Here is a 144179-nt window from a genome sequence, read left to right as displayed (position 1 = left end):
GGATCTTGACACAGACAACCTGGAGAGACAGAGAGGGAAGGGCTACATAGGCATAAGGCAGCTCATGCTCATACTCATTTGGTAACTTTCAAGTTTATAACATCAGTCAGTTACAGCTTGCAAAGGTGAATCCAGGTTCAGGTAAATGTTAGTATTAGATATGTGAGTTGTGCAAGGAAAATATTTTCTACTAGGTTGTTCCTTTTAAATACCATGACCAGAAATGTCCACAGGGAAACAAACAAAAAAAAAAGTGTTTGCCTTTATTTCTCCTTGCTATATGTTCCATCTATTCCAGGATTGTGACATTGTACTGCTTTTGTTTGGTGACTATGGATTTCCTAAGGGACCCTGAGGCAACTTTGGAAATACCAGAGAAATAAATCATCATCTTATACAATTAATTGGATAAGAACCTATGTTACACTTATAAAATACATGTCAAGGGACTTTTTAAAATATAGCTACATTTGCATAAATTTTCCTTTTCTTATACAATTTATTATAATATGAACTAGAAATAAATGTTTCTATAAAATGAGTAAGTAATGCATTAAGACCTGGTTCCAAGTGACACAGAGGTATTTCAAAAGAAAATAAAATAAGTCTTGTCAAATAAAAATATGTTTAGACTATAATACTGAAAGCTATTTCTTCTAAATATTTATTGTTATAAATCTAATATGCTAGGATGTTAGTACTCTTAGGAGTAAACAGAAATTCAAAGAATCCTCTCAGATGACTGGGGCAAGTCCCCAGCGCAGCTATTCAGTAAAATCACAAAGACAATTTGGAACACTTGTTTTGCAGCCACGCCATACTAAAGGGTGGGAAATGAATAAAGCGCAGCAATTTCCCCATTCACCAAAAATGTATCCTGCATATAAGTTGTCATTTGTGATCACATGTCCACATTTCCCACTAAAATGTTTTTAAAAGGAAGTGATAGAGGAGTGCAAACAAAATAAAATAATTTTAATAGTTTAAAGTTTGTCCTTGCCAAGCCCGGTGGGTGGGAATCATACACTGCGTGCAAAGCTGGGTCAGGGGTAGAAGTGATCATCTCCGTTGCCCCTATACTTTTTAAAAAAGGCCCTTCTAGATTGAGGAGCCCAGGCTACCTTTCTGGCCGATAGCCACCCCTACTCTAATGCCGATAGATGGCACTGACTCAGGCTGTACATCGCAGCTGATGGCCAAATTATTCAAGTGTAATTAAAAGTCATGTTCAGAAAACAAAGAGAAATCCCTGCAGAGCGGTTTCCAGGAGGAAAGCTATCAGGCATCCACATGGAAGGCCAAATACAAAGGACGTACGAGCCAAAAATGACTTGGGAAAGAAAAGGGATCTGGCTAAAGATGGAAACACTAAGGAGGGAAGCTGGAAACTCACAGGCTCCAAAAGCAAAGGCTGCTCAGAGCTGATTAGCTCACCTGAAGGTGACAGGAAAAGAAAATAAGAAAAAAATCCCTGCCTTGGACCTGAAACAAGAGAAATGCCCTAAGCTCCTTAGCATCGGGGAGCCAAAAAGCTTTGTTCCCACACAAAATTAGCAGAGAGAATTACAGAATAATGACCATCTTTGGTAAACAGGCTTAATGCCTGGACCCAGCTCTGGCACCGGGTCCATTGTTTCTCCTGTGGACACGGGGGAGCGTTTGTATTGAAGTCTCTGACGTCAACTAACAAGCTTGGCTGGATTTTCCCTAGGGGGCATGACGGATTTATTGAAGCAGTGAAAAATTATAAAGTGGGAAAGAATTTTGACAGAAAAATCCTTTGGAAACAAATAAGAAAACAACCCTTCCTTCATCAAGGCAAGTTTCTGTGGTTTGGGGTAGAAAATAAACATGTCAAATATGTAGTCCAGGAAAATTGTATTACCTGAGTCTCCTTGTTGGGTAGGTTTGTAACGAAATACATAAGGATGCATCTTCCGGTGGACACTTTTTTTTCTGGATTATCTCAATTTTATAAAGACATGATCTCTTAACGAAATATTTATGCTATAGGTAGGGAGGCAAATTTCCCTTCATATAAGTAGAATCATTCTCTAAAATTACTATCAGACTATCTGATTTCTGCCTTGCTGAAGAGAAACAGGGCATTATTTGGATAACCACTTGTACAGAGCAGAAGCTAACACAGAGCCTGGGCTGTTTTGTGAAGAGTGTGGGAGAGTGATATTTTGGTTTTTACAACTGCTGCTTTTAAATAGCTACAGAGTGCTTAGTAACCATGTAGACAAAATTGTTATTTTTCGTCTAATATTGTTTTAGTCCACAAAGCTCCATAAATTGGCCCCACATTTGGAGGATGTGCTTGGGGTGGTCTGGCTTAAAATATAAACTATGTGGCATTCATGATATTCACTTTGGGGAAAGTGCCTTGGAGGACCTAAAAAATGTCACTTATCTCCAGAGCTGCTGAAAGTAAGGCCCAATGGGAGGATTCTGTGACTGTCAATCAGGAGGGGGGACGCATACATAATAAAATACCGTGTACAGGAAAAGCAAACCATGTGAACTCTAAACTGGAAACCACAAGCACAGATATTTTACATCATGGACAGTTATATGTGATCTAGTTCTTTCTCTTGTGGGAAACTCTAACATGAGGGGGTGCAGGTCTATGTGGGCTTTAAACAACCCTTAAATGGTCTGAAGAAATTCTAGGGACACCAGATATTTTAGAGTCACCATGATATTTTGTTCAAAAATATTTTATATTGAATGACACTGCATGTTTTTCTGATACAGGTAGCTGGTTTTGGCCTGACATACACATACAGATGTGTTCATGGGAGACTATAAAGTATAGCAGATAGAAATAATGATTATGAAGTAAAATAAATCTATAAAAAAATGCTACTTTGGCCTGTACATTACTTAATTTTTCTAAAATCTATTTTCTTCTTTTATGCAATGGAGATAATAATAGTAGCGCCTATGTTAAGAATTGTTGTAATGATTAAATGAGATAATGTGTGCTCCATGCTTACCACAGCCTCTGGCAAAGGATAATCATTTAAAAATCATACAATAAAATTAAATAAATAAAATACACTCAATAAGTCATAGATGACTTCCTATTTAGTGAATTGTTTTAGAGATCAACAATGACTAGCATTAAGTAAAAGGTTTCTTTGACAAGGAAAACTTGTTGAATATAAAGTCTAATTACTCCATGGAGAAATAAGATTACAGCAGTTGCTACTATTATATGGGTATCCAAGAACTCAAAAGAGCAGAGTTCTTTCAAGTGCACCTCTCCCTCTTTCTCTCCCTGGATTTTTCAAGGTGGTAAAGACCAGAGCCTGCCAAGTGACCTTTCTTGTTCCTCCGGTTGTTTTACCAATTTTCTGTTGCACTCAGTCCCACCCATATGTAAACTTTACATAATTTATTTCTTCAAATCTCAAAGCCAATTTTGAAATATTAAAGTGTGAGTTCTGATGGGTGTCGTGTGCACCGTCTGAGGGATGGGCCCACTGTAGTTCTGACGTGGGGGGTGCAAAGGCAATATATGCATCCTAAATGTTTTTACCCCCATAATATTATGAAATAAATAAAAAAAGCAAAGATACTCTATATGATTACACATTTTCAGAAAATGTAGTAATTTATGTGTAAAACATATATGATTTGTGTGCTTTGGTGAAGAAAAATTATTAATATTCATTGCTTTCTAGAGCTATATAGTTTGATTTCAAGAAATCTTGCCTTATTGCCAAACCATTATATTTACCAGCCTCAGACCTTAAATTATCACCATTTAAGACAGCTTTTAAAAAATTAGAGTTGAATGTAAATATTATTTCTGAACAGAAATTATTTGACTTACTAGGGGAATTCTTAAAACACTTGAATGAACTTCATGAACATTTGTGGGTTTTTTTCCTTTTTCTTTCTTTCTTCCTTTTCTTTCTTTCTTTCTTCCTTTCTTCCTCTCTTCCTCTCTCTCTCTCTTTCTTTCTTTCTTAGAGAGACAAAAAGTCCATCTCTTTGGGTAATTTGGGAATACTTTCTTCATACATTAACTTACTTTTGCATGTATTTGACCTTATAAATAAAGCAAACATTTCCATATACAACCTGGAAATCATTGCAATAACTATAGCAGTGAAGCAGGGCAGGGAGCAAAATATAAAACAAAACTATGATCTTAGACAAGTTAAGTTTCCACTCTGGAAGGAACAATTATGCCTCATTTGAGGAAGCACTTCCATTTTCTAGAACAGAGAGGAATTTTTTTTTTCCTTCACACAGCAATCAAAAGTCAGCTATATCTAAAAATAACTTGCAGAGGTTAGTTCTGCTAAGTAATTATAAAATTTAGATAGATTTATAGAGTTAATAAATGTATAACCTCTTTCATGCTGATATAAACATTATCAATGGTGCAGATCTTGCCAAAGATTACCTAATTGACTTGAGAACAAAGAAATAAAATACTGGCACATGAATTCAACCTAAAGGGTTTTAAAGAATTCTCTTGTTCCTTGAAGAAAGCCCCTTCCATCTGCAATGTGAGAGCCATGAGAACTCTGACACTCTTTGCTTATCTTTATCTTTGTGAGTCAGAGCTTTCAGTATTTGTTGGTATCAAAACAAAAAGTCAGAATCAGCTGGATGTCAAAGCTGGCATCTCATTGAAATTTACTTCTGAGCCACAGAATGGTTTATATTCTGTTTATTTTGTACAGTTTGGGTTTATTCACCATTTTGGAGAAAGAAGGCATTTATTTTTGAATGAAAAATGAGAAGCATAATATTTGTGAAGATTTTTATGGTCAATATATGTGAAGAAAATACATTCCCATGGCAAAAAATAGTTATGTAAAAAAAAAAAAATTGCTAGCATGTCTTTATGTGCATTTTTCTGTGAAGGAATTTTATAGATTTTTATCCAATTCCCAAAAAGGCCTGACAATAAAAACATATTGAACAAATTATCTATAGGAAAATTATTTTGTATAATTTAAAACTATAATGAATAAATAAGTAAATAAATATAGGAAGTTTAGATTTTGAAGAACATTAGACTTGTAGTTAGTTTTTTATGTTCTTATTAATAGAAGGGAAAAAAGATAAGGCTATCTTTTCTGAAATTGCTCAGGAAATGTCAGAGTTTAGGGCCCTATGCATCTAATTTCTCAAAGAAATGAAGCCAATCAATTTTCTATAAAGGAAGAAAATTTTTTTCTCTCCATGCTACATTTGAATTTGAAAATAGGTCCGTCATTAATCAGAGACCCAGAATCACTTAGAGAAATTATTAAAATGCAGATTCTTTTTTTGTAAGTCTGAGCAGGGCCTGAGATTCTGCATGTTTAACAAGTTCCCAGGTGAGATCACTGCTGCCACTTGGTCACACATTGAATAGCAAGGCCTAAGGCTAGCAATAAATGTTGTGGCGGGCAAAGAAAGGGTTGCCTGGTGTTTTCTCTGACTTGCTAATTTATCTTGTTTTGGCATTTGGTTGACTCTTTCCTGTTGCCCGTAGCCTCAGGGCAAGCATCGTTGCCTTATATCTACATTAATGCTGTGACCTACTCACTGTTCTGCCTGGCTCCCATCTTTTCTCCTTCCAAAAATGATTAATATTACTATCATTATTATTGTTATTGTTATTACTATTACTATATGCCAGGTACTCTTTTAAATACCTTATAAGTATTGATTCATTCATCTATCCTCCTGCTACGTTAATCAAATTCCAAAATGTTATCCATATCATATTCCTCTCATGCTCCAAAGTTGTCAGTAGTTCCAGCAGTTCTCTTAAAGTGGGCACAGACTGTTTTCCACTGGATTTTCCCATTCATCATTATTGTTCTAGACTCAGAGCTTCTGATGTGAGACAAATTTCAATTGACATAACTTTCCAATTACTCATTGCTAATCTTACCAATTCAAATAAACCTATGTATTTAATAGAATGTGGGACCTTCCATTATATGATTTATCAATGACACAACCTCATTTCACATAGCTCCCCAAAGTTAACCTCTGCTCCATACAGATAAATCACCTCAGGATTCTGTGGTTGTGTCGACATTATATTAACCTTCATACCTTTCCTGGTGCTATTAACACCAGCTGGTATCCTCCCCCCTCTCTACTAAACACATCCTATCCATTCTCTAAGTCCTAGCAGGCGTTGCATCAGCATTTATTATCACTCTTTTCTGAAAGATACTGTTTCCTTCTGAATTGATAAGGTAGGTCCAATTCTCATAGCTCCATCAAGGGTTTTCTGTGGTAGCCTTGTCTTCTCAACTAGTTCATGAGAGAAATATCTGCCTTAAACTACCTGAACACATACCCCAAAGCCCTATAAATATTCAAATTCTGGTTTCCCCAGTGCAGGCATTGCTGAGACTTAATCACGATGGTCCTCTCTACCATGTGACTCAGCAACCCCTTTTCTGGGCATAAACACAAAGGAGATAAAATCACCACCTTGTAAAGACATCTGCACTCCTATGTTCATTGCAGCATTATTCCCAAAGGCAAGATATGGAAAGAACCTAAATGTCCATCTACAGATGAATGGGCAAGGTAAGTGGTACATATATGCAATGGAATATTATTCCACCCTTAAAAAAGAACAAGATCTTGCCATTTGCCATGGCATGAATGAGCCTGGAGGACATTATGCTAAGTGAAATAATCCAGACACAGAAATAAAAACATTGCATTATCTCTCTTATACATGGAATAAAAAAAATAATAATGCAAAGACGGAGAAAAAAACAGTGCTTACCAAGGGTGGGGAGTGAGTAGAAAATGGGGAGATGTAGGTCAGAGGATACAAAAGTAGTAGATACATAGGATGAACATATCTAGAGACCTACTATACAACATGAGGGTTCTAGATGATAACATTGTGCTGTATACGGTATTCATGCTGAATGAGTAGATTTTAGCTGCTCTTGCCATCAAAAAAATTGGTATGAGAGGTAATATCTTAAATTGCTTCATTATAATAACCTTTTTAATATCTATATTTATCCTATACCTTAAATATTTATACCTTAAATATTGTTGTATACCTTAAATATTTATAATAAAACTGATTTTTAAAAAAGACACTGAATCTTAAATCATAACATATTATTACTAGGGTTCAGCAAATTAACTCAACCAATTGACCCTTCTTAAAAGAAACTATTAATACTTGTTACAGTCCCAAAATAATAATAATAATGAGTGCATTCTCCCTTAGTGCAGTAAATCTTAACACATTTAGTTTTTCTTGATTAGCAGCCTTCTAGTGATAATTTGGGGAGTTCAACATCCTAATGCGTGCACAGGGCTTTATTATACTCTGTTCATGCCCTGGCAGATACTGAGGGATGCACTTCATAGAAGAAGGATAGTGGGAAGGCAGGACTTGCAAGTGAAGTTAAAGCAAAGCAAAGCAATAGTCCAGGGTGCCATTTTGTAGACAAATCCCATGATGTGAGCCATCATTATGCAAACAGCATATGTTATTAACAGCTAAGATCCAGGAAGAATCTAGTTGTGTCGGAGGCTATTTTTTAATTATGCACACAATTATTAGCCACCTTCTGGGACATATGTTTTCAAATAGATAAGTTTCTTCCCAGGAATTTTAAGATAATTCTTCTTACATTGTAGCACATAACTCTCTAAGGAAGCCAGGATCGGTAGGAAGACCTCCTGACGTTGCAGTGAGGAAGCACGTCTGGACTGGGTTTTCTCTTGTGAGAGTGCCTAAGGGGCTTGAAGTGTTGAGGTGATGAGACCATTATAGATACCTAGAATGCTGTAAAGTGGGTTCCTCTCCCATTAACATGTATATCACTGATTACCCCCAAGTACATTCTTGTGCATCACTAGTGGTAACTACGTGAATTATTATTATATTATGATCCGAAGGTTAAAAAAAAAATGAGGGTTTATAAATTATGGAAACAGCACTGACTCAGAACTTGTACATCTGGGGAACCAATAATCCTACTCTCATACCCTGGATGGAAAAAGTACTTAGTGATACTTAGAATTATTGCTAAATAATAAATTATAAAGAATCCTGCATTGCTGTCTTATAGGAGGGAAAGCCTGTTTAGGCAGTAGTTTAAATCCTATCCACAAAATAGGTAAGCAAAAGGGCAGCAGACTTCTGCACCTGGCCTTAGTTACACCACATAACAGGAGACGCTGCAGTCCATGGTGGGTAGGATTCTCCATCCATTTGTGGATGAGTATCCTATGAAGCACATATTATGCTATGGAAACACATCAGAGGATCCTCACCTGGAGGTCAGCTACCTGTATTGTGCTCCCTCCTTTGTTTTCCATGCATCTTTCTGCTACTCTTACTATAACACTTTGTACTCTTAGGTAGCTTCTTATTTATTCCAACTTGATTGTGAGCTATTTAAGGGTGGGGACCTTCTTATACATTGCTGCATTCAAATACTTCATGAAGTGCCTGGTATTTATTAGGCACTCAATCATAACTAGTTATTTCACAATTAGATATAGTCTTAACATTGGCTTTACCCTTGCTTACTACACAACCTTAGAATTTCCAAAGATACTAGGACATTACGAAATATCTGGAAAATTTTAGAACCACCTTTTTTTTCTAATTATTTATGCTGCAACACTTCTTTAGGCCTAGAAATTCCCTTTGGAGGGTCTTCTTAAAAAATCTGTCTTCTACCTAGGGTTCAAAAAAATGGAACCATGCCATTCCAATACTTTGGGAAAAGAGAAAAAAAAAAACTTGCTCCTCTAGTACTTGGTCATAAGTTACATAATAAATGAATATTTAATTTATAAAATGAATACATGAGTAAAATAGAGATATGCAAACTACTTTAAAAAAGAAATACCTTCAGGCCAGTGAAATTTTATCGTAAGAGTAACTGAATACATTAAGATATTCAGGAAAAGTTATATTGCCTAGGAGCATTTATCCCCATGAAAGCTTAGCAGGAGGATAGCCAGCGAAGCCAACACTTATCATGCCCATCTAGGTGGGAACTAGGGGAGAATACACAAGGCCCACCCAAAAGACCTTTCCTGGAAGTACAGAGTGTTCTTCAAGTTACTGTGGCCGAGAACTACTTTATGAGATTCTGTCTTATTTGGATAGTTCCAGTAAGATGATCTGGCTTCCAATGCAGGCTTTCCTACAGAGAGACACTGGTCATGCCCACATGAGCTCTGCCTTCTCTGTGACCTAGGTCCTTCTCAACACACATTACTAGGCTCCTTGTTTAGAACTGAAAGTCTTCACCAACTTCTTATTGTAATATCTCTGAAAGATACAACTATTCCCACGTGATGATAAAATCAGGGTTCTTATCCTGCAAAAGTGGGGGCCATGCTGTTCACTCTTTAGTATAAATTCTTGTACATCATTACGTTCCTCGTAAATACCACCACTCTCTTCAAATGTTTTAACTCTTACCCAGTCCTCTTCCAGGTTTTAGAAAAACTAAAAATACATTACAGAAGAATCTCTCATCTCCTCTATTCCAAACTCACTGACTCAACTTACCCACATTTTTACCCATGTTGTCTTCCTTCTCTGTGATATATATATATATGTATATATATATATGCATGCATGTGTATACATGGGTATATATGGATCTACGTGTGTATGTATGTGCTTATCAATCACCCCTTTACTCCTTTAAGAGTAAATGTTCCTACCATGCTTTGAATTCCATTCTTTCCTTTTTAACTGGGTCCTTTGTATTGCCAAATTTTTATTCAGCAAAGTTTTATAAAATGCTTACTATATTACAGATACTATTCAGCAGCATAAACTTCCTCTTATCCTCATCACAACCTTTCAAGGTCAACATTCCTACCTCAATTTTGCAGAGAAAGAAATAGTCACAGTGAGATTAAGGACAATACAGATGGTGAGTGGCAAAGTTGAGATTTGAAATCAGGACATTCTGACTCCAAAACACTTCTTGTTTATTTTTTTGTGTTGCTTTTCTCATCCATTGGAATGTAGGCTCTGTGAGAGCTGGGACCTTGTCTCTATTGTGGATGACTTTATTCTCAAATCCTAGAAGAGTGACTGGGGCCATAGTATTTACTATATGAATAGTAGTTGAATAAATGCATGGATGAAGAAGTGAATTCCCTTCTACTCTCAAGGAAATAGGGGCTGGGTTTTTTTTGATCCTTTTGTTCTCTATAACCTCAGGTTCCCACCTTACCCATTGCCTTGTCATTGACTTACAGTTCTTCCTTTTTCCTTGGAATTGATTAACTTTGCCAAAATATGGCTTACAGTTTTTCTTTTTTCTATTTTTTTATCTTTCTTTTTTTTATTTCAGCTTTCTTTTTTCTATTTTTTTAATCTTTCTTTTTTTTATTTCAGCATATTATGGGGATACAAAAATTTAGGTTATGTATATTGCCCTTGCCTCCTCTGACCCCGAATCAGAGCTTCAAGCGTGTCCACCCCCTAGACCATGCGCATCACACTCATTATGTATGTATATACCCATCCCATCCACCATTTTCATTTACAGGTTTCCTCTTGACTTATTCCCAATTATTTCTCATCTTGAAAGATTTTGGCTATTTCTGGCACATCCTGTGCAGAAGGCTGAAGGAGAATAATTTGGTGCAGTTATCAGCCTCCATGTGACCTTCTTGTTTCAAACACCCTGGAGCCAAATCTAATTTATCTTTTGCCTCATGGGCACATATTACCCCAGTTTTCAGTATTCAGTAGGTTGGTGTAGCTCAAGTCAAAGTTCTTTAGCTAACAGAGTCTCTGTGTTCAACTAACTTCCTCACCAGATTTTCTTCTCAGCGAGCAGGTTATGTTTCAGAGGATAGAAATAGCTGGTAGGCATCCTTTCTCCTAAAGCCCCCTTCTCTTACTAGCAAGAGCCATTGAATTATTTTGCTACAGGAATTTTTTCTACCTCTTCCTACCCTTTTCCTGACCCTAGATCTCGTAACACTAATCAATAGATTGTTAGATATGCTTTTGGATAAATTTCTGAGCTGCTACAAGTCAGCAGTTGCACCTTTCTTGTTATCATGCTCTTTCTTTGGGGCCAGATGCATGGAATTTAGCATATCAACTTTAAATGTTTGATCTGTAGCAGTTTGCTCCACGGAATTCGGTGCCACTCCCCCCACTTTCTTTACTATGTCCTTTTTTATTGTATCTAGTAGTTAATGTAAACTCTAAGAAAGATAATGGTTGTTTAAATACAGATTCCCAGGGCTCACTCCTAGAGAGTCTGATTTCAGGTCTGAAGTTGGATGTGCAAGGGCACATTTTTCAAAGCTTACTAAGCGATTCTGATACATTTCTTGTCTTAGCAATACCCTACTACTGAGATAAGTGTTCTTCATACATAAGCAAAAAGAAGAATGGGTCTATTATTTCTATCTTAGCTAGAAAGCAAATTCTTATAGGGATAGAGATTTGACTTTATTTATCTCCCTTTCCAACACACTGCTTGTGAAATAATAGTTAAAACATCTCATCAAAACTTTCATGGATTTGCCATGGCCTGGGGTTCTGTGTAAATAAAGGAAAGACTGGAAGGTAAAGAGTTAAGTCAGTTTTCACTTAAACATAAATGAGGTAGAGGAAGAGAAGGCAGAGTCTGCCCCTAGAGATTTGAAAGGACTTAAATGTTAGCACTAACATATTGAACCTAATTCTCAGCTTCAGAGGTAGTCAGGGCAATCACCCAAGAGATCAATGCTTGTTCTACCCTGGGGACAGATGCATGCCTGCCTTCCCTATTCCCTACCCCAAATCTCATTTCTGACCAACTGCCCAGGACAGAGAATAGTTGTTGTTGTTTTGTTCCTCTTCTTTTTCCATGAAAAATTCATTTAGGACATAACATCATAATTCTCCACTCCCACTCGTTTTTCTTCTTTTTGTGAAAATCAATAACCTATAGGGCTGGATTTTATGAAGGCTGAAGCACTTAGGAGAAAATAAAGAAATTAATCTTTTGGCTCATCCTATGGACACACTCACATGCTTACTGCCCTTGGGCCAGCCAGAAGAGGCTTGGGGAACACCCAGATACGGATGCCATGTGCCTGAGCAGTGTGTATGACTGGATAGATGGAAAACACATCCGCTAAGAAAGAGGAAGACAGAGGCAGAGGCAGAATAGAGACAGAGAGAGCAAGCCATGGACTCAGATGCCTAAGTTCCACTTGCAATGTTTGTTCCATGAATAGATGCCAACCATGAAATGTATGTTGACTATGTGACTGCTAACTAATTTAATAAATGAATTTATAAATGAATATAGAAATTGATATTTAGTAGCAAATGAGAGGAATTCAGTTGGGAATATATTAGAAATGTACCAAAAGTCTCTAACTTTCATGTTAATGGTATAGTGAGACATTCTACCTCTCTGATCATAGGGTATCATGATCAAAACAGTTCTGAAGGTTGCTTAACTTGACAGAGGTGTTTGGATGTATTAGACTATGGAATAAAAACAACAAGAAATCCCCTCTGGAGACAAGTATGCTCTAGGCATGTGATAAAGGTGGGTGCCATGATAAGGATAGGAATGATGGAGAGATGGGGACAGATGGAGGTAGTATGTCAGAAAAAGAAATGAGAGGTCCACAAAAAGATTAGACTATGAGATGAAAGACAAAGAAGAATCTTGTAATACATTTTCCTACAATTCAAGAAGTTATTATCTCTTCTTGGGTAAATTTTCCATATGCTTAATTGCTAACCTCTCTGGATTTATGCTGTAATTTGTATGTGTTTTGTGTAGAGTTTGTATTGTGGGCTTAATTACTATTTATTTGCTTTTATCATTCTTTATACTGAATTGTTAGCTTTTCGGGGAAAGATATCTACTCCCCCGGAAACAGTACACTGGTTCCAGGAGTTTGGGGTAGTTGTCAAGGAGGGACAAGAATTGCCTAGTGTCTGCCAAGTGTTTCAAAAATAAAGACAGGTTGATTAATGGGTACAGACACACAGTTTGAAAGAAGAACTAAGACCTAGTGTTTGATAGGGTGATTAATAATCTACTTATATTTCAAAATGGCTAGAAGAAGAAAATTTGAATGTTTCTAGCATAAAGGAAAGGCAAATATTTAAGGTGATGGATATCCCAGTTACACTAATTTAATCTTTACAAATTACATGAATGTATTAAATTATCACATATACCCCCAAAATATGTCATTATGTATCAATTAAAAAAATTAAAAAATAGTCAAAAGACAAGTTCCAAAGGTAAGTCATGATTTAGAGCTAAATATGATACCATGATGGAAGTTCCACCTGCAGAGTTAGGATGAACACAAATAGAACATCTATATAAATCGATGATGATGATAATTTATCTTGAGCATTTTCTACATGCCAGCACCATGCTAAATACTTAAACTTGTTAATTCTTACATTAACACCACAAGGAATATATTCAAAATTAGGAAGCCTAAGTAACAACTTTTATTTTACCACTTATGTTTATCTCCTCTCTTTCCTCAGCCCATTAAAGTTACAATAAAGATATTTTAAAATATGTATTATCACAGGAAGACATAATGAGTATAAAAGACTGCAGCAAAGGGCAAAACATTCCGCATTTTTTTCTATTATAAGAAGAGGTTGGAGAAATTTATACCTGCTTAGCTACATGGAAGTTTATACTCTAAGTGATACCTAACTCCAGAAACTTCTGTCCTCCTTTGTCCTTCCACATCACACGATGTTGTCATTATGGAACCAGAGGAGACTCCATCGGCTGCTAAGAATGAAATCAGAAGTGTTTTCATGTGATTCTGCTGAAGTTAAACCTGAATTAGCATATTGTTAGAGGGAAGAGTTGGGGTTGCCTCATTGGATACCTCTCATTTATTTTTTTTAAATTTATATTAATTGAATATTTATTGTATGTATTTTAGATACAGTCATACATACCCTGAAAATATTCCAGTATAATTGGGGAGTCAGCAGTGTAAAGTCAAGGTTAGCATCCAGGGTAGCCAGTACCATGATAAAGGAATCTGGGAATGTGACAGGAACTCAGAAAAGATGTATCTATATCAGTCTGGAAAGGCCACTGAGATTTCTGCAGGATCTTGTTCCTGAACTAATCCTGAAATTGTCTAAGAGAGTTAAGTACAGCCTATGAACAGAGAACATCTCAGAGATTTTAGGCAGATTGGCAGATCTGGAAAAGTACAAATAGTTTATATCACGTCCATATTGAAAAGTTCCTTCTTCTGCATTGTTAGGAAGATCACAACAACTAGAGCAGGCCACCAATGGGGTGGGCAGCAAGTTGTCCATCTGAACATATCATTAGGGTAATTTTTAAGAAGGACAATTTGGCTTCAACTGGTATGCTTGCAGCCATAAAAAGTATGTCATTTTATAAGATGAAGGACTAAATTAATTTTGTTCTATTTAATAACATATATTTCTAGCAAATAACCACAAACACTGTTGTACAACCTTTACCCTAATCTCAAAGCATTTAGTTGTTCCACGGTGAGTTTTGATTCTTAGTCCTTTGTGTCATGATATTACTGAAATTATTTGTGAGAGTCATGTACTTGGGTCTCCCTGTAGAATTAGGTTTATTATCCCACTGAACATTTTCCTAAATGAATGTCCTCATACCCCAAATTTTCATCCTTTGAATTGTGATAGCATTTTCTATGAATGATGATGGCACTTTGGGTGAGGAAATGACACAGACATGGCCCAGAGAAGAAGGAAATGCCTCTTTTGTTCTATTCCCTGACCTTTCTTCCCTTCTTCATCCCCTAGTATGACCACTGCAGTATCACATCAAATCAGATCACTGGCATGCTCACAATTTGACAATGAGTCCCAAAGTTCTAGCCTTTTACAGATCTGATAAACTTAGGGCTGTGGAAATGATTTCTTATGAGAGATATTGCCTTCTGATATTGCTTTTCACATGATCATGATTTTGTACATCTTGACATGAATTTCAGTCATGACAAAGCAGAAGTTTCAAGTCCAATGACCACCCACTGTATAGCAGGAATAAAAACAATGGATTGTGTTGGCATGCAATTAAAGTGACAATGATAGCAATAATATGAAAGTACAATAATAAATATGAAACTTAGTGAACTTGGAGAAAAGCTGCCAAATATTCATATCCCCAGTCTGAGTTCTGGAGTTCTTAAAGCAGAATATTTTTAAAAGGCTAGACATTAAATCATGATTCTTCATTCTCTTTCTCATTCCAGTAATTGTGTTAGAATTTTCCTTCTGCAAAAACAAGACCTCAGTCTTTGGGGTTAGTCACAATATATTTTAACAAGGGTAAAGTAGAAAGAGATGAAGAATGTATCTTTCCTCTCATCTACTATATCAAATTTTGATAATTTATCATGGTTTTTCTGTATTTATCATTAGCACAAATTATACGCAATATATTATTTGAAATTTCAAAAAATTTTATCTCCTCATCACCTCAAAAATATTTTGTGAAGACAGAGACTTCTCCAACAAAAGCAAAAGCAAAGTTAAATCGATCTTTCCTCTGCTAAAAATGTTCCTTTCTTCCTCACCATCCCCCATCAGTGTTAGGTGGTTACAGTCTAGGCTGGGGAAGCAGGTGTAAACATTAGCAATTAGATGATTTGTAACTGTAAATGCATAATATTAAGTAATAATTTTAAGAAGTAAATTTAAATGCATGTTTTGTTAAGGCTACTTTAGTTGTACTTAAAAAAGTTTTAAAAGCTAAAAAACAAAAATAAAATTATACCTAATTCATATATTTTCATGCCTGGAGAAAGCCTCATATGTTACTTGATTCCACCTTCTCCCATTATCCCTGATAAGTCACCACCCGGGCTAGTCTTAGTATTGTCCAGTGATGAGAAAGCTCACCCCCACTAAAAAGGTGCAGTGAAGATAGCTTTAAATTGCACAGTGCTTACTTTTTCTTCCCTTGACACAGAGTTTATTCATTCAGTCATTAACAGACCTTGATTGAATGCCTCCTGAATACAGGTCCTTCTCTTAGCATGAGACCCTATACCTTTTGAGTTTTAGTTAATTGGTGATTCAATGACAGTTTCAACATTGAAAGCTCTTTCTGTCTACATTTTCTGTTCTGTACAAGGTTCTTGATGGTTTTAAATCATGCAGAACCTTCTCTCCAAAGAAACCTCTAAGCTTGAAGTAGTATCATAGCAATGAGACTAAAGCAATCTCTACCATAATGCACGTCAAGATATATTCATTAAGCAACTACAGAAACCAGGCATAGACAATACTGCATGATCTCACTTATATGTGGCATCTAAAAAGGTTGATCTCATAGAAGTAGACAGTAGATTGATAGGTACCAGAGGATGAGGTTCAGTTCTTCCCTTGGTCAATGGGTACAAAGTTACAGATAGACAGGAGAAATATATTTTGAGATCTGTTGATCAAATAACAAATTGACTATAGGGTAACATAGTCAATAATAATGTATTGAATATTTCAAAATAATGAAGAGAATACATTTCAAATGGCTCACTACAAAAAATGATAAGTGAGCAAAATGATGGATATGTTAATTAGCTTGATTTAAACACTCCACATTGTTTACATATATCAAAACATTGTATCCCATAAAAATACAAACATATGATTTGTCAACTAAACTCTACTTGTAAAACGGAAAGTAAATGGAAATTGACTTCCTTTTTTACCTCACACAAGGATTTTGTGAAGAGAACAGGGAGGTAAATATAACTTGGGTCATTTATAAGATTCAAGGGAAGTTTAGATGCCAATGAAGCAGAGTCTTCACACAGCACAAAGTACAGTGATCAGCATTTGCATGTGGTAAAGGCTTGAAATGTAAATCAGCCAGAGGATGATCTTAGAAATCCTTAGATCTTTAACTAATTGGGAAGAACAAGTGGAGACAGATACTTGGTTACAGCCTTAACCTTGGAAGATGCCATATGTATTCCCCACCTCTGCCCAAAGATGGACCCACCAGAGCTGAAATACTGGTAGATATGACCCATGGCCACCATTCTGTAACCACGGTTCTCTGCAATTTTGGACTGCATCTCAGAGTTTCTAAAATTACTATATCAAAGCAAAAGCACTGCCCTCTGGGTGACCAAACACCCCAGTTTTCCTAGAATAACCCTGGTTATTAGCACCTCCTTTCACCCTCAAAAATGTTCCCATTTAGATGACTAATTTTGTGGGCATCCTAACTATATCCTGCTTACCATAGGACTCACAGACGTGGGCCACAGACACCCATTTTTCTATTAGCAGAGTCCAAAACAAAGCCATGAAAAACAGATTGACACATAGCTATGTAAAACACAAACTCTCTAGAAACTCTGTTGTGGGCAAAAAGCCCTCCTATGGTTTGCAAAAGATAAGCTGTAATCATTTCAGTCTAGCTTTGTCCTAGCAGATGATATTTGTCCCTGTATACATTTTTGTTTGTTTGTTTGCTTAACAGATTATCAACTGTTTTAAATTTAGATGAGAAGCTTCTGGGAGACAACTACTCATGTAGCATAATCACAGTGATGCCAGTGATGAAGAGTGGGCGTGTGTGCCTTGTTTTACACTTTACAAAGAATCTATGAAAATTATTTAAACTGATTCTCAAAATTTATGAGTTATCCTAATTTTCCAGGCAAAGAAACTGAAGCCCAGCTCATGACTGAGCATCAGTTAATGTTAAATTGACGATGCTAGGACTTAATCAGGTCCTCCGAATACAAATTCTAATCTCTCTCCACCAGACTACCCCTAGTGAGGTGTTTTTGTTGATAAGGATTATGGTCGCAACCAGCACCATGGAGAAAATGGAATGGCATCAGGAAACCTATTAGGCACTTTGGATGCTTTTTAAATTCCCTCATAGCCTCTTCCCTTGCCTGTCCCTAACTCTCACTCTGCTTCTTTCCCCTGCCAGTCATGTGATCTAGCCTAGAAGGATCTCCCTTCACCAGCATACCACCTTCCACTTGTTACTCAGGTCCTCACCTCCTCCAGGAAGCCCTCATTTGTGCCTCAGGTCCACGGGGATGTCTCTCCTCTCTGAGCTCTTATGCCCTGGGCAGAGGTTGTACCTGTTCATTGCACACCACAGCCAGGCTTCAGAAACTTGGTGTGACGTGTAGACATAGGCGGGAAGTGTGTGATAGCAACTGGGTGCTTCTGGGACACTCTGGCAGTATTGTCTCCTACTATAAAACCCTTCCCTCTGGCCAAGGTTAGGCTCCTTGATGGGTGGGATGTTAAAAGGAGCACATCATGCTCAGGGACCCACAATCCCAGGCCCCTATCCTCTGCCCTCCCTGGTCCCTTATGCCTCCAGGGTCCAAAGTGCTGCTGCCCAGGGCAGATGGAGGAAGGCAGGCCTGGACAGATCTCTACCAGGAAACCTCTTTCCCTGAGGGTGGGGTGTGTTAATAACTGTGGCAGCTCCTGAGTTCTGGCATGTTCAAGGCTCTAATGATCATGAGGGCTAAGCCTCATTCCTGCTACAAGCTGTCGTGTCCATTCTGTGGGGTTTAATATCAGTCATGACGGGTGCTACCATTTCAAACCTGTTAATGTAACTCATATTTCAAAGAGTTGGAGAAATCTCAGAGGGGGAAATGGAGGTAGGGCCCACTATTATAAAAATCTTTAACATCTTTAAAAATCTCTATATGTGTGTGTATATTCCTATTTCAGAGCCTTTTCCCTGAGTAGTTCCTCTTTCTGGCTTATCTTTCTCAGAAATCCACATGGCTAAATCTCTCCCTTCACAAAAAGTCTTACCCTGACCAGTTGAAAATTGCCATTGCCCCCATCCTGCTAGCTTTCCATGAACTTTCTCTTTACTTTACTCCTTTTCCAAATATCTAAAGACGTTTCTATAAAACATTTTTATTCATTCTACATATTAATTATTGTTTCTGCTCTCACTGGAATGTAAACTCTATATGGGTGGGAATTTTTGGTTGCTTTTGTTCACTGATATAGTTTAAGTGCCTAGGATAGTTCAGGCATTTAGTAGATGCTCAATAGATAATTTTTATATGAACAGAAAGATAGAATGAATAGTGCATCCCTACCTAACCTTGAGCGTTTCAGAATGGCTCACCTAGAGATAGTACAGTAAGTGCAGATGTCAGGAGACCTCCAAGGGTACAGCATTACCTGGGACTACGCAAGTCAGCATAGACATGTGGTCACTAAGAATAGATCCCAGACTCTTCTCTATCGTATGAGACTCCATTGGGATCTTTGCTGTTACAAGTGTGAGCCAAGCTGGGGGCATGCCAGTACTACCACTTTCTGCAGAACTGAGAGCTTGAGAAGTTAAAATTGAAAAGATGGACATTATACTCACTCATCTCTCGTGGACAGAGCACGTGTGTCATGTTCCCAGCACTAGACTCAACACTTCAACAAGGAAGAATGCAAAGGAGCAACCATTGACCCTGACACCAAGGTATCTACAGTAAGGACCCAGGAGATAACACAGGAGTAATGAGAAATAATGACATGGTAGGACAAATACACAGAACCCAAGCACTCACTAAATCTCAGTTATGATTCAAGCTCTATTCTGGGTATTGGAGATACGATGACAACAACATATGGTTTCTGCCAGGAATCTAGGGAGGGCCTGTAAATGCATCACTGTAAGGCAATGCTGCAAGATCTGCATACAGAAAGTGCTGTGAGAACACAGAGGTGATGGTGAACAATTTTTTTCCATAAATGTAGAAAAAGCTGCAGGGACAGAGTAACATTTTATTTGAGCCTTGAAGGACAAGTAGGAATTTTACAGAAGAGAAGGACATTTCAGGAAGAAAAACAATGGTGGAGGCAAGACACAGATACCAGAATGACCTGTATTTGGGAAAAGCAGGACCCGACGCTTCCCTGAGGAGCTGTCTCTGCTCGCAGTCCCGGAGTATGTCTGTTCCTCTTGGTCTCTCTCCCAGGACATTGGACAGTGCCTGCTTCACAAGACACACTCAAGTACAAATTGAGTAAATGCATGAAAGGATAAAAGCAATCAGGTCCTAGCCAGCTCATCAATCAAGGCTCCCAGCCCATTTTCTTCCTTTTAACAGAAGGGCTGATGTTTTTGAAGATCCATAGTTTTATAAATCTGTGTTCTGACTTTGTCAGTAATTCCCTTCCACTCTGAAGATGGTGATTAGACCCTGTGATCAGGGCTCACACAGCTGCTTCTGACCCTGGAGTGCTCGGCAGAAGTTTGGGCATGGGGCGGTCATTCGGAAAATGATATGGAGGGAGGACTGAACGGAAAAGCATTAAGAGAGTCGGCTTCCCCCACCAGCTACTAGTGTGTGCTTTTGAATCAGTACTTAATATCCCTATCACTCTATTGGTAAAATAGGAATAAAGGGATCTATGTTCTAGTATTGTTAAAAAGTTCACATGTATAACAAAAAGCGTTGAACAGCACCTAATATTAAATAGGCACCTGGTAGTTAGATGGCGTTATTAATAGTTATGACACTGATTTGGATGCCTCTTTGCCTACAATGCTGCTTTGTCAGATCTCTCTGACAGATTCAGCAGAGAGAAGGAGCTGTGTACCTGGAGTCAGGAGGCCCAGGTTCTACTCTGTTTTTGCCCCCAAACTAGCTGTTTCATCAAAGGCAAATAACTTTGCTCTCCAGACCTCAGTTTCTTGCAGGGGTTTCGGTCAGGCTCAAATAAAACTATAGGGACAAAAGAACTTTACACACATTTTTATAAGACTCTTTGGGTTTTCAGTTTTTCCTGGACCCCAGGATAGATGCCAGAGTGTTGATAAAATTCCCCAGGGAGCTGATGCTCTTCACAACTGGTCAAGGAACAAGCACAGTGAAAAATCCTGGACTCTGGAATGAGAACCTGACCCCGTGCCCACTTAAGTACGTGTGGAGGCTCCACTGCCACCCCCCTGTTGCTGTGGTTCGGCTGCACCCTGGGCTGACCAGGCCCAGGGAAAAGCAACCCCTCTCTGCTCCCAGCATGGTGCTAAATGCAGGAGAAGCTTCTTCCCAGCAGCAGGCACAAAATGATGGGAACATGACAGTTAAAGTATCTACCTTCCCCTCCACTGGGGCACTTAACTTATTGAACCATAATTGCACGATTTACTTGTCTGTGCTTCCTGCCAGATCAGGAGCTCACTAAGGGCAGGGACTGCATGTTATTTGTGTCTATATTTATAGCATTTGCAAGGTGCCTGGGACAATAAGTGTGTAGCATGCATAAGGTAATAAATAAACAAGTAATAGTATTGTAGTGCTATCAACAAGAAAAATTTGACTACTGTATTTACTGTATTTTACTCTGTGCAAGCACTGTGTTAAGTGCTACACATATTAATACATTGCTCCAATTAATCCTCAGGGAAAGACTAGGAGGTGGATACACCTTTCCCTATTTCATGGATGGGAAAACAAAGGTTCAGAAAGAATAAGAAACACGAACAAGTTTACACAGCCAGCTGTCAGAAGAACCAAGATTTACACTGACGTCTGCCTGAATCCAAAGCGCTTGTTCAATCAGGGACGAGGTATTCAACACGTGAATGGGCTGAGTGAGGCCCCAACCCTGGAGCAAACCTCAGGCTGAGCTAGGCTTGGATGCCCACAATTTTCTTCTGCTTCACCTATTTTTTTTTTTTTAAGTAAAGCACATATTGTTAACATCTTTGAAATCTTTGAATTCTTAGTTTTCCAGCACCAAGGTTTTATCTGGATTTGATTGTTAAGTCCACGAGGAACAGTCCTAAAAAACCACCCTTGGGAAACAGAGGCCAGAGTGGCATACGTCTGGAGGAATGGGCAGGGCGACTTTCAGCACTGAGATGTCAGCACTGGGGCTTTGCTCCTCCAAAACACTCCATCTAACTTAATCTGAGTGGAGCTTCACATTGCAAGCCCAAGTTTCACTAAAATTGTGCACCACCACGCAAAGTCCACTCTAGCAGGAAGCCTGATGTTTAGCCTAAAGCCAAAGGTTATCCCTAGCCAATTTGTTAACAAGGCTATTAGGTGGACACTATGCAAAAACGGGGCCCTTCAAAGCACTGATTTGTATCTTAGTGCCTGATAATTGCAGACATTGGAAATTCTGAAATCAAATAAAAATCTACTGACGTTAGGGACTAATTTAATCTAATAGCAATTAACTTGATTAATCTTAAATGAGAGGTTGGGGGAAGAAAGGAAGAGCAAAATAATCCATTTTTAAAGACCTTCTCATAAAAGAACTGATTCATGACTATTTATTTGCAGTCACTTTATAATCTGAAAAGGAAATAAATGAAGTAATAATGGTTATTTCTTGAGGTTATTGTTTCCATTATTGTTTTTATGTGGAGTAAATGTGGAAAGGAGATTGACAGCCCTGGAAAAATAAGATGTCTCAAAGGATAGGAGCAGAGATGCACAGGAGCCCCAGAACCAGAGGGCTAAGAAAGGATGTTTAGGGAGGGGCGGGAAGATGTAGAAGCCCCTCCCACCCCAGGAGCCCTGGATGCTGAACTCAGGGGAAAGAGGCTCTGCCTCCTGGGCCATATCCGGACAGCAGAATAGCAACTTCCCTGGGCTCATTCTGATTAGTTGATTCAAATCTGAGTATTAAAGAGATGGAATGTCCCCAAACCCTAAGCATTAAGACAAGCAAAATGTCACCAACTCTAATTAGGAGTATTCCTGAAGAAGACATAATTACAACCTAGGGGGAAACTGCGTGCTACAAGAGGACTTACAGGTGACAAGGAGTAAACTCAGAGGAAGGGAAATACCAGTGGAGGCCCCAGTGATGAGCAAGGTCAGCACAGGACCTGCCCAGCATGAAACTGTTTGGACCTGAGTCCCAGGTTCGAGTCAGTGGCTGCCTATTGATTTATCAGAACTTGGTATGGGAGAAAAGCCAAGAATAAAAAAGTGAACCTCACAAAAGTGGTCTTGTTACTCCTGAAGTTTATATTGTAATGGAGGAGATAGAAAATATGAAATATAAAGATAATTTCAGGTTTGGATAATTAACCCATGCTAAGGTACTTAGTCCTATTGTGTCTTTTCCTTCAATGTGCAAAAATATGAAAATAATAATGCCCACCTTGCAGAGATTCCAGTGTGGCCTGAGAATCAAATGGAAAAGCTCCTGAAATACATTAATAGTCCTATTCAAATAAGAGGTTATTTCATCATTTTAAATTGCTTTGAACAGGATGTTAAAGAATTATGGTAATTAACATAAAAGAAAAGATTAATGTGGATATTGGCTTAGAAAGATATACGACGCCTACAACTGTTAGAGAGAGAAGGAGAGAGAGAATATTCTGGAATCAAATAGAGAAATTAGGCATTCAAAAGAGTGAAAATGACTCAGCTAATACCAGTGGCCAAACCTGTGAAGTAGCATGTGCTCCCTTCCACAAGAGAGCTGTCATTTTTGGAATCTGTGAGTCTCCTTTCTGTGCCAACAGGAAACGACTGAAGAAGACAACTTAGAGGGTGGCCAAGCACCCAAGATGGAGGGCTAGTGTTACCAGGAAACAACTACAGATGGACCATTACCCACCTGAGATAGCAGGGTACACCAGAGAGCAGAAGGCTAAAGCAAAGATGACAAGAAAGCAAGAAATGATACTCATGAGTACCAGAGGAAGACTTAAGAAAGACAGACAGACAGAGGGAGAGAGAAGTAGGCTAGGGGCAAGGAACACGCATAAAGAGCAGCTCTGTGGGGAGATCCTCACGGTAAAGGTGTTTAGTAGCAGGTAAGAGAAATGATGGAGACCCAAGAGAGGCTCTAAGTCTGGCTCTAAATATGAAATGCTTGGAAGATTAAATGCTACGCTTCTGTAAGTCACCGAGCACCATCTTTGGCCCAGAACATGCACTGATGAAATGTTAGTTTCATTTCATTTTCCCTCTCCTTTACTACTGTGAGTAAATTGCAATCAGGTGTCATCTCTCACATTTCTACATGTTTCTCAGGATCTTCTCTCCTGCCATACAAAACAAATGCTTCGTGTTCAGGGAGAGTTTGTTGCATTTCCATCGTCAAGCTCTCCTGCCAGGTAACAGACGTCTAAAAGCCTGGGACACCTTGGTTAAGAAGAACAAATATAACTCCAAAGCACTTTAGAAGAGAGCAGATTGGAAGGTAATGTTTTGCTATACTGAAAGAAGAGGAAGTGGAAGTCGGGCTGCTCTTGGAGCTTTTACTAAAAGACGTGGAAATAAAGCTTCTTAAAATAAGATGATGGTTATATGCATGTGCACATATACAAAAATAGATCAAGCTGTTTATCTAAACTTTTTGCACTTTTCTTATGCCATTGTATGTAATTGATGCCTCAACTAAAAAAAAAAAAAAACATGTACTGGAAGGAATGTACTAGAAGGTCAGTACCCTTTTTGGGTCCCACAAATAAATGGGGTTACTGCCACTGGCAGTCCATAGAAGAGCTGGGCACATGTTAGACTATATGTAGCTGTCTCAGGGACAAGACAGCAATTGCGGGTGGTGAGGAGGACGTCTAGGAGTGAGGTGGTGTCTCCTACACGGCATAGGCCCAATGTTTGTGTATTCTTGACACCAGAGAATCTGAGGGAAGGAGAGTGAACACTGTGATTCTCTGAGGGCTCAGGGCATGTTTTGTATGATTACCTCCCTTAATCCTCACTCATTAACATGTGAAATCACTGAGATGCACTCAGTAGACTTAATTTTCTCAAGGGAGCAATGTGACCTGAGGAATCAGAGAAGAGAATGGCCCTGGCATAAAACTCTTCTTCATCGCAAACCAGGATAATATGTGTTTCTATACTTTTTAATTTTCTAACCTGGGTGATTTCCTGAAATTCTGGTGGTGGCCAGAGAAGCTTCTTTTATAGACAGAGGTCTACTCCCTCCGGTGTTACAGAGCAAAGCAAACCCTTTCCCCTGGATTGGAATTCCTGCATGAAAGCCGTTCCCCACTTCAACTGCCTCCATTACCGACCAGATGAAAAATATTGTTAGTCCAGGAAAACATTAAATGGAGGCTGCATATAGAAGCTGCACTTTCTCTTCAAGCCCCATGCATAACTCCCATTAGCAGTAATGGCTGTGATATGTATGAGCCCAGGGAATACTCCACTTTATTAAGAGGTAATGATATATACAGTTACTTATGGAGTAAAATCAAACAGCAGAATTGCTGTCTATAGGAACTGTGTCTTATTAGTGTCATATAAATGCAAGTAGGTGCTTGAAAAATAACACATGGGCTGGGTGTAGCTACACTATCTGATTGACTAAAAGCCAGTTTGAAAAACAGAGGTATGACTTTTTCCTATATCTTGTAATAAGAATTTCCCAACTCTAGAACCACGATCTCACTTGTTAGTATGCAGAGAAGAATGCAACATTTCTAGCTCTTAAACAAATCTGGAAGGCAAAGTGCAAAATGTGGTGAGGTAAGCATGTTTGCTCTCACCCCCACCTTTTCTAGTAAGCAAAATAAGTTAATGAGTCAACTCATCTCCAGCCTGGGTGTCATGTGCCGATTGCTTAAATTAAATGAGAAGCTCTTTCAAGCTCAGGACCCACAACTCAAGTGAAAGTTGTCAGATTTGATAAAAGTAGATTTGTTCTAGAAGAAAACATTCCCTTTCTATTTTCCAGGGTACATCTGTTTGCCAGAGTACATTTCCCAGCTAATACCAGTTTGTCGACAGCATTTGCAATGAACTTTAATTGTGTGCTTTACCTGACAGTCTTAATTGTAATCTGACTTCCTTCAGGTAGCAATCAGCCGAGTGAAGTAATCATATCTCCCTGAAGGCCATAAACACAACCACCTGCGCCTCTTCTGTTTCGTGTTCATCTTTTTAACTCCAGTGTCACATGGAGAAGGGACACAGAGCCTGAAAAGGTGCAGTGTCCTCAAAATAGCTGCTATTTCCCTATCATCACAGTGGTGCATAATTAAACACAGACAGAGTAACTGGGGACAAAAATAATCCTATCATTTTAAATTGTAATAGTTAAAGCTGCTGTATAAGCAGAGACTGGCTTTTTTCGTAGGGAAGGAATTGGTTCTGATTCATGCTTCTGCCTACCTTTGTATGTTTCTCTGAAAGTTCCTCCTGGCATGCGGTTTTCTGTGTGAAGATCGGGGGCCTTCCCTTCATACCCCTCATCCGGAACCTCCACTCGGATCCGCATTCTCTATTCCCACTGCTGACTTCGCTGATGCTCATTACCTCTCGCACCAGCTCCTGAAATGGACTCTAGTTGGTCTCCATGTGTGCAATTTATCTCTGTCCAAACCACACCACTTGTGGTACTTGTGTAATCTTTCTAAAATGAAAATCAGTTTGGGTCATAGATCTAGACAGAAGCATTCGGTGAATTGAGCTGCCCAGAAAGATGGCACTGTGATGACCAGTTGATAAATTATCATCACTTCCTACCCAAAACCCATGTAAATGAACAAAAGGAAACAAAAGATCAACACACACTTTATCTGGGTGAAAATTAATGAATGGGCCCAAATGGCTGTAAAAATCGTGTATAATAAATCTCATGTTTACAATATAAATAAATGCACATATAAAATATATACATGACATTTTTAAAAAGAGGATACTACTTAATTAACATCATGAGTTCATTCATGTATATCACAAAATTTTAAATTAAATATTCATCTACCATTAATGACATTTTACTGGTTGTATGTAATTGCCTTTCACAGCAATTTACTTATGCAGTTTCCTTTTTTCCAACAATTACTTTTTTTCCCCACTGTTCAGAAATAGTAGAGATAAAAATATATGATTAAAAGTTTTCAAGCATAATCAATTATTTCCTTGGGGGAAAAAATTCCTTAAGGCAAGTGAGAGGATAGGCATATTGCTGAAACCAAGGACACCTTTTACAAATTGCTCTCTAGAAAAAAAATGTGCTTCCAGTGGTATCAACCAATGTGTTAACTATCTTAGACTAGGATTGAGGTTAACAATTATTTCATTTGATTAACGGACATCCATGTGAGTGTGTGTGTGTGTGTACTGTAGATACAGGTTCTCTCTCATATGTTCTTATTGGCATGTTCATCTATTTCCTGTTCATCTGTAAAGCCCTTTATACATGAATAGTAATTGTAACATATTTCTCTAGTCTGTTAACTCTCCCAATCTCAGAGATGGCTATTTTAGTTATCTTCCTTTTTGGCAAACCTACTATACCTCCTCCACTATCCTTACTTTTACTCAGTATTCTTACCCCCTATTTGATGGAAAATCTGAAGCAATTTCACAAGTTGCCATGTAAACACTCACCAATACCTGCACTCATGTATGCTACCTTTTCTGCTATTAGCACAGATGAGCTCCATGCTTCTAGCTAAAATCAACCCTTCCTCTTGGATGCTAGCTCTTAATTCCTTCACATGTAATCAAAAAGATTATATCAGCAATTTTCATTTATTCTTTGTATAACCAGTACTGGACTATTCTATAAGTACATAAAATTTATGTTTTTATTTCTCCTACCTAAAAACACCCACCATTGTCTGCATTCCACCTCCAGCTACCAGTTCCCATTTCTTCTCCACTTTCCAGCAAAAAGCCCTTGAAACAGTTGCTGATATGTCTGCTTTACTATTTCCAAATCCTATCCGTCCATTCATTCTTAAACCAATTCCAACTAGACTTTTTTCCCACTACTCCAACATAAGTTTTGACATATTACTAGCATTTGAATATTTCTTTTGGAACACTTTCAATTAATTTACCAGATTCCACAATCTTCTGATTTTCCTCCTACCTCATTGACTTGTCCCTTGCCGAGAAAGATAGCAAATCTTTACATATTTGGGTTATAGTGCCACAGGCCTGGATCCCTGGGCTTTTCTTTTTTAACCCTTCCCTCTCCTCTCTTCTCTGTTTATACCCAGTTTCCCTCTTCATCAATTGCTTGTCTTTAAATACAGTGTGGAAGCTGAACAGTCTCAGAATTATCTCTAGCTGAGACTCACCTCTTGAACTCCAGACTCACATTTCCAACTGCCTATTCCATGTGGACATGTATTAATAGCAAGCATCTCAACTATAATAGATCAAAAACTGAGCACCTGTTATTCCCCCTCAAGCTGCTTTGCCAAAGTCTTTCCTATACCTGCTATAGCATTTCAATCAATCCGGTTGCTGAGGCCAGAATTTTCCTGGACTCCTCCTCTCCTCTTTTATCTATCCACTGGAAATGCACTTGGCCCTCCCTTCAGAATACATTCAGAACCACGTGGCTTCTCACAGCCTCCACTGCCACTACCTTTTCCATGCTTTTGTCATATTTAATAAAAAATAATTCAATAGCTTTATAACTGCTCTGTCTCTGTTTCTACTCTTGCCCTTTAATTGATTATTTGAAATAGAACAATCAGGATGATCCTGTGAAACACAAATCCAACTAAGAAACTCTTCTGCCCAAAGCCATCTTATTCAGACTACAATTTAGAGCCCTTTAAAAGGCTTAAAATATCCGCATGCTACACATCTGATAAAGGGCTGATAACTAGAATCTATATAAAACTCAGGAAAATCAACAAGAAAAAATCAAACAACCCTATCAAAGAGTGGGCAAAGGACATGAACAGAAAGTTTCAAAAGAAGATAGACTAATGGCTAACAAACATATGAAAAAAATGCTCAACATCTCTAATCATCAGGGAAATGCAAATCAAAACCACAAGATATCACTTATCTCCAGTGAGAATGGCCTTTATCAAAAAGTACCAAAACAACAAATGTTGGCGTGGATGCGGAGAGATAGGAACACTCATACACTGCTGGTGGGACTGCAAACTAGTACAACCTCTGTGGAAAGCAATATGGAGATACCTCAAAGAACTACAAGTAGAATTATCATTTGATCCAGCAGTCCCATTACTGGATATTTCCCAGAGGAACAAAAGACATTCTTTAAAAAAGACATCTGCACCCACATGTTTATAGCAGCACAATTCACAATTGCAAAGATATGGAAACAACCCAAGTGCCCATCAATACACGAGTAGATTAATAAAATGTGGTATATGTATACCATGGAGTTCTAGTCACCCACAGAAAACAATGGTGATCTAGCACCTCTTATATTATCCTGGATAGAGCTAGAGCCCATTCTACTAAGTGAAGTATCCCAAGAATGGAAAAATAAGCACCACATGTACTCACCATCAAATTGCTATTAACTGACTTAACTGACCAACACTTAAGTGCACATATCGTAGTAACATTCACTGGGTGTCAGGCAGGTGGGAGGATGGAGGAGGGGATGGTATATACACACCTAATGAGTGCAGTGAGCACTGTCTGGGGGCTGGTCACGCTTGAAGGTGGGGCAAAGGCAATATATGTAACCTAAATATTTGTACCCCCATAATACGCTGAAATAAAATAAAGCAAAATAAAATAAAAAAATATCCTAAAAGGCTTAGCGAGTTCTGCACCATTAGATTCATGGTATCTGTCTGACTGCATCTCCTACTACTGTCCCACTTGGTCACTTCTCTACAACCCTGGTGGCCTCCATGCTTCATTCAAACATGCCAGGCATACTCCTCTAATTCAGCTTTTACATTTTCCGGTCTCTGCCTACAAACTTCTCCCCTATAGGTACACACACTGCTCACTCTCACATATGTGAAGACTCCCCAATCACATTTATTAAAATTTCTACTCCAAATATGAGATTCTACCTTACCCTTCCTGCTTTATTTTTCCCCATAGAGCTATCACCATATCACTTGCTAATAATTTACTCATTTATTTTGTTACTTGTCTAACTCTCCAAACTAGACTATAAACTCCATGAGGGCAGGAGTTTTTATCTGATTCATTCACTAATTTATATCCTACACCTAGAACAATACCTGGAACATAGCAAGTATTCAATAAATATCTGTTCAATGAACAAATGGATAAACAAAACATATAACTAATCTAATTAAAACATCCAAGTATCCACTTCAGCCCACACACATGGGCTTATTATATGAAACTGAAAGAAAAGGTCAATGAAAAGCAGATACATTTAGAAGCTATAAGGGAGAGAAAATAGATCTTCAAAGACCAACAGACTGACACCAGTCTAACTTCACATCAGGAAAATTGATGCCAGTACTTGAAGAAATAATATTTTCAAAGTGCTAAGGGAAAAACTGTCAAGTTTAAATTTCTTGATCAGCTAAACCACCATTTGAAAGAATGTGGTAGAAATAAAGAAAATGCAGATATAAAAATTCTAAAGGAAAAATATAATCAGAAATCTATTTAAATGTTATTATTTCTTTAGGGAATATAATTAGCAAAATTGTCTAAAAAATAGCCAGGAAAACTTCACAGACCAAAAATCATAGAAGCAACTACAAAGGTAGTTTTAGATTTACCTATAAAATAATATCAGGTCTAGTTCATTTCTAGCAAATAGTTCATTTCAATTACTAAAGAAACATTATTAGACTTAAAAATGAAGACTCCAGAATTGTGCCATTTCCTGATTGTATGACACTTTCCAAGTTACTTAACATCCTAGCTGTTATTTTTCAATAGGTGGATAATTACATTATTGTTTCATCGGGCTTGTGAGAATTCAGTGATATTATGCAGGCAAAGCTTTTAGTGTATTCTGAAAATTTCAGCCATGTTTATGCTTAATATTATTTTAATATTAGAAAACCTGGAAATCTCTCTACTTCATATTAAAAGCTTATGAAATCCTAATATTCACCTTGGCTAGTAAAATGAAATAAAATATATTAATTTCACACATAACTCCAGATGAAATATCATAGATAAAATAATAGCAAATCAAATACCCCCGGGTGTCATTACCAAGTAGGGTGTATTCCAGGAATGCAATTCATGAATGGATTAACATCAGGAAATCTATTAATGTAATTCAGTATATTAAAAGATTAGAGGTGAACAACCATATGATTATCTCCATAGAGTGCTAATAAATCTCTTATGTGAACATATAGTAGTAACAATCTCAACATTTGTTCTTGATAAAACCCTCAGTGCACTAAGAGAAGAAAACTTTCTTAACCTGAAAAGGTTTTCTATCTGGCTCATACAATCTGGAGTCAGACTTCCTAAATCCCAGATTCCACTGTCTATTAATGGTGTGCAACATGCAAATTGCTTATTTATTCCTTACCTCAGTTTCCACATATGAAAAGTGAGTATACTGAGTATAGCATCATTAGACTGTTATGAATATTAAATAAAAAAATGGGTAAGTATTCCCTAAATAATGGCTTAAAAATGTAATTGTAAGATATGGTTCTCACTAAATTTGTGATGAAAGCAACTTAATGTCAGTCTCCTTTTTTACATTTTACTGAGGGTCCTAGAAGATGTATTAAAATGTCCAGATTCCACCACTATATTTACCTAAATGGTACAATGAACACTATCTGGGAGATGGGCACACTCATAACCCTGACTCAAGCATAACAAAATTGATAAATGTAACCAAAAACGTTTGTACCCCATAATATTTTGAAATAAAAAACAATAATACATTGCAAAATATGTTATTTTGCAATGAAAATGGCTAAACTGTACTGAGAGAAAATATAGATCCTTATATATTTATTTTTAAAATGACAGAAAATGAATAATGGGTGAGGGATGAAAAATTACCCATGTGGTACAATATATAGTACTCAGGTGATGGGTACACCAAAGCCCAGATTCCACCACTATACAATATATACATATAATGGAATTCAATTTGTACCCCCTAAATCTATTAAAATCAAGAAAAAAATTTTTAAAAGACAAAAAAGAATAAAATGTATTGAAATAAGAAAATCAATGGGAGGTACAAACATTGAAAAAGAAAATTCAAAATAGTCACAAATTGAAGCCAATATAAATATTTACATAAGAATTCTAAAGAGTCAACAAACTGGTAGAACTAATATGAGAATTGAATTATCTGAATACAAAATTAGGGTAAAACATTGCACAGTTAAACATGTAATAATTTTAAGAATCTGATTTTAAAAAGCCATTCACAAATGCTACAAAGAGGTGTTCATTCCTACGAACACCATTAACAAGAAGCAAACTATTTAATAGATCTATGTCGAAAATGATATGGACATTTATAAAAGGCCTAAATAACTAGTTTTGATAGGAAGACATATATTGTACATACGTCAATTTCTTCCATATCTGTTAATAAATAAATCCCAATACATTTTAAACTAGATCTCTTTATGCTGATTCTACAGTTGAAAGTAGAGAAGAGAAAATACACAATAGTAAAGAAGTTTACAGCAAAGAATGATGTGGTAAAACTTGACCCAATTCAAACTATAGAGTAACTTACAAAAAGATATGAAAATGTGTACCAACAGAATAAAGTTCAGATCAGTTTTACTTCCTTATCTTAGTGAGAAGAAGATAGACAATTTAGCATGCTTTGGGGAGAACTGGTCATATTTTTGAGGAAAGCAAACATAACCCAGGTCTTTATGCTTCCACTCTTCTACCTCCATGCTCTAGACCCACAGGGCAGCAGAGCAGCCTTTTAAAATGCAAATCTGACCCTTTAGATTTCCTGCTCAAAGCCCTCTAATAGCTTCTCACCACACTTGGAAGAAGACCTGACGTCCTACTTACATTCTGGCAGCCCCTAGATGTGATAGCATCCCGATTACTACTCTGGACCACTTTTCTTCTCCACCACTCTGCCTTCTCCTCATACTGCTCCAGCTTCCCTGCTTCCTCCAGGTCCTCTTCCTAGAACGTCCTTCTCCTATTACAGATCTCTGCATAGCTTGCTCATTCATCTCATTCTGACCTGCACGCAAACGTCACCTCCTCAGAGAGCACATCTCTAAAAACCATCTCTAAAATAGCCACCCCTTATCCCTGATTTATTCTTCGTGAGTCCACTTTTTGTGACCTCATCTCATATCACATTTTAATCATATGTTTGTGTGTTTCTCATCTGACATCCCCCACTAGGTTTTAAATGCCATGAGAGGAGGCACCTTGTGGTATTTTTGCTTATATCCTTAGGGTCTAGAAAAGTACAAGACACATAGTATGCCCTTAGAAAATAACTACTGAATAACAAATTAGTTAAGCTGCCTTATGCCATATATTTAAAAATCTCTATTAAAATGGATTAGAGAGTTAAATGTAAAAAAAAAAAAAATACTCCAAAAATATTAGCATAACATAGTCGACAATTAGTTCTATTTTATATTGGGAAAGGGCTTCCAAATATAAAACTCATAAAGGCAAAGAACAACAAATTTCATCTAAGAAAAAAATCTAAGCAAACACAAGAAAACCTCATACATTTGAATAACAAAGTTTATATGACTAGAAAAGACGTGCTAGACAAACCATGAAGAAAGCATTGGCATCATGTTTATATTAACAAGTGATTCATTGAAGAGAGTTACTTAAGAGATTTTATATATAAGAAAGAAAACTACAAACGATTCAACAGAAAGAATAAATCAACAAAATATATAGCTAATTCAGAGAAAAAGACATTGAAGTGGCCTTTAAATGTGTTCAAACTCACTAGTAAACATGAAAATATAAGTTGTCCGTCAGGATGGCCAAAATTAAAAAGATCAGTAATTTCAAATATGGGTATGAAGGCTACAATGAAATGAATATTCACATATGCAAATGGAAAAAGTATAAATGTATTAATTTGGGAAGAAAATTTAGCTATATTATTCAAAATTAAAGGGGCAAACTCTAGATATCCCTTCCTCAAAGACAGAGGAAAATTAATTATAATATATCCATGCCATGGTATTCTATGAAGCTATTAAAAAAAAGAACAGAAAGATCTTTAAAATTATATTATTAAGAGAAAACTAAGTCACAAAAATATAAATTATATGATATGTAATTACATTATGGCACCACAGATAGGCATATATACATTTGTAAATATAAAAATGAAGATCACTAAAAATGACTTGTTTTATACATACTAAGTTTTTCAATGGTTATTTCTTGGTTAGAGGGGGGAGAGGAAATAAGGGGGCTATCATGTTTTATTCTACATTTATAAAAATTTGCTGGAATTGTTATAATAATAAAATATGTATTTTGTATTACTCATTACAAAATAATTTTAGACTGTAAGTACAAGAATGTTTAAAGCAAACAAGATACAACCATTGATAAGGAAAACCCCCATCTATTACTTAGCACAGCAGCCACCTCAGGGAAGACCCACATTAGGGTATCACTAAACTAACATCTAGCACATCAGCATAACACTAAACCTAATTACCTGGTGCAAGACACTAACCTAACCTATTACCTGGCGGGCATTAGTCACCTGAGACCCCTCCCCTTGGATCACCCCAACTTAATAAAAATGGGAAAAACTGGGTAGACGGGGCTCAGAATTTGGTGGCGAGACCCCTCTGAGCCCTCCGGCAAATAAACCTTGATTCTCCAACTCTCCGTGTGCCGCTCAGTTTGTCCTTGGAACCACTCGCTGTAACACTTGCCGTAACACCATGAGAAATTGAAGGAAACTAGCATGTGTTGATGTCTTTTTAGACCCTACTGCATGCTACTCAGCATAAGGCATTCTTTGTAAGGCTGAACACTCCTACTCCTACATAAATCTTCTTAGGGAGGTATTTTCACTTCCAGTTTTCAATTGGGGATCCCACGTTTTACAAAAATCCAGAAACTTCTATTTTCTAGTTCAAAAAATATTCACTTAATGGCATAAACATCAAGTCAAGCCCCTGCCATTGTTATCTAAGCAGAACCACTGGCCAGGGTCCTGGCAAACATTCTCCAGTAGTTCCACACAGACAGTTCAGAGCAAAATTTTCTCTTAAATCAGAGTATGGCCTGGGCTTCTGGAAGTGCACGCTCATTAGACTGTCTCAGAGCACCTGCCCCCATCCACATTCCCCATATTCCAGCCGGGTCAGGGAGCCATGGAATTAAATTGTCTACAGAAGGTGAGCTATTTCTTTCTTTCTATCCCCTTTGGTCCAATATAATACTAGCTCAGAGGATATTGCCATTTGCAGAGAATTAAGACAGTTACTGTCTGCAAGTGCTTCTTAGAAACAAAGGGACAGCTCAGGGGCTGGGTGCAGTGGCTCATGCCTAAAATCCCAGCATGTCCGGAGGCCAAGGTGGGAAAATTGCATGACCAGCCTGAGCAACAAAAGGAGACCCTGTCTCTAAAACAAATGATTAACAAACAAACAAACAAACAAAAATAAAGGAAGGCACATATCAAAGTAAAATTTTACTCCTTAATGGATCAGACATTTCCTTTCTTTCATCTCCAAAAGCAAACAAACCTAACCAGGAATCATTTAACAGATTAATTTCTCTTTGATTATTATTATTTTTTTTAAAAATCAATAAAAGAGGATTCTTTTAAAGGAGATTTTGTAGATACACATCATAAAAAATTTAGTGTAATTTAATTCAGGATAAGAGATCTTTAACAATTACCCTGCCAGTGAAGGAATGAGAAAAGCAAGGCTGAAGAGGAGAAAGGGTTTAAAAAAGCTGAGTTTAAGCAGGATGCTATTTACAGAAGTGAGATTGACGTATTTATTCAACAAATATTTATTGAGTGTCTGCTATGTACCAGGCACTGGGCGAGGCATAAATGATAAGTGTTAAACGAATGAGGAATAAAACAGATCTGGCTCCCGCCTTAACTGACCTTTTGGTGAATTAGAGATGATGGTGGGTTTTTTTCCAAGATAAAATGCAGTTTTCAAGAAAACTGCAGAATAAAAATCTCACTTCAAGACATAAATCCAATAATCCCAAGTAAAATATCAGAAAAAATAATCAATATAACAAAGCGATACACATTTTAACCAATTAGAATTTAACCTAAAAATGTAAGAATGGTTAATAATAAGAAACTATTAATATTCTTATCGTAAGGCAAAAAAGAAAACTATCAGATAGAAAAATATGGTAGGAAAATATAAGTTAAAATGATAAAAATAAAAAATATCTATAATTTTATCATTCCCCCAATTGAACACATTTCTGGTTTTCTAATATCCTATTATTTCAAACAGAAATGTAATGAACCTATTTGAACATGTCTAATATGATAGTACACATGTTCATATTTTCATCCTTTTATAATAATATTTCAAAGGTAGTTTTATTATATGTACAGCTCATTTGAATAGCATGTGGCTAGATTTTAATTTTTCAATCTCTTATTTTCTGATAAAACATATAGTTTACTAACTATGCCCTATTGTGATTACTGGTACATTAGAGATATTTACATCACCTTATTTTATGTTTTCAAAACTGTTTATTGTGTCTTCCTTGTTTTCTGCCTTTCATTCAGTTGGCCAGGTTTTTATCTTATTTTGTTTTTCCTCTGCCTGTTTGAACTACATACATTCTCTTTCTTTTGTTTTTGTAGTTACACTTAAATACTTAACCTAAATACTCAAAACAGGGAAAGGTGATCTACCTCTCTTGCCTCCTTTGTTTACAAGGACATTAGAACCCTTTAAAAACAATCTACCCCAACTCTCACCTTACCTATATTTGTCTAGTGTTTCAGTTCTACTAGTTTCTATACTTTCCAGCATGGTCAGAACTATTATTTACAGCCAAGGTTTATTTAGATTTAGCCACATTTACTGTTTCTTTCATTTTATTCTTTCCTTTTGGATTCAATATCCTTCTTGCTGAAGCATATCCTTCTTGCATAAGCATATTCTTACAGTAAGAATCTACCAGAAGTAAATTCCCTCAATTTTTGCTAGAAAATCCCCTTATTTCACTTTCACTCTTAAAGTTTAGCTTGATTTTAAACTCTTAGCAATCGTTTATTTTCCTTCAGGACTATGAGAATACATTTTCTAGTGTGTTGGATGTCATTATTGGTGACAAAAATGTTGTAGGTCAATTTAGTATTGCTTTGTACATAATCTTTTTTTGGGGGGGAACATGCTTATTTTTTTTTTTTTTACTTAATACTATGTGATTTTATTATAACCAGGTTTACTATAACCAGGTATGGATGTTCATATTCACCCTGTTGAAGACTTGGAAGGTGCAGCTGCTCTGAAAATTCAGACTTTTATCGATATGGAAAATTTCTGAATACTATACTACTCCTCCATATTCTCTATCTTTTTTTTCATTTGAAACACTCTGAATTCATTTTGTCCTCCATATCTCCTAAGACCTCTTTTCTATGTTCTTGTCGGTTTGTATGACCCCAGATGATTTCCTGTTCTCTGTCTTCCAATTAATATATTCAATCTCTAACTATATCCAATCTGCTCATAAATCAAGCCAAAAAGGTTTTTATTTTAATTTTAATAATTTTGTGGTTTGATTTTTTTGAATACGTGTTTGGTTATTTTTCAATAGTGTCTCTTTCTATATAATACTGTACTTTCCATAGAGTATTTCCTTTATCTGCCTAAACATTTTGAAATCTACTTATTTTAAATTCATTTTTAAATTAGTTCATTATCTCCAGTTCTCTTCTATTTTGTATGGCTGCTGACACACACACTCTCTCTCTCCCTTCTCCCCCTCCTTCTAGAAATTTCATTTCATATTTGTAATTTTTTTAAATATAAGTTTGTCCTCATCAAGGGCTATATTCAGCAGAAAGTTCCATTTTTACTGGGTTATAAGAATGTCACTTTAGAAATATTTGCCTCTAATAGGCCTTTTCCCTAAACTACTTGGGAGTGTGGATTGTGGATTGTAAATTCAGACATCATAGAAGAGGTAAAAGCCTAACATTATGATTCCTTTTGGGTCACTTTCTGACCATGACTTCAGGCAGATTATAAGGTTTTGAGCCATTTTTCTTGATTTTTATGAGTTTATATAGTTTCCATTTTATGCATGGATTAAACCTGATAGATATTGGCTTTATACAGTAGTAGCTCATTTCTAATTCTCAGCACAGAGTGTCTTCCTCTTCCAGTGCTGGAGTCCAAGGCCCAGTCAGGAATAATCCCCATGAGCCCCTGGGCTTCAGCTTCTGCTCACTGCTCCAGCATTAAGTTCCCTCTTTATTTTGAGATTTTTTAAATATTTTGAGCTCCGCTATATTTTTTTCATTTGTAGTTGTTACATATTAAATGGCATTTCTGTATGTTTAAAATGGTAAAGATTTTCTGGATCAGTTCAGTCCAGCTATTTAATGGAAATCAACTTCATATTTACATGAAATATTCTAACTGTCCATTTAAGCTTCAGTCTTCCATGCAGAATGATTTCCTTGAGGGCAAGGACTATATTGTATCGATCTGTGTTTCTATTTGTTGTATGGATGAACTTACCACCTCTGTCGTCATTTCTTGCTATTTTCTGGTGTTTCTAAATTTGGCTGGCATCTGATAGAGTTTTTGGAACATTTAGGTGCTACAACACAAACATACAAAAACCACAGTGACCTTTAGTGTTTGGTGGAGTTTAATGAATGATGCTTGAATCCAGATGTAGAAAGTAGGCTTTTCCAGTCTGCGTTATTAGGAGTAAATGAAAACAGAAGCATAATTATAATGTATGTCTTTAGTAAAGCTGCCACCTGGGATTAGAGGTAGGCTTATTTTTATCGAAAATGTTAAATAGTTGCTTCAAAAGTTCAATGAATCAATTAACATTTCTTCATATTTAAGTCTGCATTTTGGTGGGAAAAAAAATTTGAAAGCACTTTGTATCTGTTCTATTCTTAGCAAGAAAATAGGTTTTGATTCTTAAAACAAAATTGAGCAATATAATTTTCTTAAATATTTTCAGAAAGTCTCAATCCTATAGAATGATATTGTTTTAATTTATCAACTATATTAGACATTTTTATTTTTATGGTTACCTTTAAAAACTCCTATGAAGGTTCAAAAGATATAGACATGGTCACCTTTTGTGTATAATATGTGGCTAAATTGTGATTGTGTCTATTTAGATGATAAATAGTAAGGGAGTAATGTGCCTTTTCCAGGGTGATGGTGAAATGAGTACCATTTCCAAGTAACTACTCTCTTTAATTCTACTATAAGAATTAAATCAGAATTTCTCATTTTTTTCTAATGCATGTCCTTTATAATGCCTCAGTTACCTGCATGTTCCCATCAGCCAAGCAGATTTCATAAAGATTTTCTTTCATTAGCCTGTTTTAAGAAAGCAAGTATATTGAAAATGATTTTTCAAATTATACCTTTGCATCTCAGAATATTTTTCACAAAATCGACAGCTATTAAAATAAATACGGTTCTCCTTATGCTAGAACAGGACCCCCCATAGACAAAATTTTGCAGTTTTTATCCATTAGTGAAACTTCTTTCACAATAAGAACAGATAAAACCCCAGAACTCAACAGGCTATTCTGAATTTCTACTCTAACCAGATAATACAATAACTAGTTTACCTCTGGGTTCAGCAAATGGTCAGCAAGACAAACCAGACCATGGCTTTTTTTTTTTTTAATAAAGTTTTATTGGCGTGCAGACATGACAATTTGTCTCTGTAATGACTAAGGCCACTTTCTGTCTATATTAGCAGCCTTGAGAAGTTGCAAATGCTGCCGCAGAGGCTGTATGACCTACAAAGATGAAAACACTTATCTGGCTCTTTACAGAAAAAGTTTTCAGACTCCTACTTTAAATCACTTAGGGCTGCATTGGGGTCAAATTTCTTAAGCTAATTAATGCATATGAGGCTTTTGAACTGGCATTGCTTTTAATCCCAGAGCCAAATATTAGCAAACTGCTTGAACCGATATGGTGATAGTGTCACTGTTGAAAATATTTGCTGTACCTTTCTAGGGGGAGAATCACATTTTCTGGATCTTTTAACATCAGGCCTGGCCATATAACTTCTTTGTCCAATGAACTGTGAATTGAATAATGTATTTCACCTCCAGGAAGAAACTTTAAAATCCAATGCATTATTTTCCATGTGCTCTTTTCCTTCTGTAAGAAAGTTGGTGATGTCTTAGAGGTTGTTCTGTCAGCCTGAACCCTGAATGAAGGTAACATGGAATAGAGCTACAGCCAACCCACAGTAGACATAAGCATAGGTGAGAAATAAACCTTTATTATGTGAAATCCACTGAGACTTTGGGGTTGTTTCTCACTGTACAGTAACTAAACTTAAGCTGACTAATAAAAAGTTCTTAGAAAAAATATGTTTTCATTGGTTCCCTGAAAGATCAGAAAGCTACAGAAATCAAATAAGCAAAATCAACACCAAATAAATGAATGGATTTTCTGTTTAAGTCTGAGCCCAAATGAAAAACAATTTAAAACTGTCTCTTTTTAATGAGTTAATATTGTGTCCAGTAAACACTATCAAGATAGATTAAAAGAGAACACAACTTTTTTAAAAAAGCATATAATGGAAGCTGAAATAAAACAAAAATCACTAAGGTTCAACAATGCAGAATTAAAGATAAGCCTAATTTTGTCACATATTCATTACATGCATGTAATAAAGAAATAGATATTTAATTTCTTTATCTGACCAACCAGGTAGGAGTTTGTTTTATTCCTCATTGATTCATGTACTTGCATCTAAAAAAAAAGCTAAACTAATATTAGAGATTTAAATTTTACAAAAAGGAGATCATCTTTGACCCAACAGTCATAACAGACTTTAAAACTTAAAAGTAAAAAAAAAAAAAAAAAGTAGCAAATCTATGAAAAGTCTACACATGATAGATATACTAATTAATGAGAAGATACTGATTTCTGCTCAAGTCCTCAACTCCCAGGCGGCAGCCGGGTAGGGGTCCTCTGGCCTGTTAGGAAACCAGCTGCCCATCACCACCTGAGCTCCGCACCACACCCCCCATAGCCAACCCCCTGCCCCACCCTACCCGCTGTCTATGAAAAAATTGTCTTCCATGAAATCGGTCCCTGGTGCCAAAAAGGTTGGGGACTGTAGAATACCTAATATTGACAAATATGTAGGAAAAGATGTACTTCATCTCCCACACATTGCTGGTGAGATGGTGTAATGGTAGAATCTTTCTGAGAGGACAGATCATGATACGTATCAAAGATAGTTATAATGTTCATTACATTGGATCCATCAACTCTGCAGCTAGGAATTTATCTTAGGAAATAATTAAGCAGGTGTGAAAATATTAATTTATAAGAATAATCATCAGATCACAATTGATAACAGAAAATTGAAAATATATTTCTTAAAAAAAAATACAGAACTGATTAAATCATGATATCAAGTCTTTTTGTGGAATTTTATTTAGCAATTAAAGGAGAGGTAATAGAAAAATAATAATGTTAAAATAAGGCCATGTTATATTATTAAGCAAAACAAGAAACGAACAACGGGATAAAAATCATTATGCATTGCATGATTACATACTAGCATAGGAAGCACTCTAGGAGATATACACAAAAGAGTAACTAATGACTAACTGCAAATTGTTAGATTAAGGTTGTTATTTAATACCTTTTCCTTGTCTTTATTTTCCAATTTGTCCATAAAATGCACAGATTGCTTCAGATAAGGCAAATTTAAATCAATAAATAACTAAACAACACTAAATAAAAGTAAGCAGAAAAAATATATGTAATATATAATATTTAATAATTTCTCTCTGTATATGATTTCTCTTTATATATATAATTTATCTCTATGTACATATACACATATATGTGCACATATATTCATAGATCTCCTAAAAGATTTCCAGAGAGATTATAGACTATGTATTATATTTAAATCTGTGATAAGAAAGGCATCAAACTCATATAAATATAAAAATAATATTCAGTATATCAAAGTATAATATATTTAAATATTTTTAAAGTAAAAAGAAAACTATGGGAAATAATCCCTAACTTGGTAAGGTTATATCTAATCACATAAATCATGTAATTTTTATATTATTTGAATATACTAATTATTTTTCAATGAGAATTGAAATTATCGAAGAAAATATTGATATGGTATCCAAATGTTTATTTTTATAAATTAAAGTAAATTATATTATCTTCAGAGTCACTTATATCAAAAGTATCACACTTAAAATCAAATAAAAATACACTCAGAAAAATATATGTGCTACATTTGATAAATTGATAAGAAAACCTTTGGACATAGGACAGAACTGGGCAGTTCAAAAAAGATGAAATGTAACAAATAGAAAAATGTTCAACTCAAAACAGCATAAATTCAAATTAGGAATTATAAATCTATTAAAGAAGTATCACATAGACACACAGAGTGGAAATGGATGGAGAGCAGGTTGTGAAAAGCTAACAGGAGAACAAACGTCTATGCACGTTATGAACGTCCTATCTGGAAAACTAATTGACACTCAGTCAAGAGCCATGGCTACATGATATACCTGCACCTACAAATTGACCGTTTGGACATTAAAAACCCTTTAATGTTTTCCCATATGAAAATAATATGTGGGCCTCATAAAATATTGAGAATAAAGAGTAAAGTGAAGAAAATAAGGAAAATTATCTGTAACCACACCTTTGAGGGGTATTCACCACTGCCATTCTATAATAATGTGAAGTTTTGCTTCCATCTCTTTATTTCTCTCCTTTCTTGCTCTTTCTCACTCTTTTCGCCTTTTCTCCTCTCCCTCCCTTTCTCTTATCTAGCCTTTATTTACATGTCCCTAGTTGTGAGATGAATCCGTGTTATATATTTTCATCATACAGAGGTATCATAATATTTAACCATCCCAGCGGTGCTCAATTATGTTGTTAGATCCAAATTTTGGTAATTATAAATAACTACTCAGTCAAATTTTTGTACATAAATCTTTTTTCATATCTTTGTTTCCTGAAAATAAAATTTTAAAAGTGAAAATGCCGTGTCAAATGATCCTGATAGCTATATAGATACATATAAAGATAAGTGCATATACGTAGTTATAAGATATATCAGTAGAAAATGTAACAAGCTAAAAAGTCTCTTTGTATTCCCAACACATCATTCTCTTGCTTCCACATTATCCAATCATGCTACCCAGAAATAATTGTTTTGCATAGGTCTTTCTGTATTATCTTATCAAAACCTTTACATACACGCACAAACAGAAGGGATGATACAGAATTAATCTTGGATACGTTATCTTAAAACAAAAATGGGTCTATTTTCTTTTTTAATGATTCTGTGGTTATATCAATATAACTTATGGTTATAGGGTTATTATATTTAATGCAACGCACCTCCACTGCTGAACAGTAAGTTTTTATTTTCCCCTAGCCTGTCTTCCTAAGATTTTCTCCAGTGCAAGAACGTATGTGAATGGAATCACCAAGACAAAGAGCACAGATATGCTAATACTTGCCAAATATTTTCCATCAATGTTGCCCAAATGAAAAAATGAAGACGACATTCAGCGATTCACTAGAAGGACTCACAGGATCCAATGTATACTTGTGCACATAGCTAAGATTTACTGCGTTGACATGGAGTGCGCAGTTGGATCCAAAGAACAAAAGAATCAGGCAATTTACCAAAAGGAAAAAAAAAGTCATTTCTCAAAAAAATACCTGCACTCGAATGTTTATTGCAGCACAATTCACAATCGCAAAGATGTGGAATCAACTCAAGTGCCCATCAAATCATGAGTGGATTAATAAAATGTGGTATATGTACACATGAAGTACTATTCAGCCACTAAAAATGAATTAAATACCTTTTGCAACAATCTGGATGGAACTGGAGATCATCCTCCTAAGTGAAGTATGGCAAGAATGGAAAAACAAACACCACATGTACTAATTATTAAATTGGAACTAACCAATCAGCACTCACGTACACAAATGGAAGTAAAACACAATAGAAATCATGCAAGTGGGAGCGGGGAGAAGGGGATGGGTGAAATCATACCTAACAGGTACAATTCACACTATCTGGGTGATGGACACACTTATAACTTTAACTCAAGCAGTACAAAAGCAATCTATGTAATCAAAACATTTGTACCCTTGTAATATTCTGAAATTAAAAAATTAACTTAAAAAAATAATCATAATCAGGCAGTCTGGAAGGACCAGGTGCAGGCTTCCTTCACTCTCTAATATTTAACCTATTATTTATACATTTTGTAATTCCCTAATATTTTATTTTAAATGTGTGTCCATATAAATGTGTGTGTGTATATACTCCTGAGCCTTTGAAAAGAAGGGTTTTTTTTCCCTTTTGCTTGGTTTTTTTTTTTTTTTTTTTTTTTGGTGTTCAATTTTTGAGTTTGATATTTCAATAATTACTTTTTTTATTATATTTACATTCTCCTATATTAATATTCTCATCAATTTTAGAAATTTACACTAAAGCAATACTTAATCTTCTATATTGTAAACAAATAATGATTCTAGGTCCTGCCATCAATTTAATATAGCTTGTGAATAATATGCAACAACGATATTAAAGGTACACATAGATTTTAAAACAACTCTGATTTTAGAATAATTAAGACATTAAAAATATTTATTTTAGGATTAAGGGTTTAGAGTGATTCATATGATGAAAACAGAATGACATTCACAAAGATATTTATGGTAGAATTATTTAAAATAGCAAACTGATATTTAAATAAACACCTAAAATTAGAAACATCTAAGTGTGGTATATCAAGTCTCAATCTTAGGTGGCATTATAAAATAATTATGTACATTTAATTATAAGAATAATATTTATAAAAGATTATTGAATGAATAGTAATAATAGAAATTACATCTATAGATGATTTATCTTTAGAGATAAAACTCTCTAAAAGCATGTTTGTATACGGATAAACACCAGAAGGATATACAGGGAAAACATTTAAAGAGCACTTTAAATGTTGATAGTAATGAGTTTGGAGAGAATCCTACTGTCTTTTTTTCATACCCTTCAACCAAATTTTGTTCTAAGAGTATTTATGCAACAAATAAAGCAAAATGTAGCAACTTCAGAGATACAAAGTAAGCAGCAAAGGCCAGTCTTGCATCATCTACCTCCTTATTCCCCCATAGGGGTGAGAAAAGGAAAGAAGAGACTAGGTGCAGAACGGGCTTTTTCCTCGTTTTCCTAGCGGAGACATCTGGACAGGAAGAGCTGTTCACAGACTGGTATGAACTAAGCGGTGTGCATGGGATCAAGGGCTCCCCAGAATGGAGGAGCTTCGTTGACCAGATCAAGACCTCTATGCACTTAAACTAGTATCAATCCAGTCATTCAGTTATCTTCTCTGTTTGTAAGAATTTTTCTAAGCTAAAGATTGAAGGCGGATATCAAGAAGTTTTTAGGAATGGCCGTAATTATCTTTGTCATCTGAGAAACAACTGTTTCCCACAGGTGGTTTTCCTGAGAACCATTATTATCACGACTTTCTTTCCCTGTTTTATATTGCAATGCCTTGCATTCCCATTAAGTTTCACATCTTGGAGGAAAGGCTCATGTCTTATTTTTTTTTATTAACAAAATATATTATGTTCTTTTTAAAAGTTTGGTGTATATATAGTAGCATCCAATTTAATTGTGTCACTTCTTAACTGACACTGCTGTTTTTTGAAATGGCCCCTGAACTTCCTACAAATAACCAATTTTAAGGTGGATCTTGAATGAAACATTTCATAGAAAAATGCCTATAGAATTATGCTGTTACCATTTTTGTTTAATTTTCCGTGATATTAAAAGTAAGATGTCTCAACAATGTCAGCTTTGCATATAACACCTCAGCATGTGCCCATCTTCTCTTACTGGCGTGTGTCCTGGCCTGCTGCTATTTTTGTTTCGTGTTCTCCATATTGACAAATTCATCACTTTCCCACTGCCATCCTCATTGTCAAGATCTTATTTTCATCACTTGCCTCATCTTGTTTTTCCTAAAAAGAATTATATGCAAAATCCAACCTGTACTCTTTAGACTAACACATGCGCACATATGCACGCACACACACACATTTGATTTTTTGTGTCAATTTTTAAAAATAAAGCATAACATGGAAATATACTTTGAGATCTAGATTATTTCTGTGTTTGTCAGTACTTTTGAAACATGATTAAACAAACTAAATATATATGAGTTTTTCTTTGTCAAAGTATAAATTTCAAAAAGCTAAAACAATAAATTATATGCAAATATAAAGTGAGCATGTCAAAGATTTTTTAGCTCATTAATGATGAAACCATCAGAATGCTAAAGCTGGTTCAAAAAGTATTGGAAATATAGAGATGTGAATAGTGGCTACAAGAAAAACAAACTTCCAAATGAGATTTCTAGTTCAGGTACAAAACTGGTTATTATTTGTAAAGAACAATAAAACTTTAATCTTTGCTCAAAAATCATTTACATCTTGTACATAAAATTCATTTCCATTACTATTCGGTGTGGATCACCTACATGGCTATCCATTTTCTGCAGATTAACTTATACCCTTGCAAAGTTATAAAATATCCTAAGTAAGTGTAAATAGCAAGTCTAACAAGGGAATATACAAGATAAGAAAATCGGCTAATCCTTTGCCAGAGCTCTTAGATATTGTCTAGGAGGACATTGAAAAGACTCAGTAATCCTTTCCATGATTTGGATAATTTTCCTAACAGTTTGAATTTCTGGATAATTAATAATTCTTCACCTATATAGTGATCTGACTGTAAACATGTCCACGAAAAGAATAGCATTTTTACCCTTAGTAGATTTACAGTATCTCAGAGTTCAGGGCCTTTTAGCTTTTATACAGAAAACCAACGTAGAAGGATAACCAAGTGGTTACCCTTCCTCCAAAAAACACTTCATGGAATGCCTACTGTGTACCTGGTGCTGCCTTACATGGAAGAATATTGCATTTTTCTCTGGAGCTGACAGCTCAAATTGAGAAGACAAATATACAATCAATTATTGTAACTCTGAAAGGTGTCGAGGGTCCCCAGGGAAGTGGTACCTGCTGCAAAGCCTTCTGGGTCAAACCTGCCTGACTTTTACCACTGAAATCATGTTTTTTATTGACTGCATAAAGTATCCATAATATACTTGTATACTTCAATTCCAAGTTTGAAATATTTTAAAAAAATGTATGACACAATTCTCTGACTCCCTAACCTGAGGATATAAAAAGAATTTAAACTGATTAGATGACTCTGGGTCATTATGCAAAATGCACAATACAATGCTGGACTGTCACTCAGCAATGACCCAGAAAGCAGTGAGTCATAGAGGACATATTTTTCCCTATAATAAATAACCCTAGCCTGATATGTTTTTAAATTACTGTATCTGCTTTATGTGATTTTATGTCTCCTGCAGTGCTATCCAACATCACTTTGATATATGCAGCAAAAGTATTCATCATAGTTTAGTGGTGTTTTGTATTAATATGTGATCATTAGACTGTTATTTCTTACATCATGATAAGTTATGTTGGTATCACAATGTGAAGGATATACTGATCTTTACTTTTGTCTTCCTATCTGAAAAATGGGCAGAATGCATGACAATAATGATAGAGTGCTTACTAAACTAATAAAGAGCTTCAAAGAAGTCCAAATAGTCTTCTCTAAGATAGGGTTTTGAGCATTATGAAGCAAGAGCAGTACTATTCCAGTTTTGTAAGGGATAATTGAATATTTAATCTTGTTCTATATTACTTTGAAAAAGCTTTCAACACCTCATTGTGTTCAATTATACTCCTGATTGCTCAGATGGAGAAAATTTGGGAAAGTTTCGAGATGCTTAAGTGTAAATTGCTGATGAAGTGTTTTCTCACTGCCCTTGTCCAAAAGGGCAGGATCAGGGTCTTGGGTCCTCTTACAGGCATCTGTGAATTTTAGTTATCAATTGAGTTCTTGGTATTAACAGGTAGTGGCTTTCATCAAAGATTCAAGGGCTAGTTTTAATGACAATTTCTGATGAGCCCCCAAATCCCTCCCTGCCCTCTGGATATTACTTGAAGTAGGGGTATTTCAAGGCCCCATTGGGCAAATGGACATCTGCATTCCATGGATTTTCTCTGCACTCCTTTTGGTTTGTTTCTTTCCTCAAAAATCATACCCTAGAAATCTGTGGGTTGCATGGTCTTTCAACAGCAGCGGTTTTCTAGAGAAGACAATGTGAAACAGAATTCCATTTCCCCAGCCATACTCCTCTCCTGGCTTCCATGATATAGCTGGAGGTGAACACATTTAGGAAAAGAAAATACCCCAAAGATGGTATTAAAGGCACACAGTTGGATCTGGAATGGAAATACAAGCTTTAGGTCCACAATCAGAATTTCTGCCTGGCTGGGAGGCCAAAGACTAAAGATGATTGAGTTTGCTTTTTCTTTCTCAGAAAGATAAAGGAAGATTCAAGAGCAAGAGATAAATTGAGGCCTTTTATTCATTCAATTATTATTTCTTGTCAAACATGTAGATAGAAAGAAAGAGTTCTTGTCTTCACTGAATTTATAAGCCAGCAAAAACGATTGACATTAGGCAAGGTTAGTGTAATTAGTGCCTTGTGGGAGATGGACCAGGAGATATGGGAATGTAGACAATGAGGACTTACCATGGCCTTAGAAAAAGGAAGGTTTTCTCACAAGAAGTGATGCATACGCTGAGATGTAAACATGAGTTAGATGGTGGGTGACTTAGGTGGTGGATAAGGTGAGGTCTCTCCAGGCAGACCAAAAGAACATGCAAAAATACATGGAGGCTATAAAGTACATGGTAATTTTAGAGGTCCTGAGAGAAAACTCACGTGGATAAAGCCAAGAGAACAATCGCAGGGAGTTCCAGGGCTGAATGCGGGTGTGGGTGAGAGGAGGGGGCTCCCATGGACTAGAATAAACCACGGCAAGCCATCAGAAGGCTTTATGGCATAAGCCACAGCTAAACTCCCATCGAGTCAGGCAGCTCAAAGCACAGAGCTGTCCATTAAGTGTAGGGTCGGCAAGAGAATCAGCCCTGACAGCCCTCTTCCTGCCACGTGTTCCTTTTGAAGCCGTGGGCTGAGAATCTAGGTCTCTTCTCAATGCTTCTTGAAGTGACAGGTGCCTAGGGCAAGCCATGGGAGTGGTAGCTGACATCTATATGTTATGCCTTAGTCACCTGTCACATAGTTTTTAAAAAATGAATTGTTTCTACGGGCAGGGTAGGCATTTTGTCTATCCATGAGCACATAGTTGATGCCTAATAAATATTTAAGTAAATCAAGTATTTCAAAAGCATCACTCCTGCTTTGTTACATATAAAGGTAATTTTAGATAACAAATTCAAATACATTTGTCAACCCACTTTTATATCAGCAACTTCCCAACAAACATTTGGACACAAAATCAACATACTGAGAAGTTAACAGATATTTTTTTTCCTCTTAGGCAAAGTCTTTGGTGATTCACTGTCCTTTTTGTCTTCTTTTTTTTTTTTTTTCTTTCTTGAGCATACATCTTTTCTTTTAATTTTCATCCCTCTAGATTACAAAATCTTGCAGAAAATTAGGTCACTATATGCCTCCCCCAAAGGGAAACTCCAAAACTGTAGAAAAGAAAATTAGTTCACCTTCAGGAAGTAATTTTAACTTGACTCTAAAATAAAAACTCAGAACTTTATAATGACAAAAAATGAAGAGCTTTCTCTTCTTTCAAGTTTGTCTTTATTTTCCAATTTTCAGGCCAGATGCTCCTGCCACAGACCCTATCCTTTTGGTTGTGGAAGACATTGTGTAGAACATAATTGTAGGAGTCTACACGGCTCTTACTGATGTCTCGCTACGTGAAACCTTAGCCATTTATTTTAATAATTGTTTCCTCTGTATATCAAGCATCTAGAAAAATGAAGGGTACAGAGTAGTCACTCAATCAGTGTAACTGAATAAATGAGTGACATACTGTAAAATCAATACGTACCAATTGTAGAAATTTTGGAAAATGCCTGTGTGTATGTGTGTGTGCAACATTACTGCCCTGAGATAACTGCTGTTAAATTTTTTTGATGATTCATTATTAAAATTATTGAAACTCCTGAAGAGAGCATGATGATAAAATTGTGGAAAAGTTAATCAGGGCAGCCAAGAAGGCCAGGAAAAGGCAATGAACTGTGATTGGAAAGAGAAGCTGAGAGGGCACATTAGGATGAATCTTCCCAAATAAGCTCACGCAGGCAGTAGCATAATTTACTCCAGAAAATTTCACTTAGGACCCCTCAGGAACATGGTTTAAAGGAAGAGAAGATTGTCTCTAAACACATTAAAAAAAGCCGTAGGTCTTGAAGTTTCTGTTTATGCCAGATAGTACATAGCCCTTGACCCTTCTCACCCTGTAATCTATGAATCTCTATTATTTCCCTTGGTATGTCCCAGCCTCAAATTTAATTCTGCTTTGATTGGAAGTGAGAGTTGTTCACAGTCCAATATTTACAGAAAACATCAATTTCCATAAGCCTAGATATTTATGAATTACATTAGAATTATGTGTGTGATATATGCCAGATGTATTCCTGACCTAGTTAGAATTCTTTCAAAAGTGCTTTGTTAGTGCATTTGAGAAGTTTAATATGCAGGGTGGCCTGTTTAGAGCAGGTACCACTTAATTCATCATGGCCGGCTGTAGTGACAGGTACCCTAAGTTTTGGGCCAAGAACAAGCTTATTCATTCCCAAATACTTACTCATGCTCCTCCTAGCGAGCAACCCCCAAGCCACACAGCAATGGCCACAGCCCCCTGTGTTGTGTGTAGATTCCGCCTTCTTCTCCAACAACCTCCCTTTATTCACAATATGGCTGTTTCTCATTCCTAAGCATCATAGATCTACTGTAAACCTTATTTCAAAATCCCTGATCCTTTGTTCATCAAGACCCCCAAAAATAAGAAAAATAGGAGAAAAATCTGTCAGTAATTCATTCAACAAATATTGATTGAAGACCAGCTATGTGCTAGATACTTGGCTCAGTGTCAAAGGTACAAACAGTGAGGAAAATGGCTGTAGTCCCTGCTCTGAGGAATCTTACAGTCTATGGTGGACAGAAATATTAGTCAAATAACCAAAAGAAAAATGGCAAAATGTACAACTGTTGAGATGTGTTGGTGCTATGAGAGCATTTGCATAGGGAGTGTGATGTGGGCAGTAGGTCTTGGAACATTTCTCCAAGAAATAAATGACTGAGCTGAGATACGAAAGAGAGTAGCATGTATTAGGGCCGCGGGGTGGCAAAAGCATTGCATGTTTGAGCAAAGGAACGAAGGCCAGTGTGGTTGGAACTGAGAGAGTTTAGCTTTGCAAGGGAGGTAGGGACCAGACAATAATGGGGCTTTTAAGACATGTTCAACTACAAGCAATGTGATTTATATAGGATATAAAACTGCAGATTCAGTCACATGATTTATCACCATTGCTTTCTTACTCATTGGTTCATATGTAATAATGGCACTTTGTTTGTGTTAGGGATGCTTATGAGAGGAAATGCTCAAAGGGAATTGGGGTGAACTGTACTGTTTATTCAACTTCAAGGTAAGGTCCTAGTATGGATAGTTCAAACCCATTGCCTTGCATTCCTCTTCCCAGCTTGTTTCTTTTCAACTTTTTAAAATTTTTATTTTCATTTTTTTAATTTTATTTATTTATTTATTTTTGAGACAGAGTCCTGCTGTGTTGCCCAGACTGGAATACAGTGGCATGATCATAGCTCACAGCAACCTCAAACTCCTGGGCTCAAGCAATCCTCCTGCCTCAGTCTCCCAAGTAGTTGGGATTACAGGCATGCACCACCCTGCCTGGCTAATTTTTTTCTATTTTTAGTAGAGATGGGGTCTCATCCTTACTCAGGCTGGTCTGGAACTACTGAGCTCAAGTGATCCTCTGCCTTGGCCTCCCAGAGTGCTAGGATTGTAGGTGTGAGCCACCATATCCAGTCTTGTTTCTTTTTAAATATTTTTTTTATTAGTCAATTTAGTATGCAGTGATGTGATACATTATCCTTTATTTGTGATTGCAGCAACATGTCTCTGTACCCTGTCCTATGGAGTTAGCTTTCGGGTGGCCCCTTGGAATGATTTATGTCTCTCTGTCAATAATCACAGCAGAATTAGCCTGCGACATTCACACAGGGGTCCTGTCACATTCTCTGATTTTCATGAAGTCTAGAGTTACTGTGGTTAAAAAAAAAAAAAAATTGAAACTTGTTTTTAACTAGCATCTGGAAAAGTATAGAAAAGGGGCAAAGCAATTGGCAGAATCCAAATTTTAAATGTGGCAGCAAGAGCCTGAGGGCATCAGTACCCAAAGGCTGGGTGAGAGAGAACGGCCGTGGGGAGGCACAAAATACTGCATCCTTTAGAGACCCCTTCCCTCTGCTAGAGATCTGTACTGTAATACAAAGGGAGATTTGTGGAGGGCATTTCTCCAGTAGACAGAAACATGGAGTCCTAGAAGCAGTGGAAAATAAAGCAGAAAAGTCAAGAGGCCTTAGCAGTTAGCAGTGGGACAACCACGAGGGTGGCCTGTGAGGGCCACAGTGAGCAGTGGCCTCTGCACACAGATACCCACGTGAGGGAGACTTGCACACGGGAGCAGGACTGACAGGCACAGTCCAGAGCTCCAGATACGTGAAGAGGAAACCTTCCCTGTGCTCCTTTTGGAGACTCCAAGAGAGACACAAGGTCCTGCCATTCGAAAGTAGAATCTATTGATGTAGCACGCACAGGGGAAAACTGGAAAGTGGTCTTCCTCAGAGCTTACACGCTAGTGGGGTATATAGGACAGCCAAGTTCTATTGCGTTAGACTATCTCTTCCTATGCTTGAAGCATAATCAGATCATATTGTTCACATGCATATGTGTGTGTTTATGCATGTTTGCACATGCATAGTCAATGTACTATTAAGAGTAATTTCATGGTTTGAAGATTCTCATCGTAAAAAATTTCTAATACTAACAAATGGAATACTGCATATCACAAAGTATCACGTCACATAAGATGACAAAATCACCTTTAAACTGAGAACTGAGGTCATATTCGCAGACCTTCTTCTCCTATATCTCCTTATAATATATCCTTTTGCTGATTTTGACGTGAAACTTACATGGTGGGAGAAGACACGCTGAACTGGAGGGTTTGTGCAACGTGGAGGGAGGGGTGCTCCTCACACCGCTTGGACTGAGGTGAACTGTGAGTGCGAGATGCCTTCACCCCTGCCACGGGGTTAGGAGGGATCGTGATGTCAATTAGGTTTCATGAGATTCTGTGAAGCAAATTTGTTTATTTTGTCACTGAGTTATCCAAAGACAAAAGGAGGTCTGTGCCGCCAGCACAATAATTAATTATAAAGTCATCACACACATTGCATTAATGTTCGCTTGCTTCTAACAATTCCCTCTTAGAGGGCAGAGGCCATGTGTGAGTATAACTCTATTTAGCAGCCACAAAAAAGACACTTTGATTGTGATCTGTGTGATTATGAACTTTTTTACTACACTGTGCGCTCTTGAATAAAAGGATTTTATCTTTCATGTAGTCAACAAATAGGTATAACTTTATAAAGCAGTAAACAAAATAGTAAAACATCTTCCTCATGCAGCTTATGTTGTTTTCAAATTTTATTTTATTAATTGATAAATAATAATTATATATATTCATGGGATATGATGTTATGATATATGTAAACATTTTGGAATGATTAAATCAAGATAATTAACATGTCCATCACTTCATATATTTATTTCTTTGCGTAAGAATATTTAAAATCTCTTTTAGCAATTTTGAAATATGAAATATATGATTATTAACTAAAGTCATCATGCTGTACAATAAATCACAAAAATATATTACTCCTATCTAAATTAAACTTTATAGTGTTTGACCAACATCTCCCCTTTTTCTGTTCCCCCTGCCCCACACCCTACCTCCCAGCCTCTAGTAACCACCACTCTACTCTCTACTTCTAGTAAGTTTAACTATTTTAGGTTCTACGTATAAGTGAAATCATGTAATATTTGCCTTTCTTTGTCTGGCTTATTTGACTTTACATAATATTCTCTAGGTTTATCCACGTTCTTGCAATGACAGAGTTTCTTTTTTAAGGCCGAATAGTATTCCATTTGTGTATATACACCATATTTTCTTTTTCCATTCATTTGTTGATGGACAATGGACATTTGAGTTCCTTCTATAACTTGGCTATTGTGAATAATGATGTGACCTACACATGGGAGTGCAGACATCTCATAGATACACCAATTTCAACTCTTTTGGCTACATACCCAGAAGTGGGATTGATGAATTATATGGTAATTGCATTTTTAGTTTTTTGAGGAACCTCTATAATGTTGTCCATAATAGCTATACTAATTTACATTCTCACCAACAGTATACAAGGATTCCCTTTTCTCCACACTCTTGCCAATACTTGTTATCTTTTGTCTTCCTGATGATAGCCCTTCTAATAGATGTGGGGTGATATTGTGCTTTTAATTTGCATTTTCCTAATGAATAGTGATGTTGAGCATTTTTTATATATTTGTCGATCATTTGTAAGTCTTCTTTTCAGAAATGTTTATTCAGATCCTTTGCCCATTTTTTAATCAAGTTATTTGTTTTATTGCTATAGAGTTGTTAGAGTTCCTTATATTTCTTGAATATTAACTCCTTGTCTAATGCATGTTTTGCAAATATTTTCTCGAATTTGGTGAGTTGTCTCTTTACTCTGTTAATGGTTTCCTTTGCAAAATACTTTTAGTTTGCTGTAATCCCAGTTGTCTATTTTTTCTTTTGTGTCCTGTGCTTTTGATGTCATACTCAAGAAATCATTGCCCAGGCCAATACCATGGAGCTTTTCTTCTATGTTTTCTTCCAGTAGTTTTACAGTTTCAGATCTTATGTTTTAGTATTTCTCTAACACTTCTATAATGCTTACTGTATTCCAAGCACTGTTCAAAGCTCTTGACGTATATTAACATCTTAAAGCAACAACCCTATGAAGCAGGTCATGATACTATCTCTCTCTTACACATGGAAGGAGACTAAACCAGAGGGAGTTTAAGTGCCTTGCCCAGGGGTGCTGAGATAGTAAGTAGTGATGCTAGAATTTGTACCCTGGCAGTTTGGCTTCAAATTCCATGTGCTTTTCCACTTCACTCTACCATCTCTTCCTTTTTATATTACCTTTTCATTGCTAGTATCTAACACAGTTCCCTACAAAGAGTAAAGGTGTGCTTATTGAATAAGCCAATGAAATAATGATGTTCATCACGCTAATTGTGAGGATGGTGAGAAGACAGTAATAATAATGATTTATATTCATTGAGTGAACGCCCATATTGTATTTCATGTCAGGTAGTCCTCTCAATAGTCATAGTGCTGGTGTTTACCAGCTTCACTTGACTGATAGCAAACCTGAGACTTAGAAAAACTAAACTAACCAGATAATGTCACATAGTAACATATCACATGGTAAGCCATGTATAACCGGAATTTGAACCCTGGTCTTCCTATCTACAACATGCATGTTGTTTCATCATACCTAAAAATTACCAATTCTGGAATTACTCCTGTTTCTTACTGGTTAAATTACTTGAGACTAATTATTTATAAATTCTTGTTGCACATGAATCTTACCTTATAAAATATGATTAACATATATTTTGCCAACTGCAGAGTATTAGAAATATAAGATCTCTTGGATAACAAAATAAAAATCGTCTCTCCACACACACTCATGCATGCACACACACACATATACAGCCCCATCCCACAAGACAGCAAGTTGAAAGTCACTGTGTATCAAGCTTAAATCCCTTTGGGTCCAGTGGAAAGAGTCTGAATGAAATTGAGATAAATATAGTAGGCACAATGGATAGAACACAATTTGTGATTTAAAATCCATAAAACAATTCTAAGGGCATTTTGATTTATTCTATATTTAACCCATTTCCCAATCCTAATATTCATGCCCACATGTTTTTAATATGCTATTTAACCACACATTTTACAGATATAAACATCACCATATGAGCTTTCAATTAGCATTGATTTTTCATCCTGAAGAAGTACCTATTGGAATGAAATGGTAGGAATGGCTGGGAACTGATGTATGTGGAGTTAAAGTGCTGTTAATTCAATTGCTTTATCTGATCCAAAGTCACTTAGATTATATTAAATTAGCCATCTGCTTGGCTTTCACCTTGGAATGTCTGCCAGATGCTGAATGTGTTTACAGAGTTCATTAGCAGATCCAACCTTAACAACAACTTTCTTGTGGTATAACACCAGTGACCAGAAGTTTTCCTGAGAAGACATCAGGAAAAGTGTGTAAGCTACACTTTAAATGTTTTTAGAAAAGAACATTTGAATTTATTACCAAATAAGAAAACCTTTACTGGAAGTGAATTTGGGCCAAGAATTCCTACCAAATACTGACTGATCTTTTACTTAATTCTGTTTTGACAAGCAATGACAATTGATCATACTCTAATATTAATAAAAACACCAACTTTCACAGATCTCAATATTTATTATGTTAGAACCATTTATGAAATATACACCAAAGGGAATCTTGTACCACTTTACCCTTTTCATTTAATTGTGTCAATTCCCATGAGTGTAGAATATTATAGTGCATTATAGCCTTGTAGAATATTACAGTGCATTATAGTCTAGTGATGGAAGTACACATGTAAAAATTAATTTCATTACTATGACAGAGAAACTATTAGAGGGATGACAGCTATACTCTGCCTGAAGAAGTTATAAACAGTAACATTTTACTTGGATTTTGAACACTTTAGAATAACTACATGTAAGGCATCCTAGATAGAGTAAATATTTATGAAAAGGCTTTTTTCACTTGGGACATTAATAATAGAATGTGGGGATTGGAGAAAGATGAGGCTGGAAAGCCTCTCAGAGGGCAGATAATGAAGATCTTGGATTGTTTTCTAGGATATTTGGTGTTATAAACAGGGAGCCATTGAACAGTTTTAAGCAGAGAAGCTACAAGGTGTAGCATGTAATTAAGAAACATGGGGAAAGTGTGAATTATATGGAGGAATTGCCTTTATCAGGGTCACCTGACATAAGAGACTATTGTGAAGATACAGGAGAGAGATAATGGAAACCTTATATTAAACAGAGAAAGTGGAGATGCAGAGGGGACAGATTTAATAGTTGTTTAGGAAATAAACTCGATGGAATGTGTTTCACAATGATACATAAGCATGTAAAAAGAGGAAGATATTTAAGATAACTTTAAGATTTCTGACTTACACAATAGATTAATAAGAGTTGAAATTTGGGAGGAAGATTATGGAAATTAACTAGAGGGGATATGGGACCATGACTTTATCTTTGTATATTTTGAATTCAACGTGCCTATTAGATATTCTGGGAGAAATACCTGTAGGTAATTAGCTTTGTAAGTCTGTAACTCTAAGACAGTCATCTGGGTTACAGATACAAATTTGAAGTTCATTGTTGTATACTATAAACTTGGGACAATAAAAATTAAATGAAGCTATCCAGGAAGCATATGTGTAATCAGAAGATAAGGACACTAAACAAAGAACTCAGAGCAACACTATAGTCTAAGGCATAGGAGGAAGGAAAGAATGCAAAGAATTGTTCAAAGAAGTAGAAGGAAAACCAGGAGAAAGTATGATGGCAGAAGCCATTGGAAAAGAGAATAAGTACAATAAGCAAAAATAGTCAGAACAATCTAATGCTCCAGAGACATACTCTCTTCAATTCTCAGGGCTATAAAGTCTGATAAGTCAAATTAAAGTACCAAGAAAGCAATAAGGAAAAAAAAAAATGAGGAGGAGGACGGGTACAGAAATTGATAAAATATAATCAATCTATCTAAATCTGATTATACATTAAATAAATTTTTAAAATTCTACAAGTATGAGCCTCATGGTTTAGTTACTAATTGATGCATCCAGAAAGAGAAAATCAGAGGTGGGAGGTAGCAGATAACATTTAATAAAATAAAACAATAATAAGTTTGATTTAGAGTTTTAAAACATCCTCCCAGTAAATATCATAGAAACTTTAGTCAGTATTACGAAACATTTAGACAATTATTATTATATCATCATTTTTATCCTCATTTCATAGTGCAAAAAAATAATACTTAGAAAAATAAAAGTTAAAGAACTAGCTTATCCTCACACAGCTTTTGTGGAGAACATGCAAGACCCAAGCTCAATTCTCTTGGCTTCAAATTCTAAGCTGCAGTAGAAAACTAAAAGGCATCTGAGCTCTGAGGCAAACACTGCGACAGTCTTGGCCAGGCCACTTGATTTCTCTCCTTAAGGGAGTAAAGAAGATCCTTGAACCAGGTGATCTCCCTTCCAGCTCTCTGAGCCTGCATTTCTATTAAACATTTGGAAAGTTGTACAATTCTAAATGTCCCCCGGTATTAATGAATAGTTACCCAAACCTACAAAAATACTACTTTAAATTCAATTAATTTTCTAAAGAACTAAAGTTTATAACTTGGAGCAATGTATTTCATTTTGATTAATTATCATTCAATATTTATAAAAGTTCATGTTTCTGCTAGGTTGTAGCACTAGCTCCCAACACAGGTTGTAATAAATGATGATGGATAATTATTATTTCAATTACCTTCTCTTTTTTATGATATGTTCACTTGTATGACAAATTGCACAATGCCCACCCATTTTGATGCAATGGTTCCAAAATAACATGTAGACATTCATTGGGAATTTAGGGGTATTGCTGTCTTCGGGATGTAAAATATATTGAATGATAATGTATCTCAGTCAAGAGATATTCAGAATTGAATTGACAGCAACTTAAAAATACATCAGCTCTATACATTTCACCTGCTTTATTTATTAATTTTTATTAATAGACTTTAGTTTTTATTTTTGCTCATTTATTATTTTTGTGTGATCATTAATCGGGCTTTTATGATGTTCCAGGCACTGTGCCAAACTAGTACTACATGGTTTATGTCATTCAATCCTCAGATGACCCTATAAGGTAGCTACTTTTTATTTTATTTTATTTTATTATTTCAGAGCATTACAGGGGTGCAAATTACAGACTTTAGTTTTTAGAACAGTTTTAGATTTATAGAAAAATTGAGTAGGTGATACAGATAGTTCCCATACTCCCTATACCCACAATAAACATCCTATGTAAGTATGTTACATTTGTTACAACTAATGAACCAATATTGACATATTATTAACTAAAGTCCAAAGCATATTTAGTTTTCCAATATTGACACATTATTATTAATTCAATTACATAGTTTATTTGGATTTTCTTAGTGTCTTCCTAATGTCCTTTTTCTATTTCAAAAACCCTTTCAGGATGCCACATGAGGTGTAGTAGTCATGTCCCCTAGGAACCTCATAATTGTAACAATTTTTTGAATTTTCTTGTTTTTTATGACTCTGACAGTTTTGAGGAGTACTTGTCAGGTATATTGTAGATTGCCCCTTTATTGGTATTTGTCTGATTTTTTTCTGATGGTTAGACTAGGATTATAGGTTTGGGGAACAATCAAACTAGAGATAAAGTGTCATTTTCATTACATCATATCAAGTGCCAAGGGTGCATAATAATAACATGATTTATGCCTGTTGATGTTGACCTTGATCACTTGTTGGCTGAACTAGTGTTTGTCAGGTGTCTCCACTGCAGTGTTACTCTCTTTTTCCACTTTCCATACTGTACTATTAGAAAGAAAGTCACCATTCAAAGTACAAAGTTAAGGGGAGAGGAGTTATACTCCCCCTCTTTGTGAGTAGAGTATCTAGATAATTTATTTTGAATTCTTTTACATGGAAGATTTGACTTTTCTCCTCTATTTATTACTTTACTTAGGTAATTATGGACTGATGGATATTTATTTCATATTTTGGGTAACAATCTAATACTATTTCATTTATCTTATTGCTCAAACTGTTCAAGCTTTTGCTTTGGGAACTCTCTTAGTTGGCTTACTTGCTTCATTTTTAAGGAACATCAGTGTATATTTGTGTGCTCTAGAAATAACCTGAACAGAGACCATGGAAAAAGTTAATAGGGAGAAAAAACAAGTTTCACTTCAATAGATACAAAATGATATTTCACAAAATTAAATAAGCAAACAAAATATAAATATGTTAAGTAATTATATAAAAGTATTTATAAAGTATTGAAATAAAAGCCAACATTTAAGTCAATTATCAAATAAAAGATATGTATTAATGTTATAGGTAATTACTACACTATATGAAAAAGGTACTGGAAATGAGGAAAAAAATTCATACCTATGTATAACATAACTTCATCTCTAAAAAACCTAAGGAAATCCATTTAAAAAACTATAATTTATATGATAATGGAGTTGAACGTAAGACAAATAAACAAACCTCAGTAACATTCCTGTACATCAGCAAGAGAGAAGATAAAAGACTCCATTTACTCTCAAAAATAAAGCATAAAATATACTATGTTCATGTGTTCATTTTTTTTGTTATCAATATAATTAGACTTTTTTTCCAGCTCTATGGTAGACCAGATACCTTGAATGGCCTTTTTTATATAATAAAAAATAATAACATTGATTAAAACAAAAAAGTAATTATTAAAACAAAAAAGTATTATCAACATATTCTAACCAGGTATAAATTGAAGATATCTGCAAAGGCCAAAGTCGAAAACTAAGTAAAAGCTAGAAACTTGGTAGATAAGTAGTACCTCAAAATAGATTTATCCTGAGGATTTCTGATAATCTCTACTGACCTTGAGCTTCCAAATTTCTAGCTACACAAATTTCTAGGGTGGAAGGTAAGACCTAGGACCATACAAGATAGAGAGTCTATCAGGAAAACCTCACATAAATGTTGGTCACTTATGTGCACCCTCAGTATAAGTGTAAACAAAATCTAAATGTACACATAAGGGAACAACAGGACATTTTATGTCTAGATTTTGAGGCTTGATATAAAGGGAAAATATCTTCACTCAGAAGTCAAAAAAGCAATGGGTTTATAATCAAAATTACCTTGAATCCAAAACATTCAAGCTAAGAACTTCATTGAAAGAACTTTTCAGGTGACAGGGACTCTGACTGGAAAAATTAAAAGTAAATTATCTCTGGAGCAGTATAATTTCTATGTGATTCTCGACATTTTTCCACACATAACATTTTAGAAAAATCAGTTCTTTGTCCAGAATATGAAAAGGAAAGATAATAAAGAGAAGATAAAAGAGATATGCATATTAGTCTGACATATACTTCAAATATTTAAATCACCAGATAGAATATATCTTGTAAACATATTTTAGTTTTTATGAATGACCTAATGAGCTATAAAAAAATCATACAGATTATCAAATTGATTTGAAAAATAATTTAAAGTAATAATTGGAAATAATTATAGATGTAATGGAACTTCCATAAATAAAACTTCTAAATATTAAAAGCTTAGTTTAAGCTTTAAGTAATAAGTTAGACATAGCTGAAGAGAGAATTGGTAAACTGGAAAATAAATTTGATGAAACTATGTTGATGCAGCCTAGTTAAACTAAGAAATGGAAAATATGAAGCATAGAAGGAGCAATGAATGTCTGATATAAGTTCCATAAGAAGACAGTTGTAAAGAGAAAATATATGAAGGAATTACACTAAAATTAAAAACTTCAGTTCATAATAGACACCATTAATGGTGTGAAAAGGTAAATCAACAAGTGGGAGAGAATATTTAAATTACAATGACAGAGGACCTATATCAAGCACATAGGACAATATCTCATACATGTCAATAAAAAAGTGACTGGCAATCTAATTGCTGTTTAAAAAAAAAAGATCAAAGACATTACCAGGTATTTCACAAAAGAAGATATTAAGTGGCCAATAGGCAAGTGAAGAGGTGCTCATCCTCATAAAATATCAAGGAAATACAAATTAAAAGCATAATGAGATATAATTACACACAAAAAAAATAAGTAAAAATGAAAAGCGTATCCATACTAATAGAAAGAGCAAGAAACAACTGAAACTCTCATGCATTACTATGGTGAAATAAATTATTTAGCCAATTTGAAAATTTAACAATATATACAAAAGCTGAACATATGCATACCCTTTGAAAGCCTATAAACTATCATTTATAGGTACATACTCAATAGAAATACACAAATATGTGTACCAGACATTTTGTATAGGTATGTTCATAGCATCATTTTTACTAATAATCAAAATCTGAAAAAAAACAAATATCCATCAATATAGATGAATATATTACTAGAATGGACTAATATACAAACTTAATGTATTGTTTAATATTAATTTCATCACCAATATTATCATTACCACTATTGAACAAATAAAGCTGACCCCCATAAAGTGTACAGTATAATCCGAAATATAAAATACAAAAATGGTTAAAATTAACATATGCTATTAGAAATGAAGACAGTGGTTGGGAATTGGGAAGGGAGGGATAATGAAGAGAAAACTACAGGAGGAGAATTTTGGGAAGCAAAATGGGGAAGGATACTGTTTACAGTAGCAAGGACCATACAATAGACTTAGAAATAATACTATTAATAACAGAAGGTGCACCAATTCTTGAAGAAAAAAACTTACAAATTTTTTTGAAGATGTTAAAGAAGACCTAAATAAAATAATAAATATATTTCACTACAGGACAGGAAGACTGAATATAATAAGGATGTAAATTTTCTCTATATTTACTTTTAGCTTCAAGGAAATTCCAAACAAAATATCTACAGAATTGTCCATGGGAATGACAAAGTGATTCTAAAATTTACATGAAAACCCAAGAAGAAAAACAAGACCCTGCTAAAAGAGAACAGGATGGGATGATTTGCCCTGGCAGGTTGTAAGACTTAAACTACAGTATTTAAAATTGATGCATGCGTGCAAATATGATTTACAGCTGAGCTAGTCCTCCAGCTCAGTGGAGGAAAAAAAACAGACTACCTAATTTTGCTTGAGTGGGTTAGCCATACAAAATAAGTAATTTGTACCCCTCCGTCACATCTTGCAAACAACAATTTTAAATGGAATAAAAACCTAGTATAAAAAGCAACATTATAAAACTTTTAAGAAATAAGAAAAACAAATATTTTCACAACCTCATTATATGAATGATTTTTTTTTTTTTTAATATCGAGGGGGTACAAATGTTTTTGTTACATGGCTTGAGTCAGGGCTATAAATGTGCTCATCACCGGAATAGTGTTCATTGTATCCCTTAGGGTTTTGTCCCTCCCCTCCTCCCCTCTCCGTACTGCTTGATGTCCAATGACTTTTACTTCCCTCTGTGCACTTGTGTGCCCATTGGTTAGCTCCAGTTTATTAGAGAGTACATGTGGTGTTTGCTTTTCCATTTTTGAAATACTTCTCTTAGGATAAGGATCTCCAATTCCTTCTAAACTGCTGCAAGAGCAGAGAGAAAGGAATGCTTATATACTGTGGGTGGGACTGCAAATCAGTAAAACCCCTACAAAAAACAGTATGGTGATTTCTTAAAGAACTAAAAGTAGAGCTACCATTCAATCCAGCAATCCCACTACTGGGTATCTACCCAAAGGAAAATAAGCCATTTTATCAAAAAGACATCTGCACTTGAAGGTTTATTGCAGCACAATTTACAATCACAAGGATCTGGAATCAACCCAAGTGCCCACCAATTCATGAGTGGAATAACAAAATGTGTTATATGTATATTATGGGGTACTACTTAGCCATAAAAAAACAATAATTTTTTAAAACAACCAAAAAATGTGAACATTAAGACAAAATATTGCATATTTATGAAGTTACGTTATCACCCAGTGAGCAAAAGGCAAGCTTTACATTGGGAAATATATTTGCACATCATATAATAAACACATTATTAAACTTTGATATTAAATAGATTACCTCAAAGCAATACAAAAAAGCTAAATCTTCCCACAGAAATATGGACAAAAGACATGAAGCAAAGACGAAATAAGAATGAGCCATAAATATATGAAAATAGTTTGGCACACATCAACAAAGAGAAATATTTAAATTTAAAACATGGTATGTGATAAAAAATAATTAGGTACTGTTTCACATTCAACTGATTGGTGAACATTAAAAATTATAACAGTACCAGATGTTGGAGAAATTCTGAGGCAAAACAAACTCATATATTTATTGCTGTGCAATTTTAAATTGGCACAACCACTTTGGAAAACAGTTTAACATTACTTAGTGAAATTGGCCACAAGCACATCCATCCATTCCACTTCTAGGAATACATGCCGGAGAAACTCTTGGCCACATGCAGTGTGAGACACGTACAGGAATGTTCTTATCAGCACTTTTCACAAAAGCAAATAAATGAAATATCTAAATATTTATCAATCATGGAATATAAACTCTAGTAGTACATTCTTTTTTTTTTTTTTTTTTTTGAGACAGAGTCTCACTTTGTTGCCCAGGCTAGAGTGAGTGCCGTGGCGTCAGCCTAGCTCACAGCAACCTCAAACTCCTGAGCTCAAGCGATCCTCCTGTCTCAGCCTCCTGAGTAGCTGGTACTACAGGCATGCACCACCATGCCCGGCTAATTTTTTCTATATATATATTTTTAGCTGTCCATATAATTTCTTTCTATTTTTAGTAGAGATGGGGTCTCGCTCTTGCTCAGGCTGGTCTCGAACTCCTGAGCTCAAACAATCCGCCCGCCTCGGCCTCCCAGAGTGCTAGGATTACAGGCGTGAGCCACCGCACCCGGCCAGTAGTACATTCTTATAGCAATAACAATGTGAAGTACACTATGACTACACAGTGACTTGTACCCACATGGATGAATAACTGAAGCATAATATTGCTGCGAAGGGGCAATTCAAAGAAGCATTCATACCGTATATTGTTTTTGTTGTTGTTCTTGTTGTTGTTTTCAAGACAGAGTCTTGCTCTGTCACCCCAGCTAGAGTGCAGTGGCTCATCGTAGCTCACAGCAACCTCAAACTCCTGGGCTCAAGCAATCCTCCTATCTCAGCCTCCTGAGTAGCTGGGACTATAGGCACGAGTTACTACATCTGGCTAATTTTTCTATTTTTAATAGAGATGTGGTCTCGCTCTTGCTCAGGCTGGTCTCAAACTCCCGACCTCAAGCAATTCTCCTACCTCAGCCTCCCAACGTGCTAGGATTACAGAAGTGAGCCACCACACTTGGTCCATACCATGAAGCATGCATGAATAGATGAAAACTATCTTTAAAAAAAGTGTGAGGCTGATGAACACAAAATCCAGACTAGTGGTTCCCTGGGGTAGCAATAGCAGTATGCAGTCAGGGAGGGACACTCTAATCATCTCTGAAGTCCTGGTGATATTCTTTTTTATTAAACTGGGTTTTGACTACCTGGGTAACCATGTTGTTATCCTTGAAATTTTACATACGCATTTTCTAAACTTTCTCCATTTAACTACAAAAAGTTTACATTATTTAGAGAGAGAAAAATGCTAAGTTTTTTTTTTAGCTATTGTAAAGATTTGAATAAAAGAACTCTTAAATCTCCTAGATGAGAAGGCAAAACATAAAAGATTTTTGAGATTTCTGAACAGGTCTAAATGCCAGAAAACAATTGTTCTTTGGAATCTGACTACACGCAAATAAAAATAAAAATTATCAGCATCTTATAATACAAAGAATATTCTGGAAAGACCAGAACCTCAGTATATTTCTTTGTGTGTCTCCATAGGTCTCCCCACGTTGGAGTTTGAAGGGCTCTGATAAAAACAAAAGCCCTGGGATCTGTCTCATGCCTCCACGGCAGCTGCTGCCTGTTTTTTCTCCTTGTTTTTCCTTTTGCCCACGGGTCCCTTCCTGCACCACTGTCAAACTGCCGGACCACACGTTATCTTTCCATCACGCGCTCCTGAGGACCCCCGTGCTGAGGTAGAGATGCACACGTGGACACCCTCATCCGCCCCTAAGCCCTGGAGTGCGTGGGGGCCAGTGTTTTTGAATATGTTGCCATCTTGGGCGCTTGCCAGTCTTAGATGTCTAATAATAACCCTTTTGTGCTAGGTAACTATCTGTCCCTTCTCACGTGGGGATCTTTCAGAGGAGGGCCACAGAGCAGAACGCAACTGTTGTTTTCCGATCATAGCCTTCTCCTTTCAAAGATCCAAAGTCAGGGAGTGGCGGAGCCAGGGAATGAGGGTCTTATGGACCAGAAGAGACCAGACACATCTCCACACTTTATGTGTCTCTGCATCCCTGGGGCGCTGTTACACGTGGGCTGCTCTGACAAATTTCTTCCTCCTTCCCAGTGATGTTCTGTTCAGGGGGGAGGGGGGTGACTTTGCTTCTTCAGGCATGTGGGTTTCTCTTGCCAGCCCCCCTTCCCGCATTTGTCAAACCTCTCTGTGTGGGTCTGTGTCCAAACTTTTAAGACATGGAAAAAAATTAAAGACTGTAATAGAATAAATGACCTCAAAATATTAACAGATAATTTACCTAGAAACATTAGGTCTCACTAGAAACACCATAAATTTAAATTATTGCAAATGAGATAGTGTTATATGTGTATTAACATATGAAGATAAACTGTCTAATGTAAGCACAATTAATGTAAGCACTAATTGCAATACCATTTTAAATTAGTACTTTGGGAAAGCAAAATGACAATATAAAGAAGCTATAGAGATATTTGTAAACAAACACTATGCAACATATGTTACATGTAAATATGGTTTATGTCAGGGGAGAATTTTACTATATCCTATAAAGAGATAAACATTTTATTCTAACCTGTTAAAGTAAAAGCAAACAAAATTCAGTCTACCAGAGCCATCAACAAGAACAACAACAAAAAACAGACCAAAATTAGGAAAGTAAACCATGTGCTCATAGTGTGAAGATACATTAATAAATTATGGCATATCAACAAAATAAAACATAATTTAAAGGTTCTAGTATTTAGGAACAAAAATACATATCCATAAAATATTTATGACATAATAGAAATAGAAGCTGATAGTTATGATATAATTACAAATCTACAAATGTACATTCTGCATATTGAATCTGATGTATTATATGTTTATATGATTAATATATGTTAGAAAGTAGCTATTCTGTCATGGAGTGCAGTTGGATTGCAAATTTTAAGGTATTTACTTGAACATTATGAAATTGCCAAGTTGCAATTGTTTTTGACCTGGTAAAAAGAAAATGGCATATGGTTATGTCTAATATAATAAAAAGGCTACCTTGGGGAAAAATAAGAATACTGTTTGCTCTCAAGGAATACGTGTCAAGAGTATCTAAAACAGTAGCAAGTGGTAGAACCTACAGGTTTCCTAACCCTCTTCACTTTAATTATAAGGCCTCTGACATCTTAAAATGCATTTGCAAAGTTCTCTGAAGCCATATATTTGTTTACTTGCTACATGATACTAAATATTTTGTAGTCTTCCCCTCACTTATGAAGCCGCGAGCATATGACAGTGATGAACACAGCACACCTAAGGGCACGTAAGCCTATATTTCTAATAAAATTCTAACATGCCCTCCGACATAGTGCTTCAAGCCTAACCTGCTGTCTTTTAGCTTCTCCTGCCTATGCAAATCGATTTGGCCGAAACAACCTGAGAAAACTAGAATTATTTGCAGAATCACTGCAAGGGAGTTCAAGCATGGAAGAATCATTATTCATAATTTGCTGCCTATGGTAAAAATCAGTACCAGTCTGTTCATTTTCACTTACTTATTCACTTAATAAATCATCGAGTAGACATGATTTTCAACCTCCCCCAAGAAAGACAAAATTCTTTCAGAAAATAATCACTCAATGATTTAAGCTGAAAATATAAATGTACTGCACACAGTACATAGAAATCTCTGTCAGCTATATAAATCTTATGTGCATCCTCCTTCTCTTCTGTGGTATGACAATGCTAAGAGACCAAATAGTATTTATAAGCAAGATTTTTTAAAATTCTCAATGTCAAGAGTTTCTCATGAACATTTTCAAAAATAAAACAAGTTGGATATAAACTCCACCCAGCTGAGTCATTTGGGAAAATGGACATTTTTTTTTTTTGAACCCTGGATTAGACCAGATTCCTAACAGGGTCATATTTTTTTTTAAGAAGTGGGTTGAGAAGGTTGCTAAATAAACAGGCACAAATGAGGTAACTTATCCATTAAGGTCAAAAATGGCATTTATTCATATGATACGGTCTTAGCAAATATAAAAAGAGATATAAAAAAATCAGTAAAAAAGGAATGAAATTTCAAGTTCAATTACTTTACTTATAATAATTAATTCCTTTTTGAACATATTTTAAGCATCTTGATCAGTTATCATAGGCTGAGAAAGGTCTCAAAGGAAAAATTTTCTGCCATAGAATATCTTGTTTGTAAGGCTATTGATTCCAGTGCATAAATGTTCAAATTTCATCTATTATATTTCTATTTTCTCTATTATAGCTCTACTGAGGAGTCATCCAGGCCATTCTACTTGGCCATGAGTAAGAGGGGACCCAGTGGGTCTCACCTGAATGTTTCATGACCCACTGAGTCTCTTCTATTCCAGAAAAGTTTCCCAAAGTCTCAAAAATTCATGGCTAGATAGTCATGTAATAAATTTGCATGGCTAGGTATCATTATAAATGCACATATCTTCTCACAAACAGATGTACGGGCATAATGCATACTATGGGTACTTTCAGGAAGATCTGAGGTCATGTATAATAAAATTACATTTAAGGTAGAACAACTAAAAATAAACATTCTGAAAAAAATATTTGGAAATTAAGTAACCATCAAATCAGGATTGATATCCTTTGCTAAATTATAGACATCTGTATGTCCTTGACCAATAAGATGACCAGATGCAAAGCTGGCATTCAGCTGTGCAAGTAAGAAAGTCTGACTTATTTTCCTGGCGTGATATGCGGGTATCCTATCACCACCTTGTACTCATAGAAGAACTTCTTTTTTTTTTCCCCCTAAATGGTTCTTGTATTCTTCATCATTGGGTAGGGATGGCACAAAAAGGGTTTGGCCATACTGCTTTTGTTAAATCAAGTTAACTGTCTGCCATTTCAGAGTGGCTTTTGTAGAACATATGAATTTTAACTACATATATTTTTTTTTTTCAAAATGAGTCATTATAAAGTCAATCCCTAATAGATATTTGGTGGAATTCAGGTGGAATTCACTGTTTGCACATTTCAATGTTGAGGAATGGTAGACAAAAAATAAATTTTATAATCCTATTCTAACTATTAAAAATAATGAAATACTTTGTTGTTTTAAGTGTTTCTCTTTACAGGAATAGCCATCAGAATTAGGTAAATTCTGAAAACTATGTAATTATTATCTAATTAATTATTCCATTATAAAATATTTATTACTATTTAAAGATCCTATGTAAGGAGTTGGGTTTACAAAGACAGAATGGATGCAAACAAAGATATAGTAAGGAAGAAAAACATTCAAATGTATAATTATAATATGATATGTTAAATGTTAAAATAACAGTGTGCACAGTGAGGTTATGAATAGTCCATTGGAGGATTCTTGATTTTCTTTGTCATGGAAGATGAACACGCTTGCAATTTATCTAAAAACTGAGTCATCTTATTTAAGGATGTGTTAATGTGTTAACGATTTGGAAGAAAATCCCCACTATATTATTTGATAATTACATACACACAATCAATGCTCTATTTGTTCTCAGTCTGATTCTGGAAGATATATAAACATATAATCTTTAAAGCTACACTAATATTCTAGGAATTATGTCTAAAAGTCTATGTTATATACTTTTCCTTGAATCCTACTTCAAGCTAGGGTTACTGTCAATAATCAATACATATAAATACATATTATACCAAGTAAATATGCAAATATATTAAAAATATTGATTATTTATTGAATGACCTTTCTATAGTATTTGGATATTCATTATAGTTTTCTACTATTTTTGTTTTCAATTCACCTTCAAGTACATACAGGGAACACTGTGACAATCAAAAGCTCATTAAGAGATTGAATATGGATTATGTAAGTTACAAAGCAGAATATTAATCAGATGAGTTTTTTTTTAACAGATTTGCCTTTTTAAAAAAATTGAATTACTTAGAGGATTTTGCATCATGTCTGTTAACTTTCAAAGTGTCCTTTGACAGCAATAAAAAGCAAGGCTTAGAAATTAGCAAAGTATGCAGAGTGACACCATTGTTCTAGCTTGATCCAAAGATTTGTATTTCTTCAAATTAACTATTCAGCATTTAGTCTCACCCCAACCTCAATCCATAGTTTGTTAAGAAACTATTTATCAAATAAAACAAGGGCATGATTATCCTCAACCCATCCACAGCCCCACTTCTGCACCACCATGAGAAGTACGGGAACACAGAACAGGAAATCCCAGACTAGCAACCCTGGCATCATCATTACCCGTGAGCATTTTGAAAGTGTCTGACACACGCTTGGTCTTATGCCAGCCAGGGAAGTTGATGAGATAATAAGACATGTTGCTTATTTGGGTAGAGTCTAAATTCTCAATTCCTCTCCTCCCCTACTCTAACATTAAAGCAGTCATTACACTGAATGAGGGCCTTAAACCTTCTTGCATAAAGGATTTCTATCATTCGGACTACTGCTTCTCGAATTATCCACTTATTGAATAGTTGTATATGTGGAAAAGTGAAATTGAACGTAGCCACAGTGATACACTGGCCTGCCCATACCCCTCAATTTTTCAGTCCAACCAGTGGATGCTTCTTCCCTTGAAAGCAGTAGCCTGCCAGAACTAAGATTTATTTGAATATACAAACAATTATTAAAGAAGAGTAAATGGTTTACTAATTCACCAGTCTTCAGTCAGAAAACATTCACCAGTGGGAGGTTATAAAGTAAGCTTTCCTATATCCAAATGACATGTATACTCTCTTAAGCGCTTAGAGCTGCTCTGGTATGCTAGCAAACAATACTAACCATCACCCACAAGATCTGAGATGTGACAAATGATAATGAGCTAAAGCTCTGCTCCATCCCCACATTCAATTTGGGGATCTTTCTGGATAAAAGGCTATTACACCCAGAGATGTCACTGCCATCACAACAGTCAATAGAAAAGTCATTTATTTTTAAGGAGCTTTAGTTCATATGTTAACCTTTCCAGGCTTAGGTTCTAAATTCTCCAGGATCAATTAGAATTAATCCAAAGCATAATATCAGACTATGCTTGCCTTTTATTTATTTATTTTTAGTTCTCCTGACCGACACAGACAGGCACGCCAAGCATGCTGTTGAATAGCCCTCTATAAAGGAAAACATTTCCTGCCTGTGATCATTAAACAATGCAAATATTTTCCCTGACAATCTTATAATCCATCATGCTAAGTAGGGAAATGACATGGCCTTTGTGCGGTCAAGTGTAAGTACCAGGAAGAAAACTCACTGGTCCCTTGATGAGTTAGGACCAAGGATGAGTTAGATAGGAGTGACTCCCTCCAACCCCATCTTCATTCTACTAGGGATTAATTGACTTGAACGGAATCAGCAGATACCCTCTGTGCGAGTGCTTGATGGGTTGATGACGATTTCAGTTCACCCACTGATTAACTTGTTGGAATGCCCAGGTGAAATGACAATTGTGTTAGAAATCTGAATTTAAAATTTAAAACTAAGTTTCTGCCAACAACAGAGAAGAAACAGAACTTAACCGGGGGAAGCCTGTGCTAATTATTTGCTGCAGTAGTAAGGAAGCTTGAAAGATCGGTTCTACCTTTGAGGCATGTGCTCAAACACCAATGACATTTCTGCCACCCATTTTTCAGTCTCAGAAAGACAGGAATGGTTTAAAATATTACGTAAAGAATGTATAGCAGATTTTTGAATCAACAACTGTGAAGAAACAATGTGGATAACCAAATTAAAGATATGACAGTTGAGAAATTGGAAACAAGTTATTATGGAGCATGTGTACACTCAAGGTTTGTAAAAGGTTCTTAAAATAGAATTAATCCTTACAAGCCACTAATGTTTCTGTACTAGATTAATGCTACTATTCACAGAGGCTGATCATCCCCAAGGAAGTTCACAGTACATCAAACTAACACTGTTCACTAAAGGGCAATTATATTTGGTAGAAATAATCCCCTTGAAAGTAGAAAAGGAAAAGAAAATCAATCACTTCATGATTTAATGAACTACCCAAAGAAATGCTGGCTATTACCAAATATGAACTGCTGTGGTAATAATTAGAACACACCTCATTAGGGAAAAAAATATGCACATTTTGGACTACTTTAAATTAAAAATCATTAAAATTGAATTCATATTGTCTACACAATAAAATATCAGCAATTTTGAAAATGCCTCACAAATTCTAGATATACAATAATGATTTGATAGTTCATTCATTTAAGAAACATTTATTTATTACCTGTAATAGGCAGGCAGTACCTTCTATACACATTTTTAAAAGTTCTTTTTTAATATAGATGCACTTTCTTCTCATCAATGTCTGTCTCGATATTGGCAGTTAAATCTTATGTTAAAATGCAGGGACATGTTGAATGGAATGGAGAACTTGCATCTAACAATTTATTTTATTCCTAGTAAAATTCTAGCCTTATCTTTCACCTCCATTTCTATATACCCTATACAAAAGTCTTTACCAGACATATCCAATGCTGAAGCATGGTCTACACTAGCTGCATTCACACATTTCTTTGTGCTGCCCTTTTGCCTATAAGATTCAGCATTTCCATCTCTACTTGTCTTCTAGGCCCTATGTCCAGTCCAGGTAGAATTAGTAGATATTTTCAGTTAGAGCTAATATCTCCTTTGGGGGCCTCTCACGTCCTTGCATGTTTCTCTCTATTATAGAACTTTTCATTATTTTTTCATAGCTGGAAACTTACAAAGATTTCTTCCCCTAGATCTAGAGATCCTTGAAAGAACAGCCTACAATTCTGTCTAGCTCAGAGCCAGAAACCTATGTAGAAAATGTGAATTAGAGAAATTAGTGCAGAAAGTTGCAAAAGCATCTGGGAAAGAATCTATCATCCCTCACTAATGATTTAAATTAGTCTGACTTTTTACACACTTAAAGCAAAATCAACAGATATAAAATATAGTAATTGATCTCATGAAAATTTGATATTTACCATACTCATATACCATAAAATTCTATTTCTATGAAGGTCGTTGCAGTATAATTAGTGGCTAATCAATGTCATTCATGGATATGGGGTTCAAGATCCAGCTATGCCACTTAACTGCATGAATGTGGAGAAATTCTTTAAACTCTCTTAAGACTCAGGTTTCTCATGGGAAAATGGGCATGATAGCGATATCATCTCATAGGACTTGTATGAGAATTAAGTGAGTTAAGTACACAAAGCCCAAACTGTAAAGTGGTATATTAAACATATACTGCTACTAGGCTGAAATTCATGGAACGAGTATGGAACTCATGATCACCCCATGCAGAACGTTTGGGAGCATAACGACATCCTAATGGGGTTTGAAGCTATCACCGAAGAAATTTTTAAGAATTATCTATACTGCCCAAGGCATCTGAAAAACTCTCTTTTCCCTCCTGTGTTACAGGAGAACGATTCAAAAACTGAGTCCCAGTTGGAGACCACGTGTTCCATAGCAGGTTTTCTGCCTACATTTCTACTAATTATTTTCATTCCTATCTCAAGTAACAGACATTCTAACCAGTAACAGTTTTAGCTATAGTTGCAAAACCAAAGGCAGCACTATGTTTATGGTTCTAGACAATACCATGATGGTGCTAAGTGATATAAAAAATAGAACAAAACTCTTACCTATTTCCCCAGACGTAGGCAGATTTTGTAGATTCTCTATATCCAGACATCCTAGTTTTCTTTCTGCAATATGGAGAAGTTTTAGTCAATAAGAAAAATATTCATTATTTACAACTATCAATAGAAAGTAAGTAATTTTTATTGATTTCTATTTTCCAAACATAATTCTATGTTTATTATTGATATGCATAAACTATAGGGACACTTCAGGAACATGGTGAAGAAGAAAGCCTAAATAATCCTGGCGTTAGACACAAAAGACACAAACGATGCTTCAATGTGTAAGTAAATCTCCCTTCTTCCGTATTAAACCTTATCTCACCATTTCCATAGTTACAGAATGCTTGAGTGATCTTGGAAAGAACTCAATGCAAAGAGAGGTTTAATTGTTGTTTCCTTTAAACTAGGGGCCATTTTTCTAGTTCTAGCAATACACAAATCTCTTCAGCATTAAGACCCTTGATTTATGCCCTTGCATAAATCCCCTCCCTCATTTTCCTAATGAGTAAAGCCTGGTAGAAAATAGAACACATTTTGATTAATAGTGCTTTGATAGTTATCACTTCTTTGTTTATGAGAGAGCTTGCTACTTGCCTCTTAGTTGCAAATTAGAAAATGATACTTCAATCATCCAATCCTCTCTAAGGTCTCTGAGGCAATTCTGCTCTAGTTAATTAGCATTAATGAACTGCTACTCTTTTTCTGGCACTGTATTTAGTGAATGTAAACACAGGAAAGATCATAGTGCCTGCCCTGAAAGAGCTTGTAGTTTAGTCAGGGAGACAGGCATGTGAACACGCAAGTAAACAGTGTTATTGAAATGTTGCTTCTACACACTACACAGACCACAGGGAAAAGATGAGGCACAATGGTGAAAGGAATAAATTCTAGTAGAAATGGGAATATGTAACAAGTAAAACTTCCAAACTTGCCAATTTGTAGACATAAATGTGGTCACAGGTACACATTAATCACCCTAACCTGCTGACAGAAATAGCTGCCCCGAGAAGTCTCTGAGAAGTCTCCTCAGGTGTTTCTGGGAGAGTCCCAAGGTAGTGTCTCACGTGCTCCTAACATTTGTGGTTTCCTTTTGCTCTTTGTTTCCTACTGATATTCACTGTGTCCAAACCAATTGAGGAATCTCCCCCTCACCGACATGGTGAGAGGTGCCTTCCTGCTCAGCATGCCAAATCTGCACACCACGGAGGTGCTAAACAGCAGTGGACTCCCTTCAGGCCTCGCGCAGTGGGAGACATACTGTGTTTCATGTCTCTTTCCAGCCTCTGTGTTACATTTTCCTAGCTGCTACTGAAGCACTGCTGCTTGTTCATGATTTGCACAATGTCCTGCATGATTTTTTTCTCTATATTTTACCTGTATCCTCTTCCTCTAAGGAATTCAACAGTAAACACTAGCTGCAACACATACTCTTTAATTTCTAGAGATCTGAACATCAGAATTTTCTCTACCAAGCTTTCTCTTCAACTCCTGTCCCATCAATATTGATGACTGTTACCATACGTTACATGGGGAATACTAGCTCACCCGTTCATGGGAAAGTCCCAGACCACAAACTCTACTTGGACTTAATTCCTGCTGTAACTCCTAGAAGAGATGAAACCTGAATTTAAATTTAACCAAAGGCTAGACAGGAAAGATGGAAAAGCCATTCCAGGTAGAGTGAACCGCATGGATGCAGGACAGAATGCAAATCAGTCTGGTGTGCTTTAGGAACTGTGAGGCATACAACATGGCTGAGAGAGAGAGCATAGGACCAGATCATAGAGAGCCTTGAATGCTCTGCTTAGAAACAATGGCTTATGTGGGTTGACATTAGGGAGCCATTTTTCTATTTTACCTGAAGGAAATAGCATAGTCTTATCTGTACCATACAATGAGATCATTGTGATCTATAAAAATGTGGAGGCTGAAATGGAGAATGAAAATACTAGAGAGGGAAATAGCATTTGGGAGACCATTGTTATAATTTATGAGTAAATAATTACCAAAATGCAGCATTAGCTGTGTGATAAATATAAAAGATTTTAAAAAGATGTAGGCAATTAGGGGAGAGTAACATCATCACCAAATTCCTAGGTCATATAACTTAGAAGGTGCTGATACCATTAACCAAAACAGGAAATTGAGCTAGAGAAGCAGGTTTAGGGTAAGGTTGGGAATGGAGAGAATAGTAAACATAGTTACAGATATGTTGGGCTTATATTGCCTGTGGTACACTGTGAAGAGAGAACCTGTAAGGGTTTCAACATCTTAAACTGGATTCCAGCAGGCGGCTGAGTAGAAGTTGTAGATTTGAGTCATCAGCATGTAGATGGTAGTTTAAGCAGATTAGCAGGCCAGATTGCAAAGTGATGCAGAGCTTGAGTGATAAGAAATGAGGACCAAAGATAGAACTCTTAGGAGCCTCAATTTATAACACATATTTGCTAGACTAGTACATGATCCTAAAAGTAATTTGTCCACATTCTCTCTTATTCACATAATTTACTACCACACTCATTGTATTCTATTCCTTTGATATTTTTCTGTTTCATTTTTGTATTCTTTTGTTATTATTATTTTTTTTTATATAAAGAAACCAGGTAAGTGCTGTGTCATTACTTGTTCTGAAGATGTACGTTCTGTTCAGAAATGAGGCTGAAAACAATGTTCAGAAGATTGGCTTTCTGCAAATAACTCTAAGTTTTGAGAAGCTGTTCAGATGAAAGGCCCTAGGGTTCAATACATGTCTACTGCCCACTAACTGCCATGTCAAGACATGTAGATGATTTTATTGAAATAAAGTTACAAGGCAGAGGTGTGCAAACTTTCTCAGACCATGGAACCCTAGTGTCTGTTATTTTTTTCCCCCCACAAAGCCTATGTTGCGTGGGTGAATTCTCCAAGGCCTGGAATTTGCCTAAGTTGTTTCGATGAACAAGAGACATATCTTCAGGACACTTACCTTTGGCATAAATCAAGGAATAATAATTAATAATATAACTTTGTAACAATAGACCCAAGGTGCTTGTATCAATTTGATGGCATAGTTTACTAATAAAAACATTTGACAAAATCCAGCACCCTTTCATGATAAAAACCCTTACACATTAGACATAGAAGGGACATATTTCAAGATTATAAAAGCCATATATGACAAACCCACAGCCAACATCATAATGAATGGGGAAAAGTTGAAAGCATTCCTACTAAGACCCAGAACAAGATAAGGATGCCCACAGTCACCACTTCTATTCAACATAGTGCTGGAAGTTCTAGCCAGAGAAATCAAGCAAGAAAAAGAAATACATGGTATCCAAATTGGGAAAGAGGAGGTCAAAATATCACTTTTTGCTGATGTTATGATCTTATATCTAGAAAACCTCAGAGACTCCACCAAGAGAAACCTGGAATTGATAAATAAATCCATCAAAGTCTCAGGTTATAAAATCAATGTAAATAAATCAGTTAGCATTCCCATAAACCCATAATAGTCAACCTGAGAGTCAAATCAAAGACTCAATCAATACCATTAACAGTAGCTACAAAGAAAATACCCAGGAATATTCTTAACCAAGGAGGTGAAAGATCTCTACAGAGAGAACTATGAAACACTGAGGAAAGAAATTGTAGATGATATAAATAAATGGAAAAACATATCATGCTCATGGATTGGTAGAATCAACATAGTTAAAATGTCCATACTACCCAAAGTGATTTAAAGATTCAATGTAATTCCCATCAAAATACCAATGTCATATTTCACAGACCTAGAAAAAAAAATAATTTTACACTTCGTTTGCAACCAGAAAAGAGCCTGAATAGCCAAAACAATCTTAAGCAAAAAGAAAAAATCTGGAGGCATCACATTACCAGACTTCAAACTATTTACTACAAGGCTATTGCAACCAAAACAGCATGGTATTGCCACAAAAACAGAGACATAGACCAATCACAATAGAGAACCCCAACATAAAACCATCCACATACAGCCAACTGATTTTCAACAAAGAAGACAACAATATACACTGGGGAAAAGAAGCCTTATCCAATAAATAGTAGTGGGAAAATTGGATAGCCAAATGCAGAAGAATGAAACAGGATCCATATCTCTCACCAGTCACAAAAAATTAACTCAAGATGGATAAAAGACTAAAATTTAAGGCTTGAAACCATAAAAACTCTACAAGAAAATGTTGTAAAAACTCTTCTAGATATGGGCCTTGGCAAAGAATTTAGGGAAAAGGCCCTAATGGCAATCACAGCAACAACATAAATAAATGAATAGGACTTGATTACATTAAAAGCTTTCTGTACAGGTAAGGAAATAATCAACAGAGCAAATAGACAACCTACAGAATAGGAGAAAATATTTGCAGGCTATACAACCAATAAAGGGCTAATAACCAGAATCCACAAAGAACTCAAGTAAATCAGCAAGAAAAAAACAACCCCATTAAAAAGTGGGCAAAAGACATGAACAGTAGCTTTTCCAAAGAAGATAGATAAATGGTCAATAAACATATGAAAAAAAATGCTGAATGTCACAAATCATCAGGGAAATGCAAACTAAAACCACAGTGAGATACCACCTTACTCCAGTTAGAATGCCATTCATTAAAAAGTTGCAAAACAATAGATGCTTGTGTGAATACAGAGACAAAGGAGCGCTTATACACTGTTGGGTGGGACTGAAAATTAGTACAAGCTCTGTAGAAAACAGTATGGAGATTCCTCAAAGAACTAAAAGTAGACCTACCATTTGATCCAGCAATCCCATTGCTGGGTATTTACTCAAAGGAAAAAAAGTTATTTTATCGAAAACATACCTGCGCTAGAATGTTTATTACGGCACAATTCATAATTGCAAAGATGTGGGATCAACCCAAGTGCTCATAAATTCATGAGTGGATTAACAAAATGTGATGTGATGTGTGTGTATATGTATACATACATACATACATACATACAGTATGGAATACTACACAGCCATGAAGGAGGATGAATTAAGGCATTTTGCAACAATTTGGATGGAACTAGAAACCATTCTCCTGAGTGAAGCATTTCAGGAATGGAAAAAACATGTACCACATGTTATTCCTATTAAATTAGAACTAACCAATGAACACACATGTGCACAGAGGGAAGTAAAACTCAGCAGAAATCAAATAAGGGAGAGGGGAGAGGAGAGGAGGAAATGAGTGAAAACCTACCTAATAGGTACAATGAACACTACCTGGGTGATGGGCACACTCATAACACTGACTCAAACATAACGAAATTGATAAATGTAACCAAAAACATTTGTACCCCAGTAATATTTTGAAATAAAAAAAATAAAAACCTCATTTGAAATAATAGATAAATAAACAGTAAGACTGAGAGATTGCACGTAGTTTCATTGAGACCTCTGGAGGCCTCTGTCACCGCAGATGATTATATTGCAACAAGTATGCCCAGATAACCAACAGGGTATGAGAAGCCTGGTCAGGACTCTATTTTGAACTCCCTGGTTCTGAGGTGCACATGCACTCAGCCAGATGGATCTTGATCCAAGAGAGGAAGTGTGCCTAGCATGGCCCAGAAGAGAGAGGATAGCTGGAATCATGCCTGGTCCCTCAATACCCTTTACTGTGAGGTAGCCTTTGGCTGAAATGCACATCCTTACTCTAATGATGTTTCAAAATTATATCCTATTCCTCTGGTAAATGATAGACTTGTAAGTACTGTCATTTTGGGTCCCGTGAACCTTTAGAAATTGAACCCTGCCTGGCTACCACCATTAGTGCAGTGCCTCTAAATCAAATAAATTAAATAGTTAGATCCAAATAACTTAACAAGTATTTATTAACAACTTAGTAGTTATTTGAAATAAAACAATATGCATACATTGAAAGAACCTACAAAATTTTCATTTCATTTTTAAGTAACTACAGTTAGTCCCTAATGGGATATGTGCACCTAAGGATACTGTTCAACTTCTCAAACTTTGAAATCAAATTGGAAAATGCCACTTTCATGTCCTGTTCCATGATGATTTTTACAACGTGTTTACTTATCACAGTAACCTTCCAAAGCACAGCAGACACCAGGAAGGTGGCCCAGGAAAGTAGTCCACTCTAAGGTTGAAATGGAACCATATTAAGATAGTACTTGTGGCACATCCAACAAACATTGTTGCATTTGGCTCAAACATTTAAACTAATCTACACTGCCCATGTGAATTTTCTGCAGCACCCTGGGACATTTCAGCAGACATTTTGGAAACAGTAGATACAAGAGAATGACACTAACAAATCCCTCGTTCACAGAGTCTTCCAGAAAGAGTCAATAGTTAGGGTTTTGAGGTGGTAAAGTGGTAGGGGTGGGTATAGGCAGACAATATTTTTTTAATAGATCCTGGTATTGATTTTCTAGAAAAAGGTGGCTGAAATCAGAAACTTAAGACACACCTGAAAAATATTCTTTTACCAGAAAAAAGCAGTCTTGTCACCTAAATGAAACCATGCTATTTCCTTGTACTTTTTGCTCTGGAAAGCTTGTGGGTAGTCTCTGCACAATGCCTTTGTAGGGTAAAGAAGCCAAATCTGTCAGGAACAGGTGTTTTCAGCAGGAGAGAGTCATATTCCAATAGACAGGGGTTTCCCTTTGTGAAAATTTACCTTCGAAAGATGGAGAAGGTAATTTTAGGTCTATGGATTTCTAATCTTTGAAAAGTCAATAGAGAAACTTTCTGAATGAGATTCTTTATTACACAGTACATGTCTGGTTCTTGCCCTCCACTGCTCCTAAAAACAGCTATCAACTTTTTCTATTCATTCATTCACTCAGTCCATCATTAAACATTCATTGGCTGTCAGCTTTAAGCCAGGTGTACTATTTTAGACAGTGTAGAAAATTCAAGAGTGGGATGTTCAGATGTGACACCTTAGGAATTTAGAGACTGGGTCATCTTCCACTTTTTAAAATATTATGTTTGATTCTATAAGCCAGAAGGGACTTAAGAGTTTGTTTGCCTCCAAAAGGAGATCAGAAAATGAATCGGTCAGTTCAAATGCTCTCTGTTCATCAAGGTGCTTATGGACATGAATTCTCATGCGCTTGACCTTCAGTGTAGTGATCTTTCTCCTGTGGTTTCAAAAATGAGTGTCAACCAAACGTTCTGAGAGTATCGTGTCGGCACCGTGGCGTAAAAGGAGGTGGTATGTGATGGTGGCTTTTCACCCAGACTTTATTTATGGCAGCATCATTTTTATTGGCTCTATCTACTGGACCTAAAATAACTTTTCAAACAAAGGGATTATCTTGATAAGAGGAAAAAAAGAAAAGAAAATAGAAAGCTATTACTCTCTATTCTGCTACCTTCCCTTCGTCCAAGATAAAATAGTCTCCAGTGGGGAAGTTCCAAATAAGTCACGTGCCTCTGGGTTTCCACATCCTGGTTCACGTTTGTTAGCAGTGATGCTCATGTTAGGCACCACCATGCCTGTCCTCGCCACAGTGCTTTTCTTTCTTGTTATAGGATGGAATTAATACACTGAATCGAGTTTACTAACTGAAGCAAAAGAGTACAATATAGTGAGGTCATTCTCATTTCGTAGGAGGGGCATTCAGAGATGTCCAACAACAAGTTATGAACAAAAAAAATCCAGTCATATTGTTGGAGTTGAAGGCAGCTAATCAGTCACACTCCCATCTCTCTCAGCTTGATCACACTGAAAGAGAAAAGGTTCAGGAAGATAAAGCTGAGTATATCACATCTATTGCTGTCAAAAGCTGGAGTGGAGAATGTGGATCCGGGCCTGTTAACTAGGTGGGCTTGTGACTATTATGTCCTTGAATTTAAATGCCCCACTGCATTATAAGCACTGCTGGAAAACCACAGGCCTCACCTGCAGGTCAGCACAGGATGGCCAAGGTAGAGGGAAGCTTTAGCTCTTCCTGAGCAGGAACATCCATCCAGAGAGAAACGGGAGCATCTCTGGTTACTGCTCCCAAAGTGTTAATCAGCACTCACTGCATTTCCCTTAGGAAGGAGCGATGAAGTGATGGGGCATGAGGCTTGGAGGATGAAGGGAAAGTCTCTCCTGGTGGAAACAGAGGGGTAGGAATAAGCACTCCACCCCGATGTCACATAGCCCTACTGTGCAGTGGGAATCAGGATGCGTAGCCCTCATTGGTAGTGGGTGGAGGGTGGGGAGAGTATGTGAATCCACATCCAGCTGCCCAGTACTGTGGAACTGCACCTGGGACACTGAGTCACCCAGCTTGGTCTCCCACAGCAGCAAGCAGCTGGATCAGGCCACCAAGTAACAGCTTTAGAAACGTGATCATGAATTGACAGGCCGCAGAATTCTTGGTACTAGAAAGGCAAAGAGGATGCACGTTAATACGGGGACTGAAGCATCCCGGTGCTCCCCAGCAGTATCCCCAGAATGAGTTTGTGTCTGAAAACACTGAATTGCAAAGCATCCTGGGTACATCCCCACAATTAAAAGAAAAAGAACAGCTAAGGTTATGTGAAATGTGAAAGAGAACATATGGGGAGGGAGGGGAGGGGGAAGAGGACTGAGGGTAAGAATGACAGTAGGAAGGGCCCACTGGAGCTTGTTCTTGCCCCGCATCCTTGGTAAAACACAGGAGTTTTTCTTCTCATTTCTCATTTACAAAGCACGCTGTTTTGAGAAGAGATAAGTTTTAAAAATCATCATATTATCTCCCTCACCACCCATAGCCTAAGTATAATCATTCTATTGATTACATAAGTTATGACCTATAAAGAAATCTGAGCCAAATTTACATTTTCTTTAATATCCAGTAGGATTTGTTTCCAGGCTGTAGAATAGTGGGCTCAGATGCTCGTGTAGGCCTTTTAGCAACCCATGGGCTGCTCTCTAACCGTGTCCACAGGCTGATTCTGAAGGCAGCTCTGGAGGCACAGTTGCATATCTCCGGAGCTCCTACTGCTGGAGCGTGGCACTAGCTCTCCTGTTTATCACAGAAGGGGCATGGCCTACGGCCTTTATGATCAGGTGATCTTAGGGACAAATATGTACTTCTTGCTGCCCTTGATCTTGATCATCCAGGATATGTTCCTGGGGTAGACGCATTAAACAAACAATTGCTAAGAAACATGAAATTGACCAGCCAAGGGTCATGGAGCAAAGAACCCATATGTCAGGTACAGAAGTAGTTCAGGACTCTTACAAATTTCATCTTTTATTTGGTTCTACTTATACTGCTCATTGAGAGTCGTTTCTCTGAAATCAGAATAAATGCATAGGTTTTTTCGACTCTCAAAACCTTATCTTTTTCTTTTTTCTTTTTTTTTTTTTTTTTTTTTTGGTAAAAGGTATTCTAATACCCAAACAGCTTATCTTATATAGTTGCCATGGGGATCAATATTTTAATAAAATGATGTAACCAAAGTGTTTTGTAAATGGAAAAAATTAAATGTGAAGAGGTGTTAGGATAGTTATCATTCTCTCCACATCAATCATAACATGATGTAAACAAAATACATAATAAGAGTCTTTATTCCAAATAGACCAAAATTCATAAGGACAGGGTGAACAAGAAAAATGACAAAAGTTAAATATGTCTGACATTGTTGAAATAATTTATGAGGGCAATTTATATTTAATTATATAAATGAATGGGAAGAATATTTCTTTAGAATACCTCTTTTGGGACAAAATAAATAAGAGGATATAATTTCAATGAATACAGTTTTCCTTGTGAAAGGACCAATAGGACAAGGCCTATTAATCTAATAATCTATTCCTCATTAATCTATTAATCTTGCAATTAGTCTATTCCTCTCTTCTTCTATTAAGCTTTTCCTCTTCATCATGATTTTCGAAGCCTGCATGCAGAGTTCCATTGTCCAGGGTGCCAGCCAATGTTCCACAAACCCCTGCACAAGCTCCCGCACATTTAGCTTTCCAAATAATCTGGCACATCTGAACAATCTCATTCATTCAGCAATCAAGTATTCAATAGTTGTTTTAAATTAAATGACCACATGGTAAGTGTCTTAGGCAGAGTTTTAAGAGAGCAAGTATTATCATGATATTATCCTATTTTAAATCCTTCAACAGCTCTCCATTGATTAAAGAATAAATGCTAATTTCCTTTCTGTGACATCCAAACTCCTCCTTACACATTTTCACGAATCCTCTACATGTCTGCCGTCCTATCAGCCACGTGCAATCCCTCCCTATTCCCCAATCCTATCACGTAATTTCATTGCTTTAGGACTTTGCATAGGGTGCTCCCTCTATCTGGAATGCCAGTCCCTTCATTCTCTTTCTGGAAAATGCTGACTCATTCAAAATTCCTAAATGAATGACAAAAGGAGAGAGACAGAAGAGACCAGAGGAAAGGGGAATAAAGAGAAATATATGTGTTCTCTTTCTAGTATGGGATCCTGCTGAGTTCCGGTTGTCATCTACACTAATGGAAAGTTCCATTGCTCATTTACTCATTCAATCAACAAATATTCATTAAAAACTAATTAACTGAGATTTCCTTCAAAGATGACCACCAACAATCCTTCCCATTCTGGGACTGGTTTTCCACTCCTCCCTTGCAGAGGTGGGCTCTATTTCACTTCTGCTTGAGTCTGGGCTAGCACTGCGATTTGTTTTGACTAGGACAATGCAACAAATGCGACACTGTGCCAGTTCTAGGCCTAGCCTTTAACAGGCCTGGCAGCTAGAGCTTTACTCTCTTGGAACCACCCTCCACACACTAGGGGAGCCTATCTGAGCTAATGGAAGAAGAGAGACCACGCAGAAAATGGAGGTGCCCAGTCCAACACCCAACACTGTCTGACAGTCGTGGGAATGAGGCCATCTTGGACTTCCCAGCTGAATGCAGGACTGCTCATCAATTCACAGAATCACGAGAAACAAGAAACTGTTGTTGTTTTAAGCTACTAAGTTTTGGGGTATTTTGTTATGTAGCAATAGATAATTGAAGAATTATGCCAATCACTAAAGATAAAAGGTAGAAGTATATATTCTGGAATAATTCAGTGACTAGCAGAAGAGATAGGTGTATAAATATTTAATGACATATTACAAACACATGTATAAGTAGGATGGAAACTGTCTTATTAATAACCTATTTTTGGTACAAAACATTAAAACATGGTTTTCTTTGCAGTGGTGAGAAATTATAAACAAATAAATAAACAAGTAGTGAGATGGCCCAGAGACCAGTAGAGAGGCTTCTTGGAAGCATCCCCTAGGTTTTCAGATCTGTCCTTTCCTTAATTATTAAATAACCACAAGGCGTGGGTCTGAACACTCCTTCCTAATTTCGATGTGGCAACATGAGAAGGCAAAAAGAATTGGGGGAAAATTTCTCATTTCTGTCTTGCAGTTTTTCCAGCATCCTCCAAATTATTCTTTTATTAAATTATTATTAATATTTCCAACCAAGTCCTGTGGTGCCAGAAGGAAGTTTTCCTTTTGATTCAATACATAAGTGAAAATATAGAATCTACAGAGTAGAAAAAAAATAATTTCTTAGCTGGGCATTATCATCCCCAGAGAATGTGTTTTCCACAAAGCTAGTGTATTATATTAAGCACGTTCTGTATGCTCAACACTGCTAGTCATTTAGATGGAAGAAGAGGCAAGATAAATATTCTAGAAGAACACATACGAAAACATATTAGCAAGCTTATCTGCCAGAAAGGGCTTTACTATGCACCTGTGATGGGCTAAGGATGGGATCAAAAAGCACAGGATGGGAAGAGAGAGGGGAATCCAAAGTGTATTAGGCACAGCCTTGATTCTCCATGAAGTTATTCTCTAGTGGATAAATCAAGATTGTATACACAGTAATTCCATATGCTACTGCTACTGCTACTAATAGGTCCATAATAAAAAGAATAATTACGTGTAAATGTACTTTACATTTTAAAATAAGATGAACATTGCAGAAAATTATGTAGGAAATAAAATTTATACTGAAGTAGACACTTTTGAAACTGACCCTAATTTCAGGGAATATATTTCAGCATTAATAAAATGCTGCAAATGCATACGTGTGTGTACATATATATATATATATATATATATATATAATTATGGAATATTTTTCAACAGAAAACATGCAGAAAATAAGACATGGTGTTGCTGTTATTGTTGTTGTTCAGCATTGTCCATGTGAGGTCAGTGGGTTTAAACACTCTTTTTTAAAAATATTGTTATTAATGGCATCATCTTGTGACCTCACTGAGGGCAGCCTGCCTGAAAGGGGAACATACAATTCTTCAGCTCTCCATGGACCTTGGGGACCTTCAGAAAAAGAAAGATTTGCCTTCTCAAGGATAATGAAGGATTGAGCTGTTTAAGTTGGTGCCAGAAAGGCAGTGTCTTCTGAGAGCTCACTGTTAGCATTTTAAACACACTTCTTCTAGAGTCTGTGTTTATAACATGTTTGCTTTGCTGTTCTTTTGACACCATCGGGGATTTTGCATTGTTCCTGCATGCCAAGGTTCTCGTATGGATTTTTTGTTTTATTGTGGCCAGGCTTGAATGACCTGTTATTACTTTTAAAAATGCCAAATAAGCAGGCTGTCGAAGACATATTTAAGTGGTGAGCTGTCAACATGATGCTTCCCTATGTAACTCATGTTTGTTTGTTTTTTTTTAACATAGCATTTTAAAACATAGATACAAAAAATGACTATATACCTCTAGTTGAAATATCTCTTTACTATTGAAAGTATTTCAAATTTTAAAATTATAATTCAGAATTAAAATCTTTTTTTTACCACACACAAAAATGTAGAAGTTGGAAAGGCTCTAAGATCTTGCTAAAGTGGTTAATAAACTTAATTAAATTAGGATTTGATGCCTGTCAAACTTTAATAAAAAAATAAAAGACCAATAAAGACAATAAGACTTTTTTTCATATTTATAAAAATAAACAGTCAGAAATAGCCACAGTAAAATAGTGTGCTTCCATGGTTATGTCAATTAGCTTTACTGCATAAACCACTGCAACATCTAGTGGCTTAAAACAATAATTCTTATGCTAATTATCCTGATCTGATCACTATACATTGTATGTGTTGCAATATCATTATGTGACCCATAAGTATGTACAATTACTATGTGTCTATTTAAAAAATTAAAAAACAAAAAATTATAAAACATAAAAAAATTATTTAATAGGTGACTTATGTGGATCAGCAACTTAAGCTGGGCTCAGCTGGACAGTCCTTCTGCTATATTTTCCTGAGCTTATTTTACTCATCCAGTTGTACTCAGATGATAGGTTACCAGAGAGTAGTTGGTCTTGGATGGGCTCGCACACATTTCTGGCATTTGGTATTGATATGAGAATAGTGTTTCTCTCATATGTCTGATGTGGCGATGCATCCTGTCAGCCGGGATGATACATCTATGTCTTTCATTACCCAAAAATTCATTCATATGATGGTGAAGAACAAATACTTTTGAAGCTTTTACTTGCATCATGTTTTCTAATTTCCTGTTGCCCAAAGAAATTCATACGGCCAAGCTCATATTCAAATGGTGGAGAAAGAAAACTCCTTTTTATGGGAAGAACATCAAAGAATTTGTGGTCATTTTCTACATTTGAACAAAATGTTCATTACCTCCTTCCATATTCTCATGCCTGATTATAAAATATAAATACTGAACATTTGTTTATATCCAGTAATTTTCTTATGTGCAAAACAATTTTATGTGTATTACCTTATGTCATCTTCACAATGTCATCAAGTATCAAATGTAATTTACAAATGATTAAACTAAATTACAGAAAGTAAGTTGTCCCACACCACACAGTTTCTGTGAGGTGAAGTCAGGACCCTAAGCTATAAAGTCCAAATCTAAAGTTCATTTTCTTACCCAGGACTCTGTACACAGAGTTTGTATTAGTTCTCTTTTCAGTAAGATAAAAATTGAAACTAGTATTGAAGGTAACCATCTAGTTAGTTCTAAGATGCATATTTTTCACATTTTAACATATCTGAAATGAACTTTATCTTTCATACTCTGGTATATCATTATATTGTTAATAGTGGTACATATTTATTCCTTAATGGCACATAAAACAGTGTTACATCTTACAATCTATGGTATCGTACATTCAGTAAACCTGATGGTATCATCAGATGCCACTTAGTTATTATAATTTGTAGCATCGATATATTCAACAACAATGACCCATTAAGCCAAGGGAGCTTAGCGTAAGCTCAGTGGCCTAGACAATGCTTAGTTTACACTACATGGTGAATGAATTTTCTTATAAGCCCAGGTACTGGCATTTCTTTGCATTTTATTCTAAATGACATCATTTTTGAATGAAAATATTAGTTTTTATGGTACGTTGCTACATGAAGCCAAGCGAGCTTCCAGAAAAGGTATTTTTATGAACATATCATAGGTTATCTGTCTCTCTCATTTACCCTTGTGGTTTATCCTAAATACTTTGTTCATTTGAAATATTCAATGAAAACTCAATATATAAAACTAATGAACTATGAACTTTACAATTTCATTGGGGTTTGGAAAGTATTAGGGGAGTATATGAACAATATAGTACCTGAAATTTAGAGAAGGTAGTGACTGATCAGAGATGGGGGCTCTGGAGTCCAATTTTTCACTGGAAATCTTACCTTGGACAAGTCACTTTACTGTTATGCTGTGATCTCCTCATATGTACAATTTGAGGCCAGTAGTATCTGACACTTAGTTACAATCCCTAGTAAACCATCAATAAGTATAAACTATTATTATTGGCACACACCCCCATCTGAGAGTTCCTGAGGTGGGGGTGTATGAAGATAGAGTTTATAAACTATGTAGTGACATCTCTTAAAGTTAAGATCTTTGAATCACAGGGCCATAACCACACCAACAGTATCAGTAAGATTTATTAAGTGTATACTATACACTAAGCAGATAATGGCCCTGTGCTATACAGAAAAAAAAATAAATAATAGAACATAGACTTTGTCCCAAAAAGCTTAAAGTAGCTTGAATTGTAGGCATAATGTCTTTGAAGAAATGGCTGATACCCATATAGCCAGACTCACAAATCCTAAACGATCAGGCAGGGGCAAATTACAGTGGTCGTGGGAAGGTGTCAGAGCTAGCAGACTTGATGTCATTTTCCTTTTACCTGCACAAAACTGCAGTTTTGGGCTCTTTCTTTATATAATGCTTCTTGGTAGAGAAAAAGAGCAGCATAATTGACTTCTTTCTGTTGCAACTTTCAATCTTAGAGTCAAACATCGTTTCAGAGAAAAATAATCCTTGCCAGTTTTATACAATGTATTCATCAGAAAGGTCTTGGCCACGTCAATTACCGGCAGGGGACGAGAGCAGGACTTTGGGGTCAATCCTGGGGAATGGTCCCTCATAAAATGTTATTTTGTTCTTAGTGACAATTAACTTAACAGAGCACTTTAATGAAAGAGCAAGCAAGGTCAGTCTGCAGTTGGTTCTTTCTCCTCCATTAAATGACACATGGTACCTATATTTTTAAATTATGCATAAGAGGTAGCAGGCTCCTGAATGCATTCCAAAATATATCACAGACCAGGTGTTAAAGCACATTGCTATTAAGCTGAAACCATGAGCTGAAATCACAGTACATAAAAGTCAGAGACTTTTCTATAGATGTGTGCTATGTCGTGTAATTTTTTTTCTAATACTATACAGATAAAAGGAACCATCCTTCCCAGGCAATGTTAGTGATAGCTGATGGAAATGACAAATAAAAATGAGTCAACCTCCCTAAACATAAAGGATGTGAAACCTACAAACCCAGAGTGAAAGATGTTGGAAGGAGCGACCTTAGAGGAACAAGGAGGCAGAGGAAGCAACATCTTGGTTCAAACTGCTGTGGCCCATGCATGCTCTATTAGAGCAGTGCTTCCTGAAGAAGGTCTGTGAACCAGTTCATCAGAATCCACTGAAAGGGGCTTTTTGTTTTTAATATAGAATTCAGGGTCCCAACCCAAGAGATTCTGTTTCAATACATCTGGAGGAGGCCAAGAGATGTGGGTTTGTATCAAATATCTTGCAAAAATCTAATTTGGAGACAGGTCTAGACACCCAGATAGTCACAAATTATACTGCATTTTCTATCCCTCCATAGGCTAAGTCTTGAAGGTCAAGACCTAAGAGTTCCTACTCTTGAGACTGTCACAGTGCTTAACACAGAACAGGTCCTCAGTAGGTATCTGCTGAGTAAATGAAATTCTATGTAAAGTGCAGTAATATGTCTTTTCTCTTATGCTCTCTAAAGGATTCTTTTTCCAATCCTGGTTCACTATCCCCCTAAGGTTCTGAGTTAAAAATTAAATATTGGTGGCAAGCCTGAAGAAGCCATAGGGCATAAAAGACAAAGTCCCATAAGGAGGCTATAATTAGCAGCTAGGAGGGCATAATAGCAACCTAGCTGAGGAGCTACAGATTCAGGCTACTGTATGCACTTGGGGTACCAAGGAGACTGACCCCCATATGGAATGGAAGGTGATGGGCAACGTAAATGAAGGGTCTGCTCGTCTTTCTTTCTTTGGCTGTAGCCCTGTATGGCATTGCTTAATCTGGATAGTATCTGATTGTCAAGCTTGCTGCATTCCCCCTGTCAGATGTTTAAGAAGCTTCTAACAAAGGAACATTACCCAAGTTCAAGTGCATTCAATCTGAGTCTTATATTCTTCATTCATATTTATGGCCTCCTGCATTAAGATTCCATTTCAAGACAGAACACTGTGTCTTACTCAAGCCACTGACTTCAAAATTTCCTTTATACTTTTCCCATCTCCAAAAGGGTTACAGATTTTTTGGAAAAAAGATCTGAGAAAAGTGATTAGTGCTCGATTTCCCATTTTATCCATGCTGGATTTATGTGATTGAAAAAACAACAATAAATAGTCAATTGTGGTAAATGACTGTTATCTCTTCATTACCCAATAATCCAAGACCCATAGGTTTAAGGGTAGTAGCAATCTGAAATTTGAGTTTCTGATCTTTCCCATGAGATCATTTTCAGTTCAGGTTAAATGTGTTCCCAGGGATTAGTAGTATCCTGGACAAATGGGGACAGAGATACTGCAGGCAATCTCTCAACTGCAAGCCAGGGATTGCGCTGGGTAGAAAGGTCTGCACATAATCAGCTTTGCCCTTACCTTATTGCAACCTCATCTCTATAAACATAAGCACTTCTAGAAAATATGGACTTTTTATTCATCACCTCATGCTACTGCACTACCTCATGATTTCAGAAACAATTGTTTTACAAATATGGCCCTTCCCCACTGTAACCCTTCTAAGTTAGCTTCTTTCAAGTTGACCACATCCCTCCTCTATGAGTGCCTGGCATACAGCCAGAGCTTAATCATTCCTAGATGAATAAGCAAATGAAGAAGGAAAATGTTACAGTGTAAGAAATGAACCAGTCAGTTGCTAACTATTATCAAGTACTTATTAATTCAAAAACAATCTCTGCCCTCCTGGGACCTGGAGTCTTAGGATGAGGGAGGCAGAGTGGTGGGAAATGACATAAGGCAGGAAGACTTAAATAAGCAAGATAAGTTCATCAAGATATAAATGGTATGAAGAAAATGAATTTTGACGCTGTTATAGAGCATGACAAGAGATATGGGGAGCTACTTTACAGAGATGGTCAAAGAAGTCTTCTCTTAACCCCAAGAATATGTGGGAAGAATGTTCCAAGCAAAAGGCTAGGACTTAGAAATATATCAAACAACGGATGAGCTTAACACAGCCTCTACCCTCCCAGAGGCCTCATGCTGAGCCTCTCCCCACTCTCAGTGACTGGATTCCCTTTTCTACATGGCTATAGCAATCAGGTCTTCCCTTGCTGCCTGAATTCCTCATTTTCTGATGTATTCTTACTAATCATTCATTCAAACTGCATCAGATGAACAGTCTGACTTCCTCTGTCCCTGGCAGTGGGGAGAGGGCATAGCAAATGCATTTCTGATGGTAGTCCAGGGTGGAGAGCCATTGTAGAAGGCATTTCAGTTATTTCAGTGGAATTTCTTCCATCTCTCTCCTAAGAACAGGTCTGAAAATCATCATTCTGAATCCAGAATAGACGTGCTATTAGCTAAAGTTGAATTTAATTGATGGGCACTTTTCCTTCATTCATTCGTACATGTCTTCATCAGGTCTTTGTGTAGTGTCCCTGACACAGTTCTAGGCACTGGGAAATAAGTGGAATATAGCCCTTGCCTTGCAGAGGTGCACAGACAAGTCTGGGGATAGGCAGGGAGTCCCAATCACAGGAATGTGACCTGTGCTCCGAGAGACTGAGAGAGGTTGGTGTAGCATAAGCATAGATGTGTAAGTACTTAATTCGGCCTGGGGAGGTTAAGGCAGCTTCCTGAAGGAGGTGGCACTTGGCCTGCATCTTGAAAGCTGAAAGGAAGTTTCTTAGGTGGGAAAAGATGTGGGCAGGGATGGGCATCCTCTAGACAGATGATGTTATTGGGAATGCTGGTGTAAACATGCATAGTGTGTTCAGGGAACTGAAAACTTGTCAACAAGAAGCAAGAAAACTTATTCAGTGACATAGGGGGAGGCCATTGCCTCAAAGGCCAGTTTTCTGTAGCCATCATTTTCCCACCAATTCGTTCTAACAGTTTAATGTCTTCAAGACAGTCATTTCATTAACATCCTAGTCTTGTCTGGGTGTGCCACAGAGTCCCTTTTTCCTTGAGTGTTCACCAGCAACCTCTGGTCCTCTCCATTATCCCAGGGGACAGAAGGGTGGGTCCAGTGTGCCAGGGAACATAGAAGGTACTTAACAGCCATTATCTCATATTCTTATTGTGCAAAGTTGTTACAGTTCTGAGAATGGAGGTGAGGAAATAGGGCCTCAAGAGTTAAACCACCTTCCCTAAGGTCACACAACTAGGACTGTCACAGTTATGATTCAACTTCAAACCTGGTGTTCATCCTATTCCACTGGGACAGAGCTGGTTAAAAATCAGGCTGGCAGTCTATTGAGCCTGTGGTTTTGGCTGTTGTGAAGATGTTGAAGGAAGGTTTGTATTAAGATACTCTGCGATTTTGGCACAAAAGCAGTGGAAGCATATGGGCCCCTGGAGAGGTTAGCAATATGAGCAAGAAATAACAGGATGAGATTCAACTGGAAAAATGCTTACGAATACATCTGGAGACCAACAAGCGGAAACACACATGGTTAATGGGAAGCAGAGCAGCAGGGACCACAAAGGTTTGAAGAAAGTGGACATTTTATCATAAAGACATTGCCAAGAAGAGATGGGAGCAGATAAGGAATCACTTGGGCTGTGAACAAAAAAGGCCTCCTCCAACCAAGGAGAGGGAAAAACAGGCCTTTGGCATGCCATGCTTGGATCTGCAATGCTGTTTTCACTTTGAGTCTCTCCATATTTTAAACAGAGGCTGACCAATGCTGGGGAATTCAGAGAGAGAATCACACATATAATTTAATACCAGAGGAGATGAACTCAAAAGGAAAAAACAAACAAGCAAATGAGGTCTTCTTACAGCTCTACAATTGTGGAGAAAGGCAACTTTAAAAAGGTATGAAATGAAAAAAGCTTAAATGCAGAGGGATGGGCAGTTAACATGCCTCACATCAGTACAGCTTAGGGCACTAGGTGCCCAGAGGTATTTGATCTTCCACCAAAGTCCTCGCACTGGGAAAACTGTCTCCTAAACTGTGGAAGCTCCAAATCTAAAATCCAGGACTAAGACTGGGGAGGCTGATTTCATGCTGTTAGCAGATGGGACCTCTGGGCCTCAGAAGGCAGCCTGGTGCATTTCTGATAGGCTTTCAGTCTTATTTGATGATCACTCATGAATGATGCCTATGCATGCCTTGTGTTTGTTCTAGATGTAATCCAACAGATCTTAATTTCTGAGCTAAAGCTATGGAGCAAGAAAATGACACCATCCCCCAGTTTTCACTCAGTTTTTTTCTTGTTTTATCATCAGACACTGGGTTGATTGTAAGTAACCTGGGTGTGCTGTCTTAGTAGTTCCTCAACCAAATGTTGTTTTCCGATAACCATCTATCTTGGAAACTGACTCTACTATTATCTTTTTCCTAACTGCTTGAAACAGATGGTACATTATACTTTAAATTCATGTCCAAGTCATTTCAACCACCACTGCCCTGTGATTTGGGACTCTAGACTTGGGAGGGAAAAGCACATTCACATTGTGAAGTGCACAAAAAAATGTGTTTGATTTTGTAGAGGAGCAGAAGGCAATTTTGGTGCCTCGCGGCATGTGCCTCTAAGTAAAAAAGGGTGATGTTCTGGGTGGAAATTCCCTGAGTAAACCCTACCAGTACTACATTAAAATATGAGATTCCCAAATGGAATGCTGGCATAGAATGATGTATCCTGTAAATGGCATGAAATGAATTAAATCACCACCTGCTGTAAGCATTCAGTCTTCTCATTCATTTAGGACTCCAAAAGGCAAATGTCTCCCGTTGAACATAAGAAGTGCTTAATAAACATTTGCTGACTGAATAGATGGGTGACCGAAATGGTAAAGCACAGTTATTACTTTGTTAGTTTGTTGTAATGGAAAGATACAAGTTCAGACTTTGAAGTTAGATAAACTACTTTAAAACCTTGCCTTACCATCTAAAAATTATATGATTTCAGAATAGTAACTTCAATTTTAATGTACTTGATTTCATTTTCTTAAAAAAAGGAACAATTTTACTTAACTCAGGGGGCTCTTATGGATATTAAATGGAAAAGTAATGTGTTTGGTGACTATTGTAATTCTTGGAATATAGGAGAGAGATAGCAGAAGTTCTTTTGTTTCTTTTGCCCCTGTTTTGGGACCATACCAGTGTCATTTTTCTGGCCAGTATCTCTTTTCCTCTGTTCCTATCCATAGCCCAAAATCCCAAGGCAACTTTCTTGAGGAAGTTTCCCTATATGGCTCTCCAAGAGCTTTCTCCAAGCTCTTTCCAGCACTTTCTCAGTTGGACACTATGCATATCTAAGTTATGACACCATAATATTTATTGAATTGGTATTTCACAGATCATGTCCTCGAGGTGAGAACTTGAGAGCAGGGGTGACAAAGGCTCATCCTAGCACAATGCTGACTGACGGGAGGAACCTGTAAATAAGTGCCAACTGAACACCGTGTCACTCTTAGTCCTTTTGGAGAGATTACTCAGCCATAAAAAACAATGGTGATCTGGCACCTCTGGTATTATCCTGGATGGAGCTGGAGCCCATTCTACTAAGTGAAGCATCACAAGAATGGAAAAACAAGCACCACATGTACTCACCATCAAATTGGTATTAATTGATCAACACTTATGTGCCCATATAGAAGTATCATTCATCGGGTGTCGGGCAGGTGAGAGGGAGGAGGATTGGGTGGGTATACACACACACGTAATGGGTGCAGTGTGCGCCATCTGGGGGATGGACACGCTTGAAGCTCTGACTCTGGTGGGGCAAAGGCAATATATGTAACCTAAACATTTGTACTCCTGTAATATTCTTAAATTTAAAAATATATTATTTTTTTTAAAAGAAAGAAAAAGAAAATAAGGATATAATATGCAATCTATTTACTTTGTAGCTTTGTTATAAGGATCAAAGGAGACAACACATGGAACAATTCTGCAATTTTTAAAGTTTTTATAAATGTATATGATGCTTCTCTTACATTTATTTTATCCTATTTGTTATTTAACTACCATCTCTGGAGGAAGAAAGAAAAGATGGTTTCATATTTAATTTTGAAGAACCAAGGCTAATTAGGTAGGCAACATCAGATCCAGAAAGGTTGGTTAGGTGGGCAGTATCAAATTCCCTATATCCAAACATCGAGCTCTCTTATAGCCAAACATCTTCTTTCTGCTGTCTGTGTTTACAGCGACCATGTTATTTGAACAATACAGCAAGGCACTGGGTGTTTTTTTGAAAGACTGTGTCAGCACAATAAGCAGATATATATTGCATGTTCCTTCCTTCTCTGCAGCACCCAATGCATATCTCTATTAGTGGACTTTTTATATTTTATTGAAAAGATCCGTGAAGGCCTCTCAGTTGTGGCCCTGATATAATATTTATGAAAACATACACACACAACGTTACTAAGTTAAAAAAAAAAAAAAAGGCACTGGAAACTTGAAATTTCTCAATGCTTCACCAAAACCCTGGAGGAAATTTTACGAACCAAAGCTCAGATGAAGTTTGGAAGGAAAAAAAATGGCTAGATAAAAGGGCCAAATGTGAAGATTTGGAAAATGAGGAATTTTCTGAGTTGTAGTTTTGATTTCAGCTTTATGGCAAGAGAATAACTGTAGAATGCATCTAACTATTGAGAAATAAATCTCTCTCTGTACCATCAGTTGACCAAGCAATGGAAGCAAGATATAATTCCAAATAAAGTCCAGACATGGAAATAAAATAGACTTAGATTTGCATGCCAACCGGCTACTTACTAGTAGTGGGGCTTTGATAAATTTATTATCTCTAAAATTCAGATTTCTAATCTATAAAATGAGAAAATATTAGTGACTCCTTTATGTAGCTCCTATGAGAATACAGGTAAAGCTCCTAGCATAGTGAATAGAACAAGGTAAGTTCAATACATGTTAGTCATTACTTTTTATATTATTATTATTATATGCTGGAGGTTGTCTGTTAGGACTCAGCCTTCTTAACCCCCCAGTCCTGAACATTTCTCTCTCTCACCCCCACACACACCCACACACACACTTCAAAGCCTCACAATATCTACAAACCTAGAAAGTCCCTCTCTCAGATTCCCTTGGGTTCTGACTCAGATTCCATCAGTGAAAAGTCATCTTCACAAAATTAGGAAGACAAGAGAAAAAGAGAAGCTATTATTCTCATCCTCCAGTGGCAGGTAGATGAGAGGGTAGTGGGCAAACGAGGGGTTCAGAGAGCCTCCTGGACCTGTTCCTGTGACCCACCCACTCTGCAGCTGTGGGTCTTTGAGATCCCATGATGAAATTCCTGTAATTCCTGAATTTTCTGATTCTCACAAAGCCAGCTGCTTTAACCAACTTCCACTCTTAGCTTCCTCAGCTTTCCCAATAGTTTTATAAGCAGCTAATTTCCTATATTAAATCCTTCCTGCTTGAAATATCCAGAGTAGCTTCTGTCCTCCTGACCACATCTTGCACGATGCATATTATTCCTTCTATAAGCAGGATTGATTTTGGATTCAGCAGCGTCTATTGAACAATTGATGGGCAGGTGTTGACAATTTGCCTGTGGGCTCTGCACTCGAGCCAGCCCTCCATCTCAACCTCTGAGCGAAACGGCCTCACTTGAAAGGGAAGCTTAGTTCTCCCTAGACAGAGAACAGCAAAATTGTAAAGATCTGTCCTCATTAAGGGAAGAGTAAAGAGAAAACCACCACCGCCACGACAACATCAACACATTTGGCTTATAAAAGGTGCAGCAACCTTGCAACCAAGGTGCAGATGAAAAGAACCATTTTTCTGAGTTTTACAAAATGTTTTCCACTAAGCATCTATTGCCTATGCAAATAAAAGATAACATATTTCAAAATTAAATAATACCTCAGGAAACATAAAAGTGAAAAAATTTTAGCTAATAGGTTGTTTTTTTTTTTTTTTTCCTCTGCAATGCCCTGAGCAACTGGAGGGGGAAAATCATGTTTAATTTATATTTGTATCCCAAGCACCTAGCATGGATTCTGGCACACACACATTTGTCGAACTGAGGGGAAGTAGAAAATCAGGATTAGCCTGATAGCTTCTGGAGACAGAGAGGCCAGTGTGATCCTGTTAGTTCCAGACAGGCTCCAGGGCGAGGTTCTTTCTTCCCCCGACCCCTTGCTTCTCCTGCCACCTTCCCACGAGGTCACCTTTTAAGGAGCCTCTTCTCAGTGGCCAGCAGCACCAGGCCCAGGGCCCCTCACCAGACCAACCCAGGGCCCCTGCCTTTCCCATACCACATACGAGAAAGCCACTTCTAATAAACAAGCTTTTGCAGACTGGCACCCAGAGTCCCCATTCCGCACTTTTGATGTTCATGGCTACCTAAAATAGAAAATGATAATTAAAAAATATTCCAGAAAGCTTAATTATTTAAAAGATGTGCTTCAACTAGAAGGTTACAATAACATTTCCTTCCCATTATAACTGACAAAACAACTAAAAGTTGTGAAGAGTGTTACAGCGTTTTTGATGAGATAAATCTTTATTCTCAGAGACATAATTAACTTCTTCTTTGAGGAAGCGCACTAAGTCTAAATTCAAGGACATTTATTTTAAAACTTCTGAAGGTCTGAGATGCTACATTGTTAAAATCAGGCAATGAATTTTACCTCTGTTAAAATATTTTAATCCTCACCCCGTCCTATCTCTGCATTTTTGGTTTAAATGGTTTTTGGATCTATCCTTAAGAAACTATAGAGTCTTTGAAGCTGACCTTCCTCTGACTAGGAGAACCCAGAGGACCAACCCCCCACGGATTCTCTAGTTTTGTTTCTCCAGGAGATGGGTGAGGTAATCAGGTTATTGCCAAGGTTCCATCCATCAGGGTGACTCAGGAATGCCCCTGGTCTGGTTAATTACTGAGCTTCCTGTGTCTCTGCCTTCACCTGCTTTGCTGGATATTTGTGTGTGTGTGTGGCACAGAAGTCCAGAGTCCACTCTTTGGCTTTCACTTTGATGCACAGCACCTTTGGAATGTCCATTCTCCACAGAGGGTGACAGGACAGTTCTTGCCACGACTGCTTTCCACAATTCAAGGAAAAAAATATCTTGGAGCTAAGTGTTTACATAAAAGGGGAATCCTGAAGATAAAGATTTCGAGATGACAGATCATTCAATAATTACGGCAACCAAAGCTACTAATGACCTGCAAAAAAGCTTATGGATAGAGTACTGGTTTTATGTAACTGCACAAAACCCAGTTATCATAGTGAAACAGAAGGTTCGTGTGGCATTCTTCTGTCTCAGTGACAAAAGGATTGAAGGCATCAGTCAAGAGAGAAATGTAGGATATATAATAGATGCAGCCCAACCGCAGCTATAGACGTCAGGATTGCTGAAACAAAGACATTCTTCATGCAGATGCAGGCACGCTGTAAACATCGGCGTTAATACTTTTTGAATTCAGGTGAGAGCTGGAATTTTGCACCTCTAATGTTGCCATAATCCATCACTGCCCGCTGCATGATTCTTTAGTACTTTCATATATGAAGTATAACAATTAGAACTGATGATTTCAGCATTCACAGCTTCAGAATGTTTCAAGATTTCTTAAGCTGAGAAGTAGTCCAATCTAAAACAAGCCAAATATAAATTAAACTTTACATCTTTTAGAAAAGGAGCCTCTGAGTATGTGTTTTTTCGTTGTCTAGCAACTTACTATAGATACAGTAAGTCAGGTATAGAGGGAACAGTGCTACCAGTGGTGCAAGAAGTTTGAAACCCAATCAATGCTTTATAGATTAGGGACCCATCATTGCCTCACATCCCACCAGTGAATTCAGACTTTCCTATAAGAATTTGGGAAATACTCTGGTTTTTCTTTCCACATTAACCTGATTCCCCCATAGATACCATTGTTGAAATATCCGTATATTAATATTATATACCCCTAAGTCCCAGTGAGGCTACAAGGATTGCCTAGAACCTGAAAGGATAGTAATTTATCCCTCCATGTTGACACCCCAAAGACTTGTCCACGATCTTGGTCCATCTAGGAGTTATCTAGGGATTCCATAAGCTGAAAATTCTTGCTCCATCACCAAGACTAGTCCTGTAATTCCTGATGCCCTTGTGGGAACTGATCCTATTTTTCTGAGGATTTTAGTGGAGGAGAGACCATCAAAGAAACCTGACAATTGCTAAGACAGATGGCAACAGCATGGAGCACACCAGAGTGTGTTGCCATTGCTTCTATATTGCAGTAAAAATGAATATACCCTACATTTTACATTGTAAAATACACTTTCCAGAAGGTATTTGCTATTGGTGAAATCTGCATAGATCATTCAACTTCAAACTGTTTCTATTACTTCAAACTGACACATTTTCTGCAGGCATCAAAAAAAAAAAACATACTTTCAATCTCCTGCTAAAAATGCAATTTTTACTTATAGCACCATTCATACCACCTCCAAAAATATCACCAAATGTGATATTAGCCACAAGACCTATTGCTTCCTATATTTGAACTTATTGTTCCTGAATTCTATGGCTCCATCTCCCCGTATTACAGGTATAAAACTAACTGAAATGTGCCCTGTGTTCTGGTGGTGGCATTAGTCTCTAGATGGGCAGAGGTAGTTATTAAGAAATCAAAGGCCATCACAAAATATTCAAAATAGCAACAATTGATCACTAGTATCCAGAAGTAAATCATAAGGTAAAGGGAGAAAGTAACGATTTTAAATATTTAAACCCACAATTCAAGACCATGTCAGATCCCTGGTGGAGAGTGCCAGGACATGCAAGGGGAGGGATCGTGGCTCTACGGCCTCAAGATGTTTTCTGGAACCAGTGATTCTGTCTTGGGTTTCACTCGGACACTCCAGTACAGTACTCATGGGAGCACTCAGGGGAGTAAGGAGGCTGTGTGAGTTGAGAGCGCTCACTACTGGTAAGGCAGGATGATGGGGGAGGGGGGAAATATGTATACTTTATTGTATATCAATTATACCTCTAAGTTATTTTTTAAAGGAAAAATAAATACTACTGGATGAAATAGTTTATCAGTGACTGCAAATAAGATGAGTAAACATTCAGAGTCAAAGACCCGAGAAAGGAGGGCAGAGTAGAACAGATGAAGAGTGAGTTCCCAAGGTGAGGGCTGATGCATGCATTTCACTTTTCTGTGCTCTGTGCACCGTGTGTGCCCATCCAACTCTGTGTGAAGTGGCAGGTCCAAGCAGGTGCAGCAACCCCCTCTACTGTGCAAGCAGCGTCTTAGAACTTTCCAAACTGGACTAGGTTCAAACCCTGGCTGTGACCCCTCTTAGCTGTGTGATCACAGACAATTGATTTTAAACTCATTGAGCCTCAATTTTCTCAATTACAAAATGAGGATGATTACAGTCTTTAGGATTGTTGCGAGGCTTATTCTGAGAGAGCATGTGCACATTACTTGTGTACTCAATATCCTCGAGTACCTTCATCCTCATTGGCAACCTACTGATGGGCAGACAGCAGCCCAGACTCAGATGGCCAGAAGCCCCGTGGTCGGAGTGAACAGATCCAAGAAGCAGACATGGAATGACTGTGAAGACTCGGGCTCCCAACCACATTCTGGTTCTCTCCGATCTGTCCTGTGATTGTAAAACAATCTGACACAAAGACAGGATGATTTTGGAACACAGGGGGAAAAATAAACATATCTTCTGTTACTGGTGCCCGGAAAAATCCCAATACATCATACGATAATTAATACTAAACTAAATTTTTCTTAACTGAACATAATAAACTCAGATGTAAACATAATCAGAAGAGGTATTCAGAAAATAATCACACACCTATCTGTCAGGTACCAATGACAAATGAAGTCTCAGAACACACGGGGCAGTATCTGGGACACCCCGCTTGTTGACTTCAGGGCTCTGCTTCCCGCTGTGCTTTATGGTACATAGGTCACAAGGCCCACGGTAGCAAAGCCTCTGTGTTAACTCCTCCTAAGACTCCCTTAGAGTTACGTTAAAAATTATGTCCTCTTTCCTCTGAGTTTTCAGCATTAGCTACAACTGTCTACCTGTTATTAGTTTAGTCTTCCAGAAGGAAGCAAACAAGAGGTCACTTCTTCCCCAATTTATTCAACAATGACTTAAAAATTAGTCACACATGGAGTTTCAGTACATAGGTTCAACTATTGTTTTTTTTTTTTTTTTTTTTTTTTTTTCAGGAAATGGCTATGAGGAGAAAATGTATATAAACTCTCACCGATTTCAATTGTTTATTAATGTTGTTGTGATTCCAAGTCCCTGGGTGTTCTGTAGCCTCAGTCACCCAGTCAAACCAGGGTGATCACAGCTCACTAAAACAAAGGAAAGGGAGCACTTCTGTCTTTTGTTTCTGGAACACAGAGAGGCTATCGCTGAGTTGCCCCTGGAACCAAGAGGAGACTTTGTGAATGAAGACACATTAAAAAATGATCCTTGGAACAAAGACCCTGGATGTGATCAGGAAGAAGCCCAGGTGAGCCCCACTGCAGATAACATCTAGAGGGAGGTCATGGGCCTTCTGTCCTTAGGAACGCGTGAGTGCCTCTGGTGGAGATACGAGGACAGAGTCCAAGATAGAGGAGCTCAAAACATGGCGCACTAAATGGCATTTACTGGTTTATCGTCTCATCATACAAGTACTAGGAGTGAATTATAGGAACTTTAAACATAGAAAAATATAACAAAAAAATAACGACCTGGTGTGAACATAGCACTCAACATTAAATATTAATAGTCTCATCTATTTTTTCCTAAAGATATACATATAGGCTTGTATGTGCAGAGCATTTTTTAAAGTGGGATTATATTGTAAATATTTTGTACACTGATTTTTTTCACTTCCCATATACAATAGAAGCCCTTCCATCTAGAGCATTCACAGTCAGGAACTAGCCAATTAATCAAAAAAGGCTATAAAACAGAGAATCATTTTAAAAAAAAATTGTTGCTTAAACATTTTCTTTTCACTTAAGACATATATACATACATAATGAGTGCGATGTGCACCGTCTAGGGGATGGACAGGCTTGAAGCTCTAATTCAGGGGGGAGGGCAAGGGCAATATATGTAACCTAAACTTTTGTACCCCCATAATATGCTGAAATAAAAAATAAATAATTTAAAAGACATGTAAGTGTGCATTCATTAACTGTGCTTATGACACAAGGCCAAGGCCTCTGCTTTGTTCTCAGGTTCTCTGATTAGAGTTCCACAAAGTTTTCTCATGAAAGGCACATTTATAATATGCGGTCCACAATTCCATTTTCTGATGTCTTTAAATGAGTGTGAGGATGCAAAGAGGCAATCAAAGGCCAGATCCTAGAATTTTACAATGTTTTCCCTTACCTTTTATAGTTGCCTAACCACATATAATCTGATAACAATTTTTTAGCACCTCACCTTTCCAGAAAAACAATCTGAAACATTTATAATTCAGTACTCAATGACTCCTTGATTTATATACTATTTAACTGAGATATGTAATGTCAGTGGCAAGGACAACTGGCTTAAACATATTTACTGACCCATGGTAAGGGCATTACCAATAGTGGGAGCAGATACACACAAGAACAGGGGACAGTAGCCTGCAGTCCATGAGACAACAGCACCATAGACACTGCTCGGTGTGTTTACAGACAGAGCGATGAACTATTAATACATTATTCTAATGAGTTGGCTACACGGGGGCTGGTTTAAGCATCTTCTATAATTATTAACTTCACCATGTTTCAACAATGAAAATGTTCCTAGTCATTTGAACTAAATGGAAATGTTATGGAAGTATTGGAAGAGACAGATAATTCTGCACTTATGCTTAAAATATCTCTGAGTGGTACAATTATGGTTTTAGTGATATTGAAAACTAGTAGCATCAACCTAGGAACTTTCAGAATGAAGAATAGTGTTAGGTCTGGAAGTGAAGTTTAACTCACATGCAGGAATTCATCTTTGTGTTAACAGAAAACTTTATTTTCCCTCAAATGAAGCCCATCCATTTCCCCAAACTCAATAAACACATCCTTCTGCTTCTACCACATTCAAGTATCCAGTTGTCAACTTTTATTACTTATATTGATGTTTCTTGCATAATAATTCAGCAAGAAATGTTGACATCATCTTAGATTAAGTTAACTTCATGGGCTTGTTCTTTCTCTAAAAGAACCTTAATACTTCCACTTTTTACTGCCAACATGTCTTCTCACAGGAGTCAGCAGTGTTCTAAGAAATGTGCCCGACCAAAGTGCTAACAAGTAATTAACCGCACATTCATTAGAAAGGCAGTTAATGCATTTAATGATCTTTAATCACAAAATGGAATGTTTGCTATGAATGTTTTATTCCACAACATTTTCTACACATTATTTATTGTCAATTAGTTACTGTAATGATCATTATCTTTTGATAAAAAGGAATTATCCAAAAGAACTAAAGAACTGCATTATTGATGATCCTGCAATTTAATACCTATCTATTTTAATACTCTGTGTCTGGAACCTTAGTCATAGGATTCTTTTTCTCAACACAAGCTCTCTCTCCTAGGATATAAATGGCAAGTGTTTACATATGGTCCAGTTCTTGTATTTATCTATTTCCTATTTAAAACCAAACTGCTCTAGGGCACCTTAGCCTGGGGCTATGCTTCTGATAACCATTCAAGAAGTCAAACTCTATAACTGAACTTCTTTGGAAGATTGCAGAAGCTCTGCTTAGCTGGCACAGTTTAAAAATGTGTCTGTAATTACATACATATACATAATATGTAAAATAATACATATATAATGGTACATATACATATGTAGTATAAGTATGTATACATGTATGCTTTAAATAATGTTTTTAAAAAGTCCCTTCTTTACTAGTGATCTTTGATAATGGTTCCACCACCCATGGAGCAGACAAGCCAGAACTCACAGAGGCATCCTATATGCCTCGCTCTTTCATGTACCATATTTAATAAGTCATCATGTCACTAGAGTTTTACCTTAGAAATGTCTCTTACATCTATCCTGCTCTCAAACTCCAATGCGTTTGTTCTGGTACCATCATTTCTCATGGGGATATGTGAACAGACTCAAGTTCTCTTCAGGAAAATATGTTATAGCAGCCTCTCCTCTCTCTTAACAATCTATATTTTTATCATCCTTATTTGAAATTCTTTTTTTAATTAACATAAGCAGAATTAGAACAGATTTTGAATAGGGATGATGGTGAGAGTAGGAAGACAGTTCATAAAACAGGAAGTCATGTCTTAAGCCTCATTCTTTGGGGAAAACTGGTGTCATCTGGCCAATATAGAGCAGAAAGATAGATGGGAAACCACCTGTGCATGGAGTCTGATTTTTAAGAAGTCATAGATGAAGCAAGTTCTAGAATCAGAGAATCCTATGCATCCAGATCTAAAAGGGGCCTTGTACATCATCCAGTCTAACCCTGAAAGCAATCGTGCTTTGTTAGAGCTGAATTGTTTTCCTCTACCCCAGATTCACATGTTGAAGCCCTAACCCTGTAGTCCCACCGAATGTGACTATTTTGTAGATAGGGATTTTAAAGAGATGATCAAGTTAAAATTAAGCTGTTAGTGCGGCCCCTAATTTAATCTGCTGGTGTCCTAACAAGAAGAGGAAATTTGTACACACAAAGTAGCACCAAGAATGCATACACACAGAAGACCATATGAGGACCTAACAAGAAGGTGGCCATCCACAAGCCAAGGAGAGAGGCCTCAGAGGGAACCAAACCTGCCAACACCTTGACCTTGAACTTCCAGCCTTCAGAACTGTGAGAAAACAGACTTCCATTGTTTAAGCGACTCAGTCTGTGGTATTTTGTTATGAAAACCAACAGATACACTTTTACTTGCTCCTGGGAAGGAATACTATTCTTGTCTATATTTCTCCACATCCTACTTTTTAGGCAAAACAATAGGGGAAAGAATAATTTTCAAACAGAAAAGCTTTTAGGGCTGTGTAAGTCTCACAGGAAAGCATGATAACAAGAGATTTGCAGCAATTAAACTTTAAAAAGCCTCTCAAGATCTCCCAAATTTAATGTGCACATTTCAACAGCGCCAAGTACTAACAAACATATACCCTGAAGCAACACCACTAGAAAAACACCCTCTCCACTCCCTGGTGATTCTAATTGTTTACTGGATAACCTCTTATCTCGACCAAATTCCCAATGTGGAATCTGATAGTGGCTGGGTTGAAGGTATAATGTACCATATTGAAGGTATTAATCAAAATGTGTAAAAGAAATTTGGTTGTTCAGAATTATTTATATCATTGACACATCTAAGACCAAATTTAATGAGATAATAGTCAGACAGAAAACATATTTTACCCCAAGCCATTTTTCCAAGAATCTGAGCTCAAGTTTGAATTATTGTTTTACTAAATAACTGGCTAAGGAATTGATTTTACTCTCACCTTGTGTCATCACCATCATTGTCCAAGGCCACCTCTCCTTCCTGGGGACCACAGGGGCAGAGACAGAAATATGTCTTTCTGCTATGCCGCAATGCCTATTCTTATCCTGGCTCTGTACAGCGTGTAATTCAAGGTTCCCACCAGGCCTTAGTGGGCTGATAAGCCTTCCACAGAACGCACTGCGCATCAATCTACAAGATTCATTGCAGACTAAAGAATCAAAGCTGAGCTACTCATCTGTGGCCTTTCTGATTTTTTTTTTCAATTTTGGAATTAATTTTCCATTCCAGATAATATTCACAGGTTTTTAAACTGAAGGTTTTTGGGCTCCTAATGGCTATAGATTTGCTTTGTTCATTTGGATGGTGCAGTGTCTTATTTTTTAAAGATATGTATTTGTGTCTATAAACTAAAGTACTTATACGCACATTATGCCTGCTGTCATTTGCCACTCACTGTCTTTATGGCCCTCACTGCTACCTGCTCTCTTTAGAAGATATGTGAAGGGACCCTGAAGGCATTTGAGTTTCTGTGGCCTTCCAGAGCAATCTGGAGATCCCACATCTCCAATCCAGTCGGAGGACCCAAAGGTAAGAATTTTATCTGTAAATACAAAAATTCTAGCAAGCAAAACAGTTCCAAAATGGTGATACCACCTAACAGGACTGATCAGGGTGAGCTCCTTAGGTATTGTACCACCTGGTCACCAAAAGCTGGGCAGTCTTCTAAACTTTGACTTATATTCTCTCCGCAGCAAGCTGACTCCAGCATGATTTCTAGAAAACCTCTTTCTAAAGTACAAATATGGACTATGAAAAGGGTAATAAATTAATTTATGAGATTGGAAGTCTATACTATTTTCTAGAAGTACAAATATATACATCACCTTTTTCTAATATAGGCCAGGGAAATGCTGACTGAGAACTGAAGGGACCAGGAATAAAAGTTTCAGGGGAGGGCTGACAGTGAGGGAGAAGGTACAATTCACAGTTCTTGAATTCACCAGAGACAAATCATCTAATTTCAATCTAGACTGGAAGTTAATCCTTGTGTAGTAGATAGAACAATGATATAATCTGAATTTTCCACTGCTATTCTAGGTTTAAGAACTTTTATTCTTTTGAAAAAGGATATATGTTGCTGATTAAACAGGTGTATACATAAATTCAATTTAATTTTTATGCCTGATACTTTCCCTATAAACAGATTATTATACCAGAAAAATAATACTTGGCAAAATTAGGTTTTTTTATTTAGAAAATTTGCTCAACATGATCTCATCTAGAAAACGGACAAAAAACATTCTGACCTGCTTAGTATAATTCAGATAATGTCAGGGAATTAGTTTGCATTATATAGATGTAGAAGATTTACAATATTATTTTTGCCATCTTGGCTTACGGAAAGCAGACGAGGTAATATGCCAAAGATTGATTAATTAGAGAACACAGGACGAATCTGAAGGAAACACTGGGTGGGAGTACAACACTTAACCTGACCATTTAACTGTAACATTGTTTATAAAATTTAGTAACATTTTAAATAATCCTGGGCGATCTCTGTTCTTGACATGTGAAGATGAGAAAAATCAACCTCTTTGCTGCTATCATTAAATAGGGAAATTGTCCTACACATGCCACTAGAAGTCCTGAACTGCCAGTGACCCGGTATTCAAAGGAGCAAGAGAAGGCCAGCTCTCCTGGAGGCTCCATGCTCTTACCTCAGCAAGCAAAGATGCTGCCCTGGCTGCATGGCCACCGTCTGCTCTGTGGATGTGTCACCTGTCTCCTGCCCATGAGACCTAGGAAGCAAAACGCAGACCTTCAACACTTTTCTCAAGGAATCCAGTCACACCAGTCACTTTCTGTGTTACGTACAAAAGATCTGTGAAGTCCTGAAAAGGGCTCTGCTAAATGATCTATGTTCATATCCCCACTACCCAACGTCCCTTCTTGGCTGGGCATCGGTGCTGAGGGAAGTTTCTCTTTCCATCTCTCACACAGTACTGTTTCTAGCATCTTAATTGCTACCTAGCTCTTCTCCCTGAATTTCTAGTCCCTTCTCTTTTCTATATGTGGAACCATTCATCTCTGTCCAAATTCTCTCCTTTCCCCCATTACTTCATTACCAGTATTTTCCTTTACTTTCCCAGTGGGAAGAGCAGTGCACTGCCCGAGTAGTTCCACTATCCCCTTTAGCCTCACTCCCAACATCTCCTTAGTTCTACCTTTGTGCTGGGGCTGGGAGGGAGGGGAAGACACTGTGGATGGAAAACGATGTGAGGCACTTCCCCATTTACCCCCGACCCCTTCCCATATTAGCTTCAATCCCAACCCTGAACTACTTCCAGCTTCTACTCTTGATAACAACCTTGTAATCTCAAAACAAGAATTTCTCCCTCCTTCCTCAGTTGGCCTTGAGGTAGGCAGATTCCTAAGATGATCCCCAATGACCCCCACTTCCCAGTGTCCATGTCCCTGTGTCAGTAATCCCCTCCCCTTGAGTGCGGGCTGGACCTAGCTACTTGATTCTAACCAGTAGAATATGGCAAAAGTGACAGAAAGTCACTTCCAGGCTTAGGTTACTGTCACCTTGCCTGTGAGCCTTCTGGGCTGGGCAGGGCCTCCCTGGATCCGCCAGGAGGAAACACCTCTGTGTAGGGTCTTTCAGTGTGTATTTAATTCATGCTGGAAGTGTGAGCGAAAGCCGGCCCAGAACCTGTGGACTGAGACGTCCTCCACCCTGGAGGACCTTCCTATCACACTCCCTGATAGGAAGTGATCCTTTGGCATCAGAACTGACTCTCAAAGGCTGCCACGAATTCATCCCTACAACCTCCTCACACAGTCACAGAGCCCTATAGTGATGGCGTTGTCATGGCAACCAAGAGACAGCCAAGAGCAGAAGGGATCTTATCACCCCACAAGTGGTGCTTCAAGTCTTCCACCCCATCACTCTTTTTCCCTGTGACAAACTGTGGCATTAAGAGGTCTCAGATAGCAATTAATTACTACATGTGGCTCTCCTACCCCTAGTTTGGTCATGCCAGTATCACCCTGAGGACATGGGAAAAGCAAGGTTCAGCTACATGGTAAAAAATTCAGATTAGGATGCGAGGCAGGATCTTAGGGTGGGAGATTTAGGGAGGGAGAATCCTGGAGGTCATCTCACTCAATGCCCTCGTCGCAGCCCTCTGTGTGAGCGTGGAGATGAAAAATCATGCGGTGTAACATCTGATTGCCCTTTTCAAATTCCCAGAACGAAGCAGTATGAATCAGCAATGTCTCCTGGAGTGTAGGAGAAAGACTCCCAAGACAGTAGCCTGAGGCTGGCCAAGGTCTCAGGAAATCTATTTATTCTCTGTTTCAGCCAAAGCAGAGCTGGAGTGAGAAAACTGGGATAGCAAAGTCCTTTGGGGGCAAGTTATTTTAATAAGGAAACCATTTTGTATAATTTAATAAATTCTAGGTTTTGCCGCATGCTTTTTTTTTCTATTTTGTCCCTTACTGCTCTCATAAAAAAAAAAAAAAAAAGTTTCCTTATTTTTGGAGGACAAATGGAAAGGTCTCTCCTTCTATGACTCAGCCAGGAAAGCATGAAGGGTCGTGTTGTGTTGCAAGGCCAGGTGTGATGGCATCAGGGAGAGGGGGCTTGGTGAGGTGGGGGATGGGGAAAGGATGCCTAATTGCCTGCCACCCCGCATTCTTCCAGGCTGAGGAAATAGAATAGCATATTACAAATCTGGCATCCTAGCGCATAACAAATTTATGTAACTTCAAATACATCTAAGTGGAAAGGACAAGTAGTGAGACATAAAGTCAGTGAGGCAGGCAGTGTCTGCTCATGAGACACTTAGCTTTACCTAGCTAAATAAAGGCCTTAGATTTTGTTTTAAATGTTATGAGCGGACACTGATCAGGTTTAGTCTTAGCTAGATTGTCCCAGCAAGGCTAGGGAGGCAACTGCAACTGGGAGTGGTATTCAGGAGGTCCTGAAGGGAGAGTAAAAAGCAGTAGGTTCTAGAAAAGGGTTTACACAAATACACTGCCGAGAACAGAGTTTCCACTACAATGTTGTCTAAAAGGGTAGAATTTGCCCCTTATAGGTGACAACAGAGCCATTTCTTCACTGTGATAGACCAAGTTTCAAGTGCACCCCACGAGAGGAGTGAATTAGGCCCACTGAAGACAGAGCCACAGGAATGAGCTGGCAGGGGCAGAGGAGCCACAAACAAGGGAGAAATCTGCTCATTTCCTTCTTCCTTGCCCCAAAGCAAAGCAACAGAATCTGGTCCAAAGGGCTGGTGCAGATGGTGGAATAGCACAGCATATGTTCTGCAAGTACTTCCAAGAACCACCTATATCTTGGCACTTAAATACTTCACAACAGAGAAAATGTGCTGATAATTTATATATTCAATATGTGTTCATGTGTGTACATGCCCAACATTCACACACACACACACAGCCAACCCGCAGCAAACTCTGCATCAGTAAAACTTAGCGCATGGGCCCTGCTTCCTTTTCTTATGCTTTCCCTAGTCCTAGTATCTTCACACTCTCTAGTCTTTAGCCCTATTCGTGGGACATGTTCTTACATCAATTTCTTACCTCTTCAGAAGTTCCAAGTTTCTAGGGAGCCCAATTGCTACTCTCTGCCACATAGAAAGAGAAGCTTTCCTCCTACAAAAAGAACTTCATGCGTCAGTAAGCGTGGGAGGGAGGGCTGCTGATTGAGCTTGACCTCGTAATGCATAGTTCTCTATACTACCTAGTTCCTTATAACTAAAGCCAGGTAGAGTCCCATGGAGGTACATCAGTATGCACGCCCCATACATACCAGCATCTGTTAAAGTACAGATCCTCCCTGTAGTCTTCTTCCACTTCAGTCTTCAGTCTCCAGTGACCCTGGCAAGTGGGATAATGACCACTGTTTGACCACAACAAAGCAAATAAAGAAATTGGCACTAAGAGACTCTGGATGGGGACTGCCTACCTTCCACTGCTGGACTTTTGGTTCTGATGGAAACTCTCAGAACCAGTGTTACTCAATGGGCTTAAAAATAGATTCCTTCTATCGTTATTTTTAGGAGAGTTTGTATCCTCTCTCCAATATCCATGTGACTCTTAGCAGATCACCCACCTCTTCTTGCTCTGACCTATTCTATAAAACATCCCCAAGATCCTTGTCTGCTCCATGTTTACATTTATTATGATTAAGTAGATTAGGCAGTAAGTTCACAAAGCTCTGGTTGTGTCAATCCTTTGTGACTAAATTCTTGCCAGCACAACTGTGTTCATGACAACATGACAACCCCGCAGCCCCTCCTCACATGCTGACATACACCCCGACTCGACACATAGATATAGAGACCTACACATTCTCATTGTCCCCAAGACATCCAGAGCTATGCCCATTCCCACACAGATGCATCTGCACACACAAATGCACACACTGGATGCAAACACAGTCCCCACATATATTTATGCATGTGTTTTATAAACAGCAAAACCTTGTTAATTCACAAGCCTCTTTGGCTGGCAGATTACTGGAGTGTGCAGATTAGAATTAAAACAAATGATTACAAAGTCAAGGATAGCCCACTGCCAAACACATTCTGTTCTTTTGCTTAGCGTTGTAGTTTTGCCTTAATTTATGGTAATCCTACCCACGCTGCAAGTTAATGTATGGCTGGTTCATAAATGGAGTGCAATCTACTACTCCATTTTGGCTGGGAAGGAAGAGAAGACCGCCAGGTTTTTAAACACGGCTTTAAAAAAACAAAAATTACAGTTCTGCCACATATTAATGTGAGAATAGTTGAGATTCCCCACTGTTCATATATATGGTGTATGCGGACAAATATATATACTCGTAATGAACTCCCAGTTCTACGAGAACTCTTAGAACAGATGTTGAGTTTAATTTCTGTCATAACATATGATAGTTTGCTTTAATAAAAAAGAATTTACAGGCTTCAGCAGCTCCATGTCCAAGGGCGATATTCTTTGCACCAACTGTCCTTAACTCCATCTTGTCTCTCCCCTTCATTCCGTGTTGGATTTTGGACCCCACATCCAGTCCTTCTGTCCTTCTACCCTGTCCTGTGGTTTCTTCCTCCATCATGGGAACTGATCAAACTCTTTCAATGCCTCTATCTATAGAAATGACCTATAGAATCCAGTACAAAATTCTTAGAGTTCTACTGGAACCTCACAGAAGCCACCCTTTCCTCCAATTTCTGTTCTGACTTGCTTATACCTAAATCCAAGAATACATCATAAATAATCTATTTTCTTCAATTCCCTGATTCTTCTCCATTAAATTCAAATTTATATCAATTTTTCTTAGCCTGAATTTGTTCCTTGACTAACATGGGTCATAATTTCTCTTTCTTATGCATAGAATTTCTGATAAGTAGAATATATTTCTTCCCTCCAGAAAAAGTCCCTATCATTTCTGAATCCCAGTGTCTTATGGGAGAGCATCGTTTTTAACTTTGTATGGAGATATAACATACACAAAGATCGGTATACAGACCATAAGTGTTCAGAATTTTCATAATTTGAATACGTCCATGTAACTAGCCACCCAGCTCAAGAGAAACAACACGGCTAGTGTCACAGACGTCTCCTCATGGCCCCTCACAGACACTACCTCCCACTCCAGGAGGGAATAGAAAACGAGCCTGTCTTCTATACCCACCAATTAATTTGGCCTCTTCTGGAACTTCCTGTAAATGAAATCATGTGATATTTATTTTTTCATATCTTGCTTCTGTCAATGTCACATTTGAAAGTCAACCATAGTATTGTATGCAGTTGTACTTCATTAATTCTCATTGCTGTATATTGTTCCCTTGTATAAAGAAACCATAATTTTTTATCTCTCTGTTGGTGGATCTTTGGGTAATTATTTTTTATGGTATTATGAATAGTTCTGCTGTGAACATTTTTGTGTATGTCTTGTGGTTAATATGTATAAATTTCTATAAAAAATTCTAGAAGTAGAATTGCTGAGACACAGGGTATGCAATAGTAGATACTCCAAAAGAGTATGTTAAAGTTAGTGATCGTAGCAATTAACTCCCTCATCATTACTGTTTGAGGGTCCCAAGGCCTTACATACTCACAAACACACAGTGTTTATGGTCTTTGTGTTTTTTTTGTTTGTTTGTCTTTTGGTGTTCTTTTTTCTTCAGCAAAAAAAAAATTTTGGTGATAGTATAGTGATATTATTATTAATACATTATTACATTTTTATTAATTCACATGCTCCTGGCTGAGCACATTTTCATACATTTATTCACTATTTGGACATCCTCTTTTGTGAACTGCCTACAGATTAAAAATTAAGAGCTTTATCATTTGTTAACTGGTCATTTGGATATCTGCCTTCAAGGAGTTACTAGTCAAGTTTTGCACATTTTCCTATTGTGTGATCTGCTTTTTCTCCTACTGATTTGTAGGAGTTCTTTATATATTCTGGGTAGGAGTCCTTGTTGGAGAGGTGCATTGTGAATAACTTCTGTCAAGTGAGGGTTGCCTTTTCTCTCTCTTAATGGCTTCTTTTGATGATATATTAATATAATGAAATATCGATCATAATATAATTCATTTACCATTTAACAGTTTAACCTTTATGATTAGTGCTTTTTCTGCCTATTTAAGAAACTATTGTCTAACTCCCAGGCAGGAAAATTTTAATTTCTTTTACATCCTCTATCTACTTTGATGCTAAGAATATGCCTGTGAAGTAGGCAGAGGAGGTATCATCATGTCCATGTTGCAGAAGAAAACATAGACTCAGAGAAGAGATGAAGTAAAGCAGTTCTCAAAGCAAGTCTTCTGACTCTAGCAGAGTGGCATCTGAATATACTGGAAACTAAAGGACATCCAGATCTCTTGTGATTCCTGAACTAGGACCACTATTCATGCCAAAACTGCACCTCTCATGGCATAGCCTGAAGGAAAGCTGCTTGGGGAATACAGACCCAAGAAGAAGGTCATGGTTATGTGCAGGTACAGCAGACGGTTTGCATTAAAATATGACGGCTCTCTCATTTCCTGAACCTGAAGCCTCTTCTCTACAAGGGTAGATGCAGAAGTTTTGAGGAAATCCCAAAGTCCACTTCTCTCATACCACTGAATGAGGCAGGGAGGAAAAAGATCCCTCTTATTTTGGGTTCTCTTTATGGCCATTTCACTAAGAATATGAAAAAAGAAGAGAGAGGAAAAGGAGTGCAAGGTACAGGGAAAATAATGGAGTGAGAAGGACAAGCACAGGAGGGATTGGGGAGAGAGAGGGGAAGAGCCTTGAGAGGCAGAGTGAATCAGAGAAACAGAGGAAGTCGGTGAAAATGAAGACATTAGAGACGAAAAGAGAGAGATTAAGAGAGGAAGGGAAGACAGAGAGGGAAATTTAAAATTAAATTAAAGAGAAAGAACTTTTTCATCTGTCGGCGCTGTGATCTTGACCACACTGTTTTATCTCTTTAGTTTTCACCTCTTTAAAATGAAGCTAATAATATATATTAATACCTCCTGTGGCTACTGTTGGAATAAAATGAGATAATGCAGCTACATGTATTTGCCTATCCACTCCTCCACTATGGGGGCTAAAACAAAAAATTCATTAAACATAACTATTTAAAAAGGCTGCAAGAGTGGCCAAATCATAAAGTTGATGATGGATAGCATGTTTACATCTACAGCCTACCAAATAGAATTAGTTTTGCCATTAACAAAAATTGACTTGATGACTCCTTATAGATAAGAATCTACTACATCTGGAGGTATCTGGGCTCACTCTGTGCTTAGCTTCAGGGATGATGAACAACTTTAGATTGAGTGCCAAAGCTCAACAAGCAGCGGAGTTTCATTAACACTCTTATTAATGACCAGATTGCATGTTAAACAGAAAGATAATTACTTTCCTTGATGACAAATAGGAAGATGTCATAATCACCAGGTATAAAAAATAATACCTCATGTGAAAATGTATAAAAAGGGAGAAAAGTGTAGCAGTTTTCCTTCTTCAGGTTCTTTGAAGGAATTTCTACTAAGTTTTGGCACACACACACACACACACACATACGGGCACAAAGGGCACATACAAACCCAAAGAGAATATCTTATTATTCTAGGGGAAATGTCTTTTATTACAAGGTATTTAAAAATCATTCTAAAATTTAGGAAAATTCCTGGAAAACGAATAGAGTGGATTCTCTATTCTTGATCATAATTTCTGTTTTGCTAAGACTGACACCTTCTCTCTAATCCTATTGCTTTTATGACTAACCTGGGCTCCCCATGTATTTATTTGCCTTTTCGACAGTTGCTATTTATATCCAGAATTGTTTTACTCATTTAATCACTTGAAACTCATTTATTGTTTAATAAATAATCTTGAGCACCCCATTGGGATTGTAGCTATACGGACAGGGGAGGAAATGAGAAGCTATGGTAGGTCTCCTTCATGGAGCTCAGAGCCAAGCTCAGGTATCCATTCCTTGAACTGATAAAGAGGTAAAAAGCTTATTCAAAGACAAAGCAAGGACCCTGGTTGATATTTTGCAGCTCTACAACTAATGGGGAATATGACATGCTTTTGAAAGCAATCTCAGAAGCCTCAGAAACTATATCTTGACCTCTATAAACATTGTTGCCTGGAGCAAAAAAAGTTCTCAGACATTCCTCTCTTCCATGCTCAGGGAAAGCATAATGCCAGGTTATTCTGACATACAGAACAACAAAGAAATTTCTTTACATTTACTTTTTCTGGTGCTTACAAAATCTTTCTCTCTCTTCTGGTTCCGCTCTCAGATGATAGAAAGAGGGATTTTTAAAAATCTCTTTATAAGGTCAAGGAACAGCCAGAAAAACTGGAAGTCATTTGGAGAGATCTAAAGTCTACTGTTATACCTCAAAAATGTAATTAAAAATAATTTTTAAAGTGCAATTTAAAAAACATTAATCTATGCCAACATTAGGAAAACACCCAACACCTCAGGAGAGATTTAACAATTAAGAAGGCGAGGTTTTTAAGGCGGGGTCGTGGGACACATTTAGGGAAAGATGAAGTGACTTCAGGTAAATGCTACATACACTGATCTCAAAAGTCATACTTAGAGGTCTGATGAGGGGCCTGAACCTCAGTGATCCAGGCCAGAAAGAGCCAGGCAGGGTCATCCTAGAACAAAAGTTGTGTTCCTCTTGGTGTCTACAGAGATGCTATCTGAGGAGGCCTGCGGAGTAGTGCAAACCCATACAGGTCCCACAGTCCATTGGGGAGCTCTGAGATGGAGGTACTATGCCCAGAATGAAGCCAGAGGGAGCGTCTGACTTCACAGCCAGGTTCTCTTTAATCTTGATGACAGCCACAACCCCCCTCTACCGCCTACAGCGCCCGCCAAAGGTGGTTCTGGCTTCCAGCTCACCTGCGTGCAGGCGGCAGCAGAGCAGAGTGATGGCTCCATTCTACTCTCCCCAGAATTCCAAAAACTCACTCTGATTTGCAGAGGTCTGTGGGGTTGAGATGGAAGTTACCTTGGAAACATCGAAGGTGAATGGAAAGAACCTGAGTGGAAATTTGGGGACGGAAGCACAGCGTTTGCTGAGGTTTTACTTGTCTGTTTGCTTTGTGCAGTTTTTAATGCACAGCTCTCTTGTTCCCAAGCCTACAGGGGGCCCATACACACTCACAACTGCACTGTCTTCCCGTGTACAGACTCACGGTGCTCAATTGTCCACTCCGAACAAAAGCATCACAGTATAAAACTCTTCAACTTCGTCTCTTTCTACAAAATCATGTGGTAAGCGAGTTTGCTGTCACATGCTTGTTAATAATTTATTTTGGTCTAACAGTGCTTTGAGCTTTTTAGGCAAACATCATGCCCCTCAGTATGGAACTGTAATCCCTTCTTCAGGTTCCAAAATGAAGTGCACACCATATTGCCTCCAAGGGGACTCACATCACTTTATTTAAAATATGGGGATAAGGGTCAAGTTGACAACAGGGATTAAATGATTCAGAAACATAATTTTCTAAGAATAAAAAGAAAAAAATCTCAAGTCTCAGGCAGTGAAATCAGAGATAAGTTAGGAAGTTCTTAAAGGGTCTGCTAAGCTTAGAGGCACAGTGGATGCTTTTGTGGCCCTGTAAGGCGACACTCAACCTTCCTACTCTTGAGGCTACACCCTCTAAGCAATCACACACGGTGATGACTGTCTTTCTGAGACGCTGACAGTCAAACCGACCATCCCTTCTCTCCACTACGGTACTTCTGCTTTCCAGAGAAAAGATTCCCTGATAATTAATTCACATGTCTCCTCTGTACCAAAATGGAAACACCATCATCTTGTTTTAACTTATTATTAACTTTTCACCAGTAAGGGAGCATGTGAGAATCTTCCTGGAAACTTGGGCTAGGGGTGGCAACAGGTGCCATCTAGGAAGCAGGGGAAGGTCAATGAGGTGCAATTATTGTTTGGAACTAGTTTCAAGGTTACTCTAAGGCCTTCCTTGGGACATTTTAAATAGTATCTAAGAACCAAGCTTATCAGAGCCTCTACTGGCCTCCTCTCCACACAGCTGATATCACATAAGTCATAACTACAGGGTTAATTTCACTCCCACCAAATAAAGATCCTTGGCCCATTACTCTAGAACTCAGCATCATTACATCCCACTTTCATTGTCTGGCCCTAATGTCGGCCCCATGCTAGTGACTGGGCCTACGTTTTGTTCTATTTTGAACACCAGTTGGGTAACTGGATCCTTGCCCAGTGACTTCTACCAGCGTCCTTGTGTATAATCCAGGCAGAGGTAAGGGTTCTCTGGGCCCACTTGCAATCCTAGTCTTCCTTTATCATAGAGTATAACACAGCTTATTATAATTGGCCATTTTATTTATTTATCCCTCTCTAGCGAAAGTTTGTATGTCATTCCCTCAAAGAAGAAATGGTGCTTTCTGATATCTATCCTTGGCCCCCAGGTTGTTTCTCTGATGTCTGTTACACATTGTATTATATACTAATTTTTAATTTATTTGACCCCATCTACCCATCAGTTTTGAACTGACAGAGAAATTAGGTCTCACCTTGATTTTACTCTTTCTTCAAATGTATTTCAAAATTGAACACATTCCTATCTACAAAGTACCTTACAAAGACACACACTCTAAAATCCATGTAGAAAGTAACTGTGGCCAGAAATACATGTAAAAATTAGAATTCTGTGTGTTACCTTATTCATTAATTTATTCATTATTTATGTAATTATCTAGCCTCTACTACGTGCCAGATATTGTGCATATTATTTATCTTATTTAATCTATTCACTCCTGGACCCTTCAATAATATGATGCACTTACTGGATACTGACTACATTTGTATAAGGGGAAGAAAACCTGGACATGTAAAATACCTGGTTATCAATGGCAAATATATTAACTTACTATCAAAATCAATGTATGAAAAACAAACATTATCATGGTGCCTCATTTTCCATTCCTTCTCTAACCAATTCCCTTGTGTCAGACTCAGGTATTCCTGACATGAATGTCGCTGCAGTGGTCACAGCCCACAAGCACAGCATCTCCTATCTAGATTTCATTTTCATTAGTATTTACTCTCTTGTTCCTATTGTTACCAAAGGCAACACTACTGTTTCATGGTTGAAGAAAAATACTTGCCATAGTGTCCTTACCTGTGAGAGAAAGCCTTGTTTAAGCTTGGCTCATTTTCTCAAAGACGGGATAAAAGCCCATACAGAGTTCAAGTGCACAGGACATGCCTTGATTCTCAACCAAAATGGGCTGCAGCAGCAGGACTCACTTGCCATTCTGGCCTGTTGTGGGAAAGCCCTCCTGGGGCAGCCTCCCAGGAAACCAGTGCAAAGGGCCAGAATAATCACTTTCTCAGTGGCCGTGCCATGACATGCCAGGCTCAGAGAAACAGTTTCATGGTAGACTAGTATAGTCATGCATCACATTTTAACGTTTTGGTCAATGACGCATCGCATATATGACAGTGGCTCCATAAGATCATAATGGAGCTGAAAACTCCCTATCCCCTAGTGACGTAGCAGCCATCAGGAAGTCATGTTGCAATGCATTGCTCACGTGCTTGTGGTGATGCTGGTGTAAACAAACCTACTGAGCTGCAAGTCATATGAAAGTACAGCATGTACAATTGGAAACAGTACATAATACTAGATAATGAAAATAAGCAACAATGTTACTAGTTTATGTATTTACTATAGTATACATTTTGTTGTTATGTTAGAGTGTATTCCTATTACTAAAAAAAAAAAGTTAACTGTAAAATATCCTCCGGCAGGACCTTTAGGAGGTATTCCAGAAGGCATTGCTCTCATCTCCTATGAGATTTTGAATTTGTAATTACTCCATGTGTGTGATTGTCCCTGAAGATCTTCAGTGGGACAAGATGTGGAGGTGGAAGACAGTGATACTGATGATCCTGACCCTGTATAGGCCTAGGCTAATGTGTTTGTGTCTTAGTTTTTAACAAAAAATTTTAAAGTTAAAAAAAATTAAAAATTTTAAAAATAGAAAAAAGCTTATAAGATAAAAACCTAAAGAAAAATATTTGTATACGGCTGTGCAATGTGTTTATGTTTTAAGCTAAGTGTTATTTACAAAGGGGAGTCAAAAAAATTAAAACAAATAAAAGATTATAAAGTAAAAAAGTTACAGTAAGCTAAGGTTAATTTATTATTGAAGAAAGAAACCATGTTTAATAAATTTAGTGTAGCCTAAGTGTACAGTGTTTATAAAGTCTACAGTAGTGTAAAGTAATATCCAAGCCTTTCACATTCACTCACCAGTCACTCACTGACCCACACAGAACAAGTTCTACCCTATACAAGTGTACCATTTTTTATCTTTTATGTCATATTTTTACTATAGCTTTTCTATGTTTAGATATGGCTAGTTACACAAAGAGTTACCATGATGTTACAATTGCCTACAGTATTCAGTACAGTAACATCTGTACAGGTTTGTAGCCTGGGCGCAATAGGCCATACCACGTAGCGTAAGTGTGTAGCAGGTGTACCATCTAGGTTTGTGTAAGTACACTCTATGATGTTTGCACAACAAAAAAATCACCTAATGACACATTTCTCAGAACTTATCTCCATCGTTAAGCGATACAGGACTGTGTCTCATTGATTGTGTCAAATTAAAGCAGGCTAACCAGAATTGTAAGTGATTTATTCAAAACAAAGTGTTAGGAAAAATCAAAGCCAGGGCTTCTTTTTTCTTCCTCTAAGCAATACAGGCTTCCCCCAACAGTTTTTAATATATTAGAAATGGAAGGAAAAGGAACCTTACCAATAATCAGTGAAAGGATGATGGATGTCTTTCTTCAGGGTTTAGAAAACTTTAATGCTCTCCCATCCCCACCATCTAAATGGGACAATTTAAAAACCTGCATCTATTCTTAGTCTAGGGCTCGCCGCAATACCCGCCCTCTCCCCAAAATTCAATATGAAGCACACAAGTCACCTCCCTGGAGTATATCTCCCCTCCCTGCTTTGTAATTGCCTATGAGCTGCTTAACTTGCAAAGCCCATCTCCACTTGCACCTTCCCATGGTCACTACACTGACCACACTGGGACTCCCTTCTCTGGATTGTGGGAGGCACACACAAACTCCCAGGGCAACCGCTGCCCAGCACCAGGCTTCGTAGGTATGCTATCCCCCAAAGAGCAAGTCTCTCAAAAGTAGAATCCTGTGTTTACTCCCTAGGGGTGCCATAACAAATTACCTTAACCCAGGTGTCTTAGAACAGCATAAATTTATTCTCTCACATTTCTGGAGGCTAACAGTCCAAGATCAAGGTATCAGCAGAGTCATGCTCTCTCTGAAGGCCCCTGGGGAGGATCTGTTCCCAGACTTTCTCTCAGCTTCTGGTATTGCCAGCAATCCTGGGTACTCCTTGTCTTATGGCTGTGTCGCTCCAATTTCTGCTTCCATCTTTGCATGGCCAGCTTCCCTCTGTGTCTGTACCTTTGTAGGTCCTCTCCTCTTCTTATAAGAACAGAAGTCATGTTGGATTTAGGGCCCATCTTATCCCAGTCTGACCTCATCTTACGCTAACCAATTATATCTGCAAAGACCCTATTTCCAAATAAGGTCACAGTCTGGGGTTCTGGATGGACATACATTTGGGGGTGGGGGGCACCCCTGAACCTAACAGAGAGCTCTGCCTCATCCCGCTTTGATGCTCAATGTCTTCCTCCCACTAGGAGAGAGAATTCAAGGACACAGCCACTAAAGAAGACTCTTACCCTATTTGCAGAGCTTGCTTTGTGTGAGGTGGACTGCTGGACTCTGCAGGGGACCTGTTCTGCACCAACTCTGACACAGAGAGGCAATAAAGGTACCCTTCCTAGAAGTCTCAATTCTACTAAGAAAAAGCCAATCACTTTGTTGTGGTAATTGCTTTTGACCTGCTCTTCCCAGAGGCCTCTGGTAGGTACAATAGAGTTCACTTAAGCAAAGCTTCAGCGTAAGAGATCAGGAATAATTAAGGCAGGGAGGGTGGGGAGAGAAGGCAATCATGGCGAAGGCTCATCTTAAAGCATGGGAAATGTCAGGCTGGATTCGCTCTGTGTAAAGGTCAGCCCTAACATGCCAACCTTTTAAAATTCCATTTGAAGGACTGTGTTTAAAATACCATGCTACAAATTTGCTAAAAAAAAAAAAAAAAATTTGCTCTGGGAAAACCATTTATATAGCCACAGAAGACAGAGACACCACATTAGAGTAATAAAACTAAATATAAACAATATATACATTCCCTGAATTTCCAGGCAAACAAATTAAAGAGCACACAAGATTTTTAAATGTCCGGGAGAAAACCTTGATGTAAGGGAAGCAGGCAAACAACAAACAAACGAAACTCCACTTATCGTGGAGCCAGAAAATGTGTTTTCCTGTTTCGGTTTGCTATTTTCTGGCTCTGTGACATTGTAACTGGCTGCATGAACCCCTGTATATTTTTTATAACCCTCTCCCTTAACTAACTACTTGACACTTTGAGTTGTTTCCCAGAAATGATAGACTTGAATTCATGGACTCAAGTGATCCTTCCACCTTGGCCTCCCAAAGTGCTGGTAAACTTGGCATGAGCCACCACATCTGGCCTGAAATAATGGATTTTCTATAAGATGTCTGTCATTAAAAATTCCTTTCTTCCTGGACAGTCCTTGTTGTCTCAGTGATTAGATGTTTGTGTGATGAGTAAGTAACTAGACCTAGACTAAACCCTCTTGTGGTTTCAACAACAATGTTCAGCAAATAAAGACATCTCACTTTTCTCTAATATGGATTAGCACTAGGCTTACACACTGGAAATGAGTGCTTCGTGAAACAAAATGAGATCTTATAAGTAAAATGTTTTGAGAAATCATCAATCCCTCCACAAATATCTGTGCTCATTTGATAGCTTCCAGATAAGTTGTTATCTTAACGATTATCAAAGTTACAACCAAATGTTGTCTGCCATTTTGAAATAAAACAAATTTTATTTCTTGAGCAAGGTCCTCAGAGATCAGCCCACACTGGTTGCCTAGGAAAGGCATTTAACTAAAGGTTATGCAAAATTGAAAACCACAATGAAACATTCAAAAATAGAATTTTAAAAGGTGATCTAGTCAGTGAACAAACAAACATATTTATTGAACACCTACTATGTGTAGGTATTCTCTAAGATTGAAAGAGAAGCAGAGCTAAAATAATCAGTGTCCATGACCCTAAGGAGACTAAATGTAGCACACAGTATTAAAAAATAGATAAAATACCAAGGTAGCACATGAAGAATACAGAGGCCTGGATAAATAAGAGTGGGGTGAATTTGATGGAAGGAGGGGATATATACCTATGGATATAATGATGAGGAATTGTCATAGAGGAAAAGTGGTAAACTGCACAGAAGAAATCTTGGTGACAATCTTGAGTCCTTATAATAGAGCAAATACTTAAACATCACAGACCGGAGATTGGAAGGTATGATGATGAAGAAGGAGGGGAAGAGAGAAAGATACTTTTGTTTTGATACAAAAGGCATTGTCATTTTAAGTACTCCTCTGTCACTGAGGTTATTATCCACAATATCAGTGTGGACCCTCTGAATGGAAACAAAAGGGAGAGCAAATTACTCAGACCTAGAAGACAGCTTAATAAGATATAACATCTTTATGCTCTGTTCATTTCGAACAAGAAAGAAGAACCAAACCCACTTACCTTTGAGGTGCCAAGACACTTGGCCAGCATTCCCATTATTTGTGACCAAATGAATCCATCCTTTTATTTTAATCTCCTTGATTATAAAATATATGCAGATATAAAAATCTTATTTTATGTACATGCACACACATATATTTAAATATATGTATGTAGGTATGTGACTATGCTAGTATCCATTGGAAAAAGAGAAAAAAAAATCTTGATGAGAGATGAAGTATAAAAAAAATCAGAATGGAATTTAGAGTTGCAACATACATGCTTTTTTAGAAGATTGAACGGAAGAAAATGATCAGACTGAAATTAGCTGTATTGGAACAATGCTTTCTAAAAAGTGACCTATTCTGAGATGGGAAGATCATACCCCTTCAGGAAGAAACAATCAGCTTTTGTGTGCTATGTCAGTGTAAAAGCCGCTTCCAGCTGAGAGAAGAGCAGCCCAGCACTTGCTTTTCAGAGGAGATGGTAAGATGACAGAACGATGAACTTTAATGGGCTATCAGATATTTTTAAATAGCATTTTCCATTTTAAATGTGGATCCAAATCCAATGCTTAGAGAATGAGGGTTAAAAGCTTTAGTTCAAACCAGCAAGGCCTTCACCAGTATCTGCACCGAAAGCTCTCTGACAAGAATACACTTGATTTTTAACCAGCAAGAGACTAGCTATTCCATTTAGGGAAATGACATCCTGATGACCTAAAATTACCCTTGCACTTTCTGCAGAATGAAGCTTCAGCAATATGTCCATTCCAGGTTGCACAAAAGAGCTTTGTTAAGGCTTTTGGAGAACCTTTTCCGGGGGGAACCATGCTTTCCCTGGCTCCTCTGCTAAAGGTGATATGAATGTATGTGAACAGGGCACTTAACCATCAGATCTGATCATTCATTCATTTAGGAATAGTTTGTGAATGTTTACCATGTACCAAGCTCTATGTTAGACAGACACTGGTAATAAAAAGATTAAAAACACAGTGCCTGCCCTCAAGAACTTACTGCCCTTTGGAGAAGAAAGTCAATTAAACAAATAATCAGAATACAGTAGAGAGATGACAGCTAACTTGACTCCTGAAAAGATGATTGACTCCGTCCTCGTCTCTTCTTTCTCATTCACTCCCCAACACTGCACTCTGGCTCAGGGCCCTACCTGATGCTAATCTTCCCAAGATCACCAAGGCTATACAACTTTCCAGTCTGATGGCCAGTTCAATCTTTTCTATACCAATTATCCAATAGAATTTGTCGCTTTGTAGCACTCACCAATTTTCTCAACTATCTGTTTCATTGGTTCCCAGGACTGTGCAATATCTTTATTTTTCTCCTTACAACCTTCAGAATGTCTTTTAAATTGTTTGAGTAGAGTCTTTTCCATTATTTGGTCCCTAAATGTTAGGGCTACATAGAATTTTATTCAGTTCTCTCTACATGTGTTTTCCTCACATAATTTCATCTCTCAGGCTACCAAACAGAACAGAACCTCCAAATCACTCCTATATATAATCCATTGTCAATTCTGTCCATGAGATTTTTGAAATGCCTCCAAGCTTCCATTCAAAATGGTAAACAGAGCCCACATATTTAACTGCATGATAGTAAATTTCCATTTATGTTCACAATGCTATATAAAAACATATATATTTTTTAAAACTACATCAGTGTGACCAAACAGGGAAGGATGCCATTCACATATTCAATATTGTGAGGATGTTATTCTAGGATATAATATAGGGTTTGGATTACTAGAAGGAAAATTTACTAGCCTATGATACAACGCATGGGAAGGAAATTCCCCAAATCTCCAAAACACACATGGGAGGGATTGGAGAGATCAGCAGACCTGAGTAATGAAAAGAACCCCAAACCTAACAATGTGAATGACTTCAGGATGGATATCAGGGAAGTCCTTGAGATGCCCAGGCTTGGAGTTTTGCTCCAGGGCTCTTTGACCATAGGCAGCTTCACAAGGAATAAATGCCAAATAAAATGGGGACATTTCCTCAGCAAGACACTGATGATGGTCCGGCTAATTTGTGTTACTTTTATTTTGCCAGATAAGGATACAAGTATAAATGGGAAGTAGGAAGGAAGCTAGAACTGCAGTTCCTTACTCCTGTTTATAAAATAGCTGTTTTTTATAATTTTTTTTTATCCCTGAAATTGGTTGTAACACACTGAAGTTAGCTGGCCTACTGCCTCCTCTCTCTAATTTAAATGACTTTGTTCACGGCTATGGCCTAAATCTGAGTTCACCCCTCCCCCCCACACACATTCATGTGTTGAAACCTAATAACCAATGTGAGTGTGTCACAAAGCAGGGCCGCTGGAAGATAATTAGTTCACGAGGGGGAAATATTCATAAATGGGATTAATTCCCTTATAAGAGGGGCCCCAGAGAGCTGCCTTTTCCCTCACATCATGTGAGGGCACAGCAAAAAACATGCCATCTATGAATCAGAAAGCAGACCTCATCAGAATCTGAATCTGCCAGTGCCCTGATCTGGGACTTCCCAGCCTCCAGAATTCTGAGAAATAAATTTCTGTTGTTTATAAGCTACTCAATCTATGGTATTTTGTGATATCAGCCCAAATCAACTAAGACACGCATGAACAAACCTTCAGCAAAGCCCTACTTTAAGTGGCATGTGCTACATGCCATGGTGTATCAGTTAATTATTGCCATAATAATATTGTGTGACAACCCCAAGATCTTAGTGGGTTATAATAGCAACCACTTATTTTTCTTGCTTCTGTAGGTCAGCTACGGCTTTGCTAGGATAGAATGGGCTTGTCTACAGGTCAGATTCACATTGTTCCAACCGTCTTCTCTTTTGGGGGCAGTAGATACCTGAGTTTTGTGCTTCCCTTGAGGGATCACAGGAGCATAAGATGGGAAGTCAAAACACAGAATACTTCTTAAGGCCAAAGCTTGGAACTATACACTGTCTGTTGGTCAATGTGTCTATGGTAAGCCACATAAGATGAGATGGATGCAACCTCAAGTAGACAAAAATAAAAGTGGCAGGTAAGAATAGGTAATGGTTGAGATGAGTGAGATGAAATCCTAACCTATGAATGATTTTAGGAATACAACAGTTGTCTTTCCAAGTTGTGGTTGGCCATGTCTGATAGATTTATTGTTCCCTATTTTTTTCCTCCCTCCCAGTTATAAGATTATACATTTACACCCTTTGTAATTTGGGTTCATAGTTATTGGATCTTAATCAGTCTAGCCTTCAATTTCATACTGTCAACAGGACATTTTATATACATTCTTCCTTTTCTTATATATTCTAATGCACATTTCTCGCAATTTGCATGTTTTTGTGTGATGCACACACATATGTATGCATGTTTGGCTCAGACATACAGATTATTTGTCTATTTATATATGTCTATAACTACATATATATTCATGTGAGGGTGAATTTGGAAGGGAAGGGAATTAAACACACAGGGCTCAAATTGCCATCTTGAACCAGAAGACTTATATATGTGGTTTTTCCATATGTGTTTCAGTGTGTTTCTCTCATAGGAACTATATATCATGTGTGTATCCCAAGCACACAAAATTATTCCCGGAATAGGCACACAATATGTGTTTAATAAGTGTTCAAATTATTGATCAAATTAATGATTTGGGTCTTCTCTGTTCAAATATTTTATGATGATAAAAATTAAATCCTCTATGGAAATCCTGCATCTGTCTACACCCGTTCTCTGATCCAGCAGCCTGATCCTGTCTTACTCACCCTGTAAATTCTCTAGTTCTGTGTTGCCTCCTTTGAGATGGGGAGCTATATGGACATAGTAACTCAGGTGTAAAGTCACCATTACCTGTTCACAGAAGACTGTTTCTAAGAGTTTTCTCAGAAACCGTACATAAAGTTAACATCAGTAGACCCCAGTTCTGAATTTTCTGCCACTGTTGGACTTTCTGAAGCCACTTCACATTTCTAGTCCTCAGTTTTTCCAATGCAAAATGGAAAAATGTTTTTAAAATCTACCTTTCCTTCTTTCCTCTCCCTGCTACATCACATGAAATGTTTGAGCATATGCTTTGAAAAAAAAAAAGGTTACAAAAATATGCTCTGCAATTATTAAAAGAGAAATTTAATAAATCCAGAGACTATTGTTTAGAAAGTAATTATGACTTGTGTCTCTCAGGGCAAGGAGAGAAGAACAGAAAGATATAGAGAAGCTATTTTTAGTTCACCCCTGCCTAGATGAAATGGCTTCATGCACGGTATACAATTGCTGAAAAAGTACAGCTCCTCGAGATATATAATGCTCCCCATCTTACTTCACCTACCACCCACACCCACGTCAAGGAATCCAGGATGGGGGCAAGCAAAGAAAAAAGGGGATCCGCAGCTACAGAAGGGAGTTTCTATGGGAGGGATTTTTCAGACTCTGTCAGCCTCACTCAACCTTCAAGGTGCCAGCTAATGAATTTTGGCAGGAAAGAGAGCTGACTCTGATTAAAAGGATCGCTTTATGTAGGCAGGTTTGGGGGAGCAATGCAGAAAGAGAAAAACCAATGCCCATGCCTCCCCCAGTATGCAACTCTGAGCTGATGCTCCACATAATTCCATGTAGAAACAGGGCAATCTCTTACAATGCCATCCATATTCTAGGACTGAAAAAAAAAAAAAAATGTGTTTCAAAGACTAAACCCCATGCTGAGCAGCTAATTTCTCATAACAATAGCTAATGATGAGTCTTCTTGAAATCCCTTTCCAATCAAAGGACAGGGATTGTCAGAGCAGATATCACTGTATTAAGGCCAGACTAAAAGCCTGATCAGGACTTCTATGCTATGGATAAAACCACTAATAAAAGCAGCTCTAAGATATTTCTATGAAAGATTCAGAAAGAACACTAATTAACCCAGACAGAGAATCTTCCAAAGATGTATTCCTTCTGTTGAAGAATATCCTGTATTGGCATTTTTGTGAATCGTTCTTGACATTTTGCCAGTTCTGCTGTCAGCTTTCAAGGGATACAGAAATAGTGAGTAGATTTTTAAAAGCAAAAATCTATAAAACAAAGCCTGATTACAACACTACTGGCTGGCTTAAAAAACAAAACAAAACAAAACACAGAGATAATCATTAAAAAACAACACTTGTAGCAAAGTCTCCTGTGGTAAAAAAAAATTGCTTGATCTGCTGTGGTAAGACCATGTCTGAAAAAGTCAACTTGGATTAAATTAGAGTGCTCTTCAGGTTATAGGACTAAAAGTGTTTCGGGTTATTATTGGTGTGCATGCCTGCGTAAGCATGCAGTATGCTTATATACATACCTTCATCCAATAAATGTTTACTCAACACGTACTATGTGCCAGACACAACTAATAAACACTTAAGAGAGCTACTGTTATCACTTTTTATAAAATCCTAGCAATTGTTCTAAAAAGACTAATTGCTAAATGTTTATGCTTTTAATAACTGAACATTTTAAAAATGTAAATAGTATATATAAATTTATTATAGAAAATTAAAGTAGAATATCACCTATTGCAGTGGAAGTGAAGTGTCTATTCACTAGTCCCTGTACCTTCCACAGCCCCAACTGCCACTTCCTGTGGAAACTTTATTCATGGAGCATGACTGGAAATATTACTCTGAAACATTATTGCCACCAGAATTTTCCAACAGCTTTCAAAAGGGACATACCACAAGTCACATTTCACTTTCTCTTTATTCTCATGGTCTGGAAAACAGTCTTCCCAACTCCCTTATTTAATCTTCTGAGAAATAAGAGAAAAGCAAAGTTTGTACTCTTCCCTCTTTTCCTTCCTTCCTTTTTGATTTTCTTTTAAATCACATATAAATGCCAATACAACAAAGACATGAGTTTGTGGGTCATCAGAAAATCAATGAGAGACAAACTTTCGACTAAGAACTCAAAAGTTGAACCAAAATAGAGCACACGGTGCATTTCTTTGTACCATGGAAAGTGGGGTCATGGAGAAGCTACTGTATAAACCAGGGAAAGGAAATTTAGGCATTAAAGAAGATTCTTCCTCAGCCAACGGCACATGGACTAGAAAAGCTGGTCCAAGAGCTTGGTGCCTTAGACATGACGCTCATCTTCTGATTTCATTTTTCTTTTTTTTTTTGTAAAACAAACAAACATAAAACAAAATAAACCAAAAGCAGCCCAATACTCACCTGCCACATGCTACAAAACATAGGCTTGAGAGAATGTATGAGAAAAGGCAGAATGTTTACTTTAAATATGTTTGTAGAGCATTTGGAGCCCTCAGAGAGCAGGGCCTAGGTAAATAAAGCACTACTACTAATAATATTTCACAAGGCCCGGTGAGAGGGTGGCTGTGGACCCCAGCCACTCCCAGGGCATTCCTGCCTCTTGTCAAACTTGCATCACAGTCTGATGGTGGCGCCCTGCCTTTGTCCTCCCCATCTGATGACTCCCACAGATGCAGAGGAGGATGGGAACTTCAGCAAGGGCCGGGGGTTCTCTGCCCACCTCCCCTGTTCCGGGCACTCAGCCCTGCCGTCATCCCCGTAAATGGCATTGTACAGACCATCGCTGAAAAAAAATGGTTCCTGGGCAGAGGCTGTCAGCAGGAGGTTTGGCTGAGGGAGAGAGATAAAGAGAGTTCTCTTCCAGCATCATATTTCTTTCTCTGCCTCAGTAACAGCCAGAAGAATACTGAAAATGACTAGCTGAGTAAATTGCTTTCGGAATAAATGTGCTCCCTCCTCCAGTCTCCTCCTTCTCCTTTTTGGTCTCTGGCTCTCTCCCCTCCCTCCTTGTCTCCTCTTAGCCCTCTGCAAGCATGAAAACCTCTCCTTTCTCTTTCAGATGATACATGTCTACTGACAAAGCTCAAGAAAAACATATGTAGGTATGTATGCAATTTTTCCCTAACAATTCAGGACGTAGCATCCAGCTTTCTAGGTCACAGGGCAGATGTGGTCCAGGTCAGAAACACTGTCCATCTTCACATGCACTCAGCCCAGCCAGCAGGTAGGGGCCACTCACACATCAGTGTCCAAAGAACACGGTCCATCTGTTGAGGCTTTTCCACAAACCTTAGCCTGAAGCCCTTTGGCTGGTAAAGTCACAAAAGAGATAGTTCAATTTTATGACTAGGTACATTCCATAGAATAAAGTCGTTAGCTTTGCTGCCGCAATGTGATTTGTGACTGCAATCAAGCCACCTCCAGTTTCCTCTCACTTCCAGCCTGGGTTCTCCTCTGTGAAGCTCGCTCTGGATCTCTTTGAACACCTTCATTATCAGCTGCACAGATCCTGTAATCCAACCCTCTATGAGCTTGGCTCTCTCCAGTAATGGTTAGAATTATACTGAGATACGCCTTTATCAGAAAGCTACTGCTGTGAACTTCCTTTCCACTAGGGAAATAATACAACTCACAAAGCAGCGTCTGCCAAATTAATGAGCACAGTCTGCACTGTTTTCTGACACCAGCAACCAATTCTCCAACTCTCTCGACACCATCTAGGTGTCCTACAATCAATTCTGACATTATCTATCTAGACCTGGTGTCAGATCCCATGAGTTAAGGGCTCAGTCCCACAAGACTGCCCCCACTTCACATACCAGTCCCAAGTCCCAGGTTGTCACCTGTACTTTTGACCAATTGGCTACAAAATCAGAGCATTTCTGTAATCCCTTCCTCAGGTTCAATAATTCGCTAGGATAGTTCACAGAACTCAGGAAAGCACTTTACTTACTATTACTGGGTTATTATAAAAGATATTCTTTGGGAACATCCAAATAAAAGATACACAGGACAATGTCTGAGGGGAGGGAGTGTGCACAGAGCTTTCATGTCCTCTCTGGCAGTGTCACCTTCCCCACCCCCAGCGTCTCAATGTGTTCACCAACCCAGAAGCTCTCCAAACCCCAATGCTTAGTGTTTTTATGGAGGTTTCATTCATAGCTATAATTGATTAAATTATTGGCCATTGGTGATTGGTCTCAACCTCTAGCCTCTCTCCCCTCCCCAGGGGTCATTGGGTAAGGCTGAAAGTTACAACTTTCTAATCATGCCTTGATCTTACTGGTGAGCAGCTGCCATCCTATAGCTGTCTAGGCTTTGCCAAGCCACCAGTCATCTCATTAGCAGGCAAAAGACATTCAGCCTTCTGGAGATTCCAAGGGTTTTATGAGCTGTGTGCCAGCAGTAAGGGACAAAGACCAAATATGTATTTCCTCTTATGCCACAGGAAATAATACAACTTATAAAGCAAGGTGTCTTCCAAATTAACGAACACAGAGATCTACCCACACAGGTGTCATTACGTGTGCCCCCACCTCCTCCCCATCCACATACAATAATGTCCCTTAACAAACAGGCAAGGTAACTCAAGGCCTCAGGACCTACTTCATCTGAGACCCAGTCTCGAGGGGCCTCCCTCCATCTCTGTCATCTGGTGTCACTGAAATAGATTGAACTTGACTTTCTCTGCTACTCTTCTGGCTCCTATTGCCTGCAGCTCTACTTACATGTGCGTATGTGATTCCTCACTCCCGTGAGATTACAAATTAACTGAGGCACAAACCTCGTGCAAAATTTTTCTCCTGCCATCCCAGCATCTATTTTAGTGTCTTTCCAGGCATCAGTAATTGTTTCTTAATCAATTAATAGATTTATAAAATGACTATTCCTAGGTATAATGATGATGATAAAAATAATATTTAAATAACATTTATAACTTGCCAAGAACTTTAGTAGACATGATACATTTAATAATTAATTTAATTTACATGAACCAGCTATGAAAGAGAATGAACACATTCTCTACACAGGAGAAAACTGAGGTTTAGAGAAGAGATGAAGAAAGTACCTAAGGTCGTGCATAAAAGAGGTAAAAAGTTAGATTCCTGCCTCCTAATCTCCAGAATATTAAGCCAAAGTGGAATTTTGAAGGCATCATTTATAAGATTTTTCAATGCTCAGTAGGGAAGATTGATTTTTCCCAACAAAATGGAAACTCTCTATTCACAAACTTATCCAGAAAGTTCTCTTTATAAGCAATCAGGATTCGCAATGTGATTATCCAGGTGCTCCTAGATTTGTAGTAAAAAGCATCTCTATATCGTAGAAGGCCTGAGCAAGAAGGACTATAAAAAAAGAGTTTAGTCCAGTTGATAGCTTTAAGAGTCTGTAGGCAAAAATACTGTAAGGCTTGAGTGTGTGAAATACAAACAGTCCCTGACTTACAGTGGTTCGATTTAGGACTTTTGACTTTATGATGGTGCAAAAGCAATGCACATTCAGCAGACACTATGCTTTGAATTTTGAACTTTGATCTTTTCTAGGGCTAGCGATGTGAGTCACGGTACTCCCTCTCCACGCTGGGCAGCGGCAGCCAGCTCAGCTCCCAGTCAGCCACACGATCATGAGGGTAAACCACCCACTCAACCATCCTGTTTCTCACTTTCAGTGCAGTATATTCGATAACTTACATGATATATTCAGTATTTCATTATAAAATAGGCTTTGCGTTACATGATTTTGCCCAACTGTAGGCTAACGGACGTGTTCTAAGCCATTTAAGCCAGGCTAGGCTAAGCTATATGTTTGGTAGGTTAGTTGTATTGAATGTATTTTCAACCCCATATTTTCAATTTACAATGGGTTTATTAAGGTGCAACCTCATCATGAGTTGAGGAGCATCTATACTTCAAACAACCTTGGCAACACAGATGCTATTTGGTAGAATGAGTTGAACTGTGCTCTACGCTCCACAACATACATGCCTCCCAGTACCTCTGCTGTTGTCTACTAATTCTCAATTTTTGACTTCATTTTTAGAATGCAGTTTTCAGGATAGCCCTTTTGGGGATCTTAGTGTCTCCCAGTGGTATATAGGTTACACCTAGTCTTGCCTATTGTCCACAGTCTGGAAACTAGTATCATGACCTGGTATACCCCTAGTTTCCAATTTGGATCAGTTATGTATGGCTTTGTAGCTTGGCAAGATGTGTTATTTGTTCATACATTTCATAAGAAGTGAAAATCAAATGGGATCTTCAATCCAAAAGTCATATTTCCTTTTTGCAATGCCATGCAGTAAAGTGCAAGTGTGTTTGCCAATGGAGAAGCTCCTCCTTGATATAAATTAAGCACTTGATGAGAAAATATATGGATGTCTGACATAAAAGGACAGCCGCACATGAACTATTTTAGGTTATCAGATATCATTATATAGTTATAATTTACTTTATGAGAATAAACTAGATCCCATAGGTTTAATATTAGTTTCCACCTGGATTTAATTATCCACAGAACCTATATAAGATTATGACTCCATAATTGTAGGGATTTTAACCTAAAAAAAAAAAAAAAAGAGGAACAAGGATACAGCAAGAGTGCTAAGGTGGAAGAAAATAGAAGAAATTAGCTTTATTGAAATTAGTATTTTAAGAACAAAAATAAAGAAATAAGCAAAGCGACAAAACACAGAAACAAATTCTGAAAACCTCTGGGCTAAGGGGTTTGAAATCAGCTCAAACATCTACCCTAACCAAGATACAAGGTGGATGTGGATTTACTTCTCTACACATATCTTTTGGCATCTGGCTCTTATTCCCCTTCAAGACTATTTTGATATCCCTATAATATTCTTTCCTCTGTGAATGGTCAGAAAGCACAAGGCCACTTCTGAAGAGCAGAAGCAGACAATATCCTCAAGCATCTATTAATAGTTTCCTTGCATGACATTAGACCCACTTTCCTTCCCCAAACCCAACTACAATTCTATCTATTTGTCTAAGGTATCAATCCCTTTACCAAATTCAATTGCCTTTAAGTAATAGATTACTATTAGTTTTGAAAATTATCTTCCCTTAAGTTTGTGTTTATTTGATGTCGTTGGGAAAATTCTAAAACTGTCCCTCCAAGGTGCCACGTCCTAATCCCCAGAACTTGTCAGTAAGGTAAGATAGCTCTCCCATAATTATGTTATGCCATATGGCACAGTTGACTATAAGATAGGTAGATTATCTGAACAGGTGTAATGTTATCCTATAAGCCCTTTTAATAGCAGAGTTTTCTACAGCTGGTAGCAGAAGACATAGAGATAGGAAGCATAAGGGAAATTTGAGGTGTCATTGTTGAGCTTGAAAATGCAGCTAAATATGTATGACTGAGTTTGGAATTCTGGCCATTAGTACAAGAGTAAAGGCACTGTAGGGAACTTTGGGTCACTTTGCTAAAGACAAGGTACTTGCCCTGGAATGTCTCATTGCCATATATTCTTGGCAAGATAGAGTAAAGACTTAAATAACCTTGGGAAACATATATCGAAATGTCAGGGGCTTTTTACCACTTCTAAACCATTTATTTCTAGACTACCATAGGAGGGAAATATAAACTGCATTTCATTTATGCTGCTTTATTTTAGGATCTCTAATCAGAGCAGCTCAGCTTATACTCTAACCATTATAATATAATTAGAAATGTATTAGTCTTCTATGTTTTTAACTTCTCTTTCAAATTTTCTATTTCCTCCATCTCTCTGTGGAACATTCTAGTATCATTTTGTATTATCAGATCCATTATCCAGTTTGCTAATTCCCTCTTTAGCTATGTCTAATTGAATGTTTAATCTTTTCATTAAATTTATAATTCTAATCACCAGGTTTTGCAATTGTAATTAGTTCTTCTGCAAATATATCCCTGTTGATTTTAATGCTATCTATCCATTCATCATATTTTAATAGTCTCTTTTGTTTATTTAAAAATATCAAATATACTGATAATCCCTAATCTAATAATTAGTAGTCTTTGATGCCTCAACTCTGTAATCTGTTATTTCTGCCATCAATTTCTCATGGTGGTTAGCTTTATGATTTGTTTAATAACTTTTTATTGTGAATATATGTCCCTTGGTACTCTATTTGTGGGCATTTTTTGAGACAAAATCTAGCCTTAAAAAATATTATGCTAGAGAAGATAATCATTTCATTTTGACTAATGCCTGGACTACTACCAATTTAGAGCACCTCTAATCACATTTTTGTGGAAAAGGAGTTGGGACATACAGAAAGTGTGAATTGTAAGCCTCAGAACTCCAAGTGAGAACTTGTGGTTTGGGATATTCATTAGATTTTTTACAAAACATTATCACTTAAACATAGTGGCAAGAGGGGTACAAGGCCATATATCTCCCACTGTAGGGTGCATTTATGTCGTCTTTATGCCAATTGAGAATGTGGACCTTCCATCCACCTAGATTCACGTAGTTGTTCCAACTTTTCATGTATCAGGTCATCAAGAATGAATGGAATTTCCCAGATCAATATCAGTTCTTGCTTTCTTCTCCTGATTCGGGATTTCTTGTATTTCATGACCTGTAACACATTTCTTTACTTTTCTACTAGCTCAACAATATATTTAGAAAACATATATTTAGATATGACTTACTAGAGGATGCTTTCTTATATAACTGTACTTCCATACTTCCAGATTAGCTTTAACTTTCTCCAGAGCATGAATAATTATGTTAAAATATATTCTATTTTTTAAATTTTTGTGATTTTCTGTCTCCCCTCTATACAATGTAACTTCCTGGGACAAGAAACTTGTTGTTCTAGTGCCTATAACAACACCTGGCACATAGAAAATGCTCAAAAAAAAAATTCTAAATAAATTATAATATGTATATATACATATAATGCACAAACATATATATGTATAATACCTATATAATATGAATTTGAAATTTTTTGTTTATAAAACCATCTAACTGGTCCTAGAACACAGCAATTTTATTATGTGATGAATATAATTCTAAGTGTAAAGATATATCAGAAAAATTAAGAAATTTATTGCATTGTGGGTCTAGTGAAAAGGTAAATGGGAGTCCTTTGGACAAAATTGGTTATTAACATGACAGAAACAGCAGACAAATACATACTTTTAAAGTCCTGAGTTATTGTAATATATACAGTCACTGAATGTTAACCTTAATTTCAGGTTGTCATTCAGATTTGCATCCTTGATGCATCATTTCCCTGGTGGGTTTGAAAAGTGCTGTATTAGAGATTGTCACTTGCAGATTTGAGACACCTGGAGTTACTGTAGTATGAGTGACATGAGCATTGAGCAGTCCCTCATAGCCTCTGCCAGCAAGCCTTTATCCTGAGTAAAGGGAGTAGATTAGATAATTGGATGGTTAAGCAAGAATTCATGTATGTGTATTTGATGGAAGCAAAAATATGTGTTCAAGAATGCAAATTTGAGGATAAACTGTGTTTTCTGTGGGAAGAACACTGGAATTGGGATTTGAAGACTTGAGTTTTAATATCTACAACTAGGTATTTCCCTTAATCCTTCTGGACCTCAGTCAATTTGTCTGTAAAATAAAAGAATGTTGTAGTAAATTTCCCTTCCAGCACTAAAATTCCATTATCACATAATCCTTACACTCACAGTCTTCTCTGCAGTTTAAACAAAAATCTTGGAATAAATTATTCCTCTTTTGTGGAATTCAGTTAGTATAAGTTGAGCCTTTGCTTAAGTTTCCAACATTTGAACTATAAGTACAACATGATGACTATCTTCAAGAGTTTCCCCAAAGTAGTTGGTAATATAACCAAAAATCAAACTCTATATAGAAAAAATGTCTTATTCTATCACCTAGAGGAAGAAAGGCTAGGGAGCCCTTAGAAACATTCAGGGCTATTAACGCTGTCGCTAACCTAGAGTGGGGTTCTTGGACTGTGGATGATGCTTCCTAGTTAGAGCCCGCCTTCTGCTTTCTAAATCTCATACTTCCTTGGTTTTCACCATCACTAACTTCTGGCTGGATTCTATTCCTTCTCTTCTTTCTTCACCTTGCCAGTATGTACAGTCTGTACCATCTTCTGACTAATAGAGAATGAAAGCAAGATGCCCTTAACATACAGCAATTTTAGCCCTTCAAATAGCTATAACAATGCATCGGCCCTGATCGCTGTCTGCTTCTCACAAGCAGAATACTGATAGGGAAAATACAAATAACTGATATCAGAAATGAAAGAGGAGTTATCAATACTGATCCCATAAACATTAAAAAGATAATAAAGAAATATTCTTAACAACTCTATGCCCACACTTGGATTGACTAATTCCTTGAAAGACATAAACCACCAAAACCCACACAAGCTCTGTCTTCCTTAACCATACTGCAAGAGGCAAATAGTACATTGTCAGGCTTAACCCACTAGCCTTAGTCCCACTAGCTGATGGGACTAAGAGTTTGGGGTAAGACAATGCCAATGAACCCACGGGCGCTTTGTTCACAACTTTTCACTTGCCATCTACCATGTTGGTTCAGGGCGCTTTCATGCCTAGAAATTGAGACTCTCTCTGTGACCGGAACCTTGGCAATCCTCAGTGCCATTCAGCCAATGCTTGACCTTCCCATCGTCCTCTAGTCATGAGATTGGACTGTGCTGTCTGTACCCTTAGCTACTGATGAAGGTCCTGTCATACGGAGATCAATGAGCCAGACCCAACATGCCATCTGTAGCCTCATCTCAAAAGCTCTTCCTCATCCACAATCTTTCTGCTTTAAATAAGAAATCCTACCACCCCATGACCAAACTCACCGAGCAATGTGTTTCTTGAATTCCTCTTTGGTTGTCATAACTTCCAACCAGATTAATTTGCGTCTACCTTCTTATTCTTCTTTCTGAGTTTACTTTCTACCAGCCCATCATGACAATCTCTAGATATTGACAATGTAGGGCATAAAGTCTCATTTTTTATATACAGATACAGTAAGATGCAAAAAGCAGCTTAATGTCTCAGCCAATTGGAGGGATATCATACTGGTCAAGAAGGGTGCAGCACTGGATTCAGACCTGGCTTAAATACATGATTCTTCCCTATAGCCTCCACATGACCTTGGGCCACCACTCATTCTTTTCATTTGGTCAAGTCTAACCTGAACATGCAAATATCAACTTCATATCGATTCTGTAAAACATTTTATATGTAAATATATATATATAAATGTATATATATAATGTGGATTGTAACACATAACCTGTCATCAACATTCAACAAATAAAAATTAAAGTAAAACCTGACCTAACATTTGCTTTACAAGTAATTATATCTTCTATCCACTAGAAGCAGGCCTCTCTAGTAGGCACCATGTTCTCCCCACCTGGACTCTCAACCTGACAGTAGACCCCGCTCCTGTGACACAGTGCTCACCATCTGCTTGACCAGCTGCCACCTCAGGAGACCTCCCAGGCTCCAGCCTGCCTGGGCTACTATCTCCAGCTCTTAGCTACCCTCCTTTCACCTTCATTTCTTTTTCACTTCCTATCACCTTCTCTCTGGTTCTTCTCCTGATCTCTATGCCACCTGTCTAAGGCCATCATTGCCCCATTGTCATTGGCACACAACTCTCTGTAGTCCAATTGGACTCTTGATGTCAAATAATTCCTGCCTTCACAAAGGTTGGAGTATATAATAGATCCTACTGTGTTGTGGTACTATCAGTAGGGCTAAGTAGGAGAGAGCAATTAGGTACAAATGGGAACCAATGCAGTTGGGGGTGGGGGGTCCTGGATTAAGAGTCTTAGCATTTCACTGGAGAATGTGTCAATGAAAGAGTAAGTCACAACCCAAGGCAAATTACACTAAAAGACAATAGACATGGAAGATCTAGAATGGTCCTTGTTTCTAGCTTCCAACTCTGCTCATTCCATTCCTTATTTGTTCCTAGCATGCTCTGAAAACATTTACTTTGAAGGATTATTAGAGAGCTCACTATAGCATCATTGCCCACCTCAGCCTATTCATAGGACTATACTGAGAGAACTTGCTCACAAGAAACATGAGAAAGTAACGCCTTTCACCCCTAGCATAGTCTTCCTTCCCCTTCATTCAGTGCCTTGGATCTACATGCTGGGCCCAAATCCACACACTACAACTTTGCTTCATATTTTTTGAATGCTCAGCTCATCTCATGGATGATAATAAAGCATTTTCTCTCCTGCCCCCATCCACTTCATAAAGCAGGACAGAAAGTATCTGCATCCTCCATCTGATGTCTACCTTCTGCAAGAATCTGTGATCATCTACTCTATAGTGACACAAAAATTTGACTTAGGAGTGAGTCATAAATTGTTCTTTAAGGGTTAGATCAAAGGAGCATGGAAAGCATAGGTTGTTCTTAGGCCATGTGCTCAGACAGGATGTTCCAGTGTAAGGCAGCAGGTGAATGGTTCAAATGTAAATGGCTAGGGAAGGGGCCTGTACCCTCAATGCCTTTACTTCTACCTAAGGACCACCACAAGTAACAATCTATACAATGCTGCAACCATATAACCATGTAAGTATAACAGAGGATGGCATGACATGAGCAGAAAGTGACAAATGTTATAAAACAGACAAACAGTACATCAAAGTCTGCTCTTAATCTTACAATTGTTAGCCACTTCCTATCCTTCCTTTGAGAACTAGTTCCTCAAGGATAACTTATAGCCTGAAATTTTCATAAGCCCACTATCAGGATAGAGCAGAGGGTCCTTTGTACTTTTACCATTTCTTGTATGAATTTCTAATCCCTCTGTAACATAACCATCTGCTTATATTCCAGGGTCCCCTATTAGATGGTGAATTATTTGAGGGCAGGCAGGTGTCTCAATAACCTACGTGAAACAGGTAGTTAAAAAAGTACCTGATACATGCTCAGTAAAGGATCATTGGATGACTGAATGGAAGGATAAAGAATGTAGTTACTCATTCTCCATGAATGGAAGTTTACATTTGGTCCAGAATGTTTTATTGGTTCTGGGAGTTTTCTGTTTGCCAAAAAATGTGACAACAGCAAAGGGAATCATAATTACTAAGACTGAAGAACTTCATTTCCCCAAAGAAGGCTTTCCAAGCCACTCTTACATTTTCCTAATAGGTTGGCGAGTTTAAAAGTTTGCCTGGTTCCAACAAGAAAATTTACTTGATAAATGAAAGGAAGATGGCTCCACTAATTACTCTGTCATCACTGCTAGTTGGTGATTTTGAATGAAATAACATTTTAATTTCTTAAGCCTACTCCCTTTTAGGTACTTGCTAAACACTTTATAAATAATAACCCATTTAATTTTTCCCCAAACTCTGTAAAATAAATATAATTATGTCTATGTTATAAGATGATGGAATTGAGGCACAGAGAGATTTGAACAACTTGCTCACAATCACACAGCTGGTAAAAGGCAGAACCTGATTTTCTTTAATGCCTCACATTTACTAGACTCTTAAAGTTTTGAGTGATTGTCAGAATAAACACATTTCCTGATAATGATCTATCACATTATTTTAAATAGAAAAATATACTCTTTTGACCCTAAGAGTTAAATGAAAAATATTTTTTTGTGATGAAAGGCTGGGAATCCATTTTAGAGATGTTCGCAGCTACCAGTCATGGCTAAGCATGAGATGATTACTGGGTTACAACCAGAGTTTGGAAAGTGGGTCATTATGATGTTATCTGGCATGTGATGATATAGATCAGACCTGCACCCTCACTAATTTGGGGATAAACCTGAATGACAACCACGATGTCAACACTGACATGTATATTGTATGCCCTGTTTGTTATTTCACTTAACGAATATTTTCAGAATACCTACCTATTATATGCCAGGCACTGTGTAAGTTAGTAGGGACATGAAAATTAATTTTTATTCATTCAACCTTCTCAATGTTTCTTTAATAATTTCTTTGCTTCCTCTACCCATTGTTCCTGATATGGTCTGCGTCCTTATCTGCTCTTTCCTGGACAAAACCCTCCTGTCTTTCCTCTCAGCCTTCTGACTGGTCTCTCAACCTCTAGTCTGTGTTCTTTTCCATTCATTTCTGCCTGATGTCAAGGATTATTGGAGGCCACCCATCTGTATTTGGATGGTATTCTTAACCTGCAACATGGCACACAAGGTTTCACTTAATGGCATCCACATTTCCAACAAGTTCTACCTGAAACTCCTCTCAGCTAGTTTGGTCAACTCCCTTCCTGTTCATATCCCCTCTCCTCTGTGATACTATGTCAGACTCCATTGCAATGGCTAGTTCATTGTGAGTTTCTTAACTACCCTCTGAACTTATCAAGGGCAAGGATTTGAATATATACATTTCATCTCCATTTCACCTCTCACAAAACTGAGACAAATGTTTATGAAACCTCTGATGGCTACATAAATTCAACTTTCTGGATTGTTAATCCAAAGTGGTTTCATAAGAGCTCTGCAAGGACAGAGATATTTGGTGGCACTGCAGCTGATGATTATATAGGTATTATTTTCACAAGGTATTATTTTGGATGAATGGTTATTATAATGATCTTATTTCAAATGGCCACAGTCTGCATTCATCAAGACATTCTAGCCTTTTGCACAGACCTATATGTGCAAACTCACAGGATTCTTAGTAATAACTTCTACCCTCATTCCTTAGCCTGTTCCCTATCCTGCCTTTGCTACCTTCCTTTGCTCTTTTTTTCCTTCTCTTTGCCATCCTTTTTTCTTCCCTTGGCTAGGAATACTTGACTATTTGATTATTATGATACAGTCTTCTGAAGATTCACCATCAGAATGATTTAGCTGACATTTAAACATATTATTACGAAAATAAGATGTCGCTTGAAGGTCATAGTTTAGATTTGAAGTTTAAAGGTTGTCACAATGTTTAGTAAAGGTATCATAAATGTCATCTCTCTCCAGAACCAGCACTCTCATAGTCAATGACAATTGGATTTATTCAGGACTTAGATTTCTTTAGCTTTGCCATGTAGTATTTGTCAAAAGAGATTGCAGTTTCCAGGAAGTTATTGTTCGGCATACTTGCTTCTTTGACTAACCTTGTCAGACACATGATACCCGTGAAAACACTCTGTGCAATGTGCTGCCAGGTCCTCATGCTCCTTCTCAGATAAAGTGCAGGCATAAATCAGACCGTTCTTCCTCATCCACTGCATGGCTTCTTATTTCCTCAAGGCAAACATCTACATCATAACTGTGATTTGGGGCTTAAAGTGGGAGAAGTTTGGTGGGGCAAAATTGACTTATTAGTCTAAGCCTGAGTAAATAGAAGACCAAACTCTTTCCATAGAAAAACTATATACATGAGCAGTCAGTCATACATGAGGTCTTGAACTAAGACTTCTCACTAAATGAATAGGTTCACTCTATTCACGACATATTCCAAAGACTACTGTCCGTATTATATCCGAGAGGCAGCTATGTGTGGACACTTAAGTCAGATGCAGGAAGCCAGAGGGAAGAGAAAACGAGTAACAAATATGACAAAAATCAACCTTGATCCTCCCACCAGGACCCATTAATTTCCATATCAACATCTGACAGGAGGGAGGATTCCTACATGTCCAGGTTACCACAAAGATATAAATTTTGAGTATTAACATATTAAATAAAATTGAAAATAACTGAAATATACAAATGTTTTGCCATCTGTCATATTTACAAAAATAAATCCATCAAGACACCCAATAAATTAGTCTTGATGAGATTTGTAATGAGGCATTAAAGATAAGCTAAGTAAACTGTTAGATTGCTAGAAAAATACATTGTGGCATAGCGTTTCTAGGCATAACTCATATTTTACACAAATAATTAGATGAGAAATATTTTTAAATAAACAAGAAATTTAAATCTTAAGAGAAACTACACAAAGCAAATTTAATATTTTTGATTATCCAGCAGAGTTCAAAGCCATTATACTCTGAGTAGGAATTACATTGGCTGGAAAGAAAATACTATTTTTTTCCTTCGGTGCTCAAATCCATTGATTCTGTTTTTATCACCAGTGAAAATTAAAGACTTTTAGTATAAATGAAGTCATATTTAGCTTTTTAAAATTCCAGGGCAGTGTGAAGTTTAATATACTCTGTAGTTTCTGGAGAAAACTGCTCATTAAAGGAGCTAATAGAAGAAAAAACAATTATTCCTGTTGTTGTTTCAGTGATACATCCAGAGATATCATTTCACATAAGTCAGAACTGTTGATAAGGTTTCTAAAAAGATCACAAAAGATCACTTGTGAGCAAATATTCTCATTTCTGTAAAAAGGCCAAAGTTATTTTATTTCTGCAATTGGATGGACCTGCACAGGGTAACAAGATTCACCCAGTGACAGTAAGTACAGCTTGTGCTGGGGCAGGGTCTGCCCAAGTGTCATGGCCCTGCATTGGACACATTGACAGCAGATGAGAAGGACCACTCTGACATGGAGGGAGAAGGCTCTATATGCTGCCGGGAAAGAAGAAAGAGTGAGTACAGAGTGTCACCACCATACCTCTCCCACCAAGTCACTGCTTTCAGGAAATTCTCTGCTCCCAATCCCTTCCCTCTCAAACCCCACTGTCTGCGTGGACATCCTCTGCTCACACAGAGAATGACATTAGCTTCACTTCATTGCTCCAGCACAGCGGCAATCCCACCAATGACAGCAGGCAGCTGGAAACTTAGAATGGAGGGGCAGAAAGAAACTTTGGCCCAGAATCCTTCCTACATCAGATCCCCTGCTCTGCATTGTCAGAACCCATGATGCTTTCTAGGGACAAAACGCTGAGGTTGTACAAACTGTACAAACTTGTATGTCTTTTGTGTGTGTTTGAGAATGTCTCAAGCATCTTCTTTCTGTCCTTGCCTTCCTGACCCCATGCGAAGCTTCAAACCTCTGTAATTCACATTCAAACCCATTGAAAACTTCTAAAGATTTAAAAGTTTATTCTGAGCACCCTGAGGTACAAACCTTTCTAATCAACAAATCTGGCCTCATGTCTCAAGATAGCAGGAATCCTTGTGAGACTTTACGCTATTTTGTTCCAAATCAAGCTGCAAACACTATAAGAATATTCAAATCTCTTTGAAT

The sequence above is a fragment of the Eulemur rufifrons genome, chromosome 19 (assembly GCF_041146395.1).
Source record: "Eulemur rufifrons isolate Redbay chromosome 19, OSU_ERuf_1, whole genome shotgun sequence".
NCBI lineage: Eukaryota > Metazoa > Chordata > Mammalia > Primates > Lemuridae > Eulemur > Eulemur rufifrons.
The sequence above is the reverse complement of the archived record's forward strand: the minus strand, read 5'-3'. Positions refer to the sequence as shown.